Below are 101,461 nucleotides of genomic sequence, written 5' to 3' on the forward strand. Positions count from 1 at the left end.
ACTCAAGAGGAAGGGATTCCTCAGAGGGGTGAATACCAGGAGATGGGGATCACAGGTGGCCTTCTTAGCCCGCCTGTCACAGATGGGTACAAGCACAGACGCTGGAGTCAGACCACCTAGGTTCAGATCCCTGCTGTCGCTTCTTCCCTGTGTGATCTCAGGTAAGTTACTCAGTCTCTCTCCGTTTCGGTTTCAGCCTTTGAAAAGTGAGGCAAATAAGAATAACTGGTTCATAGGGTTGTTGTGGGAATTGAGTAAAAAATGCGAACATGCTTACAACTGGGTCTGTGCATAGAGATTGCTGACTGGGGACTGGCTGTTATCCCGCGCCGCCCCCCCCCCCCCCCGGGCACGGGTGCAATGCGGGCCCCCAAAGGAGGGGGAGCCTCAGCTACCCTGTGTTTCCTGTTTGTGCAGAATTATTGGATCCAATCTAGGGTCTGTCCCTATCATGGTTTCTCCTGCCCAGAGGCTTTACTCTCATTGTGTAGTCTTTTGGGTACATTTGTAGTCACAAATCAAGGGCACTGAGTCTGGACTCATAAAGTGCTGGCCCACTGGTAGTAGGTGCTCCGTGAAGAGTTCTGATGGGCCCGGAAACAAAGGCATTGTTGGGGGTCTGCTCGGACCGGGCGGGAGCAGTGAAGCAGCCAGGAGACAGATGCGAACTTGACTCAGGGAGAAAATCACGTGAAGTTTCCATCGCTTGAGACAGACCTTTTATTGAGTTAATTAATTAATTAACTTATTTTCATTTTTCAAGGAAGTGGCTTGGCTTGAGCATTGTCTGAATTAGAGAGCTCAGGATTTGAGACAACTTGCAGAAATCTGCGGCCGAAGGGGGGTATCAGGTTCCCATATGATGAATCGGGACCTCCTGCTCTCGCTCCTTCCCATTGTAAACGCTAAGAAGAGGCTATACCTGGTCAGCCTTTCACCACAAGGTTAGTTTCCTATGGCCACCTTAAGAAATCACAGCAAACCGGGGCGCTTGGGTGGCTCAGTCGGTTGAGTGTCCGACTCTTAATCTCAACTCAGGTTATGATCTCACAGTTTGTCGCATCGAGCCCCCCGTCTGACTCTGTGCTTACAGCACGGAGCCTGCTTGGGATTCTCTCTCTCTTTCTCTCCTTCTCTCTCTCAATATAAATAAACACTAAAAAAAAAAGAAAGAAAGAAAGAAAGAAAGAAAGAAAGAAAGAAAGAAGAAAGAAAGATTACAGCAAACTGAGTGGTTTAAAATGACAAAAATTTATTTTCTCATGGTTCTAGAGACTAGAAGTCTGAAAGCAAGATGTGGCAGGGCTGTGCTCCTTCCAAAGGTTCTGGGTAGGATTATACCTAGTTTCTGATGGTGGCCTGCAATCCTTGGCATTTCTTGGCTTGTAGAACATTTGTTCCAACATCTGCTTGCAAATTCACATGACCTTCTTCCCATGTTTGTCTGTGTATCTCTTCTTAGAAGGACATCAGGCAATGCGCTGGAGTCTACCCTAATCTAGTATGACCTCATCTTAAATTAATTAATTACATCTGCCAAGACACTATTTTCAAATAAGGCCACATTCTGAGGTTTTGGGTGGACATGAATTTTGGATGGGCTTTATTCAACCCAGTACAATTGCCCATAAGTTTTATATATTCATCTTCGCTAGCTACAAATCATTTCTCATTATGGCTCTGAGGTCCTCTGGAATCTAGAGCCATGGGCAATTTATTATATTCTAATTCTAGGATTCATTCTCTCTCCCGCCCATCATGATTTTTTAATTGAAGTGTAGTCGACACGCGATGTCACGTTAGTTTCAAGCGTTCCGCAATTCTCTACTCTGCGCTCACCATGATAAGTGTAGTTACCATCTGTCACCTTACAATGTCATTGCAATGTTATTGACTGATTCTCAGCGCTGTACTTTTCAACCCCATGACTTACGTATTTTATAACCGGAAGCCTGTACCTCTTAACCCCCTTCACCTATTTTGGCCATTCGCCCAATCCCCTCCCCTCTGGCCACCATCAGTCCGTTCTCTGTATTTATGATTTTGTTTCTGGTTTTTGTTTGTTCACGTATGTTGCTTTTTGGATTCCACATATAAATGAAATCGTATCCTATTTGTCTTTCTCTGTCTGAATTACTTCACTTAAGGGCATACCCTCTAGGTTCATCCGTGTTGTCCCAAATGGCAAGATCTCGTTCTTTTTTATAGCTGAGTAATATTCCGTTGTATATATATGTACCTCATTTTCTTTATCCATTCATCTATTGATGGACACTTAGGTTGCTTCCATAACTTGGTTATTGTAAACAATACTACAATAAACATAGAAGTGCATATGTCTTTTTAAATTAGTATTTTCATATTTAAAACAAATTTTACAGAGAGAGAGAGAGAGGACATGCGCTGAAGTGAAGGGCAGAGGGAGAGAGGGAGAATCTCAAGCAGGCTCCGTGTGGATCCTGACTCGGGGCTCGATTTCACAACCCTGAGATCACAACCCTGAGCCAAAACCAAGAGTCGGATGCTCAACTGACTGAGCCACCCAGGATCGGTTCAGTGTTTTCATTTTCTTTGGGTAAAAACCCAGTAGTGGAATTACTGGAATTACTGAATCATATGGTGATTCTATTTTTTTATATTTTGAGAAACCTCCATACTGTTCCCACAGCGGCTATACCAGTTTGCATTTCCACCAACAGTGCACGAGGCTGTCTTTTTCTCCACGTCCTCGCCAACACTTGTTATTTCTTGTCTTTTTGATATTAGCCATCCTGACAGGCGCGAGGTGATATCTCATTGTGGTTTTGATTTGCGCCTCCCTGACGATGGGTGATGTTGAGCATCTCTTCATGTGTCTGCTGGCCAGTTGTTTGTCTTCTTTGGAAAAACGCCTGTGCAGGTCCTCTGCCCATTTTTAATCAGATTCTTTGTTTTATTGGTGTTGAGGCGTATAAGTTATGTATATATTTTGGAGACTAGCCCTCTAGGATTCATTCTCGATTAGGACAAAACTATGGGATAAAGTGAGCTCGTCTGTGAGCACACAACCAGTGACCGTGAGTCTTGGGATGGGCCATCTGAAATTCTGCCTCCTCTGAGCATTGAAAATGGCTTTATAGACACCCAGCGAGGTAGGGTATCATATCTAAGGCTCCTTAGACGTCATTGCGTCCAGCTCAAACTGCAACCCAGTTCAGCCCTGACTGATCACCTTCATGCTGGAAGGAGACCATCACCTTCTGAGGCTGCTTGTTGCCTCTAAGGCCAAAGGGATGGATGGATGGATGGTCTTCCTTCCAGGAGCTGAAGTCTGCCTCCTCAAGCCCAGCTGCACTGTTCTGCCTTCTCATTAATCCTTCACAAGACAGCCGAGGACAGGTCAGCCCCCATCACACCTCTGTTTCTTTTAAAAACATCCCTATTCTGCCACCCTTTCCATTTTTTTTTTGAATGTTTATTCATTTTTGAGAGACAGTGAGAGACAGAGCAGGGGCAGGGGAGAGGCAGAGAGAGAGGGAGACACAGAATCGGAAGTAGGCTCCAGGCTCGGAGCTGTCAGCACAGAGCCTGACGTGGGGCTCGAACTCACGAACTGCAAGATCATGACCTGAGGCGAAGTCGGACACGTAGCCAACTGAGCCACCCAGGCGCCCCAACTGCCACCCTTTTCACAGTGTGTGGCAGGTTTTCACTGTGGTACCAGGACCAAAATATAATTTTCCATATATGATCTGACAAAGGCCCTGTATACTTAGCGTTTCCTCTTTTTTTTTTTCAAGTTTTTATTTTGAAATAATTTGAAACTGATAGTGAAAAAGAACTCCCTCATGTCCTTAACCCAGGTGCACTGGCTGGTGTTTCTCTAGAAAACAGGATGGGCCAATGTCAACACTGTGGCGGGCTCAGCAGGTGGTCCTCGGCGCCCGCACACTGGGATTCGGAGAATGCAAGAACAGGTTACCTCGCTTTCTAGGAGACACACGGTTACCACTGGATGAGTTTGAGGTCAAATACATTCCCTAGCTCATTTTCAATTCTTGCTTTCTTTGCAGCACTCAGTCATGAGAAACTTCAGTTCAGGGGCATCTGGGTGACTCAGTTGGTTAAGCATCTCGCTCTTGATTTTTGCTCAAGTCATGATCTCTCGGTTCGGGAGTTCGAGCCCCGCGCAGGGCTCTGTGCTGACAGCTCAGAGCCTGGAGCTTGCTTCGGATTCTGTGCCTTCTTCTCTCTCCACCCCTACCCTGCTCACGCTCTGTCTCTCTCTCTCTCAAAAATAAATAAACATTAAAAAAAAGAAAGAAAGAAAGAAAGAAAGGAAGAAAGAAACCTCAATTCAATGAATAACCCCTGGTAAAGGTATCTTGTTGGTTTTAGTCAACCATTGATTGTCAAAGTCTTGTTGAATATCTCATTTGACATGCTCATTGCTCACCTCAGCTTTGTCTTATCTGCACATTTGAAAGGAATGGCTTCCAGAACGTTATTCTATCTGTGGATTCTTTATGCTGTGTGAAGTCATTAACTATTTGCTTTGTTGGCCACAATTCCTTCTAATTAATTACTGCCTTGGCTATCTTTCCTCCTATTTTCCACCTGGTTCTCACTAACATGTCGTTACATGACCTGCCAAAATCCAGATATGCACTGTCAACTGTAGCAATTTCCAATCTCTGTTCCTTGACTGGCACCTGTATTTATGGGTCCTCTTCCAAATAAGGATCTTATGAAATGTTTAAAAATGATCTGTGCCATATTCGCCTTCTGGGACAATGCCCTGCATGAGTCAGTTTACTATATGCCCTGAAGAATCCCGCAATAGTAATATGTTTTCAAACTCATTTTGTTTAACCCGGGGCTTCCCCAGTTCCTCAATGATCACTCCCCTTGTTTTGGTTACCATTTTAAGGAACACTAGTGTTGTGAGAAACCCTGTGAAGGACAAACTGAAAGATCTCACTAATTCACCGTATAAGTCACCTAGTCCGTGGAAAGAAACGAGGCCACGTTGACAGGATTCAAAACCGTCCATTCAATAATTCATCCTCGATATTAACTTTTTTTTCCTGGTGAATCAGACTTAATCTTAACGGTTTATCGTTTCCCGAATCTTTCTTTCCCCACCCCCCCCACCCCCTTTCTGAAAATGTGGTAACTCTTTGTCTGCGTCCACGGTGTCGGCAACTTCTCACTCACTATAATTTCCCCAGTCTTGTTGACCAAGGGATCGGTCGCACGTTGCAAGTTCTGTTAGCCTGTGAGGCAGTGTCCGAGTCCAGACATGTTGTCTTTGCCCTGGAGGGCTCTCTGAGCAACTCTTCTTGGCATCTCACGTTTCTCGGTTCGGTGCTGTGTGTACAGCAGGCGCTTAATACATGATCTTCCTTTCCAGGCTTGTGCAAGACCTTCAGAAATCTGAGCCGGCTGAGCCTTCCCGATGACGTCTCTGAACTATAAAGAAGTGGTGTGGCCGCCCCGGGGCCACCAGTTATTTTCTCCTACCGTCTGCCTCAGTTCGCCTCAGCTGCCACAGCTGAGTCCCACAGCCTGGGCGGCTCTGTCCTACAGCGGACATTTCTTTCTCACAGCTCTGGAGGTTGGAAGTCAGAGACAAAGGTGTTGACAGAGTCGGTCTCTCCTGAGGCTTCTCTCCTTGGCTAGCAGATGACCGTCTTCTCGCTGTGTCTTCATGAGGCCCTTTCTTTGCACACATCCGTGTTGTGTCTCTCTGCGTCCTGATCTCCTCTTCTCCTAAGGACACCAGGCGCATGGTATGGGGGCCCCACCCTGAAGACCTCATTTTAACTCAGTCACCTCTTTAACGGGTCCATCTCCAAACACAGTCACATTTTGAGACACCGGAGGTCAGGGCCTCAACACGGGAACTTTCGGGTAGACACAATCCGGCTTATAACGCGATGTGGTTTTGTTTTTTTCTTTCTTTCTCATTTTATTCCTTTCTTGAATCATTTGCACTTGAATCAGAATTCTGTACCTTGGGAACCCCCCCATCCTGCTGGAGTCAGTAGAATCCCTGATCTTGAAATCGTCCCTCTTTCTCTCTAAACAGCCGCCTGCTTTCTTAAAGCCTTGAGTTCGTGCCCCATTGTCCGGTGTCCCGTCCGTCCCCGCTGTGAATTCCAACAAAACACGTGATGTGGGGTGAGCCCTGGAAGCTGTGTCTTAGCCGCCTCATCTGAATATAGGGGGAGTACAACGGGGCCACAGTACACAGGGGGTGGGGGGTTGGAAGGACTTAGAGCAACGCCCGACAAACGTGAGCCCTTGACATACATTAGCAATGATTATATTATTATTCTTATCATTTTTAAAGTTTATTAATTTTTTTTTGAAATTTACATCCAAGTTAGTTAACATATATTGCAATAATGATTTTAGGAGTAGCATCCAGTGATTCATTCCCTACATCTAATACCCCGTGCTCATCCCAACAAGTGCCCTCCTTAATGCCCCTCACCCGTTTAGCCCATACGCCCACCCAACACCCCTCCAGCAACCCTCGGTTCTCTGTATTTAAGAGTCTCTTATGGTTTGTCCCCCTTCCCTGTTTTTATCTTATTTTTGCTTCCCCTCGCTTCTGTTCATCTGTATCATTATCATTAACGTGCCTTGTCATCGTTATGTTCTACTAAAAGCTCAGGCCATGAAACATATTACCGGACATAAAATCTGACCAAAAAGGATGCTTTTCAATGATTTCGTGAATATAGATTCTCACCACTTAGCTGATAAATTCAAAGTTGTTCGTTTTTATTTTGGTAAGAAAACCCCTTACAAGAATGATTATGGATCAGATGTTATTTGATGCACTTCCCACATTGAATCCGTAATTATCTCTGAGATGGGCATCCTTTTCATCACCTTCCATGTTACAGAGTAGAAAGCTAGAGCGGCTAGATGTTAAGCATCTTGCCGAGGTCACTCAGCTAGTAATGGCAAAGTCAGAATTGGAACACGAGCCAGGCTGCTTCCCGAGTGAGGTCATTTCCCCGTGGGTATGAGTTTCCCATGATTGCTGTAACAGATGTGAAAATCCATACAAGGAAACCTCATTTCGAACAGAATCAGGAGGCAGGCAGGGGAAGCTCTCATGCCCAGCACTAATCTCATTGCAGACCCAGCAGAAAGGGAGGTACCTTGCGAGTTGATATTACTCATTATCCCAGCAGGAGGAGGAAGGTTTTCTCCTCCCACCAGCAACAGTGCCACCAATGAGAGACAGCCTCAGCTCAGCCAATGAAAAGCCACTATTACTTCCAGCTCCCAGTTTACTCCAATGGGCTTTTTGTTTATAACGGCCCTTCCCACCTCCCTCCTGTCCTCTATAAGAGGGTGGTCTTCTTTGTTTTCCAGACTTGCCTATGGTTTTGCCACATCTTCCTTGTGCCTGATCGCGATTCTCTGCTATTCCCAAATCAACCCATCGTTTGCTGGTAAAATAACTGGCAGTTTAATTAATTAATTAATTGACTAATTCATTGTCTTTTAAAGCAGGCATGGTGTCTAGTAAGAATCCAGTGTGGGGCTTGAACTCACAACCCTGAAATCAAGACCTGAGCTGAGATCAAGAGTTGGATGCTTAATCGACTATGAGGGATAAGCTTAGGAACCCCCCTGGGCTTACACCAATGGGTTAACAAGGCCTAAAGAAATACAAAGTCATAAAATGCTCACACCCGAGTTTGAGTAAATCAGATTGGCACCCCAAGAATAGGGGGTGCAAAGACACCTTGAGAATAGGGAGGTGCAAAGGCACCCCCAAATAGAGAGGGGGTGAAAGCCCCCAAAATAGAGAGGGAGAGACAAAGGCCTAAAATAAGAATGGCGCAAAGGTGCCCAATACATAGGTATATGAAATAAACAGGATTAGATAACCAGGGTGAAGTCACCCCAATTTAGTACTATAGCTGAAAAGGTGCTTTCACAGGAGGATAGGGCCAGGTTAGGTAAATTGGTGGACTATGGACCACTGCGCTGCAGGCAAAGCAGCCCAGAGCAGAGATGGTTAACAAAAGAAAAGGTGCCTTGTCAACCCTGAGGTTATTGCCGCTGTCTCATCCCCGAGGGTAAGAAAAACAGAGGTGCTGCCTCCTGTCCGCTGTAAACAACCTTCCTCCCGACTGCCCGGTGCCCGGATTTTGTTTTGTATTAACCCAAACCCCCAACCACAAATATCCTCAAGACTCCCTTTCCCTCAAGCCCACAAGTTAATGTTCACAGATTCATTGTCCCTTTGTGCACGTCCATCACCGTGTTTGTAAGCCTTCTGATCCTAATAAAAACGGGGCAAGGACCCTTATTCAGGGCTCTTGTCTTTTCCCGGACATTAGCCATTTCTTGCTTTCAATCCTGCATCCTGCTGTTTTACTAGACAAGAGAGAACTTTAGACCCAGAGTCTACGACAATCCACTGAGCCACCCAGGTGCCCCTAACTGGCAGTTTTATTTTTTCTTTGTTTTTTATAATTATTTTTTTTTCTTTTCAAATTTTAATTTAAATTCTAGTTAGTTAGCATACAGTGCAATATTGGTTTCAGGAGAATTCAGTGATTTAGCACTTCCCTATATGTCACACCCAGTGCCCATCATAACAAGTGCCCTCGTTAATACCCATCACCTATTTAGCCCATCCCCCCTCCCCACTTCCCTCCATCAATCCTCAGTTTGTTCTCTACCTTTAAGAGTCTCTTATGGTTTGTTTCCCTCTCTCTCTTTCCCCCCCCTCCCATATATTCATCTGTTTTGTTTCTTAAATTCCACATATGAATGAAATCATATGGTATTTGTCTCTTTCTGACTGACTTATCTGACCTAGCATAATATACACTCTATCTCCACCCACATTGTTGCAAATGGCGAGCTTTTATTCTTTTCAATGGCTGAGTAATATTCCCATACACACACACACACACACACACACACACACGTATATATATATGCCACAACTTTTTCTTAAAATTTTTTTATAGTTTATTTATTTATTTTGAGAGAGAGAGTGAGCAGAGAGAGAGGGAGAGAGAGAGAATCTCAAGCACGCTGTCAGCATGGAGCCCGATGTGGGGCTTGAACTCACAGACCATGAGATCATGACCTGAGCTGAAGTCAGACGCTTAACTGACTGAGCCCCCCAGGCACCCCTACACCACATCTTCTTTATCCATTCATCAGTTGATGGACATTGGGGCTTTCTCCATAGTTTGATTATTGTTGATAATGCTGCTATAAACATCAGGGTGCATGTACCCCTTCAAATCTGTATTTTTGGATCCTTTGGATAAATACCTAGTAATGCAATGGCTGGGTCATAGGGTAGTTCTATTTTTCACTCTTTGAGGAACCTCCACACTGTTTTCCAGAGCAGCTGCACCAGTTTGCATTCCCACCAACAGTGCAAGAGGGTTCCCCTTTCTGCACATCCTCGCCAACACCCATTGTTTCTTGTGTTGTTAGTTTTAACATTCTGACAGGTGTGAGGTGGTATCTCATCTTGAGTTTGATTTGTCTTTCCCTGATGATGAGTGATGTTGAGCATTTTTTCATGTGTCTGTTGGCCATCTGGATGTCTTCTTTGGAAAATGACTGTTCATGTCTTCTGCCCATTTTTTAACTGAATTATTTGTTTTTTGGGTGGTGAGTGATACATTCTTCATGGATTTTGGATACTGACCCTTTATCAGATATGTCCTTTGCAAATATCTTCTCCCACTCACTGCCTTTTAGTTTTGTTGATTGTTTCCTTCGCTGTACTGCTGTACTGAAGTTTTTTTTTTATCTTGATGAAGTCCTAAAAGTTCATTGTTGCTTTTGTTTCCCTTGCCTCTGGTGACCTGCCTAGTAAGAAGTTGCTCTGGCAGAGATCAAAGAGGTTGCTGCTTATGTTCTCCTCTAGCATTTTGATGGTTTCCTATCTCACAGTTAGGTCTTTCCTCCATTTTGAATTTATTTTTGTCCACGGGGTAAAAGAGTGGTCCATTTGCATGTTGCTGTCCAGTTTTCCCAGCACCATTTGTTGATGAGACTTTTTTCCATTGGATATTCTTTGCTGCTTTCTCGAAGATTAGTTGACCATATAGTTGTGGGTCCCTTTCTGGGTTTTCTACTCTGTTCCATTGACTTATGCGTCTATTTCTGTGCTAGCACCATACTGTCTTGATGACTGAAGCTTTATAATATAGCTTGCAATCCAGACTCGTGGTGCCTCCAGTTTTGTTCTTATTTTTCAGGATGGCTTTGGCTATTCGGGGTCTTTTGTGGTTCCATACAAATTTTAGGATTGTTTGTCCCAGCTCTGCGAAAAATGCTGATGGTACTTTGATGGGGACTGCATTAAATGTGTAGATTGCTTTGGGTAGCGTAGACATTTTAACAATGTGTATTCTTCTAATTCATGACCATGGAATGTTTTTCCATTTCTTTGTATCTTCAATTTCCTTCACAAGTTTTCTATAGTTTTCAGAGTACAGATCTTTTACCTCTTTGGTTAGGTTCATTCCTAGGTATCTAATTGTTTTTGGTGCAATTGCAAATGGGATCGATGTCTTGATTTCTCTTTCTTTCTTTCCTTCTTTCTTCCTTTTTTTGGTTTTTGTTTTGAGAGAGAGAGAGAGAGAGAGCGCGCATACAGGGGAGGGGCAGAAAGAGGGAGATAGAATCCCAGGCAGGCTCTGCATTGTCAGTGCAGAGCCAGATGTGGGGCGAAAATCCATGAAGCGTGTGAGATCATGAGCTGAGCCGAAACCAAGAGTTGGATGCTTAACCAACTGAGCCGCCCAGGCGCCTCTTGATTTCTTTTTCTGCTGCTTTATTATCGGTGCATAGAAATGCAACAGATTTCTGCACATTGACTTTCTATCCTGTGACTTTGCTGAATTCACATACTAGTTCCAGCAATTTTTTGGTGGAGTCTTTTGAGTTTTTGGCGTTGAGTATCATGTCATCTGGCAGTTTTATTTTTAAGGTTGACACAAAGTACTGCAAAACTGTGTGGCTTAAAACAATAGAATATTCTTCCACCACAGTTCCAGAGGCCAAAAGTCTAAAATCAGTACCACTGAGCCAAAATCAAGGTGTCAGCAAGGCTGTATTCCCTCCCGAGGCTCTGGGAGAGAGTCTGTTCCTTCCAGCATCTGGTGGTTCCAGACCCTCCTTGACTTGTGGCCACATCAATCAATTCAATCTCTGCCTCTGTGGTCACATGGCCTCCTCCTTTTCTGTCTGTGGAATCTCTCTCTGCATCTTTTATAAGGACACGCGTAAGGGCATTTCAGGCCCTCTACAATAATTCAGGACAATGTCAAGATCCTGAACTTAAGATCCTGATCTCAAGATCCTGAACTTAATCCCATCTGCAAAGACCCTTTTTCCAAATAAAGGCACGGTTCTCAGGTTCCAGGGATTAGGACCTGGATATCTTTTGGGAGTAGGAACTTTTTAGCCCACCACGGTGTTATTCCCATCCAACAGCCCGATTAATTCCATGATGGAATTAATGCACGATGCTCTTGTGGACCGCGGGGAGAAACATAGCCTCCATCATGGCCCGGTCACGGAAAAGCCAAGCGGTACAGAAATCATAGACTGTAGGAAGGTCAGTTGGAAATGTTTGAAAATAAATTAAGGCTGCCACCAAGGCACAGTGGAGAGGAAGAGGCCCTAAAAATGGAAATTCTGACTGTACAGTAACATGTAAAGACGTAAGCGATGCTTTCATAAATAAATATTTATTTATCACACATAAATGTATTTATTTATCATAAAGAAATATTTACCCAGTGAGGTTTTTGGAGCCCTGACTCAAATCTCTAAAGATTCTAAGCGGGCACACAGCCAAAGGCAATTGTTTCCAAGTGGCCAGAACCTTCTAACAAGAGTCTTACCAGAGACTGCAGCACCAGAATGAGCGGAGAGTGTTCTGTGAGCTCTTGAGAAGCCAGAAGAGCAAAGAGGGGCAGGCCCTTTCCTCTGGGCAGAAGGTGTATTGTAAGTGGAGACCCAGGAGGAAGCAAAACTATTCACCTGTTATTTTTGCTTCTGGCTTGTCATCACAGAAACTGGAGGGTGGGAACCACGTCAAAGCCAGAGATGCGTGGGCGGGCGTAGTAAAGGGGCTGTTAGATGACTTTGCCGAGCCAGCCCCTGTAATAGCTGAGAAATGCCAGGGCTGGTGGGGGAGGGGGTGGGGATGGGCTGCTGGACAAGGGCGGGAGGAAAAACCCAGGAAACTGCAGATCAGGGTCCTCGTGTCATGAAATTCTCTGGTGTGATGCCTAAGGCAGGGAATCCACTCCCCAGGGGCCAGAGGGTAACTTTGAGTGCAGGGAGACCTGCTGGGGCTGGAGACTTTAAGCTGGAAAAGCACTCATGAGATTTATAAAATACTGGGTATACTGGGCCAGCTCACCAGCCCGCCAGTCTCGTCTTGCAGGGTTTATCTTCTGCCCTTTTCAAGGAGAATCAAGAATTGTGTATCTCTTGAACCCATTGAATTCAATTTTGGGGAACTCCCTCCTACTCTTCCCCCGCCCCCCCCCTTGTTTCTGGAAGCCAGCCTGGATGCAGATCGTCTTGTGTAACCCCCCCACCCATCACTTTTCCCCTTTGATGCAAAGAGGGGGAGCCCATAAAGGGAAGGCCCAGCAGACATCCCTTAGCACCTGTTAAAAAGAAACCACAGGCCCCAGAACTTAGACCAAGTTCCCAAAGTGGGTCTTAATACCTAATCTAACTGCAGTTTCAACCTCCCCCAGAAATGTAGTCTTAACTGGGCAGGGATTTTTCCATCCGTGGCAAGGGGTCTGCCACACGGACACTCTTTGTCCCCCAAAGGAAGATGAGGTAATTTCTATGATAAGACCCCTTGCTTCTCCCCCTCGGGGAAATCCTTGCCTGGAACAACCTTATTCTTCTGCTAATACCTTTCTTGCCCCTCCTCCGAAAACTTTCCATTTTGTACAACTCCTCGAGCTTCCTCTACTTGCTAGATGGGCGGCTGCCTGATTTCATGCATCGTTTATTTGTTTGTTTACGTAGGTTTCACGCTCGGGGCAGAGCCCAACGCAGAGCCTGAACTGGTGACCCTGAGACCAGGACCTGAGCTGGGATCAAGGGTAGGACGCTTAACCAACTGAGCTACCCAGGCCCCCTATGAATCGTGTAATAAAGCCTGCTTGGTCTTTAAAATCTATTCGGTTGAAGTTGTGTTATTTGACACGGCTTTGTGGTTCCAAGTGTTGGGGAGACAAAGATGAGACCAGAATATGGTCCTGCCACTCTAATAATGAACAGTGGGGACGGACGCTGTGGAAATGTAGCCGAACTAACGGGAGTTCGCTCCTTGGTGAGTTCCAGGTAGAGACTACACCAGGTGAAATTGTCGCGCAAAGGACATTTTATCTGCAGCACATAAGGAGATCGTGGGGAATAACTTCCAAAGCAGTGACTCCCTGAGTAAGGGTGGGTGGGTTTCTTCTATTTAGGGTTGGGATGAATCTTCAGAAAGCGGGGTTTTGTCATCGTGTGTAAAAGCGGGTGTAAGGTTCAACAGGCGTGCTTAGAAATCATGCCTGTGCACGCATCCTATGTTATGTTAAAGAAGCTCGTGCTCCTTTTTGGGTGGAGATTTTTTCCCCCCTATTCTATTCTATTCTATTCTAGGGTGCACATGAGAGAGGGAGAGGAGGCAGAGGGAGGGATAGAGAGAATCCCAAGCAGGCCGTATGCTCAGTGTGGAACCTGACATGGGGCTCGATCCGATGACCCTGGGATTGTTACCTGAGCTGAAATCAAGAGTTAGATACTTAACTGACTGAGCCACGCAGGCGCCCTTTGGGTGGAGATTATAACATTATAATGAGGAATTGGTAACTGAGACACTCAGTTACCTGTGCAGGCATGAGTCGGTGGTCGAGCTCAAAATGGTCCAGGCCACTGGAACTCTACTTGTTCTCCCCTAAAAGATGAGGTTAACATACCCGTGAAGAAGAAGAGGGGTCGGCGGGGGGTCTTGCTGGTGACAGGTTTAACCTCATTAACCCTATGGGGCATGGTTTCAGAAAGACTGTTACAAAGTGCAAAACTGCTCTGGAAAACAGTCTGGCCGTTCATCAAGCAGCTAAACATAAAACTGTCGTATGACCCAGCAGTTCCGCTCCTGGGTGTCTCCTGAGCTGAACTGAAAACACGCGTCCACACAAACACCCGTAGGCAAATGTTCATAGCAGCTTTATTCATGGGGATCAAAAAAAAAAAAAAAAAAAAAAGAATGGAAGTGTCCCGATTGCTCATCCGCTGGTGAATGGATAAGCAAAGTGGGGTCTCTCCGTATAATGGAATGACAACCAAGCAGTAATAAAAACAAATGAAGTTATGACCACACACTACAGAGCTTGGAAGACTCTTGAAAACATTACGCTAAGTGAAAGAAGCCGGTTACAAAGGATCCCATACTGTACGATTCCTCCTGTATGGAATGTCCAGAAGAGGCAGATCCATTGACACGTCAAGTGGATTAGCGGTTGCCAAGGGCCAGAGGGGAGGGGAGAATGGGGAGGGGCCCCCTTTCTTGGGGAGATGAAAATGTTTGGCCATGCTGGGGCGCCTGGGTGGCTCAGTCGGTTAAGCGGCTGACTTCGGCTTAGGTCATGATCTCGCGGTCCCTGAGTTCGAGCCCCGCGTCGGGCTCTGTGCTGACCGCTCAGAGCCTGGAGCCTGTTTCGGATTCTGTGTCTCCCTCTCTCTCTGACCCTCCCCCATTCATGCGCTGTCTCTCTCTGTCTCAAAAATAAATAAACGTTAAAAAAAAAAATTAAAAAAAAAAAAGAAAATGTTTGGCCGTGGATAGTGGTGTTGGCTGCCCAACTTTGTGAATACGCTGAAAACGTTTGCCCTGTACGCTTAACGGGTGCGATGTACTGAATTACATCTCAGGAAAGCGGGTATTATTGTTATTTTTCAGAGTGCTGAAATTGCAGTACACACAGGATGCGGAGGCAGGACCGAGGGGAGCCAATGACTCCCTTGAGGGTTCACGGAGAACTTCCTGTGTTCTTTGCACTGATATTAGCATTGGGTGTCTGCGCGGCTTCCTGGAGGCCCTCCCAGGTTGTCATCAGCCACAGGTACGTCCTCCAGTTTCCAATAGGAACCCTCCGGGTATGAACGTTCCCTGGTTGTATTTGGCAAATGCAACCTGTTGTCCTTTCTTTTTTTTTTTTTCATTACATTTATTTATTTTTGAGACAGAGAGAGATAGAGCATGAACGGGGGAGGGTCAGAGAGAGGGAGACACAGAATCTGAAACAGGCTCCAGGCTCTGAGCCGTCTGCACAGAGCCCAACGCGGGGCTCGAACTCATGGACCGCGAGATCATGACCTGAGCCGAAGTCGGACGCTTAACCGACCGAGCCACCCAGGTGCCCCCTGTTGTCCTTTCTTAAGACTGAGTTCTACACAGAATGTCTGGAAGGCTAGAAAAAGAAAGGGAAAGCAGCGATTCTTGTTGAGCTTTTCTTCCGCAGTATTTGATCCACCCTCATCATAGCTCTGTTTTTGGCGAGAGTGAAGGTATAAGCTAAATGGCGTGTCTGAGGACTGAGGCTCGAGCAACACCAGGTGATGATGGTCGTCTCAGGATCCCGTCTTGGGAGGAAGCTTCAGAGCCAATCTTTGAGGAAAAAACAAACTTGGGGGGCACAGCAACACCTTATTCTCACATCTGCCTCTAAGGATGATCAGAGCATTCGACGTGGCCTGAGAATGCCTGACTAAACACTGACTCTAGAGAACTCCTTGACACTGGGCTCATCTTAAATGGCCAAAGCTTAAGGATGGCTTTTAATACGAAGACAGAGTTTACCATGGGGCGCCCTGGTGGCTCAGTTGGTGAAGGGTCCGACTTCGGCTCAGGTCACGATCTCACGGTTCGTGGGTTCGAGCCCCACGTCGGGCTCTGGGCTGACAGCTCAGAGCCTGGAGCCCGTGCCTCCCTCTTGCTCTGCCCCTTCTCTACCTACTTACTCTCTGTCTCTCAAAAATAAATAAACATTGAAAAAAAAGTTAAAAAACAGAGTTTGGCATTGAGGGCGTGATTCCTAATGACTTTACCGCTTCTGACTACAACACAGGCTACATTTTAGCCACAAGCACCAAACGGATGAAAAATGGGGAACGGAATGGAGCTGCTGTAAACTTCTTTTTTTTTTTTTTTTTAATTTTTTTTTTTTCAACGTTTTTTATTTATTTTTGGGACAGAGAGAGACAGAGCATGAACGGGGGAGGGGCAGAGAGAGAGGGAGACACAGAATCGGAAACAGGCTCCAGGCTCCGAGCCATCAGCCCAGAGCCCGATGCGGGGCTCGAACTCACGGACCGCGAGATCGTGACCTGGCCGAAGTCGGACGCTCAACCGACTGCGCCACCCAGGCGCCCCAACTTCTGAGTGACTTCTGATACGCAGCTGGACGTGACCAACGACTCCGTTTAAAAGCAGGCGGGGTCCCCTGACAGAACACCACCCTCTTCTTTCACCTAGAAAATTTTCACTGGTTTTGTTGGGCTCTTTTACGTGTTTTATGGCGTCTTGTTAGCCTCTTTCACGTGAGCAGAGTCAGCTCTGTTTAACCTGCATGTTTATGACACGTGTCATTGTCACGTATTCAAGAAGGCTTCAGGTTACCACTTTTTATTCGCCATTAAGTCGATAGAGGTCACTTGGTCCGAGGCTCCGTGACGGGTGCTGGCCCAGAGACAGGGGTAACAGCCCCAGAACTGCTTCCCAGGTGACCCCTGGCGAGCCGATCAGAAACCTGAAGTGGGGCTGGAGTGTGGGGCCGGGGTTAAGGTGTCAGCTTCCCAGAGATGCTCACGACCCCAGACCCCAGACGACTTCTGACCTGCCTACGAAAGCTGGGTAGTAAAAGCAAGATTAACCCTTTTGAAGGCTAGAGACCAGGAAGACAAAGGGAGCGCAGGTCAGCGGGTACGTAGGTCATACCGTTAAATAACAAGAACTCCACCAAGTAAATTGGAAGACCTAAGTGGTGTTATTAAATGATTCGTGAATGGTGCAGCATCCCATCTAGCGAGCAGGAGGGTGCTCTGGGGATTTTATAGAAGGAGGCGGGGCAAGACAATTATTAGCAGAAGCAAAGGACTGTTCCAGGCCAGGCTTTCCCTCAGCCCCGAGGGGGGAGGGGGGGAAGCATGGGTTCTTATCAAGCAGATTACCTCATCTTCCTTTGGGGGATGGAGAGGGCCAGGTGGCAGACTCCTTGGCACTTGGTGGGAGAACTCCTGACTGACCAGTTAAGACTGCATTTCTGGGGGAGGTTTCTGCAATTGGGTCATGTTATCAAGCCCCAGCTTGGGGACTTGGCCTAGGAGACGCCATTTTGGGCCTCCTTTTGAACAGTAGTAGCATAAATGCTCTAAGGGAGCCGCTCTTCTCCATCATGGTTGTGCACTGGAATAACCCAGAGGGGAGTTTTATAAAATAGAGACACCCGAATCCTGCCCAGAGAGCTGGAAGTAACTGGTCAGGGCAAGGCCTGGGTATTGACATTTCTAAAGCTCTCCAGGTGGCCACAATGGGCAGCCACAGATGCCAAGAGGGGAAACAATGCCTTGGAGGCTAAGGGCAGCAGGGTAGCAGCCCCATGAGGAAGTGCAGTGAGTTCCTTTCCCACAAGGTGGGTCTCCCAGAAAGAGCTGGCAAGGGGAGGGATGGGGGTGGGGAGGGGAAGTGGGATGGGCTGGCTTCCCTCAGGGGAGCCTTTTCAACAAAAACAGGACACACGGTTCTGCCACAGGGTCTTAGAATTATCTTGGCCCACAAGATGATCTGATGAATCCCCTTCTGGTCTCAGACTTTTTGGACATTTTCCTCCCGAGTGGGATTCTTCCCTCCTTCCTGACTGTGAGGTTTGCAGCCTCAGCAGCCTGTCGGCCACATCTGCCTCAGTACAGCCGGGCTCCAGACCCTCGACAAGGCAGCAACCCCCCCCCTGAACGACCTGCAGGGCTCGGGCCACAACCCTTTCCGTGCATCCTGGAGGAACTCCTTCTGTCACATAGTTTCAGAGGGTCCTGCTGAAGGCTCAGCCACAAAGGATCCATGAGATAATAAATCACAAAGCCTGGCACGCAGTAAGCCCTTAATACACGATGACTTGGTCAATATTATTTCTTCATTACAAAGAAAAGAAAAAAAAAAAAAAAGAAGGTTCAAGTCCGTTTGAAAGGAAGACCCCTCAAACGGTTCCATCACGGGAGAAAAAGAGATTTGAACAATTCTGGGGAGAAAAGCCTCTGGGGGCCTGAGCCAACAAAAAGCAAGAACGCAAGTGAAACGGAATCGACCAGGGGCGTCTGGGTGGCTCAGATGGTTAAGCGCCTGACTCTTGATTTCAGCTCAGGTCATGATCTCATGGTTTGTGGGATGGAACCCCGCCTCGGGCTCCACGCTGACTGTAGCCAGTCTGCTTGGGATTCTCTCTCTCTCTCTCTCTACCTCTCTGCCCCTCCCCTGCTCACTCTCTCTCTGCCCCTCCCCTGCTCACTCTCTCTCTCTCTCTCTCTCTCTCAAAAAAAATAAATAAAACATAAAAGAAGAGAAAAGGAATCAACTGGACAGTTAGCTGGGACAGGACTCGGTTGCCCAGTGTCCACACCTGCATCCGTGTGGCGTGTGAATGTGGCGTGAATGTCAGGAGCCCCACTGTTTTCTGGGACTCCGCCAGAAAGCCCAGAAGGCTCTGCCAGGGACCCCGGCTCAGCCCCTCCCCCTCCCCACCAGTGTGGACCCTTCACATCCCAGGGTGTGGTATCCTCTGCTTTTCCCAGTTTGGGGGCCACCTCTCCATACAGGCAGACAGCAACCCCTCAAGGAAGGTCCCCAGCAACACCTTCCCTGTCAAGCCGCGGTGGAAATGTTACCTATCAGACAGGAAGATACTGGGACAGAGTCACTGATAAGATTAAAGCCTCCACAGATTTTTTTTTTTTTTCTGAGTCAAAGACGCATTACCTCATTCTGAGCAAATTCTATGTATTTTGAACATATGTGGAAATCGAATACTTGATTTGTAAGTATTTGTATACTTATTATAATTTTCCCCAGCTATGTCTCGTGAAAACTTTTAAACCTACAGAAAAGCCGAATGTCTAGGCACCCTGCATTCTATTAACACTTTGTCACATTTACTTCCTCTCTGTCTCTCTCTCTCTCCATGCACGCACGCGCGCGCACACACACACACACACACACACACACACGCTTTTAAAAAAAATGTTTACTTATTTATTTGGAGAGAGCGTGTGTGCACGAGTAGGGGAGAGGCAGAGAGAGAGGGAGAGATAGAATCCCAAGCAGGCTCCCCACTAGCCTGACACGGGGCTTGAACTCACAAACCGTGAGATCATGACCTGACCCGAAACCAAGAGTTGGATGCTTAACTGACTGAACCACCCAGGCGCCCCCCCCCATCCTCTGACTTTGAAACTCCAATTATTATAGTTTGCATTTCTGGAGGGTCTATTTGCATGATGCCCTCCCCCCTCCCCGCCCCGTCCCCCCCAATCTGTTTGGTCATTTCTCAGTTTGTAGCAGATTATAATTATTGCTCCCAATTCTCTCCCTTCCTTGTAAGAGGACTGTGAATTCCTGCTTGTTGCTCTATGACTCACAGTTCCCCTCAGGAGGAGTCCTTCCCCAGTCTCTTGACCTTGGCTTTGGCCATGTCTTTGACCAAAGGAATGTGGACAGAAGTGACATGCTACATGTCCAACCAGAAGCTCTAAGAACTATTGTAGGGTTGGCATTCCTTTCCCCATTTGGCTCGTCCGTCAGCCTAGATCCTAGAATGAAGCCACTGAGATTGGAACGGTCTCACAGTTGACCTCTGGCCACACATCAAATGAGTGAGAAGTCGTTGCTGTTACAAGTCACTGAGGTTTGGGATTCATGTGTTACCACAATAAAGCGGAATGATCCAGCCTCTTGCGGTTCCTGATGTTATCAGTGCCCTGTTACTTGTATTTAACTATCCTGTAGGGGCGCCTGGGTGGCGCAGTCGGTTAAGCGTCCGACTTCAGCCAGGTCACGATCTCGCGGTCCGTGAGTTCAAGCCCCGCGTCAGGCTCTGGGCTGATGGCTCGGAGCCTGGAGCCTGTTTCCGATTCTGTGTCTCCCTCTTTCTCTGCCCCTCCCCCGTTCATGCTCTGTCTCTCTCTGTCCCAAAAATAAATAAAAAAACGTTGAAAAAAAAATAAAAATAAATAACTATCCTGTAATATTCTCTGCTGTATATTCTCTGTTTATACGATGATCTGAATGGAGTCTTTGTGGGTCTGGCTCAGCTGCTTGTTGTGTCTGCTGGTTCTTGCTCATGATGCTTTCCTTTTGGGTTTCGTGATTTCTAACGAGTTTTCCTTGACCACCCAGACAGCGTGATTTGGGGCTGCAAAGCTTTGGTTTGAGATGATAACGTTCCAGGGAAGATGTGTTTTGCCCCTTCACTCAGAAAACACAACCAACACCCAAAAGGTTCCCTTGTAATCCCTCGTAGGGGTATGCGGTAGGCTGAATAATAACGCCCAAAGATGCCGGGTCCTAATCCCTGACACTTGCGAATGTGACTTTATTTGGAAATAGGGTCTTTGCAGAGGCGCTTAAATTAAGGACCTTGGGATGGGGAAACTGTCCTGGATCATCTGTGTGGGGCTTGAAGGCAAACACAAGCGTCCTCATACGAGAGAGGCAGAGCGGGGAGCCTGGGTGGCTCAGTTGGTTAAGTGTCCACTCTTGGTTTCGGCGCAGGTCATGATCTCACGGTTCTGTGAGTTCAAGCCCCACTTCAGGCTCTGCACTGCCCGTGTGGACCCTGCTTGGGATTCCTTCTCTCTTCCCCTCCCCCCCCCGCAATTCTCTCTCTCTCTCTCTCTGTCCCTCCTCCCCACATTCTTTCTCTCTCTCAAAATAAATAAACTTAAAAAGAGAGAGAGAGAGAGGAGGAGGAAGACACACACAGAAGGGGGGAAGGTCATGTGGACACGGAGGCAGAGACTGGAGTAAGTCTGCCATGAACCAAGGGTCACCGGCATTTGCAAGAAGGAATGGATTGTCCCCCAAAACTCTGAAGCACGTTGAATTAGGCCTAGTGATACTGATTTTGGGTTTTTGGCCTCCGGAACTGTGAGAAAATACGTTTCCGTTAAGTCACCGAGTTTGTGGTACTTTGTCATGGCAACCCCGGGGAAACAAATATGGCGGTGGGATGGGATTCATTTATTCCTAGTCACCCTGACACAGAAGGCTGGCTCTTTGGGATTTCAGATTCAGGGGAAGGGCTCCTTTAGACCCCACCCTGGGTAAGCCCCGATCTTTGTCTTCTGTCCCCTGAGGATTCGTGAGGAGCTGATACCTACGGGGTTTGTCAAACGCCCTCAAAGGGAAAGGTGGCACTAGGTCAGCTTCTGTGGGTTTTGTTCTCTGAATATTCCTTCCTTCCTTGTTAGGAAAACATTTGAAACGGTTTTTTAAAACATTACATCCAGGGGCGCCTGGGTGTCTCAGTCGGTTAAGCGTCTGACTCCTGATTTCGGCTCAGTTCATAATCTCACAGCTCATGAGTTCAAGCCCTGAGTCGGGCTCTGCGCTGGCAGCTGAAAGCCGGCTTGGGATTCTCTCTCTCCCTCTCTTTCTGCGCCTCCCATGCTCTCTCTTTCAAATACATAATAATCTTTAAAGAAATAAAAAGTTAATAAAATATATTAAAAATACCCATTACGTCCAGCATTTCAGTTGATTTCATCTGAGGGTCAGGGACATTGTACACAATGTATGACTACAGTCAGCCATATTGCAGGAAACGGAAGTCTAAATGGGCATTCCTTATCACCAAGACTGCCAAAGGATAGATGTGTCCCCTATTTACTGTTGCAGAGACGTGAGCCAACTGCATCATTAGCAAGGTGAACAAGAGATAAACGGAGCGCTTAAGAGGATGGGGACTATGTGGGAGGACTTTTCAGCACCAACCAAATATCGACCAGCAGTGGGGTTGGGGCGTGTGTGGAGGGTCCGGGGAGCAGACAACGGGGCTCTTCTCAGAGTGCTTAGAGTCCTCGGTCCCAGAGATGCCTCTGGTTCCACCGCCACCACACAAAATACCCGGGGGGCAGGGTGGGGGGCTCACCCAGCAGCGTGGGGCAGAGGCTCCCTTGTTAGCTCCTGGCCCAAGAGGACCCCCGCTTTGCTCTCCCTTTGTCCTCCCTCCCTGTGTCTCTCTCCCATTCGAGGTAGGAGGCTGATGAGCCCCCCAGACTCCAGCTAGCCAATCTTGGGCTTCAACTCCTTCCCCTGAAGCCCTTCAGGACCTCCCACTTCTAGAGGGAAGGTGTTATTACCGTCAACTCCCTCTGCTGAGCAGCCAGACAGAGAGAGATCTCATTCCCACCTGCCTCCTGCGGTTGCTCGGTGGATTTTCAGGACTGGGAAATCGACATCCAGTCCATTTCACTCTTGGAGGCCCGCTCTGAGTCTTAGATGCGAACACTAGAAGAGGATTCTGGCCGATACAGGAAGGAAAGGAATTTCTCAATATGATCTAGAGGAGCTCACAGATTCTCCGGAAGGCTTGGGGGAAACAGACTTAGCGGGGACCCGGGCAGGAACAAGGTCCAAATCAGACCCAGTCTGATGGGCACGTCGCTGCTGATGGTGTCAGCTCCCCTGGCCACTGGCTACGTCTCCCAGGAGCCCTGCCTCTTTCTGCTGCCCGTCTTCTAGGTCAAAGCTGGGCTGGAGCCTGGCTTGTGGGCCCTGTAGCCCAGCGGCGAGGGACCTAGGAAGCAAGCGTGCGGCATTTAGAGCCCCCAGAAAAGGGGAGGGGTTCACATTTGCAAGGTGAGGGAGATTCCGGTGTCCGGTGGGCAAAAAGAATCCAAGTGTCCGCAGTAAGAGAGGGTCGACAACGGGGTGTCTCATTTCTTCCCTCTTGAGCCAGATGCCTCCACCCGTGCAGAACTTGGCAGTCGCCCCCTCCCCCCTACTCCACGTGTAGGGAGGAAGAACTCAACCGGGGAAGAGAATCAACGTCTCCCCTGTCATGAGACTAGCCTCACACCAGAAGAAGATCTTTGGGGGCACCGAGAACTGAGAATATGGTGCTCGCTCCTTCACAAGGCTATTGAAAACAATGAAATCATACTGAAATGTCAAACGAGAGCCAGGAAGGTCAGCAATCCTCCGATCTCCCTCCGCCTCCCCGCTCCGAACGCCACCCATGATGTTTCTTTTTAAAAATGTCGAGTTATTTGAAGAGTTGTTTCTCCTACCTTTGTGGCCTTCGACGCAGCTGTTTATTGGGCAGTCCGGCGCAGAGGAAGGGACATTTGTCGCTGACCTAAGTTAGGAGTTAAAGTCATACCCATGACTGGTTATGTTGCTGGTAAGAACAGCTACCATTTCCTGAGTGCCTACTATGTGCGGGCACCGGGAGCAGCACTTTTTTTTAATTAAAAAAAAAATTTTTTTTAATTGTTTTTATTTATTTTTGAAGGAGAGACAGGGCATGAGCAGGGGAGGAGCAGAGCGAGAGGGAGACATAGAATTTGAAGCAGGATCCAGGTTCTAAGCTGTCAGCACAGAGCCCGATGCGGGGCTCGAACTCACGAACTGTGAGATCATGACCTGAGCTGAAGTCGGTCCCTCAACCGACTGAGCCACCCAGGCGCCCCCCTTAGGTCTTTTCATCTCCATGTACAGATGAGGAAACTGAGGGGTCACAGGCTAGAAGTTGCCTGAGGTAGAATTTAAAGCTTTCTAGACTGATAGCTCCCAGATGCCATTAGACCCTCACACCCGGCACAGCTCCTGGATGATGGCAGGAAGGGACTAAGGATTACCTGGCGAATGAATGGACACCAAAAATGGCAGATGAAAGCCTCATTCAATATCTGACGATTACCCAAATGTAGTACCATTAATGCATACAAACAGAGAATAAAACTTTAATAGAGCACCAGCACTATAGAAAATGTATACAGTAGAAAAATAAATCCAGGCCAAGTATCTCTGAGAACCCAGAGTTTGCTGACCACATTTGAGTTGAGGCTGTTTTTCGGAGGCAGTCTATCGGCAGTCTGGTTGGATTTTACAGCACCTTGGTTTTTATTCCTCATTTAAAATATTTTTGTTTCTTATAATTAAAACTTATTCCTTATATTAGTGCCCTAAGAGGCTGAAAATTATACTCCCAGTGGTCAACAATTTTTTTTCTTAAAGTTATTGAGGTCTTTATAAAGCAGCAAATTCCCAACGTGGAGTTATTTTTGCCAAGTGAGTCTTCAAAAATCTAGCTCTTTCATTGTTTAGATGTTGTCTCGGAATCTTCGAGATCCAGATTTGGGGTTTGCCCAGGTGGTTTCCCGCTCCATTTACCCTCAGACGCAGGCGAGAGAACCAGGGGGGTGCCGTACTCAGCTGGGTGCACTTCCCCTTCGGGGACCAGCCTGGAGGAGCCCTGCCCCGACAGGGTCCCCGGGGTACAGCCGTTGCCAGGATTCTGTGTGCCGCTTTCAGAGACTGGCGTAATGACGCTCAGTTTGTCAAAGACTTCACCGTCATCAGAGGGCGGGAAGGAGAACAGAAGTGTATTGTGATGAGGGCAGCCCAAAAACTGCAGGGAAAAAAAAAAAAAAAAAAGATAGTTAATGATCAAATTTTCCCATTTCTTTTTCTGGGCTTACACAGATTTTATACAGAACTCCTGGCCAGAGAATGCGAGTTTAAAGGATGTGACAATCGCAGAGGGAGAGTTCCTCAAAACGTTAAAAATAGAATTATCATATGATGCAGCAATTTCATTTCTGGATACACGCCCAGAAGAACTGAAAGCAGGGTCTCAAAGAAATATCTGCACACCCATGTTCACAGCGGTATTATTCACGAGAGCCAGGGGGAGAAGCAAGCCGAGTGTCCGTCAACGGTGGAATGGATAAGATGTGGTCTGTTCATACAGTGGAAAATTATTCAGCCGTAAAAAGGAATGGAGTTCCGACACACGCTATGTGGATGAACCTGGAGGGCATTACACTCGGTGGAAGAAGCCAGGCACAAAAGGACAAATGCTGTATGGTTCCACTTACGCGAAATCCCTAGAGTAGTCAAGGTCATGGACAGAGAGCAGGACGGGGGTGCCAGGGGCTGGGGAGGGGGGGATGGAGAGTTCTCGTTTAATGGGGGCAGAGACTCTGTTTGGGATCATGAAAAAGTTCTGGTGACGGATGGTGGTGATGGCTGCCCACCAATGTGACCTGCACTGTCAGAGCAGAACCTGACCCGGGGCTTGATCTCCCGAACCGTGACATCATGACCTGAGCCCAAACCAGGAGTTGGCTGCTTAACCGACTGAGCCGCCCAGGTGCCCCCGATGGTTCCTCTTTTAAACTGGGATTTAGAGCAATCACAGCGCTGTGGCACTAACACAGGCCTGAGTGTCATTCCCTCTAGGAAGCAGGATGTTGCAGGCACAGGATGAACGTGTCTTGGAATAACGCAGAGAATCTCCCTTCTGTCTTCAGGCAGGGTTAGGGGCTCTCTTTGGTATTTGCCAGTACCCGATGCGCCCCTAGTCTGAGCCCTCAGCCCTGTGCCGCCTGGCAGCCACGAGTCACATGCAGTTTCTGGCCACCTGAAATGTGGCTACTCGAATCAACACGTGAGAAATGCCAGATTTCGAAGACGCTGTATGAAAAAAGAATGCAAATATTTCCAAAATTATAAAGACCATTGATGACCGGTTGAAATGATATTTTGTAAATACTGGGTTACAGAAAGTACATTGTCAGTGCTAATTTCGTCTGCCCTTTTTTACTTAAAAACAAATAAATGACAATGTGGCTACTAGCCAATTTCAAATACACGTGGCTTGTGCTATCTTTCTGTCTAGCGCATCGAATGCACATGGCCTTGTTTATTTGTCTCTCCCAGGGCATGGGGCTAGTTACGAGCAGGAACCCTAGTCTAACCATCCGGGGCTTTCCTGCCCTTTGAAGCATGAAAGATGCCCAGGTGTTTCCTGGAATATCTGCCGACTTCATGTTTGCCGTTTTCCTCCCAGTAGGTCCACCGATGCCCTTGGATCTTCAGGATGAGGTGGAGACAGTCTCAGAGCTCTGCAGTTTCCCTCAACCCTTTGATGGGACTTGGTTTAATGCCGCAGGATTTCCACCTCCCACCTGAGGGAAGGGAGGGGAGGGGCAAGAGGAATTACACCCGGATCTCAGTTTGTGCAAAGGAAGACACTGCGGAGAGGAGTAACTTCCCCAAACTCTCAGATCCAGTGGATTCGTAAGAATGGGCCAAGGCCGCTCTTGATTCTCCTGGGAAAGGGGACAGGAAAGAACAGAGGAAGGTGGGCTGAGTCTCAGGAGAGCACATGTCAGGCTGGTGTCCAGGCGGGACACATATAGAAACGCAACAGATTGGTGTTGGATAAGCCTCTGTGTTGCTCTAACTCCAAGTCCCCGTCCCTGCTAAGTCCCCCGAAACCCAGAATTGTTCTCTGGGCTGCGGTTGGCGAACCTTTACATCACGCATCAGGCTGGAGCATCCCATGATGCAATGATCCCAATCTTTGTAGTTTCCCGGTGCTTCCTTCATCCCTCTCCCCGCTGGCCCCCTTCTCCAGCTCCCCTGCCCGCATTTCTCAGCCATCCCAGGGGCTGCCTCAGCAGGCAGGTGGGGCAAGTCTTCTAGTCTTGGAGCAGGGGCTCGTTCCAACAGATCTGGCTTTGATGTGCCTTACGGCAGGTGGTCCCAGTTGTCCTTTCCTGTCTGACCAGTCTGTGACGACAAGCCACAAGCAAAAACAGCAGGTGAATAGTTTTGCTTCCTTCTGGGTCTCCAGTTACAAAATGCCTTCTGCCCAGAACAAAGGGCCTGCCCCTCTTTGTTCTTCCTGCTTCTCAGGAGCTCACAGAGGCCTCTTGGCTCTTTCTGGCTGAGGCGGTCTTGATGAACTGATTAATGATCTTGAGAGAAGGTTCTAACTGCTCGGAAACACTTGCCTGTGGTCATGTGTCTCACTTTCCCTCCACTGTGGACGGCGTGCGGCCTGGACCAGCCCTCACGGTGCTTCTTCCGCAGCTTCTGGCAACACTGGGGCTGGCCTGGCTCACAGCAGAGTCCGGAAACTGCCCTATACAGAAGGGCGCGGGACGTGAGGGACCGTGTCCTTCCCAGGGGCAGTTGCTACCAACTGACCGGGTGGTGTGGGGACGGGGCCTGACACCAGCTATCACGACAATATGGTAACGGGACCAGAAGAGAAAGAGATGGCAAGGCCTTGGTAAGACACATGCACCTCGGAGCTTGGGAAACTCCCCGTGTGGACATTCAGGGACCTGCCATATCAGTGAAGTTTTAGGGGTCCCCTGGAGTAGGACCCGCTGGACATTTTCTCTAAAGTAAAGGACCAATGGCTGTGTCTCACCCCTCCCACCGCTAACAACTAGCACCATTGCTAAGTGGGCCTCTCTGGGTCTGGAGGCAGCACATTCCATACCTGGGAACCCAACTCCAGGGTGTTTGTAGAGGGACACAGGACAGCTGCCAAGGGCAGGAGAGGCCCCCGCAGGACGAACGGGCTGTAGAGCAAGCCGCCCTGGCCGCATCTCGTGACCGGCCGACGCAGGGGCACGAAGGCCCGGCATTATCTGTCAGTGACGACGTGTTAACTGGACCCAACGAACACGAGGTGCGCGTGGCCCGGCAGATCCTTGACGGGTCTGTGGTGGGGAGCCACGCCGGGTGGGGTGGACGGCAAATCCTAAAAGGAGAATCGCTACGCGGATGACTGCCGTTTGGGGGCCAGGCCCGGCCGCTGCCGCAGAGAGTTATGCCCGATTTGTAAGACGGCTCCTGGACGTTACAGGGACCCAGCGGGGACACGGCCCGTGGCCAGAAGCGAGGTCGGAGGCTGCACGTACCCGGGGCTCGGCCTCCCACGCCACCCACCCCCGCTGCACCAGCGCCCCCGCCTCGGTCCGCACCACGACCGCGCGGGGGGCCGGCCGAAGGAGGAGGAAAAGGCCAAACGCGGTTCACAGGGCGGCTGGCGTGGCGCGTGGGCACACACCCAAAACGGCCTGTGGCGGCACTGCGGCCCGAACCAGGGGGCCCTGAACGGCAGTGGAGAGGAGAAAGCCCTCCGTCGGCGGAGTTTTGGGCCGCGCATCTGGTCGTCCTCTCGTGTTGGAAGAAAAGCGGCCCCGAGACCGGGCTCCCCGTGGACTCGCGGGCGGAGGTCGATGGCTGGTGGTCACGGACCCATAAGGGGCGAGCGAGCCCGCGGGAGAGGCGTGTGTCTGGACTCGGGAGCGGCTCCAAGTGGCTCCGTGTCGTGTGTGGACTCTGAGACCACCACGGGACCCCGTGCCAACCGAGCCCACGCTCTGTCAGACCTCCGAGGCGCTGACCCAGGCCCTGGCAGACAAGGACGGCAAATCATCCCTCCCACAAGCGTCCACTACGGTCAAGTGCTTTACCTCCCCTTCTGGTGTCACCACTGCAGAATGTGACCCGATTTGGAGACGGGGTCTTCACGGAGGTATTCAAGTTAAAAAGACCTCCTCAGGGTGGGCCTCTAATCCGTATGCCTGGGGTCCTCGTAAGGAGAGGCAACGCGGGCACGGGCACAGGCATGAAGGACACCACGTGACGATGAGGGCAGAGGTTGGGGCGACGCATCTACAAGCCAAGGGATGGTAACGACGGCCAGAAACCACCAGAAGCCAGAGGAGAGCTGGGAACGGACTCCCCGTCACAGCCGCAGAAGGCACCCACCTGCCGGCGCCCCGATGTCAGGCCTCTGGCCCCCACAACCGAGGCACAATGACCTTCCGCTGTTTAAGCCACGCAACCTGTGGGGCTTTGCTACGGACGCCCCGGCAAGTTAACAGGGCCCCCGCCTAGTATCGCGTGAGACCGGGGGCCCGCTGACAGCAAAAAAGGCCTGGAGCGGGCACACGTCTAAGGGGCCCACTGGTGATACCACGCGGCACACGACCCAGCCGTGGCCAGCCCGGAGGGGCGGCGGGCCGACCGGCGGAAGGTGTGGGTGACGCGCCAGCAGGGAAACGGTGCCCTGTGAGAACGGGGCATCGTCCCGCGGCACCCGGGGTGCACCCAGAAGCAAGGACCGTTACGTGACGCTGCACCTTCGATAGAAAACAAGGGTTCAGGAACCAAGGGGGAGAAACCGGAGTGGCCGCGCTTACCATCGCTCTCAGGGACCCACTTAGGGTGCGCGCTCAGTTTTAGGCTAAGTCTGGAGCAGGATCCGCCAACTGTGGGGAAGCCCACGGATTAAGAACGGTTTCAGGGGCGCCTGGGTGGCTCAGACGGTCAAGCGTTGAACTCTTGATTTTGGCTCAGCTCACGATCTCACGGTTTGCGAGTTCGAGCCCCACATTGGACTCTGTGCTGACAGCATGGAGTTTCTGCCTGGGATTCTCCCTCTCTCCTTCTCTTTCTCTGTCCCTTCCCTGCTTGTGCGTGTGCGCACGCTCTTTCTCTCTCTCTCTCTCTCTCTCTCTCTCAAAAATAAATAAATAAATAAACATTAAAAAAACAAAAAGAGAGAGAGAATGGTTTAAAAGTTAAACCATTAAATGATTACCTATAAGTGGTTGTATAAATACCTGCATGATATCTTGATTTTTGCCTCCTGGCCTACAAGGCCTGAAGCATCTGCTTATCTGGTCCTTAAAGGAAAAGTTTGCTGACCTCTGGTCTAGAGAGTTCCCAAAGGGGGAGCCTTCTTACCGGGGGACACAGTAGGACAGTCCTGGTAAACTTACATTATGGCTGCCACTTCTTCATGTCAGGAACCCAGCTGGCAAGGAAAGGAGTCACCGGATGTCTCAGGGTGTCCCCTGCACAGTTCTTTTTTTTTTTTTTTTAACATTTCTTTTTGAGAGAGAGAGAGAGAGAGAGAGAGAGCACGAGAGCGCGGGGGAAGGGCAGAGAGACAAGGAGACACAGAATCGGAAGCAGGCTCCAGGCTCTGAGCTGTCAGCACAGAGCCCGATGTGGGACTCAAACTCATGAACCGTGAGATCATGACCTGAGCCGAAGTCGGACACTTAAATGACTCAACCACCCAGGTGCCCCATCCCCTGTGCAGTTCTAACGGCAAGTGAGTCACTGGGTGTCTCAGGGTGGTCTCTGTGCCATTCTGATGGCAAGTGGACAAGTGCAGCCGCCCAGGCTTTTGGTGCCCCGTGACTAGAGACTCAGAAATTCTCAGGGCTGAGGGCCTGGGGCACCAATGAGACAAACAGCAGTCATGGGAGGGGAGTGGGGAGAGGGTCCCACAGGGGGACCAGCAGAGCTGTGAGGCCGTGTCACCTGTGCTCCTGAGACAGGCCCAGAGTGGCTCCATTAACCTTCCTCATGTAACTTTCCCCAGGAAGAGAGTGACTTAAGTCTCGGGGGTGCTGCTCTGGTGGGTTCCTGTATAAGGGGTGGGCTGTATTAGACGCTGAGGTGTGTCCCCCCCCCGGATCTCCTTCTGGAAGGACGCCCTCACTGCCCTGGCCACCGGGGGGCACTGCTGGCAGGTGTCTCACAGCTGAGTGCCCCCCTAACGACTTGGGGCTTCAGGCAGGGAAGGTCAGAGAAGGAACGACATCCAGGTTGGAGGGACGGTTTGCCTCCTCCCCGTGGGCTGTTCCGTGACCACAGACTGCCCTGCGGTGGTGTCCTTCTCCAGGACAGTCCGCCACGTGGGATGAGATGGCCCTGACTTAAAAGGAAGTCCCCTTCCGGGGCACTTGGGTGGCATAGTCGGTTAAGCGTCCAACCCCCGATTTCACGATCTCACAGTTTATGCGTTCGAGCCCCACATCGGCCTCTGCGCTGACAGCATGCGGCCTGCCAGGGTTCTCTGTCTCCCTCTCTCTGCCCCTCCCCTGCGTGCTCTCTTTTTGTCTCAAAAATAAACATAAAAAAAAAAAAAGAGGTCCCCTTCCAGTCAGGCCCCCTCGTAGGCCTACCTCTTTCAGGTGCTGAGGCAGACAGTTCCCAGGGGAGAAGGCGTGCTTGGCCTTCTTGTACAGGCACCACAGCAGGGCAGAGCAGCCGAGGAGCAGGAAGGCCACACACACCGAGGCTGCCAGGACGATGGCGACGGTCCAGGACGGGGCAGTCTCTGTGGGAACGCGACAGCGGGCTGCGTTACCTGCTGCTCAAGTACACACGGGTCACGTCACCTCAACACCATCCCACCGTCACCATCCAGTGGAAATCCCGGCAAGCAGGGCCAGCCGCTCATCTCGGAAGGGGTGAGAAGGCACCACAGGAAAGCTGCTCAAGCAAGAATCCAGGCGTTTCCAGCAAGGGTCACCCCCTCCTATCTGTTCCCAGGTTTGGCTTCTGGCAGGACCGCTGACACGCAGGGTAAGAGTAAGCAAGAACCCTGAGCAGTGAGCCTCCCCGTTCTGAGAAACCTCTTCTGCCTTGAAGTGGGAAATGGGACTCCCTGGGGCCCCAGAGCCCCAGTAAAACACACGCACTGCAGTGTTTTGTACTGAGAACAGCAAAAGGTCTTGGCATGACGTCTCCACCCGAGCCTCTGTGCCCAGAGACGCGCCCAAACTCCAACGTTGTCTCCTAGTGGCCTAAGGCCACGCTGCTGGGACGGGACGCCCCAGCACCTGCCTTGGGTTTCTGTCGGGGGAAACTCAAGGCTGCCAATACCCGGCCTTCCTTTCTTAGAGCGCTTACCATAAAAAGTTTATGACTGTGAATCCTTCCTCTGCCCCTCTGAGATGCATACGTATCTCGTGAAACCCAGGGGTGTCTTTCTCAAGGACCCACAGGCCATTCCTCTAAACTGCAGCCATCAGGAAGGCAGGCCCTTGTCCCCCAGCCTCCGAAGGAAGGTAGGAGCTGACCTGTTAATGCCAGTTAGCGATAGACACTGATGGCCTAACTGCATTGACGCTGACCAACCCTCTCACCTGCTTTTTGTAATTTTCCTCTTCCCTGATTCTCTCTTCTCTTCTCCTCACTTCCCTTTAAATTTTTTAAAAATGTGTATTTGAGAGAGAGACAGAGTGTGAGCAGGAGGGGAGGGGCAGAGAGAGAGGGAGACACAGAACCCGAAGCAGGCTCCAGGCTCTGAGCTGTCATCGTAGAGCCCGAGGCGGGGCTCGAGCCCGTGAACCGTGAGATCATGACCTGAGCCGAAGTTGGGCTGAGTCACCCAGGCGCCCCCTTGTTCTTCCTTTAAAACGGCCGGGCAGCTCAGGGCGCCTGGGTGGCTCAGTCAGTTGAACGTCTGACTCTTGATTTCCACTCAGGTCATGATCTCATGGCTTGTGAGTTCGAACCGTGCATTGGGCTCTGCGCTGACATCACGGAGCCTGCTTGGGATTCTCTCTCTCTGCCCCTCCCCTGATCACTCTCTCTCAAAAACAAACAAACAAAAAAGATAACCTGTCCAGGCAGCTCTTTCTCTCCTGCAGTCCTCACTGAATAGGTTTTTACTGCTTCAATCAATGCCCAGCTTTACCTCTGACCTGGGTATCTGTGATCCTGGCTCCCCTCATGCAGCACCAGGAGGCTTCCTCTGTCGCCCGGGGCCACCTACCCTCCCAGTGCCCAACGCCTGGCAACTGGCGCCGCCCTCCGATCAAAACCCAAAGCATCTGGTGCTGAGAGAGGAAAGCAAGTGAACCCTGCCCTCTAAGAGCAAGTCATTTTAAAGGGAGTCATTTTATTTGTCGAGAATATGCTTGCACGGGGCAGACCAAGCCTGCTGGAGCCTCATCAGCTGCTACCCTGCCCCCGTCCCCCCCCCCCCCCCTGCACTTAGCAGGATGAGGCCCGCAGGCGCTGTCCTCAGATATCTGCTCCCGGGTGGCGTCTGCAGGGGACGCAGGGGCTGGGCCCAGCCTGCCTTCCTCCCTCGGCCCCCTGTGTTTTCATTCACAACAGTGGCCTCATCCTCCTCCTGGCCAAGGGGAACTCCTCCCAGAATTCCCTGGTGAATTCTCGCTTCATTTGCCGGACCCAGGGGTGGTGCCTTCCGGCCCCCAGTTTCAGCACTTAAACAGGTCCTTTCTCGGTGAATGCAGGGTCACGTGGCGATCGAGCTGGATGCAATGGTCCCGGGGCTGTACCTCAGTGAACGACAGGAGGCCGACTTGGGATCTGCTATCTCAGCTCTTAGGGAAGCCCCAGGCCCCTACTCGTCCACCTGTCCTTCCATCTAGCATTTTGGCAGTTCTCTGTGTGGCACGCAGCGGGCTTACTCACTGAGTGCTAACTAAACACTGCTGGCCTCGACCCCAGACCCTGCGCCGTCGATGACACTGTGCCGAGCCCCCCACGCCCCCCCCCTCCGAGGGCAGCGCCTGGGCTCCTTGTGATCCAGCCAGGATGTGCCGGCATCTTATTGGAGAACGTTCCATGGGCACATCTGGTTGGTGGTGACAAAATTCAAAAGATGCACTTGTGACTCACCCCGAGAGAGAAGGGGTAAGGACAGGTCACTGTGTCACACGGGCTGAGAATTACAGGAGGATCTGTGAGTCAAAACCCTCTGCTCTCTGACCTGCTGCGGGTCAGGAAGGACTCCCTTCCTCTGTGTTACCTGCAGGGAAGTCATGCTTGCGCTCGCCTGCGGAATTCATCTGTAGGCAGTAAAATTACAGGGAAGATAACCTGCTCCATCCCTGGTCATTCACTGGCTGAGCGACCAACAGTGGGCAAGTTACTTCCTCTCTCTGAACCCTGATTTTCCAGTTTGTAAAAGGCGCAGGGCCCAAAGCTCTCAGGGAAAATCTGTCGTGAGGTTTAGAAGAGAAGACTGTGTTTGGGGGCGCCTGGGTGGCTCAGTCGGTGAAGCGTCTGACTTCGGCCCAGGTCATGATCTCGTGGTTCGTGAGTTCAAGCCCCGAGTCGGGCTCACTGTTGTCAGTGGCAGAACCTGCTTCGGATCCTCTGTCCCCCTCTCTCTGCCCCACCCACCCCTGCTTGCACTCTCTCTCTCTCAAAGATAAACATTAATTAAAAAAAAAAAAAAAAAAAGAGAGATAACTGTGTTTAAACAAACCTAAGATGATGTTTGACAAAAGCAGGTTTTCAGTGGGTGACACTTTTCTTTTATAAAATGTTTGGATTTTGTCAGTTCGTGGGTAATCACTTACAGTCACAAAATATTTGAAATATTTCTCTTGTTGGTCAAATTGTAGGCCTCACACTGTGTCTCATGACATAAACCTTGAGGAGCACCTGACAGTGTGATTGTAATAATGTCATTATTAGTAACCATAATATCTAACGTATTAAGGCCTCACTTTGTCCCAGGCACTGTTCAAGTCCCCCAACCCCTGCGTGTGGTGGCAACATACTGCTCTCCCTATTTTGCAGATGAGATGACTGAGGCAGAGGGCAGTCTGGGACTTGTCCCATGGCCCATGTCATGTTAATGGGGGAAGGAGGGGACACCGGGTGATCCCGAAATGTACTCAAGGTTTTGGGAAAGCAGATGACAGGTGTTCAGAGCAAAGGATGATTCTAGACCAGCAATTCTAGTGATTCAAGCAGGATGGGGGCTCCCAAGGTACAGAATTCTAAATCAAGTAAAAATGATTCAAGAGGGGAATAAAATGAGAAAAGACTTAGAGGAGGTCTATAGAAACAACGTGTGGGCTAGCAAATAACTTGTAGCACACAGACAGGAGGCTTTTTATTATTTAAAGGCACTGCAGAGAGGCTCAGCCAGCTCAGACCATGGAAGCAGGGACACAGGCAGGTGGACTTGGGCACTGACCTTGGGCCTACAGATGCGAGGCACTGAATGGGGGGGCTAGAGAAAAAAAACAGAGTGACAGAGAATGCCCTTCAGGGAGACCGCAAGACTTTCATTCTCTGTGTGGCTCTGTAGGCCTGAGAAAACTTCCTACTATAATTGCAGATCTTTGGATGACACCGCAAAGATCATGGACCTGGAAGGTATGAAAGCGTCCTGGATTCAGGCAGAGCGCGCCTGGGTGGCTCAGTCGGTTGAGCAGCTGACTCGATTTTGGCTCAGGTCATGATCTTGTGGCTCGTGAGTTCGAGCCCCGGATTGGGCTCCATGCTCACAGCTCGGAGCCTGTTTCAGATCCTGTCTCCCTCTTTCTGCCCCTCCCCCACTTGTGCACATGCGTGCATGCTCTCTCTCTCTCTCAAAAATAAATAAGTGTTAAGAAAAAGAAAAGAATCCTGGATTCAGGCAATTTGTGCATTTAGAAAACAAAGGGAACAACAACAATAATAAGATTCAAGACACTACAGGCCAGCAAGCTTGATGCTGATCTCCAGAAAACAATAACAAACATTCCAGAATGGAAAATTAAGGGTTAGTTATCAACACTTAAAAAGGATAAGGATGGGGGCACCTGGGTGGCTCAGTCAGTTAAGCGTCGGACTTCAGTTCAGGTCATGATCTCACGGCTCGTGAGTTCGAGCGCTGCATCAGGCTCTGTGCTGATGGCTCAGAGCCTGGAGCCTGCTTCAGATTCTGTGTCTCCCTCTCTCTCTCTCTCTGCCCCTTTCCTACTCACACTCTGTCCCTTTCTCTCAGAAATAAATAAGCGCTGAAAAAAAATTAACAACAACAACAAAAAAGGATAAGGATGATAACTGAAAACAACATTAGGGCACCAAGAAGCAATTAGTTCAAAATGGCTGCCTTTCCTTTTTTGGGCACGGTAACCTGTTGGTAAATTACGGCATATGATGGGCTGGTTTTTCCCAGGCTGTGTTCCTCGGGATGCTAGTCCTCAAGAAAAGGTGGTGAGAGGTCAAATACGCTAAAAGTCCTAATATACAGGGTGGCTTTTCTGACCGCGCAATCCAGCGCCCCATCGCTTCTAAGCACCCTCAAGATTACAGGGCTCTTGTTTTGAGAAACATTCATAAATAGTCCTGGAACACAGTTGATGAGGAGCAGAGATGATAAATCAATGAGACTGTTGTTGCATTGCAGTTTTGTCCGCTGCACTGTGACACGGAAGATGAAAAGTTTTGTTCTCTCTGGAGGGAACTCTTTCTGACTCTCCTTGGTATTTCTGTAGCCCCCAGATCAGCGCCTTGCTGCCAGGAGGGCCTCGGTAAATGAAAACGGCCAGGAGTGGACCTGCCTGTATTCATCCTTCCGTGGTCTGAGCTGGCTGAGCCTCTCAACAACGTCTTTAAATAATAAAAAGGCCTGCCGTTTGGGGGCAGACACGCAGCTGCAAGTTTGCATGACCCCGTATGCAATGTGCCTGTATGTAAATGATCACAGCGTCCGGGCCAATGGTACTCTCCCCTCTCCCTCTTTTCCTCCTTCCCTCTCTCTTTCCTTTTAAGAAACAGGGAGGATGGAGGCACTGTGAGGGACAGTGTTGCGATCCTGGTAGCCAAGACAAGTAGCCTTGCTGGAGACAGTGATAAAGGTCTCCAAACTCTGCCTCATGCATCTGGAGACATGCAGCCTGGGAAGGGAAGGCTCCTGGGGGTGGGGCTTGACCCTGCTGGGTGGTCTTGTGGCGGGGGGGGGGGGGGGGGAGGGGACCCGGCCCAGGCGGCCTGGGGGCACAGGATGGACACGGTGCGGGTGGGTGCCAGGGGGCAGAGCCCAGCTCAATGAACGGATAACGTGTCCATCCGTCCCTTTGGTCTCAGAGTGTATGAGTTGCCTCGGAAGGTGGTGTGGTCTCCTTCCGGCGGGAAGCAGATCGGTGAGAGCTGACCTGGGCTGCAGTTTGAGCTGGACGTGTTCCTGTCTAAGGAACTTTCCAGTGCTAACACTCGGTGGGTGTCTATAGGCTCAGAGGAGGTGGAGGAGGCTCTGAGGCTCAGAGGAGGCTCAGAGGAGGCAGAACCACAGACGGTGATTTTCAAGACTCACCGGCATTGGTTGTTGGCTCACAGACAGGCTCGCTCCATTCCCCGGTTTTGTTCCGATCAGGAAGAAACCCTTGAACTTGAACACAGTAAGTTGTCCATGGCTCAAGATCTCTGAGGACCTCAAAGTCATACTGACAAGTAATCGGCCACTAGGAATGAAGACAAAAATGAAAACATGCCTCCGCAGTGAAAGGACACCAGCTCTTTTTCCTCCCCTATTTGCCAGTTATAATCTTTACTTTGGGCTCGAAGCAGGCAGGTGAAGGAAGCGGGTGCTCCTCCCAGTTCACGTCAGGGGGCCCCGAGAGCATTTTAAGGCACGGGGCAAGGATTGACTGTGGTCCCGATGGAACTGCTTCATTTCCTGAGTCCTCTAGTTTAGATGCCATCTAAACAATTCTACTCCTTTTTTAAAAAGAATTAAGTTGTAGGGGTTGAATATGTGCAACCAACACATTCATATGCTGAACGGCTAACTTTCAGTACCTTGGAAAGTGACTTAGTGGGAGCCTGGGTCTTTCCGGAGGTGATTAAGTTAAAATGAGCTCATTAGGATGGGCCCTAATCTGGTGTGACCAGCGTCCTTACAAGAGGAAATTTGGACACAGACATGCACATGCCACAGAAGGACGGAGGCAGAGATTGGGCTGTCACTTCTACAAGCTAAGGAGCCAAAGAGAGCCAGCAAGCTGGAAGCTAGGAGACAGGCATGGAACAGAGGCTCCCTCATGTTCCTCCGAAGGACTGGCCATCACTGCTGACACCTTGATGTCACACGTCTGGTCTCCAGAACCTTGAGCCGACACCTTCCTGTTCAATCTGTGGTACTCTGGTACAGCAGCCCCAGAACTGATGCTGCCGGTCATTTACAGTGAGACCCCGTGTGGTTTTCCTTCTAAGTCAAGGGCAGGTTGCCGACCCTTAGCTGCCCAGCCTTCTCCTTCGAATCGCTTCTCTGCTTGAGCCCCTGGGATGCTCTCGTCCAGCGGTGGCCTGCCTCCCCTGCAGGGCACACGTCACAGCCTGCCTCTGGAGGGACATCCCTGACTCAGCTTAGTTTGAATAGAAGGTATCATAATTGATATATTCCTGAATTTGGGAAACCAAGACAGTTTCCGGCAAAAGAAAGGAAACAAGAAGAGTATCTACCAGCCACATCTCCATCACGGTTATCATTTCTGGATAGAAGGCTCCTACTTAAAACGCGTTACAGGCATAGGAACTTCCACAGAAAGTGAGCACAGACTCTTCTTTTGCTTTAGTAATTGGTTCTTTTTCTTTTCTTTTTTTTTAAATTAAAAAAAAAAATTTTTTTTTAATGTTTATTTATTTTTGAGACAGAGAGAGACAGAGCATGAATGGGGGAGGGGCAGAGAGAGAGGGAGACACAGAATCGGAAGCAGGCTCCAGGCTCCGAGCTGTCTGCACAGAGCCCGACGCGGGGCTCGAACTCACAGACCGTGACATCATGACCTGAGCCGAAGTCAGACACTCAACCGACTGAGCCACCCAGGAGCCCCGTAACCTCCAATAATTAAAAATAAGAAAACCCTGGCTTTCATTTCTAGAACTCCAATACCCCTAAGACCTTACGGTGCTCTTTTTTTCAAAGACTAAACTCAGGGCTGACTCACAGTGGCAGGCAGGGAAGGACAGATAGGGAGGGGCCTGTTCAAGTCCCCTCTGACTGCTTTTTTCCGGTTGTCTTTCACACCTGGGCAACTTCTCACTTCATCTGCCCACTCTCTCCCAGCAGGAAGAGACAGAATTTCCCGAAGCCTTTTATGCGATTTGCTTAGGGATCTAACGTGGCAGCCTTTTAAGCCTGCATATTCGAGAACGGAACCACACTGTCCTATTCCTTGCAGGCTGCTGTAACAGAACAGGTGGCTTATAAGCAAGAAACACTTATTTCTCGCGGTACTCGAGGCTGAAGAGTCCCAGATCGAGGCACGGGCAGATCTGGTGTCCGGGGAGGGCTGCTTCCTGATTCACAGCCAGCCATCTGCACGCTGGGTCCTCACATGGCAGAGGGGGAGAAGGGGCTCTCTGAGGTCTCTTTTATAAGGGCACGAATCCCAAGCCTCCTAAAGGCCCCGCCTCCTAATACCTTCACTTTGGGGGTTAGGTTTCAACACATGAGTCTGGTGGGGGACACAAACACTGAGTCTACAGCACGTATAAGCCAGTAACGGTGACAGGGTAGACACCAGCGAGGGAGGAGCGGGGGAGCAGGCAGCCTCCCCAACACTCGGCATGTCACAACAACAACAACAACAACAGGCAGAAGTGACAGGACAGACGTGTAGCCAGACGCCTATCCTGTGGGCACATCCTGGATGAGAAGCTAAAGATAAACGAGGCGTTGCATTTCATGCCTGGTGCAGGAGGCACTCAGGCACGACAGCGGTGGAAACTGATCCTTAATAAAGGTTCGCTAACTCCTGTCTTATCTTTGCATCCCGGAGCTTAACAGAGACGCCTGCACTTGATAAGTGGCTATAAAACTCATTATTCTGGGGAAGTTTGGGTGGTTCAGTCGGTTAAGCGCCCAACCCTTGGTTTCGGCTCAGGACACGATCTCCCAGTTGGTAGGATCAAGCCCTACATTGGGCTCTGTGCTGACAGCATGGGGCCTGCTTGGGGTTCTCTCTCTCTCTCTCTCTCTCTCTCTTTCTCTTTCTCCCTTGCTTGCGCATGGGGTTTTTTTTTTTCCTCTCTCTCAAAATAAATAAATAACCTTAAAAAAAAAAACCCTTATTATTCTGTATTGCTTTCTAGGCATACATTTCCTGGGATCTTGACTATAAGCAAAAATCATCTATTCTGTGAAGAAGGCTGATATCCTATGCCATTTAATGGAGCACTTTTTGAGGGAAAAATTAACTTGAGATTCTGGGGGGCCGAGCAGTATGTACGTATAAATTTAATTACACAATTCCTAAAACAATACACATAGGTGACTCTTTCCTCCCAGACGCTTGAGAATTAAGTGATAAAAGCACCATTTAATATAGAAGGGATAACATATACATAATCTAACTTATATGACATATACATATGTCAGTTTAGGACCATGAATGGCATTCGGCTTGGAAGCAGTAAGTATAAGAACAAAACCTGACCAAGGATGAATGAAAAGAGCCTAAATGCATCTACAGAAGGGGAAGGGAACCCCATGTATTGACCATATCATTGTTCAGGTAATGGGACAAGTTTATTTTTTTTCATTATGCCATTAAACTCCCCCAAATCCTGTGAAGGAGGTTATTAGTCCCACTGTATTAACGACGTGGGTTTTCATGCCCATTCTGCAGACAGGAAGGAGCTGAGGTACAAAATGTGACCGGAGTCACAATGGCAGGAGCAACATCCAACCAGGTCAAACTCCTAGCTCCTTTTTTTTCGTTTTTTAAATGTTTATTTTAATTTTGAGACAGAGAGAGAGAGAGAGAGAGTGAGCACAAGCAGGGGAGGGGCAGAGAGAGAGAGAGAGAAGGAGACAGAGAATCCGAATCAGGCTCCAGGCTCTGAGCTGTCATCGCAGAGCCTGACACGGGGCTCGAACCCACAAACCGTGAGATCACAACCCGAGCCGAAGTCGGACGCTTAACTGACTGAGCCGCCCAGGCACCCCCTCCTAGCTCCTGTTTTTAAAGGAAACATCCCCTGGAGAGGAGGAGAGTGATGGGGAAAAGTGGGGTCAGATGGGTAACATGTGACACTCTTCATCTAGCATCCAGGGGTGGGGCTGCTGTGACCACGGCCTTGACTGTTCTGTGGTGTACATGGGGCACAGGGGTTCAGCAGTTATGTAGCACATCACCTGATTCAGCTGACTCCAACTTCTGTCAGGTGACTGCTGAGTCAGTTCTATCTTTTCCTACAACTTCCCTTCAGGGAGAGGAAGGTTTGCTCTCATTGAGCTAGTACCCTGGAAGTCATTCCCCTTGGGGCCCGGGAAGCAGGAGCCAGATACTAGGCACCCTTCAGACTGGGAAGCTTCTGGCGCTCAGAGGAACTGGCCTTAAACCCTTTGGACCATAAGGTGCTACCACCTTGCAAGACCCTGACCTGGATGGCCTCCTAGCTCCCTTTCTCCATAATCACTGCCTCAGACTAATACTGGGCAAAGAGGGGGAGGCTGCACATGAAATGCATACGATTTGCCGAGCTTACCTTTTCGTCAGAGCCATTTTTCCAATATTGCACATTATAAGCCCACGAGTTATAAATATTCCTCATGGTCCATGTTTCAGGTTCATTCTCTATTTTGGGGGCTAAGAAACGCATATGTAAGGAATTAGCAAGTGCTTCCACTTGCATCCCAGGTGGTCCGATCATGGCTAAGGAAGAGAACAAAGCAGAAAGGCTGTCAAAAATCACATTTAAAAACGCCAACATTTCTTTTTCATAACGGTGCAGACCAATGGTCTATGGAAGGACTCTGCTCTTTGATGTCAGATTGCTATGACATTGACTGATGTGGCCAAGGAGGGTAGTTGGAGTTTGTTTGTTCCACAGTCAAATGTGTCATAAAGTATGTGTCTATTTATGGTCTGATTTCCCTCATTAGAGTGTATACTCCACGAGGGCAGGGATTTTGTCTTGTTAACTGCTACAGCTTCTGCACTAAGAATGTGCCTGACACACAGTAGGTGCCCAGTAACAACTGTACCGTGAATGATAAATATCTCTTGGTGACTGTGCTATTTGAGTCATATCCTGTATTCTTCTCTGGCTGTTGTTACTTCTTTTGAGGCTGTTAGTGGGCCTGCTTCCAGCATTCTACTCTTGTTTTTAATCTGCCGGTAGCTGAAAACCAGATACGAACATTTATCATTTTTTTTCAAAGCAAAATGTGTAAATAGATTCGACGTGACATCTTGCAGTACCTTCCTGTCGTACCAACTTCAAGAGGCAAATACCCAGAGAAGGGCGGTTGTTGCTAAGAGTGTGAAGAGAGCAGCCTGGTTCTCAATCCTTGCTGGGCCACTCCTTACTTGCATGACCTTTGGGCAAGCTGCTCAGCTACTGTGTATCAGTTTCTAAAGGGAATTTCCACAGATGGGTCCCCAAACGGAAACTGGAACCAGTCAGGACCCGGTCAGTCCCTTAGCAATTACAGGAGCAGGAGACTGGACTATGTTTTGAAAACTTGACTACTGTTAAGCTGCTTGTTATTTTTTTTTTAAATGAGATGGAAGAGAAGGGAAGGGAAGGGAAGGGAAGGGGAGGGGAAGGGAAGGGAGAATGAGCAGGGAGAGGCAGAGAAAAGAGGGAGATGGGGAATCCCAAGCAGGCTCCATGCTGCCAGCACAAGCCCAATTCGGGGCTCAATCTTACAGACCAAGAGATCATGACCTGAGCTGAAATCAAGAGGTGGACACTTAACCGACTGAGCCACCCGGGCGCCCCAAGCTGCTTGTATTCCTCAATGTTTCTTTTTCTTAACTTTCATAAAGATAACCTTTAGAAAAGATAATACAACTTTGATGACTTCTGACTCCGGAAATAAGAGTTCTGTTGTCCAAGGCTGGGACAGAACTGGGAAAGAGTGGAAGGGTGTCCTAGCTGCATTCCCCACCGGGGATGGGGGGGGGGGAAGGGGGCCGGGGGGGGGGCAAAGTTGTGGGAGCCCCGGGGGTCCAGACCAGGGAGCAGAATAAAGGCCCCACCCCGCACAGACACAAGCCTTCCAATGCTTCTCTCCAGGACTCCTCGGAAGACTGCACTTGAGTCTTGTTAGTGAGGGTACCCGGCCCCTCCTGTCCTCTTCCTCTCTCCATTGCTATGAAGTGGTTTAATTAGTTTTCAATTCCTGATGTTCTAATTATGTTCATCTTGTGACCTCTGGTGAGTCCCCACGACCCCCCAGATCTAACCTGGGAATATTCTTTTTGATGCTTACCAGCCTGCCTGACTCAATGTACCTGACATGCACCGAATCCGTTGCTCTGTCCTTCATTCTGCGCAAGCTGGCTGTCTGCATCCGGTCAGCCTGTCTCCACACCTGCCTTGAATAACCTTTATTCTTCTGCCTGCCATGTCACATTTCCTTACGTCCTAACTTCTAACTGATTTCCTCCCAGAAAATGCACTACATTAATCCTTCCAGTTCTTTTCATTAACAACACTGGCCTCAACTCCCTCTTTACCCACAAGCCTTGACATTCTTAGATTTATATTTCATTATCGTGTTGACTTTGTGACTGTGCCTTCCTGTCTCTCTCATAAACTTCTTTACGACCATAGCCCTTCTTATATTCCCTAAGCTCCTTGTGCAAGGCCACCCACTTTGCGGGAGCTCAAAGAATTCTTGCTGATGGGCTACCCCATGGGGAAAAAAACCCAAGGCATGATGATGGCATTGTAATGAAATGGAAAACAAAGCGACTTACTGTCATCCACAGGACAGAAGGTGATGTTCACCCAGTCTGAGTGCTCATCTGCAAATTCAGCCCTGACTCTCAAGGTGTGGTCACCATACTTGGAAAGACTTGAGAAATCACACTCCATCAAGACAGCACTTGTGCACATATCTTGGAATTTCTTATAACTGTAAAATCAGAAAAATAAAATCACGAAAGTTCTCACTCTGGTCTGAGTCTGACTGTTACTCTATTAATCCCCACTACCAAAGGATAACGGAGACTAACATGAGAAAAATACACCAAATTCGAAATCATCAGTTTTGATGAGTAGCATGCCTCGTCTATAAGAGCATTTCCCAAACTGTGCTCCATGGGACTTGGGTGATCCTTGAGATATCATAAGTTGTTTCAAAAATGATCTGTCCAAAGTCAAACGACGTGGGGCAGAAACTAGGTTAAACATAAAGAGGCATCTGTCTTCATAACAGAACTTCTCAGTGACCTTTGTATCTTAGTGAGCACGTACCTCTCCAAAACAGGGTTGAGTATTCAATACATTTGAGGAAGAAAGCTTCCCTCCTTGATTATGTGGGACACGGTTTGTGAATACTGATATACCCAGAGTAGCCAAAGTATGTTACAATAATTTCAAACAATGTCCTATAAATGACTCTTGCTGCAATTCCTCTGGAAAAACCATAAAACAGTTCATTTTTATACAGATGTCTTTTTTTTATTAATTTTTTTAAATGTTTGTTTATTTTTGAGCGAGAGAGAAAGAGCGTGAGGGGGGAAAGAGCAGAGAGAGAGAGAGGGAGACACAGAATCCGAAGCAGGCTCCAGCCCCGAGCTGTCAGCACAGAGCCCGACGCGGGGCTCGGACTCACGAACCGCAAGATCATGACCTGAGCTGAAGTCAGACGCTTAACCGACTGAGTCACCCAGGCGCCCTACTCCTATTTTATAGATGAGGCACAGGTATGGAGGACCTAAGAAACCCTCCCAACGGAACTCAGATCTGTTGGACTTCACAGCCCACAGTCTTAGGAGCCACACCACACCTCGCCACATTCTTGGCGACGGGGCCCAGAACAATCTCCTGCTAAAAGTAGGCAGAGATCATTGGGATCATACTATTCTACAATCTGCTCTTTTCACTTAATATAGCACAAATCTTTGGTCAATTGACTCTTCACGGTCGCCTGACATCCCACCATTTGGAAACTCCAGGGGTCACTGCATTAAGGGGGCTTTCTCGTATGTTGCCACTTCCTTCACTTAAACTAATGCATCGAGATGCCTGGGTGGCTCAGTCAGTTAAGCATCTGACACTTGATTTCAGCTCAGGTCAGGATCTCACGATCTGTGAGGTGGAGCCCCACTTAGCGCTCTACGCTGACAGCGTGGAGCCTCCTTGGGATTCTCCTTCTCTCCCTCTCTCTCTGCCCTTCCTTCCTTCCTTCAATCTTTCCTTCTCTGTCTCAAAATAAATACATAAACTTTAAGAAAATATTAAAAAAAATAAACTAATGCATCAACTGGCTGGAACACAGGGTATTTCGAAAGCTGTTCTGCAACAATTTCTCCTTCATGAGTCATTTTTATTGCACTTAAAAAACATTTTTCTCGGGGCGCCTGGGTGGCTCAGTCGGTTAAGCGTCCGACTTTGGCTCAGGTCATGATCTCGCGGTTCGTGAGTTCAAGCCCCGTGTCGGGCTCTGTGCTGACAGCTCAGAGCCTGGGGCCTGTTTCCGATTCTGTGTCTCCCTCTCTCTCTCTCTGACCCTCCCCCGTTCATGCTCTGTCTCTCTCTGTCTCAAAAATAAATAAACGTTTAAAAAAAAATATGTTTCTCCCCGTGAAACACGTAATATGACCCATTCCCCATATTTACATCTAGTTTTCAAAGACGATTCCATATTCGAATCACCCATACATCCTCTGAAAGTGCCCCTCCTCTGGTCACCCCTACCCAGCGCACATATATGAGAGAGTCTGTGCTATCTAACCCCTCAGGCTAAGTTCGAACAAACCTTTCACAAGCCATGGAACAGTCATCAGATTTTTCAGGGTCAAATTTCTTCCCCAAGGGCGCCCCCAGCACATGTTGTGTTTTCCTCAGCACATCCCATGCTCGGTCTACACTTCCATGCTAAGAACACCTGGAGCCCAGGGACTGACCTTTGTTTACTGGGAAGCCACTAGGAATTCGTACCTAAAAGAGGAACATCGAAACCAAACGCCTCTACCATAAGGGCACAGAACAGAACGCCAAATAATAAACTATGGGGGAGAGAGACAGAGGGAGAGGGAGGGTGATTTTTCCACAGTGAAATCTCTACCGCTGTCACCACCACAGAAACAGACATGAAATTATCAAACCACTGTCAGTGGGAGAAAATACACAGCAGGGAAAAAGGAGACACAGGACGACCCTTCCTAAATCCTTGAGAAAATGGACAAAGCTGGACTACGGACTGGAGGTCAGAGGGAAGTACCCGCATTAAAGCTGTCAACCTTGACAGCTGCCCTGATGTAAAAGATTACCCTTGCTCTTAGGAAGTTCACCGTGGAACATTAAGGGGCAAAAGGGCATGATGTACGATAGAGAGAGAGGGAGAAACCTTAAAGGAAGGCAAGCCTTAAAAAACGGTGAACTGGATGTAGGCTATTCGGGAGTCCTTTGTACTGAACTTGAAATCTTAAAATGTTCTGTGAGCTGGGAATTACTTGGGATTCACAAGTTACAAGACAAGTAAAGACTGCCTTGTCCAGCTTCCTACTTCTTCTCTGACTTAGCAGGCCTGGAATAGGTTTGCAAAACAGAGCCGGACGAGAAGCGTGGGATGAATGGGGTCTGGGACCTGGGTTTCCTCCTGCTTCGCCGAAGGCGCTGTCTCCGTATGTTTCTGAGTCACACTGGAGGCAGGTGTGCCGGCTCATCACCCTTTGGCCTCCCGAGGTTATTTGCACTTGGCATAAAGGTGCGTCACCTGCAGTCCAGACTGTGGTGTGTGACGGCAGGCTGCTGAGGGAGGGCTGGCAGAGGGGAAAATCGGCGGGCAGGGCAGGTGCTGGGAAGTCAGAGCCCCACTGAGATAATAGTCTTGGTGACACTCACCCTTCCTTCATAAGCCTCTGTGCTGTTTTCAGAGGCCAGAGCTTTTAACAGTCAGTAGGTGGCTGACTTTCAATTTGGGGACACAGCCACAGAGTAACTGAGCACCCACTGTGCAAATGATCGGCACCCCATAGCACGGGAGTGTTCTGTTATAATCTGCTGGAGGGGGTGGGTGGTCGGATGGCCAGGGCTTTCCTGTTCCGCATACCTCAGTTTTCCTGGATGGCTTCCTCCTCCAAATGGCTGACTTCTAGCAATGCTACTCTAGTAAGTGGAGACGGTATCGGTGACATTTTTCTCTTAAAAAGCGTCAAATGTGACAAACCTGATACATTCGCATTGCAACTGCTACCACTGTGGCCAGTGACATCCATAGCCGTGTGATATAAGGTCATCATCTACCGGTGGCCCCGCAATTGTCAAGCTATGGACCAACACGACAAGAAAAACTAAAAAGGGCTTTCCCTGTCTTTTCTCAGAGAACAGAACTTTCATGAGAATTTCCCGGACAGAATGAAGGCCAGCCAGGAGGCTCCCTGTGGGATATCACGGTCATGCAGGTGACAGCAGTCAGACCCTCTCCTGTCGTCCAGCCCAGTGACCAGCTCAGGGCCTTCCTGCCCAAGGGTGCCCCAAACTCACCTTTGGTACTGAGCTGTGAAAGTCAGATTCCCTTTGGGAAAAGCAGGCACCTCCCACTGTAGAATGTTCTTGAAATTCACTGACTTCATTCTGACGTTTTCGGGAGGTGGCACCATTCCTAAGGCTGGAAAAATAAAAGGAAAAGCTTTGTAACTTGGTTCCTCAAAAGAGTTGTACAAGTAAATGACCACGTCCAACATGCAGGTCTCCCTTATGGCTCCATGCCTTCAAATGGGCACACAGGCGAGGGGAAAAGACCCACATCAGCCGTGCCGAGGAGTCTGGATTTTATCTGGGAGGTTGGGAGTGGGATGGGGCAGAGAGTGACCACGAAGAAGGGACAGATGGGGGTGACCTGGATTTGGGTGGTAGGAAAACGGTGTAAGGGGGGGGTGGGTACACGGGTTTTTTTAGATATATTTCCAGAGGTATAGACTTGAGACGTTCTGATCCGTTTGGTGTGGAGACATTAATATTCATTCCTGGCTTAAGCACCTGATGCCCTGACTGGGGCTGGGGACAAGGACATCGAGAGTCCCATTTTTAGCTGCATTAGGTTTGAGATGCTGGAGAGCTATGCGAGCAGGGACGTTCAGGACAGCTGGAGGAAGGGGCCTGGTGCACAGAGGAGAGAGCTGGGCTAGAGACAGAAAGCATTTTTACAGGTGCTTGGGTGGCTCAGTCGGTGGAGAGACCACTCTTGATTTCGGCTCAGGTCATGATCCCTGGGTCGTGAGATTGGGCTCCTGGCTGAGTGTGGAGCCTGCTTACAATTCTCTCCCTCTCTCTCGCTCTGTCCCTCTCCCCCCCCCCCCAAAGAAAGAAACCATTTTTAAACTTTTTAATAGAAAATATCAAACATACACAAAAGCAGAGGGAAGGGTATGATAAACCACCACGGGCTCACCACCCAGCTGGTGCCAATAGAGATACATGTTTGCATCACAGGCCGGATAGCTGGTATCCAATGCCAGGCTTCTGCTGGTATCCCCTACAGGGATAGTGCGGGGGAAGGAGGTAGAGGGCCTGGTTAAGAACTTGACCCCGACAGGGATCTGGCAGAGGGGCAGGATCCTAGGTAGAAACAGCCTGAGAGGCAGGAGGAAAACCGGGACACTGTGGTATCCTGGAAGTCCGGGGATGAGTTCATCAGAAAGGAAGGGGGGTGGAGGGGGGGGGGTCCATGGTTATCTCAACCCGGGCAAGAAATCTAGAGGCGGGCACAAAAGGTTTCAGTGGATTTTGAACTCATAAGCCCCGCAGCTGTGAAGGTGAGGGGCAGAGCTCAGGTGCTGGGGTGCTGAGGACTGAATGGGAGGCCCGGACCGGGCACTCGGTCACTTCCAGGGCGCCCATGGGGTCCGCTCAGGGTTGGCCCTGGGGCCATCGCTGCCGGCGTCGCGGCCCGGCCTCCGGGTCCCCAGCGCACGTCGGGCCGCGCGGCGGCCGGGAGCCCCGGAGGGCGCGGCGCAGGGACCGGCCCGCGCCCCCTCCCCGCGGACCCCTCACCTGACACCAGGAGGCAGCCGCCCAGCCAGTTCCGCAGGCCCCGCGCCATGGCCGCGCCGGGAGCCGGGAGGGCGCTCGGGGGGCCGCGGCAGCCGCCGGGCCAGCGCCCCGGTGCCCGCCCCCGAAGCGCCCGTAGCTCCTCCTCCGCCCCCGCCGCGGCCGCTTCCGGGGACTGGTGGGGCGGGGCGACCGAGGCCCCGCCCCCGCCCCGGGCCCCGCCCCTGCCCGCCCTGCGTCCTGCGCACCCCTGCGCCCAGGGGAGAGAGAGATGTTGGTGGGGCCTGGCGACGCGAGACTCGGAGGGAAGGGGACTTGCTACCCCCAACTCGTGGGTGGAAAACACCGGTGGTAAACCGTTTGCAAAACTGTACGTAAGGTACCCGGATTGGGGGAGACACCCCGCCAGCATTAAAGGCGTGCTCTTCCAAGTTAGATAAATAGCTTACAACGCCCACCCAGAGGTTCTATCTGGGGTCATGGGTGGTGGTGGGTTTTCTTGACACCATTCCGTATCCCCCCAAGTTTTCTCCAGTGCAAACTGCCTCCAGGGTTTCTCTAGAACCCCCTTTCCCTGAAAGTAATCTGATTTTAAGGCGCTCTATTAGCAAAGACTGTTTGAAAGAGTCTACGTCACCCCCTCCCACCTAGGGGTAAACGACAGAGACCCAAGTTATTTATTGGGCAAAAACTGGTTTCTCTCACGAGATTGCTGAGAAACGTTTAATTTCCTCTTTCAAGGCTTGGGCAGTGGTGAGGTTGGAAAGTTCAGAGCAGGGTATAAAGTACGTGGTGATGTAAGGCGCTGCTTGACGTCTGACCCTAGAATGCCCCACCATGAGCACAGCAAGGGACGAGGAATGTTCCCTTGGTCCCTACAGGCCACCGCACACAGAGGGACTTCCGTGCAACCCTAGAGATGCCGGCAGAGCCACAAATCATCTGTGTATTTACCCCCTCTAATGAGAAATGACTCCGAAGGCATTACCCAGTTTTATTAAAAAGTATTTATTATCCTTCACCAACTTATGACAATTATACAAAACTGAAGCACACACACCTACATAAACACAGCCATAAAAAGTTTATCCCAAAAGATCACTCTGGAAATCTTTCAAAATATGATAGTTGCTTTAAGAGGACAGAGAAATGGACACTTTCCATCATAAAGTTCCTTTCCTAGGTGATTTCATTAGGTTATTAAATAACCCCTTCCCCTCTCACATCCCTCTCCTTTGAATTACTTTTGTTTCTGAGAAAGGGGGAGAGAGAGAGAGAGAGAGAGAGAGAGAGCACGCATGAGAGAAGGGGGAGAGAGAGAGAATCCTAAGGAGGCTCCCTGGCCGGCAATGGAACCAGACACCAGGCTCTATCCCTTAAAACATGAGATCATGACCTGAACCGAAATCAAGAGTTGGATGCTTAACTGACCAGGCTCCCCTCTGAGTTACTTTTGAGCAGTTACAAAAATATTCTCTTCAAAGTCCTTGAACTAGGACTCATAATTGTTGTTTTCCCCCTTTTGGATGGACCTAGCAGATCTGAGAAGCCTGCTCTTGGGGTGAGGGGAGTGGGATAGGAGGTCCCGCACAATTCATTCACCTTGGGGGCCTCTCAGGGTTGCAGCACCTTCACCGGAGTCTTCAATTCCTGCGTATTTTCTAGTTTTTAAAAAATGTTTATTTTTGAGAGAGAGAGAAAGGGGGGCAGGGAGGGAGAAGAGAGAGGGAGACACAGAATCTGAAGCAGGCTGCAGGCTCTGAGCTGTCAGCACAGAGCCCGACGCGGGGCTCGAACTCACAAACTGTGAGATCATGACCTGAGCTGAAGTCGGATGCCCAACCGACTGCGCCACCCCAGGTGCCCCAATTCTCGTGTATTTTCTACTATTTCTCCTAGCACCACAGGATCTTGGAGATTACCTAGTCCAATCCCCTTATTTCCTAAATGAAGAAACTGAGGCTCAGAGAGGCTCAGCAAAGTACCTGGGGTCACACAGTGAAATAGCAGCGTCAGACCTCGGAGTCCTAGTTCTTGTACTGTTCGCTACATGATGTTCTAGAACTTCTCTTCCCCTGCCCCCCCCCCTCCTTCCACAGGAACTGTGGTCACACATAGGACAGTTGGAATCAGTACACACAGCTCTTCTTAAATTGCTAAGTAGGACCTCCAGGAATTTTCTTTCATACCTTATTTCCTCTGAAGACCTTGAAACGATTTTGCATTTGTTCTCTCGCTTTTTTTTTTTTTTTTTAATCTTAAAATTTGGCACTGAGATTCTATCCCTCTCCCTCAGGCAAATATTTCCTAGTAGTCACCTGCCTGACACTAGAGTTATTTCTGTGTGCGAATGTGTCCTCCTCATTCAAATTGAGGAGAGCTGAATTCTGAGTGTAGGTGACAGAATGTGACGTCGGGGAGGAGCCCAAGACTGGGCTCCACTTTCCCGACTTCCAACTCGGAACCCGTGCTTCTGTTTCTTTGTGGGTCCCCTTTCTTTCCTTCTGGTGGCCTTCCCTTCCTGCTTCTTCCCTGCTGGCCCCTTCCTTAAGCCTGCTGGACCCACCACTGCTGACTGTACCTGCTAGGAGCCCTGCTGAGTGTCTTCCTTTTCACTCTCCACTCCCACCCTGGCTAATTTCATTAACTTGCAGGGTCCTGGACCACCCACGAAAGATGCAGGGGACCCTGCTCCTTACTCTGGGAGACAGGATGCAGAACCATTATAAATGCGGGAGGGTGAAGGAAATGGACAGGACACTTTCCTTCAAAGTGCATCCCTTGGGACATGTAAACAATACACTGCAGGATAGGAGGGTCCCTTGTGGCCGTCCTGGGAATCTGCATAGATGACGTCACCAGGAATCACCCAGCAGACTGCAGTCTCCAGCACCTTCCCTCCGACATCGCTGGCAGGCCCCGGAGGGGCTGGTGACCGTACGCGGAGGGAGAACCTCATCGGTCCTTGTTAATTAACTATTCTTGGGATCATCTCATTATATAACCATCTCTGATGTCCGCATCTGACTCGGAACTGTCACTTTTGTCAGAAAGAGCGTCTTCAGGCCACGGGCACTCTGCAGAGGGGCTGGCGAAGGGTGGCTGTGTCCCTTCCCCACTGGCTGCCAGAAAGCTTATTTCCGTTTCATCTGAATCCTCTAGGTTGGCTGTCTCTTCTAGAAAAGATGGTGACGTCGGGGGTACTTCTGAGTCGTCATCGGGGATCCTCACAAACACAGAGTTTAAATTTACATTGAAGGTAATTTTGTCCCCAGACTCCTCGGTGGAGCTGTCATCATCCTCGGAGACGGGGTCCTGTGGCAGCCTCCCTCTCTCCTTGTAGGCCCCACTCTTGCAGCATTCCGACTGCTCGGGGCTGGGCCACGCTGTCATCAGGCGCTCGGTGTCAGCCTCAGGTTCGGATTGATCCGGTTCCTCAGCGTCCGGCTGGATGCAATCTTCCAAGGTGGCCGAGGAGGCGGAGGCCGGACCCAGAAGCCTGCCCGTTAGCCCGTGCATAGTATAACCACCTCCACTTACTGGAGGGGCCACCTCCTCATTGCTGTCGCTCTCATCGTCGTAATTGTAATCCCACACTTTCTTCTTCCTGTTAACGTGAATCACCTCCACGAAAGCCACTGTTTCCAAGGGTGGCCTCTCAAGAAAGACCCAGGATGACAAGTTATTAAAATTCTTAAAAACGAGAGAGAGAGAGAGAGAATCAATTCTGAGTGTTTGCTCTTTATTTTTTGACATAATAAAACTCAGTGAGATGAACTGTTCAGTGACGAGGATGAGGAAGTGAGGCCAACGGCAAGAACAACAACAGCTAACGGTTACACGGTGTTTCCCACCTGCCGGGCACTGGTCTCTGTGCCTCACTCGTGTCATCATTCGTTTTACCCTCACGGCCCTGCCATGAAGCGGGCTTACTATTCTTATCCCCATTTCACAGATGACAAAAATGAGGCAGAGAGGTTAAGAAACGTGCCCAGGGGGCACGAACACTGAGCGGCGGAGGCTGCCTGCGGCAGAGGCTATGTTCTGGCCTCCACTCCTTCCCGCGGGGCTCCCCTCACCGCTTCCTGCTGCTCAGGGGACTCCGGCCACTTAGATTCTGGATTGCCATCTAAATCTGTCCATTTAGATTCTCCTAGGGCGTGTCAGGGAACCGTGGGTGAGGAGAGACTCTGGGGAGCCCATTGTATCCGGGTCACAGCCCCCTGGACTGGAGGATCTTAAAGATGAAGAGGGGATCCTAAAAGAGTTGGGAGGGTTAGAGGAATGGCAAGACCGGAGCTCATTCTATTCCAGCTCTCGGAAGAAAGCACCACCAGGACACCAGCCGAGCAGGGAGCTGTGGAGAACACAGGAGAACAAGGCTGAGTCTTGCCCCGTCGGTGGGTCTGTCTCTAGGTGGGGCGAACGAGGAGGTGGTCAGGAGACTCCTTTCAGAGACCTGGAATCGTCATCAGCACCATCTTCCTATTTTCCTAAGGCCTACTTGGGCTGCCCACTTGGGCAAACCTGCTCTTCCCCTACTCTACCCAAGCCAGGCGTAGGGACAGTTTTTCTGCTGGGTTGTTCGTCTTTTTTCCCACAGGATTCCTAGGGGCGCTTCACATCACCTGGATGCTAATTGTTTGCTGATTATTTATGTCACATGTGTTTTCCCCTAGCCCGTGGTTCACCATTTTACTCTCTTTGTGAGGACATTCGATGACAAGAAATTCTTAGTTTTAACGTAAGAAAACGTATCGATGTCGAGCCTCTATGGTGTCTGTTTTTTGCGTCTGAGAGAATCTTCCTTACCCCAAGGTCACACACAATCTCCTACAGTGCCTTTCATAGGACAACCTTTAATATACCTGGAACTGGTATTTGTGTGTGGTGTGAGGTAAAGTTCCAGTTGCATTTTCTCCCACATAGATACACTTATTGACCCAGCCAATCCTGTCCCCATGGCAATATCATTAAACATGTTTCCATACGTGTGGGTCTGTTTCTGGGCTCCCTATTTGACCAAATCTTTGTTAATGTCTCTCAAGAAGCCATTTTCTCCACAAACGACCTGTAACATCCTCTGTTAGATTTATTCTTTAATGTTTTAAAAATATTTTTTTATTACTATTGCAATGGTATTTAAAATAAACTATATGATTCCACTTAACTGTACGATTTCAAGTTCAAAACCAGATAAAACTAATCTATGCTGTTAGTAATCAGGATAGTGGTTATCCTCGGTGGGGGTTAGTTACTCGAAGGTGGCAGGAGAGAGACTTCTGGAGAGGCTGATTATATTCTCTTTCTTGATTTAGGCATGAATTACATGGGTGCATTGAGTTTGCGAAAATTCACAGGGCTTTATACTACGAGTTGTGTACCTACTTAATTTCTTGGAGGTTGAAAAGCAGCTTCATGTTTGTTTTCTGATTATTGCTGGTGTATAAAAACGCAAGCATTTTTTATATTGACTATTTTGTATGTACCAACGTCACTAAACTTATTAATCCTAATCATTTATCTCTGGATTCATGTGAATTTTTTACTTTGCCAGCTATATCATCTATAAATTGTCACAGTCCCTACCCTTAGTCCTCAGACTTTAAGATCTAGGAGGGCAGAAGTTTTTGTTTGTTTTGTTCTTTTCTATATCCCCAGCACCTAGAACGTGTAAACACATGGTAGCCACTCGGTAAATATTTGTTAAATCCAAAAAAAAAAAAAAAGAAAAAGAAAACTTTAACATCTGTTCTCGATGAAACACATATACACACAAATACACGAGGCCTAGAGTGTTCTGCTTTGCCATTCCTAGAGTTTTTACTTAAACACAGAGCAACAATTTTTCATGAAGAAGTATGAGAAAGACACAATAACAACACGTCCTCTCAGTACTTGGGGTCAACACCATAACAGGCGTATTTATAATTGGTGTATAATTTGGACACGCCTTAGGGATGGGAGGAACCCCAGGGAGACCTGGCGGGGGGGGGGGGGGGGATCAGTAACCATTTTAGGTAAGTCAGGCAGAGAATTTATCTAGAAGGGAGTAGGTGTGGTAATAAGGACCTTTATATCTCAAGGCTACAGTGAGACATATCGGGGTAGGATTTGTCTAAGACCTCAAGGCCAAAGGAATAAATACTTGGCAGACAGGAAGAGGTGGATTAAGGCAGCGATAAGGCCGCAACTGACGGCTAACATAAAAGACTGAAAGATACGTTTACACTGAAGGATCAAAACTGTCCGTACTTGAAAGGCAGGGATCACAGTGTGGATGAAACCCAACGCAGAGTCCTCTGCGTCTAAGGCGTCTAAGGCGGGGCCAAATTCAGGCTGGGTTCAAACACCCATTGTAATTAAAATCTCCCCAAGCACACTCACCACCCCCTAAACAGCCCCCAAACCCAACCCGAAGGAGTAAAAACACAAAGAAAAAGAATAGTTCAATTTTATCAACTGGGGAGGAATATTTAAATGTGCAGTTGTTTATAAAAATGAGAAGAAAAAGATGAAATGAGTTTAGAGAAAAATAAGATATCTCTGAATGGAAACTGATAAAATGAATATAGGAAGACAGCAATGGGATGGAGAAAATGACAAATGAGGGGCAAATTAATTCTTTTATCTTTTTATAAGATAAATCCAGGGGTGCCTGGGTGGCTCAGTCTGTTGAGCGTCTGACTTCGGCTCAGGTCATGATATCGCTGGGTTTGTGAGTTCGAGCCCCACGTCGGGCTCTGTGCTAACAGCTCAGAGCCTGGAGCCTCCTTCAGATTCTGTGTCTCCTCCTCTCTCTGCTCCCGCGCCCCCCCCCCCCCCCCCATGCTCATGCTCTATCTCTTTCTGTCTCTCAATAATAAATAAACGTTAAAAAAAATTAAAAAAAAAAAGATAAATCCACCTTGTGTATATGTTCCACTGAAGTAATCCAAATTGAAAGATAATCTTTATAAAATGTTAATGAAACATACTGCATTATTCATAAAGTCCGAAGAATAAAAAGGAAGGAAAAGAAAGGAAAAAAGTCAATTCGGATGGCCTACAGCGGGCAAATGATTAAGGGAAAAATAAGACATTAATAACAATGGGATACTATGTGACCATTAAAAGTAACACGTGGGCCAAGTATAAACAGAAAGCATCAAATGTAAATATATATTTATAGGGATGGAAAAGTCACCCAGAGTGATAATGCATCTTAGTGTTTTTAGAAAACGTTTTTTTTCCTTCTGTGAAAATAGTTAAGAATATAATAAAAATTCTTAAGTTATAAAATAAAGATAGAAATTAAAAAAAAAAGACTACATACCAAAACTTTGGGGAAATCATTTCTTAAGCATATATAACCAACCCGTTTCAGTATTAATATGGTGCTTATGAAGACAGCTGCTATTAAAAACATAACAATTATTCCTCCTATTTTGGCGGATTCTGATGACTCTGTTGATGAAAAATGAAATGACTTTATTTCAAAATAAATTCAATAAATTATCACAGATGAGTGGAATAAGATATCAAAGAACAACAAACTTGGGAAAAACTATTGTTACAGACAAAAGAGTGAAAGTAATCTGAGCATACATATTCTTAAATGATGAAAATGGCAGATTTATTTTTAAAAGTGAAATTTCTTCCAGTTTATAATGATGTTTTATGACTGCCCCATGCAATACAGTAGCTATCAGCCATATGTGACTACTTAAATTTAAATCATCAAAATAAAAAAAAAAACCTGTTTCTCATTCATACTGGCCATATCTCAAAGGCTCAATAGCCACCTGTTAACACGGTTAAAAAGAAAACTCAAGGCCCAAAAAGGAGTCATTTTATGCCTGGCCCACATCACCAAACTGTAATCTTCACTGGTCATTCTGGAATTTCCAACTCAGCACCATGAGGTAATCCACCTAATATAATAAGATCCTTTTGTCCCTCAAAGGGAGGTGACCTCACCTGAAAATAATCCTATTTTTGGTCTGACTTCCGCGTTCGGCCTTTAAAAACATTTCTCTTTCTGCAGCCCTCTGGAGCTCCTTTATACAGATGGGACGCTGCTCAACGCACAAATCGTTCAATAAAGCTAATTAGCTCTTCAAAATGGACTCGAAAGTTTGTGATTGAACAGTAGACATGACGGGCAGAAAGAAGTGGAGGAGGGGAGTTTGTCTGAGGAAAACAGCTGGGTTATTCTGAGGCTGGACTTTGGCCACACCAGGGCTCTACAGAGACCACTTTGTCCTACTGAGTGCCCCTCAAGCTTCTTGTCAAAATTCCTTTTGGAGAATTGCAACCTTCTGACGGCAAGTAGCTTTTTAAATTTTGTTTTTCTGTCTCTCTATTGCAATGTAAGTTTCACGTGGTCAGGAAGTGTTATTTTTATTTGTTTTGTTCACTGCTGTTTCCCCAGCATCTACAAGAGAATCCAGCAGACAGTGGGGCCCCAATAAATACTTGTCAAATGGACGGGCACAGCTTTCCCTCAGGGCCTTAGCAAAAGAACCAACCGGTTAATTTGGGACTTGACCAAAGGGGAGACATTTCTCTCAATCTCTGGGCTAAACTCCCCCCATACGAGTGATGCCCTAAGCTCGTGGTATTCACCACTGAGTCTGAGGAAGTTAACGCTGGTCCCAGGTTGTCTTTCAAGCCCCGCCGCCCCCCCCCCCCCCCCCCCCCCCCCCCGCCATCCTAACCTGTCTGGTTCCCAAGTTGGGCCAGTTGAAGGTAGTTCAGATGGCAAATCTGGACAGTGGGGAGTCCACATTATGTGAACCTGCTTGGTCCCTGAGTTTCAGACAATAAGAATTGAGACATCAAATATTTGGATAGTGAGGGGTACCTGTCCTTTCACTGTCTGGGGCAATGATACAAGAAGGGAGGCTGACTTCATATGCAAATGATGTGTTCACACCACGTAAAGATGAAATGACACGACGCCGTGCTATTGCATGACTCTTTCTTAGCAGGGGAAACAGAAAAGGCAGGGCAAAAACTGAGTAATCACAGCGCATGTCAGCCTCCAGGGAACGTGTGCCTTTGGTCAGTCTTACATTCATCTTCCAAGTGGGGGCTGAGTGTTAGCCAACCATCGTCTGTCACGTCACGTTACTAATCTGAGTTTTCATTGCTGCTGTTGTGATTTACGATAAAAAATATTTACTTATTTGGTCTTTGTCCCCGGTTCCTGCAGGGCATAGAGCTCTGAGACCCCTGACAACTTTGCCCTGCATGTGAAGTGGTGGTGGAGACAGTCTTGTGGGACTGAGCCCCGAACACCAGGTAGACAGTGCCAGACTTGAGTTAAATTGCAGGACCCCGAGCTGGTGTGGGAGAATTGCTTGGTATAGGGGAAAAGCCCCTCACCGGAGGAAGTACAGAAGTATTCCATGAGGAGACGAGAAAATAGTTCTCTACTCAGCTGGCTTTGCAGTTTCGTTTGTTTGTAAGATCGTTGTCTAATAATAATAATAACAATATAAATATAGTAACAACAGTAAGAAAAATAAAATAATAATAATAAAAATCTGGTCTTTGCCCCTGGTTCTTGGCGCAGACCATTAAAAACCCTTGGAATTTCCTGAGCGACAGGAGTGTCTTTGGGGGACCATACCTGAGTTTATGCTAATGAACCAAGGGAGGGTGTTGGATAGCTCCAGGAAGGGGGATGGTCACCAGAAAAACCAACCTGGTGTTTAGAGAGTAGGAACGGCTGGCCTCTGACTGTTGGGGAGGGGGGAGGGCTGGGGATGGGAGTTCAATCACTAGTGGATGACGATTTCATGATTCATGCCTGTGTAATAAAACCCAGTATAAACTCTTGGACAGCAAGGCTTGGGGAGATTCGGGGTCAGGGAACACACGGACGTATTGGGAGGGTGGTGCACCCTGACTCCATGGGGACAGAAGCTCCTGCACTCGGGACCCTTCCAGACTCTGTGCCTCTGCATCTGGCCGTTCACTGTATTCTTATGATAAAACAGTAATCCTGGGGCACCTGGGTGGCTCAGCCAGTTAAGTGTCAGACTGGCTCAGGCCATGATCTCATGGCTCGTGATTTCAAGCCCCACCTTGGGCTGTCTGCTGTTAGTGTGGAGCCTGCTTGGGATTCTCCCTCTCTCTCTGCCCCTCCCTTGCTCACGCTCTGTCTTTCTCTCTCTCTCAAAAATAAATAAACATTAAAAAAAAAAAAAGTAATCCTAAGTATAGTGCTTCCCGAGTCCCATGAGTCCTGGTGAGTTATTAATCTGCAGGGGGAGTGTGGGACCCTCTGAATTTGTAGTTAGAGTGCACAGAAGTTTGGACGGCCAGACTTGCAGCTGGTACCCGAAGAGGGGGCAGTCTTGAGTCTGAGCCCCTTAACCTGTGGGGCCTGCTAACTCCAGAGAGCGTCAGAAAGGAATCAAATCACTGGACACCCGGCTGGTGTTGGAGAATTGGTATTAGGGCATACGTATGTAGATTTGTTTGGGGTTCCCATTTTCCTAAGAGCTACAGGCATAAGGAATTTATAGGCAAGTTCAGGTTGCCCATATTTGACCGACCCTACACTAATGATTCAAGCTAATGCCTTTTTCCTTTAAAGATACTTGAAAGGAGCTACTTTTTCCTTTAAAATCGCTCCGGGCGTCGTTGGACCCTGCGGAACACGGGAGAGTCAAATCACACTGAGCATCTCCAAGCACTAGGCGCCAGGCCTGTGTCCACTGAATCCCCAAGGAAGCCACACCATTGCGGTTGCTTTCTTCTGTCCCACCTGATCTTGTCTGTCTGTACTCTGGTAAGTCAGACCATTAAAGAAACTCTCGTCGGGGTTGGGAAATTCAGAAAGGCTTCTTTGGTGGAGATTTTCACTTTTGGCAAAACACTTAGGGGCCTCGTCACTTCCCAAGCAAATAATCAGCAACGAACGTCCCTAAGCCTGACTGTTCTCACTGCAGATTTCTCCACTCAGAGGAAGGTTCGGGGACTAGGCTGTTTCCCGTTCTGATGCCTTCGCAACAGAAGGACTTTTTAGTCTTCGTGAGGGACTAGGTCATACGCACTGGTGAGGTTCCCTTCCATCTACAAGCTATAGCGAACTTTCCTGCAAGCTGGCCACATCCGTGGGCCACACCCCACCTCCATAATTTGACCCTCTGATACCTGTGCGTGCAATTGGTCCCGGTAACCCTGCCTCCTCCAGCAGCTAGCTTGAATAATGGCCAACCCAAGGGCACCCAGAACTGAATTCGATCCCGACTCCCTGAGCTAAACTAGAAGCGTTGCCACTTCAGAGGATCTGACTTTATAAAGACAGACACCTGATTGTCCCTCTGCTATGGCAACTTAAAAGTGACTTCACCGCATAGTAGAGACTGACCAACAGAAAGCATCTCTGTGATGGGCTTTTCGTGGAAGGAATACCTTCAGGGCTCCACAACTTTCAGATTCTTTTCATTAACCAGGTTTTCCCTCGGAGTGAAAGCAGAACATGAATTTTCAAACACTTATACCTGTTTCCTGTCCAGGTTGAAGGAAGGTACATTTGACTGGAGATCTATTTATTGCTCCCATATCTTTAGACTTAAAATAGACAGATACACAGTAGTTTGTGTTTGGAATCAGCTTGTCGATGACATAAGTGACATTTCCAATGATGTTTCCATTTAGCTTGGGGTGATGCTGTAAAAAAGAAGCAAAAAAATCAGGAAGGCTTTGAGTGAGAATTTCATTTGCAGGCAGGCCCTTCAAGCCTCCTTGGGGATTTGTCCTCAGATCTTAAATGGGGATAGAAAGATCTCAGGCTTGAAAAGAAAAAGTATTTTTAAGTCATTTGGGGCCAGCAGTTTAGCACAAAACTAGATGCACATTTTTAAACCATGAAATCTAGTCTAGCAACTGCACTCTATAACGAGTAGAAAAAGTTTCAATGAGGAATAAAAGTTTCCATGATGTTTGGGCACCTGGGTGGCTCAGTTGGTTAAAGGGTTGAGAGATCCACACTGAGCATGGTCTCCTGGAGATTCTCTCTCTCTCTCTCTCTCTCTCTCTCTCTCTCTCTCTCTCTCCCTCTGCCCCTCTCTCCCACTTGTGCTCTCTCTCTCAGGCAAATAAAATGAAAAAAAGAAAAAAAAAAGAAAAAAATGTTTCCATGATGTCATTTTTACAAGATTATTTTGTCATGCATTAAGATAATCTTGCAAAACTAAGAACATAAAAAAGTGAGATTATCTTTTTTCATTAATGATATGTGTCTACTCTTCAGGAAGTGCCTTCATACATATTAACGAATGTGATTATGAAAACAGTCCACAGAGTTGCAATGATCTCCATTCTCCAGATGAGGAAACTACCACTCAGAGTGGTTAAGTAACTTTCCAAGGCCACACAGCATGGCTGTGGCAGAACTGTGGCTGATGTCTAATTCCTCATCTTCTCCCTTTAGACACCTTGCCCCTTCTGTTCCTAGGTAGTTCTGTTCCATTTTGGAATTAGAGAGATGATACGAAGTTTCTTTCAAGAAAAACAACTTCGGGGCACCTGGGTGGCTCAGTCGGTTGAGCGTCCGACTTCGGCTCAGGTCACGATCTCGCAGTTTGTGAGTTCGAGCCCCGCATCAGGCTCCGTGCTGACAGCTCAGGGCCTGGAGCCCTGCTTCGGATTCTGTGTCTCCCTCCCCTCAGCTCTTCCCCTGCTCACGCTCTGTCTCTCTCTCAAAATAAATAAAGATTAAAAAAAAAATTAAAAAAAAAGAAAAACTTGTGTGTGAAGTTTTATGGTTTTCAAAATACTAACAGTTCTACGAATCAGGATTTTCCAGCAGTTCATATACGGCCTTCTGTAATAATGTTTTTCTGCAAATTTCTATTTGGAAGGAGGAAGAATTGAAAGAAAGAAAGAAAGAAAGAAAGAAAGAAAGAAAGAAGGAAAGAAATAAAGAGAAAGAAAGCTCTAACAAATTAAACTCTCAAGCAGTGCCAATAAGCAGTGAAGAAGAAAAAGAGGGCAGAAGTAGAAACAGTGTCACGGAGGGAGGGCTCTTGCCTCCAAGAGAAATAGCCAAAAGTAGCTGAGAATCAGACTATCTGGGTTTCACACCTGGTGTTGCCATTGTGTGATCTTGATGAAGTCTGCCATACTTACTTCCTGTTTCACCAGGCAAACAGAAGCTCGCCTGAGTATTTTGCCCCCCGCCCCCGCACTCGCCTTGGATGCACAGTCCCTGCTCTGCACTAAGGTCAATCCCTTCTTGTGCTTATGAGATTCCATCCCTCCTCACTTCCTCAAGCACATGGTCCAGCAATCCCTTTGGAACATCCCATCTGCATATGAACATGCTGTAACTTCTTCCATTTTCTTTTTCTTTATTTTATTTTGAGAGAGAGAGAGAAAGAGAGAGAGAGGATCTTAAGCAGGCTCCACACCCAGCATGCGGCCCGATACGGGGTTCGAACTCACAACTGTGAGATCATGATCTGAGCTGAAATCAAGAGTTGAATCACCCAGGCACCCCATAAGTTCTTCCATCTTAAAATGTCCCTCTTATGGGGCACCTGGGTGACTCAGTTGGTGAAGTGTCTGACTCTTGATTTTTTTGGTTTGGGCCATGATCTCATGGTTCATGTTCCAGCCCCGACTCAGACTTTGTGTGCTGATAGTGCAGAGCCTGCTTGGGATTCTCCCTTTCCCCTGCTCTCTGCCCCTCCCTCATTCCCTCTCTCTCTCTCTCTCTCTCTCTCAAAATAAATAAACTTAAAAATAAAATAAAATAAAATAAAATAAAATAAAATAAAATAAAATCCCTCTCTCTTGACCCCAGCTTCCCCTATAGCTACCACAGAGTATCTCTCCTCTTTACAGAAAAACTCCTTAGAAGAATTAGTTCTCCTCACTGTCTCTAATTTCTCTCTTCCTTCTCTTTCTGGAATCCATTCTTACCAGGTGCTCACCCCATCACTCCACTGAGATCACTCTTATCAAGGTCACCAGGACTTCCATGTTGCTAAATCCAATACCCAATCCATAGGCCTCATCTAACGTGTCCCATTTATAGCATTTGATTCAGTAGATCACTTTCTCCTTCTGGAACTTTCTTCTCTCAGCTACCAGGACATCATTTTCACCTAGTTGTTCTCCGACCATGCTGGTTGCTCCTTCCCAGTCTCTCTCTCTCTTTTTTAAGGTTTTATTTTTAAGTAACCTCCACACCCAACGTGGGGCTTGAACTCACAACAACCCCTAGATCAAGAGTTGCACACTGTACTGACTGAGCCAGCCAGGCACCCCTGTAGCCTCTTTTGCTGGTTCCTCATTTGCCAGATCTCTCTATTTTGGGCTTCTGGGGCTCTGACTTTGGACGTCCTCTTTCCTCTCTGCATATCCACTTCCGGGTGATCTCACCTTGTCTCAAGGTATCAATACGCACCAAGAAGCCAACGACTCCCCAGGACGTCTCTCCAGCGAGGAGCTCTCCCCTGAACTCCAGACTCAGAGCATCCAACTCCTGCTCACTATATCCTCCTGGATGCCTTATTGGCACCTCAAACTTAATATATCCAGATCCAAGCTACTGATACCCAATTATCCACCTCCTCCATCCATAATCTTCCCCATTTAAAATTTTTTTTAATTTATTTTTGAGACCGAGAGAAAGAGAGAGAGAGAAAGAAAGAGTGAGAGTGTGTGAATGGGGGAGGAGCAGGGGGAGAGGGAGTCGAAGGTGGACGCTCAACCGAGACACCCAGGTGCCCCTGTAATCTTCCCCATTTTTAATTAATGGAAACTCCAGCCATCCAGACGCTCTGGTCTCTTTCTTCACCCCACGGCACATCCAACCCATCCAAAAATACTGTCACCTCCACTTGCAAGATATATGCAGAATTTAACCACTTCTCATTACTGCCAAGTGGTCCAAGCCACCACCGTCTGTCACCTGGATTACACCAGTAGTCTCTTCTTTTTTTCTTGGTCTAATTTAATCTAATGATTACTTTTCTTGGGGCGTTAGTAGCTCACGGGTTGAATATCAATGAGATGTGACTGGTTTATGATATTTAAAGAAGCTTCGTACAGTCTCCGAGCTACATAAGCTGATTTTCCCCTCTGTTATTTTCATTTTGTTTTGATTAGGGCGTTGATTATATCCAGGTAGATATTACAGCGAAAATTGTAATTTGCCATTTCCTACTAAGCAATTACCATCTCCACAGCCTCTTAACTGGTCTCCCAACCTCCACCTTTGGCTCCTGTGGTATATTCTCAATACACCAGCCAGGATGCCCTGTTGAAGCCTCCGGACCTCCAGCAGCTTCATGATACTTCAAAGCCTCAGACCCACAAAGCCCAACAAGATCGGGCCCCACTGGTTCCCTGATCTCACCTCCTTCTAGTCTCCTGTCCCAGTTACTCCATTCCAGCTCCCTGCCCTGATTCTCCAATCTACTGGGTCCACTCCAGCCTCAGGACCTCTGCTTCCTGTGCCCTCTGCCTGACACGCCCCTGCCCCTGGTGACTTGTGGGCTGGTACTTGCAAGGGTTTCTAATCGGCAAAGGGCTATGCACATGTCAGCTGCTGTTCCGGGAGGGCCCACTTCCACTCATCCCAGCACCCTGGAATTTCGCCCTAGTGTGCTGAAATTAGCCTGTTCTCTTTGTCCACACCACATTCCTTCCCTGTGTGCCCCTCGATGTTGCGCATGTGGCCTCTTCTTTGAAAGAAGACCACGCTGCTAGGCTAAGTCAACGTATTTCCACAATGAATGAACTATAGAGACTTCTTTGCTTAAAGTCAGACCCCGCGGATTCAGACCCTTGAGGCTCAATTGCTCAAATCATTACAGATGTCTTTTTCCTTGTTTTGTTTTTTTTTAAGAAGACGGTCAAATATATTCACTGCCAGCTCAGAACTGTTTCAGCCACTCACCTTCTTAACAATCTTCCCTGACTGTTCTTCGATGACGAGCGGTAAGTAATACTGTAAGATCTCGCCATTCAGTATCTTGGGAATGACTGGTGGAAATTTCACTATTACGTTGATGTGGTTGGTAGAGCCAACAATATCAAAGTCCGGTGGTTCCAAAGACACTGTGGAGGAAACGAAACCAGAAACAAACCCCAATGATGTCAGCCAATGACTGCATCGCAGCAACGCTCCCGTGGCTGTAATACAACCTGACCTCTTGACAACCATCTTCTCTCTAACCTACGGTCTTAGGTGAGGCATGGGTTGTATTTTTTTTTTTTTTTTTTATTGGTGAAAAACTGAGACTAAAAGCAATGTGATTTCCTTACTATTACCACAAGAAACGGAGGTTCCAGGATGGAAGTCAGGCCTTTCGGAATTTTCAGCCTGTATTCTAAACAAAATGACTTCTTATCATATCACAGTAACAATGATACCCAACCATTGCAGAAATATCAGAAAATACAGTAGGCAAGTGTCCCTGAATGTGGTTAATCGTGTTTTGTCTATATCATATCAGCATAAATATATACACACACGTATATAAACTGAACTAGTGCATACACACACACACACACACACACACAATCTCATCTAAAATTAAATCATTCTTACCTATAGCTTTGCATGGTATATATTTCACTTAACTCAATTCACAAACATATCCATGCATATTTGTCTACATCAAGGGGTGGAAAATGGGCCTGTGGGCTGGAGTTTTGCACAGCCTGCCAGTTCAGAATGGTTTTTATATTTTAAAGGGTTGTGGGGCGCCTGGGTGGCTTCGTTGGTTAAGCCTAACTCTTGATTTTGGCTCAGGTCATGATCTCACGAGCCATGAGTTTGGGAGCCCCAGCACTGGGCTCCATGCTGACGGCGTGGAGCCTACTGGGGATTCTCTCTCTCCCCCTTTCTCTCTTCCTATCAGCTGCTTGCTCTCTCTCTCTCTCTCTCAAAATAAATAAATAAATAAATAAATAAACTTACAAAATAATAAAAGGGTTGTAAAACAACTGAAGAAGGACAGCTGATATGGTGTATGATATGTGGCCCATTAAGTCTAAAGTATTTCTTTTCTGGCCTTTACAGAAAGTTGGCTGACCCTGGATCTTCATCGTTAACTTTTTAGGGGTGACTCTATTCCACTAAGCATCTGGCTGCACTATAATTTAACTGATCTGTTGCTTTGATTAATTTTTTTTTAACATTTATTGATTTTTTTTTAATTTTTTTATTTAAAAAAAATTTTTTTTTTCAACGTTTTTTATTTATTATTTTTGGGACAGAGAGAGACAGAGCATGAACGGGGGAGGGGCAGAGAGAGAGGGAGACACAGAATCGGAAGCAGGCTCCAGGCTCCGAGCCATCAGCCCAGAGCCTGACTCGGGGCTCGAACTCACAGACCGCGAGATCGTGACCTGGCTGAAGTCGGACGCTTAACCGACTGCGCCACCCAGGCGCCCCTAACGTTTATTGATTTTTGAGACAGAGAGAGACAGAGCATGAACGGGGGAGGGTCAGAGAGAGGGAGACACAGAATCTGAAGCAGGCTCCAGGCTCTGAGCTGTCAGCACAGAGCCCGACACGGGGCTTGAACCCACGGACTGCGAGATCATGACCTGAGCCCAAGTCGGCCGCTCAACCGACTGAGCCACCCAGGTGCCCCGATCTGTTGCTTTGAATATTTAGATTGTCTCTACATTTTCTGAATAGATCCACTGTGTCAATGAGCATTCTTAGAGCTAAATCATTACATTTGTCCACACTTATTTCTGTAGGACAAACCATTAAAGAGGAACTCTGGATGAGAGCAGGGACACGGCAAGATTTGAATACATCCTGCTGCAGATTTTCAGATATTCAAAGTACACTCTCCGCATTTCCCCTAAGCCTGGGTATTTACATGTGTTTGACGTTTACCATTTTGAGTCTTGACAAATGACGTCTCATCCTTACTTTAATATACTTTCTGTAATCGTCTGAGCGCCACAATCTATAAGTTGTGCTTTTCTTTCTTTTTTTTCTGGACGCACACGTAAACACACACACACACAAATCCAGGGAATCTCGTCAGCACCTGAGTTGTCTGCGACAGTGGGATTCGGTTATTGTCACTTTGCTAAGCACGTATGTGTGAACGCACATCCACACAGCCTTTAACAGGGAGCTGAAACCAAATCTTTCTCTTGGAAACAGGTTGCAAATGAGGACATCGAAGAAGAGCTGGAGTCTGGCCGAGGGCCACCAGCAGCCACCCTGGAGCTGTTTAACACAAGTGCCACAGGGAGCTGCCTCCAGTCATTGGGAAAGAAAGATAGGCAGACCCACTCTCGGGCTCCGGTCTCCAAGTGCCCCGAGTGCACATGTGTCTTGGGAACTAACATAGATAAGAACTATTGGGTTATGATCTGGGGGAGGGGGTACCGTATTAAGGAAAACATTGGCCCAAAGAGTTGGGACAGCTCAGATACAGGCCTTCTGGACCTCCCGGCCTACTTCCTGTCAGGTTGTGACAGGAAATGAACCGGAACAAACCAACCATTGCTGCCGGAACGCCTGCCTTAGACAGGCAGTGAGGAATCGCTGGCAAAGGACAGATTATCGTCCCACTTTTTGGATAAGAAAACCAAGGCTCCGAGAAGCAAACACTTCACAGGTCCAGGGCCGCGAAGGCGCAAGGCCAGCTGGTAAACATAGCCCTGAGTTTGAGACACCTCTGCAGACCTATGTCACGGGAAAGCAAATAATGATGATCTTGATGATGATGATGAAAATGATAAGCAGAGATGAACTCACCGTGTGTTGCCAGGAAGAAATCGCTGATACAGCTGACCAGCATTGTGTTTCCTCTGAATCCATCAACTCTGGGGATGTATGTCTCTGGCAGGACTTCCCACACATCGGTTAGGTCGCAAAATGATGCTGTGATATTTGAACAGTGCTCCACGATCTTCATATCGTCTGGTTTACTTTGAAAGGAAAAGACATGAGAAAAGGCAAACTTTAGTATTTATGTGACGGAGATTCCGTTAACTGCATGCCTCACTTCCTCATTTCTTTACGTCTCTGCTCAAGCATCACCGTATCAGGTGGCCTGTCCTAACCACCTTATTTAAAATGCAACACCTTGGAAGATGCCTGGGTAGTTCAGTCAGTTAAGCGTCCGCCTTCCCCTCAGGTCATGATCTCACGGATCATGGGTTCGAGCCCTGCGTCAGGCTCTGTGCTGACAGCTCAGAGCCTGGAGCCTGCTTCAGACTCTGTGTCTTCCTCTCCCTCTGCCCCTCCCCTGCTTGTACTCTGTCTTTCTCCCTCTCCCTCTCTCTCAAAGATAAACATTAAAAAAATTAAAATAAAAAATATATATATATATAAAATAAAATGGAACACCTAGGGGCGCCTGGGTGGCTCAGTCAGTTGAGTATCTGACTCTTAGTTTCAGCTCAGGTAATGATCTCACAGTTCATGAGTTCAAGCCCCGCATCAGGCTCTGCACTGACAGCACAGAGACTGCTTGGGATTCTCTCTCTCTCTCTCTCTCTGTTTTTCCCCCTGCTTGTGCCACTCGTTCTCTCAAAATAAATAAATAAGCTTAAAAAAAAAAAAAAAAAGGAACACCTTACCCCATCATGTCCACCCCCTCTCTCGTTTGCCTTCATGTTCCTGCATTCCTTTACCATCACCTACCACATTATATCTTTATTTGTTTTTTTGGTATTTCTGTCTATTTTCCGAATGTCTGCTCTAGGCTCCAGGAGACCAAGGGCTTTGGTTCATGGTTGGTCCCCTCGCAATGTAGTCGGTGCTCAGTAAATATTTGCTGGGTGAATAAATGAGCAAACGTTACACTTTCATGACAGAAGTCCCAGATCTCTCTGCCCCTATAAGACCATCAGGAGTGTCTTCCCTGAGACACATTCTCTCTCCAGCTGAAGATCACATGGTCCAGGCCTAAATCAGCCTGTTCTATAGGGACAACACAGATGTCTGATTTCTCGAGCCTCAGAAGGGTAAGTAGGTGATACACGTGACCACCTAACGCAGAGAGAAACTAAGACTTTGGCAGGCACCAGAGAAACTCACAAGAGGCCTTCCATGGGCCAGTCAGTGGTAGTAACAGCTGTTAGCCAGATAAACAGCAAACAAAAGAACGCAGCTACTAGATCAAAGTGACAACTTATAAGGGTGATGTCAGACGTCGGAAAAAGAGAGCCATAGAAGGCTCCCTCCATTATGTCATTAATCTCTGCAGCAACCTATAAGTAGGATACTGAGCTCAGAGAAGCCGAGCTCTGTGCCTGAAGGTCACGGCTGATTAGTGATTAAGCCAGACCGTGGACCTGGTCTGGGCCAGGCAGCTCTCTGATGTGCCACCGCCCGCCCGCCCCGCCCCCCACCACTGAGTAAAGAAAAGTGAACACCACATTGATATGGTCACCAGATCTTTGGACTCCTGTCCTCAGAAAACAGTGCTTTTAAACATTCAGACTTACTGAGTCAGAGAAATAATTATAAAAACCATACGCCGTAATTATTTTGCGTCTGAGGCTTTGACCTGTAGAAATGGTTATAAATACAAGTTTTGTTAGAAGTGGTTTTGGAATATGACAGTATTCAGCTTAATTAAAAATGGACTTGTGTCTTGTCTTTGGACTTTTAAAGCTCTGAATACAAACCAGAGAGAGGAGGAGAGAGAGGCTTTATCACAAGATGACGACTCTTCCCCACTCCCCAATTAGTAGAAAGATAAGACCTTTAGCAAGAAAAAAATTAAGCGTCAAACCAACCTCATGACTGTGTACCATAATGTATAGTGAGTTGGTGCAATCGAATGGTTTTTTAATTCCCATGACAAGATAAGCCGGAAGCTGCGAAATGTCACCTTTAAAGTGCAAGATTCGTCTGACAAATCTAAAGGAAACAGGAGAAAAAAAAAAAGAAAAAGAAAAAGAAACGGTGAATCTGGAACTCAAGGTATAGCTTGGCTCCTATCCCATCTGTTCCTTGGGATTTGGAGCCCACACTCCCAGCACAGAAGCCCAGGGGCCTTGGAACCACAGGAAGGAAATGGTTCTGGTGGACATGAAAAATAAAGTCATATAACTAATTGATGAACAACGCATTGTTAGGGCAGGCAAGCTTAGGATGCAGGAACTCGGCACTGTGCAAGCAGAATTTCGGCTCACGCTTAATTATCATGGACTCTCAGTGGCCCGCTGAATCAAAATGATCTATGTTATCCTGTCCCGGGCCACCTCATTCTCTCAACTCCACTCCACCTCTTTCTGCAGTCCCCTAAGCAGCTCACTCAGCCCTCTGCCTGCCTTCCCTCCACTGAATCTCCCACTGCACTTGTCCCCCAGTCATGGAAGGAAGGGACAGATAAATGTATGCCTAGACTGGCCCTTTCCAGGCATTGAATCTGGGCAGCAATGCTGAAGTGGGTGCTGTTAAGAGACTCATCCTACAAACCGTAAGGCTGAGAGTTGGGTTATACAATATTATGCAGCTGGGAAGAGGCAGCGGTAAATGAGACTCTGAAGCTATACCTGTCGGGCACCTGGGTGGCTCAGTCGGGTTAAGTGTCCAACTTTGGCTCAGGTCAAGATCTCACAGTGTGTGAATTCGAGCCCCATATTGGGCTCTCTGCTGTCAGTACCTGCTTTGGATCCTCTGTCCCCCTCCCCCTCTCTCCCGCCCCCACTCCCGCTTGCTCTCTCTCTCTCTCTCAAAAATAAATAAAAACATTAAAAAAAAAATAAAGCTATAGTTGTCAAATCCTGTTTAAATGCAAGTCTTTTTTTTTTTTTCCAAATTCACTTTTTATGATTCTTGAAGCTTCTAGTAGTTAGGACCTAGGGCCTTTGCTTCTTGACTTCGAACTCTTCGTCCTCTGTGCTCATCACAAGGTTGGATATATAGTTAATGCACAGTGAGATTATGGGGGCGGATTTATATATGTAGGCAAGGTGTTTAGTTCAAAAAAATTATTTTCCTTTACCTGGCACCAGATAACAGGTGTAAGAATGCAAATTAAAGGGAAATTATGTCCGGGTTGTTTTTTGTTTGGCATAGTCTGTCTCCTCAATCTTCGATGAAGGGGTTTTAAGTTGAAAATTCCTTTAAAAATGTTTTTAAAGATTTTATTAAAGATTGTATTCTTAAGTAATCTATACACCCAACATGGAGCTCGAACTCACAACCCTGAGATCTAGAGTCACATGCTCTGCTGACTGAGCCAGCCAGGCACCCCTGAAAATTCTTTTAAGGAGTCTTAAAATGATCTCTGGTGTGGGGCACGTGGGTGGCTCAGTCGGTTACCGGTCTGACTCTTGATGTCGGCTCAGGTTGACCTTGCAGGTCACGGTCCCCTGGGTGGTGATCTCGCGGTTCGTGGGTTTGAGCCCTGAGTGGGGTTCTGTGCTGACAAGGTGGAGTCTGCTTGGGATTCTCTTTCTCTTCCTCTCTTTCTGCCCCTCCCCTGCTCACAGGCACTCTCTCTTCCACTGAACGTAAATAAACAAACATTAAAAAAAATAAATAAAATGATCTCTGGTGTTAATTTCTTATAAGAGTTTTGAGAGACAAATGAGAAAATGTGGCTACTGTTGGCTCCTTTGACAGAGAAAAGGAGAGTATTTGAGAAAATCTGGGAAAAAGGATTCAGACAAAAATGGGCAACAGATCTGGGATCAGAAATCAAGCTCCCCGCATTTTAGACTTCTGAATGGTCACCCCAATCCTCTGTCCCTTACACGAAATTCAGCCAAGCCAAGAAAATCTCTTACCAGGCCATGCCGATACCACACCAACCATGAGGCCGATATACACTAGGAAGAAGAAAAAAATATTAGACCAGCAAAAATACTCTCTCCAGGCTCAATTTGTAATTATTGCTCTGGGTCTGGCATTCTTTTGTACACATGGCTTAATTAACGTTGGATTGCGACATCCATGTGTTAAGAAAAAAAATGCTCCAGTAAAGGGTTCTTAGAAGGTCACTGTTTGTATCAGCAGCACATGGCCCAAGGCTTTCAACCTGAGTGAATCCAAAATAAGCTCTGTTTGGGAGCTGGTGCTAATTCCAGGGCTGGTTGGTTGAGAGAATGTCCCGAGAAGCATTTACCTGCCTGGAAAAAGTCTCAGAATATGAATACACAGGCATGTTGTTGGTTAAGAAACGTTAAAGGTAAAGGTGTTTGCCAAGGCTGGTGTAGGAGGCGTAGGAAGAAAACTGATGGGATTTGGGGGCCCTCATTTGTTTTCGAGATGACACAGTGACTTGGGAGGGGAGGGGTTGCAGGCATTTTTAGGACGCGGAGGCCAAGGAGGTTACACGCCCCCGTGCCTGGGCCGTCTGCTCAGGGGAGAAGTATACCGCCCATGGATCCCCTACCTATGAGCTATGGAACAGACGACACGGTGATAGTGAAATAGAATCAAAAGAAAGGTGGAGAAAAAGTGGACCAGGATGACAGAGAGAGAAAAAAAAAATCAATGATAGAAACACGGAAGCCAAAGTTCAGGAATGACTTCTCAGTCTGGTGACATGGTAGGAGATAAGGGGTTTGGCCTCCTCCTAAGTATGGGAGTCGAGTGATAAACCCCTCCCTGGATTAGAATGAGGGTATTAAGAGAAATTGCTCTTGAGGTTGCTCACGAGGATATTCTCCGTCACTGTGGAGCCTGAAGTCACTCTTAGTTAGTTGTTTGTTTTCCTAAAATTAACAGTAGGGCAGGTGCTCCTACTGAAGCCAGACCATCAATCAGCACGGGCTTCCTACCTACGTTCCATTTGGCTCTTGGCACCGGATGGGCTGATACTGGGCCCCTCATCGGGGAAAGCTGTTTGCTACCCCCAACAGGGCTCCGGGTGGTGGGGTGGCTGCTGGCTTGGCCCTAGGAGCACTGGGACAAAAGTGACACTTACCCACGGGATACAAATCACGGGGTCTAATCCAGGAAGTATTCTGGCTCCAAAGCATCTTTGGTATCAAGTCTTTTCTTTCCTTTCACATCTGAAAGGAAACAGATATCAGGTGATCCAAATGCTGAAGTGTTTACTTAAATTACAAAAGATAAAAAAGGACAAAGACAGGACAACGTGGGAGGAAGAGGAATTTTCCTGTTCCAGGCTTCCTCTGCCTTCCCAGGAGCTGGACCTGGGACCAGTTCCCTATCTAGCTCTGGGAGAAGTTTTCAATTTAATTTTTGAATGGGCGACAGAGTTACTCGCTTCCAAAAATACACAAAAGCAAAGAGCAAAAGGTCTTGATTCCTTCAGAAAACTACTTCTATTAATTTTTTGGTGAGTCCTTCACATCTTTATGTATAAGCAAAACCAAATATATATTATTTCTCCTTCTTGTTTAAAAATGTTTTATTTTTTTTTAAATTTTTTTTTTCAACGTTTTTTATTTATTTTTGGGACAGAGAGAGACAGAGCATGAACGGGGGAGGGGCAGAGAGAGAGGGAGACACAGAATCGGAAACAGGCTCCAGGCTCCGAGCCATCAGCCCAGAGCCCGACGCGGGGCTCGAACTCACGGACCGCGAGATCGTGACCTGGCTGAAGTCGGACGCTTAACCGACTGCGCCACCCAGGCGCCCCTAAAAATGTTTTATTTTTGAGAGAGAGAGAGAAGAGGGAGAAACAGAGCATGGGGTGGGGGGAGCTGGGGCGGAGGCAGAGAGAGAGGGAGACACAGAGTCTGAGGCAGGCTCCAGGCTCTGAGATGTCAGACAGAGAGAGCTAGCGGGGGGAGGGGCAGAGAGAGAAGGAGAGAGAACCCCAAGCAGGCTCCATGCTGTCAGCATGAAGCCTGATGGGGGGCTCAAACTCACAAACAGTTGAGATCACGACCTGAGCCAAAACCAAGAGTCGGATGCCTAACTGACTGAGCCACCCAGGCGCCCCTAGGTGTTCCATTTTATTTTATTTTAATTTTTTTAATGTTTACTTTTGAGAGAGAGAGAGAGAAAGATGGAGTGCAAGCAGGGGAGGGGCAGAGGGAGAGGAAGACACAGAATCCCAAGTTCACGCATTAGTTTCATGCATTCGTTTCTGAGTTGTCTGTTTTCAGATTTAAAGGTATTTTCTTTCTTGGCATCCGCATTGTGAGTCCTAGTTACCTTCTCTGCCTCAGGGCTTTTGTCTCCATCCAAGCAACTGCGCCCCATAGGTTCTGGGTGTCCTGTCCTCCCAACACTTGTAGCAGGCATCAAGCCCCCGTGCTGAAACTGGAAAAGGGCCACGGGGCGGCAGACCTGAGTTCAAGCTCAAAACATGAAAAAGTCCTCTCGACTATGAGGTAACAGGTCCCATCCGGGTATTCTACAGGAATCCGAGAGATTCCAAGTCAAAGATGCCTTCCCTGCTGCAGACTCCCCCACCCATGAGCTATCTAGGCTCCTCTGCTTACAACCTGTCCCACAAGACTGCACCCGTTTAGAGTGTCTACAGGGATCTTTGAGACACAAGACGTCATCTCCCACCATTACTCCCCGAAGGAGGGCCTGCAGGGCTGTGGACACTCCCTAGAAGCTGGCCGCAGCTAGAGTGTAGAATGCCACAGGGGGGTGTGGGGGGGGGGGACGGGACTCCCTTACACTTGAACATCTGCCCTGCGGCTTCTCAACCCTCTGTCTTTGCCTGACGGTACGTCTTCACCTTTGTTCTACATCTGTGGAACATTCGGGTTTATTCAATGGCTGAGACACACACACACACACACACAATTACACAATTAGAAGTCCTCACCCCCTGTGGGCCAGGGGATGTCACCTCCCCTTTATTCCTGATGACCCATACTCTACTTCGAACCCAATGACTAGTAACTAGATTTCCTGCTTGCTTGGAAAATCTCATTTCCTGTCTTGGCATCCTGTCTGGGGTTGTTAATGAGGTGCCTTAAACCTCTCCCTGACTACAAATCAGCTTTCTAGAGCAAAGCTGTTGCCATTAGGAAGGGCTGGCTTTGCTCTTCCCCCATCTCTGTGCCCAGGTCCTACACGAAAAAGGGTCCACCCTCGGTTTACTGCTCTCCAATGGCTGCCTTGAAATTCTTAATAATTGTAGCGTTGAACTTATGTTTTGGTAGTGAAGTCTGATGGGCCATTGGACACATGGTGAGTTTGTAGTCTCAGCTCACGCTTGGTCTCACCCCCTGCCCCCCGCCGCCTCTGGACGCTGGGCACCATTGATGCCCTTCGTGTGGGGTGGCAGCTGGGTCACACTGTTGGAAAGTCCCACGTTGCACTGACGCCCTCCTGGTGTGTAAGCAGACAGAGAAGGGGCCAGGCAGAGTGGAATTTGCTCCTGCGCCAGGCTGGCAGGGCCCTGCTTTGCCCAGGGCGGTGGGGGGGGGGGGCGACTAGCTGGACTGGGGGTGGTAAGCATCTAGGTCAGCCTTGATCAGGTACCTAGCATGTCCAGGGGCAGAGGTTTAAAGACCTTTGGGCATTGCCAGTGAGCTATGGGTTGAGATAGCAGGTCCTTGGGAAGGAGAGATTCAGGGCTGGACTTCCCAGAGCCCACCCCAGGCTGGAGTGCAGGGCGGGTAGCAGAGAGCGATCCTGGCAACGTTCAGGCCCAAGTGCATGTGGGCCCAGAGTCGCAAGGGGCAGAGTGGCATCGGGCACCTGCAGGGAGCCTCACTGGCCCTGACGGTAACCCAGGGAATGCTTCTTGGGCTGTGTGCCTGGGGGGGACCTCTCTTCTCCTTGCCACCCTCCCTCGTCTGGCTTGAGTTTGCTTCTCCTGGCTAGTTCGAGGTACCCTCTCAAAATGTGCTTGAGTTGCCAATTGTGTAATTCGGTGACTCCCCACATGAACTAAATGCGCTTACGTTTGCATTTAGATCTGTGCGTTTGCACCATACAAAGCAGAAAGGTTGAAGCTCCTGCTGATAATTTCAAATTTTATTTATTTTTTTACTCAGGACGACATTTAAATGGCAAATACCAAAGTGACCAGTTGAGAGACAGAGAAGGTGGAAGAAAAGAAAAAGCTTTGTATTTTAATGCCTTCAGTGATGCCTTCTTGCTTTTTAAACACGTGGGCCCTGCATTTTTATTTTGCTCTGGCCCCTGCAAATTCTGTGGTCAGCCCCGTCTGTAGCTCACTGTCACCTAACAAGGCATCAAGCAAGTGTCGCAGGTTGAATTCAAGGCTGTCATGAGCCTTTCTAGGTTTCCCTGGAAATCACTGTCCCCTGCAAGCCAGCTCTGGGTGCGGCTCGCCCAGAGCAACCCTTGCCTCTGACATGTCAACAAACACTGCTGATTTCCAGGGCCCCTTCTCTGAATTCCAGCTCCTCCTAGGCAGAGACAGACAGACAGACAGACAGCTCCCACGGAACTTGCTGCCTCAGTCTCCTGAAGGAGAACATAACGGTCTTTTCTTCTATCTGGCCTGACGCCTGGTATATCATTGGTCGTCAGGGAGTCATGAATGAACTGAATTCAGAAATACTACGCAAACACAATTACATAATTTCTTCCTGGAAATCAGGGGGAAAAAACCCCAAAAAAGCACAAAGAAGAAAGTAAGAATCATCCTTATTTCTACCACCCAGCATGAACCACTGTTAGCATCTTGGCATGTTGGTTTCCAGTTTATTTTTCAAACGTCTTTCTTGTTTCTGTAAAATTTCTTTTCTGTGCTCATTAAGAAACATTAAAAATAATGTATGAAAGTGCAAATTCCAGCATCCAGATGTTTCCATCATTAAGTTTAGGTGAACATAATCCCAGACATCTTTCTATGCGCATGTGCGTGTGTGGGCGCACACACACACACACACACACACATTTCTGTCTAAATTTAATTGTACTTGGAACAAAACTGAAGGAAAGACCGAAGGGATGGTTGAAATTTAAATTATTCTCTTCTGTAAGACAGAGTAATTTCCTAAAATATTCTTCTAAGGTTTAGAAAAAACAGTTATGGAAGACATTGGGAAGTTAGGATAGCATATGTTCCCAGCACTGCTTACTATGTTTTTTTATTTTAAAAAAATCCTTATTTATTTTTGAGAGAGAGAGACAGAGCGCGAGCAGGCAAGGGCAGAGAGAGGAGACACAGAATCCAAAGCAGGCTCCAGGCTCTGAGCTGTCAGCACAGAGCCTCATGTGGGGCTTGAACTCACAAACTGTGAGATCATGACCTGCGCTGAAGTCAAATGCTTAACTGAGTCACCCAGGCGCCCCCAGCACTGTTTACTATTAAACCGTATTTATTGATCCGTGCTTTCAAAGATGAGAATGTTGCTACTCTCTTTTTTCCTCCCATCTGCCTCCCCTATTTCCTTATTCCTATTGTTATTTTTTTTTTTTTGCTTTATTGTTTTTTGTGTCTAGATTTATATAACGATCACATTTTTTTCTACCTACAATTTCCAAACATGTCTGGTATTAATTCTACATTTAGATCAATACTCACCAACAGTCCTTTTGAGTGTGAGTTCTCTAGGTCTGGGGTCTTTAGTTTGATTTATTTCTTAACTTGTTATTTGCTGGATTTTTCTAATCCAGTAGTCCCTCCCTCCCCCAAAGAGAGCTCACTGGGTCTTGAATTCCCTTTGCTCTTTTATATTTGAGAAGGCCTGCCTATTGATTACCTTGAGTGACATCTAAGCTGGATGAAATACCCTCCTGGGGACAGTCTCCTCCATTTAGAATGTTTCTCTCAGAACCATCATATTCTGGAATTTAGCACTAGAACGTCTGAGGCCAGCTTGATTTGGCTTGCCCTTCTTTTATTTACTTTTTCTTCCTGGATTCCTAAAAGAATTCTTTTTTTTTTTTTAATTGAAATCACTAAAGATATCTTGGGGCTCAGCATTCCCATATGAATATTTGGAAAATGGCAATTTCCTGAAAAAATGTTCTTTTGACCTACAGGCCATTTTTTCTTCATTTCAAGAAAAGTTCTTTTAACTTACTTTTATTTGCATCTTCTGTCCCATTTGCTGGGTTCTGTATGACAGGGATCCCAATTATCCTAATGTTTGACTGTGCTTTTTTTTTATTTCCACATGGAGATTCTTCCTAATTGACTTGATCTTTCTTTTTCTTTTCATTTGCATTCATTGGGCTTAAATCAAACCTTTCCTCTATTAAAAATGTCTTTACTTTCAAAAGTATCCTGTTCTTTCTTCTTATTTCTTCTGCAATTATGTTTCTAGGGTGCTCAAATTATCTGCTTAAGTTTGCAACTCCGTCTCCATCACATTTTAAAATATTCTAACCTTTGAGTTTATTTTACTGAATTCGTATTTTTACCAACTCGTAGGATATAAGGCTATTGGAAACAATTTTCTACCAATCTAGGAGTAATATTATTTTTTTAGTAAGACTCCTTGCGGGCTATGTTTTTGTTTTTGTTTTTGTTTTTCCCTTCCTTTTTATCCAGCCACTACACCCCACTTCTGTTCACCTTGCTGGTACTTAGATGGCTTTGTCATCGGTTACTGTGATAGAGTGGACTGAAATTTTAACCTCCTTGCCTTCCACACCAGATTCGAGTTTGTTCTGTAAAGACCGGGCAGTTTCTAGAGCCCCAAGGCCTGACGCTGGGATGGGGGAGGTGAGGTAGGGCCTCCCTCTGGTGGGGGTGGGGGGATGGGGAGGTGAGGCGGGGCCAACCACGGGGTCCTCGGAATGGTTTTGCTTCTGGCACTGCCTTTCTCCGAGACCCCCTCCCCTAGCTGACAATCCCCATCTCACTGCCTCTGACCACTGCCCCTTGCTCAGAAGGCCCTGTTTGCTTCTTTCCTGTGTATTAGGGAGCCTTTTTAAGATTGTTGTTGACTTACCAGGAAAGTTTCTGGTGGATGGGTACATTCAAATTAAAAAAAAAATTTTTTTTTAAACCCTCAGCATTAGAACAAGAATGATGTTTAAGCGTCTCTCTCCTATGTACCCTGGCTTATGGGGAAACTAAGTGCCCTCGTTTTCCTGCTGGCTCCAGAGACAATGTTCAGTGGCTCTCAACTGCTCCCTTCTACATTTCTCTCTCTCTTTTCTCTTCTTTGGACTTCTCATGACTGTTACTAAAGCCCACCTGCTCTCCCAGGGAACTACTGTTCTCTTATTCTTCCCAGATCGTGTGCCATTTAGAACATGCAGACAGACAGACAGACAGCCCTCAAGGAACTTGCTGCCTCCAGTCCCCTGGTGGAGAACATAACGGTCTTTTCTTCTATCTGGCCTGACGCCTGGCATATCATTGGTCGTCAGGGAGTCATGAATGTCTCGGAGGTTTCATTCTCGTTAGGAATGAAGAATCCTCAGGGAAAGTACTGTCAGGCTCTGCTTTCGTGCAGATTACCTTTTACAGATTATAAAATGTGCATTTCTTTCTGACATCCAAACCCCTCCGAAATCAGAATGCATGTTTTTTTTTTTTTTTTCTTACTTGGTTACATAAAAGCGCATCCTATACTCAGTGGCATTTAGGTTTAGTAAAATAGGATGACTGGTAGCCAAGAATATATATGCCGCTGGTTCTTTAATAGGTCGAGGGTTTATCAATATAATGGGAAAATGAGTTCACCAGGGCTCTGTGTGCAAGTAGGAGGGATGAGGTAAGTTTCACTTCTAGGGGCGTCTGGGTGGCTCAGTCGGGTAAGCCTAACTTGGGCTCAGGTCATGATCTCACCGTTAGTGAGTTCGGGCCTCGCGTGGGGCTCTCTGCTGACGGCTCAGAGCCTGAAGCCTGCTTTGGATTCTGTGTCTCCCTCTCTCTCTCTCCCCCTCCCCCACTTGTGCCCGCGTGCGCTCTCTCTCTAAAAACGAACAGCCATTTAAAAAAAAAAAAGTTTCACTTCTAAGACTACTTGTGGGGCTGTGCTTCTCCTAAAATGTTTTTAGACAAAGCACCAGGAACCCAATTTCGGGCACATTTTAACTTTTTAAATAAATACAGGAGGAATTTGAGAGGAAACACAGCTAAGACCAAAAGGGCCGTGCAGATTTTTGATAATTTAAAATGAAAAACCAGCTTGTGCACTACAGAACTTAAAAAGTTCAAGCCATTTCCTGGAACAAACGGGTCAAACTTTATCAACGTGCGCATATTGCTAGGAAATTTTAAAAGATGTTTTCTTCAGAGCCCATCTTGGTGTGGCTTCCCCTTCTGAACCCCTTTGCTCCCCAAACCCGAACAGTTCGTGGCGGGGGGGGGGGCGGGGGAGGGTGCTTAGAAACCTCGCCAAGGTGTGGGGCAGGGGGCGGCCTGAGGGTCTTAGTCCCCGGGGGACAGTCAGTAGGACGCCTCCAGGGCTCCCGGAGTCTGCACCTCCCCGCGGGCTCGTCTGGCTCCGATCAGAGCCCTCTGGCGCGTCATACTAGCTTCTAAGACCTCTTCCCAAACAAAAGCAAGGACATCAAACAAATACTAAAAGAAAAAAAAAAAAAAAAATGAGGCGGGGTGTCTAGAGTCTTTCAACAACGCCGCCGCTCACCTCCTAAGCGTGTTGAGGAATCGAACTTCTAACTGCACAGAACTGGCTGATCTCTCCGGGTTGAACTCCAGTATCGATTCGAACCGGGTTCCCCTAATTCCCCGGCCCCTCCCCACCCCCCGCAGCGAGCCCGCTCCTCTGTCTCCCCGCCCTCTCCTCCTCCCAGCTTCCAAGCGGTGAGTCTCGAAGGGCGCCGGACACGCCACCCCCGTCGCCCCTCGGTGACCCTCTCCCGCTAGGCCACAAAGGCTGGTTAATTCCAGGGGTTCTCTTGGGGGGGTGGGGGATGGAACTCGAGGCCCGAGAGGGTAGCCCAGTTTCGCAAGGCCGGTGGATCTTGAGGCGTGTGACCCTCACACTTCACCACGGCTCACATCTTGCAGCCGCGAGTGCCCCGGTGTCCCCGGCGCCGTTGGTGGGAAAGTGGGGCGCAGGGCCGGGTGCAAAGAAAGAAGGCTCCCGGGGGCGGCGAGGAACAGACGACGCGGGGCACAGCGGCCGGGGCCTGGCACGCCCTGCGCGGCGGCGGGGGGCTGGGGGGGGGGGGAGCCGGGAACCCGGCGGGAGGAGGAGGAGGAGCAGGAGGAGGAGCCGGGGCAGGCGAGGAGCGTGCAGGGATTCCGGGAAGCGGCTGCAGGGTAGCGGCGTTTGCCGGGAGGTCAGGCGCACCCGCGGTCCCCATCCCCCGACCCCGCCAGCCCGTTTACCTCGGCAGGGTCGCCTCGCCTCTCCCCGCGGGGGTGCCGGCCTCCGAGCCAGCCCCTGCGGCCGGCGCCCTCGCACCTCCGGACCCGGCTCGGGAGCCCCGCGGCCCGGATGCGCGCTGCGGGCGGCCCCGGCGGCGGTGACGGCGGGCGCCGGCGGGCCGAGGGGCTGCCCGCAGACTCCGCCGGGGGAAGACACCGGGGTCGATCCGCGGGGTGGCGAAAGTCCCCGCGGTGGGTACGCGCGCCGAGCGCCGGCCTCCGGCCGCTAGGGGAGGTGGAGCGCGCGGGCCGGGGGCGGAGCCCGGGATCGGCCACTCGCCTGACGTGCGCGGAGCCAGCTCTTACCACTCCCCCCAGCGCCCTCCCCTCGGGAGCTGCGTGGGGCCCGGGGGCAAGGGGTGTGCGCTTTGCTTTCCTGCGGGATCCTCAGGGGTTAGACCGGTGCTTGGCCCTGGGAACAAAGCCTCGCTAGCACCTTTTATTTACTCAGTAAAAGTGGGATGAATGAATGAGTGAACGAATGAAGGAGTGGATGGGTTCTCTCCTGGCTCCCGCACCTGCCGGTTCTCTAAGCCACTCCGATCACAGTGCTCCCATCGATGAAACAGGGATAAAAGTAGCCACCATCGAGCTGCAAAGGCTTGGTGTAGTTCCAGGTTGGAGCAGGCCTTTGCCGATATTGTCAATGCGCTTCCCTCCTCATCGGTGAGTCCTCCCCTCTGCGTTCCTGTTTCCCCAGTCCCCCACGGATCAAAGTGTTCAGGGTAGGAGAGGAAAGATAGTCCCCCGTTATTTTGCGTATCTGTGGTTTATATGGGCAATTTTCAAAATAGAATATAAGGTAACTTTCAGGAAAATGTATGTATGTTTGGAACATTAAAGCTACTCATATGGAAATGTTGAAAATCCCCTCAAAGGAGAAGGAAAAGAAATACACGAACCCCTTAAGTTCTCATCGAGCATCCAATCTGACTTTCGGCTTTCTGGACTCTGTTTCAGGAAAGGGGGAGGAGGACGTTTCATAGTTTTTGTAGCTGAAAAAGGGGACATTTGCACCCGTCCAGTCAACTAATGTTTGCTGACCCTCCTCCCTACAATAGGCACCGAGGTGGTCATGAGAGAATGTCAGTCTGCTTCATGTGTGACCTTCAGTCTTCAAGAGGAGAATTGTCACCAGCCCCATAAGACCTGAAGGGAACTCGTCACCGGGTCAGGGTCCCCACAGAAGACATTCAACATTGGAAATATGTTCAGCAGCAGTTTTAGAGAAGCTTCAGAAATAGTCCCTGACAGTGGGGGAAAGACAATACAGAACTCCATCCTTTTATAAAAACATAGTTATGAATATAAATATGCCCACAAATAGAAACATGACGAATAGAAATATATACAAATGTTAACAATGATTAATTATAGACTGGGCGGCTCAAGGTGATTTTTAGGTTCTTCTTTTCACTTTCCAAATGTGTAATTCCCAAATATTTTTACTTATATAATCAGAAAAAAGATTTTATTAAACATTTTTTTAATGTTCATTTTATTATTTTTGAGAGAGAGACACACACACACACAGCATGAGTGGGGGAGGGGCAGAGAGAGAGGGAGACACAATCTGAAGCAGACTCCAGGCCCTGAGCTGTCAGCACAGAGCCCGACGCAGGGCTCGAACCCACAAACTGTGAGATCATGACCTGAGCTGAAGTTGGACCCTTAACCGGCCGAGCCACCTAGGTGTCCCATGGAAAGAGATTTTAAAAAACAAACACGGTCCGTTCCAAGATGTAAAGTGCTTAGAAATTGTCACTCCACATCTCACAAGAGAAAAGCTGAGCCAACTGGAAATCTCTTCGATCCAGCAGTGAATCTCTTCTTTGATCACAGCACAAACTGCAGCCAGAAACCCGGAGAGGCAGACCAATATAGAGAGAGAATCGGTGTGCAGGGAGAAGGGGTCTTGGAAACCGTAGGAAAAGTTAAACTGCACTTGACTCCTGCTGTTCCAAGGTTGTATCCTGTACAGTAAGCCAGCAATGGTAAGTAAAGCACTTTGGTGAGTTTTGTGAGTCAGTTTAGCGAATTTTCAAACCTGGCAGGGTGGTCATGGGAACCCCTGACTCTGTAGTCAAGTCGGAGAGAAGGGTGGGTGGACCGGGAACCCAAAACTTGTGACTGGTATCTGAAGTTAGGGCAGTCTTAGAGGACTGAGCCTTACACCTGCCAAGTCTGATGTGAGTTCTGGGTACTTAGTGTCAGCGTTGAATTGAATTCTAGGACACCAGCTGGCATTCGAGTTGGTTGGTGTTGGGAGGAAAAATACAACAACAACAACAAAAAAAAACAGATGAGTAATGTAAGTAGAGAGATGAAAATTCTAAGAAAGAGACAAAAGGAAATGCCAGAAATTTAAACAAAACAAAACACTGTAACAGAAGTGAAGAACACTTTTCGCAGACTTATCAGTAGACTGGACATAGCCAAGGAAAGAATCAGTGAGTGTGAAGATATGTGGATAGAAACTTCCCAAACTAGGGGCACCTGGATGGCTTAGTTGGTTAAGCATCCAGCTCTTGACTGGGGCTCAGGTCATGATCTCACGGTTCGTGAATCTGAGCCCCGCATAAAGCTCTGTGCTGGCAGTATGGAGCCTGCTTGGGATTTTCTCTGTCTCCTTCTCTCTGCACCTCCCCCTGCTCATGCACATACTCGCTCTTGCTCTCTCAAAATAAATAAATAAATAAAACTTAAAAATTAGAAACTTCCCAAACTAAAAAGTAAAAATCAATCAATCAATAAAAAAGGAACAGAGTGTCCAAGAACTGGGGAACAATTACGAAAGGTATCACATTCGTAGTAGGAAAGGAATATCAGAAAGAGAAGAATGAGAGAGAACGGAGTAGAAGTGTTTGAAACGATAATGGCTGAGAATTTTCTAAAATTAGTGACAGACACCAAATCATAGACTCAGGAAGCTCAGACAATACTAAGAATAAATACCGAAAAATCTACATGCTGGCATTTCGTATTCAAACTATAGGAAACCAAAGACAAAAAGAAAACCTTGAAAGAATCCAGAGGAATGGAACATCTTACCTTACAGAGGAGCAAGGATAAGAATTTCATGTTATTTTTCTTCAGAAACCGCAAGCAAGAAGAGTGACGTAAAGTAAAAAAACACCCCAGTAACCTGAAATTCTATATCCAGAAAAATCATCCTTCAAACAATAACGGAGAAATAAAGACTTTCTCAGGCAAACAAAAATGGAAGGTTTTGTTGCCAGTATACCTGCCTTGCAAGGAATGTTAAAATAAGTTCTTCAGAAAGAAAAAAATAATAATATAGGTTGGACACTCTTCCTGTATAAAAATGGAAAGACTGCTAGAGAAGGAATAAATAAAAGTAAAATAAAATCTTTTATTTTTCTTATTCTAAATTGATCTAATAGATTATTATTTAAAATAATAACCATAGCATTGAATTGGGTGATTAGAGCTTATGGATAAATGAAATGTGTAATAATAAAGTTTACGAGGCATGGGGAGGAGGAATTGGAAACATATTGTGGGTCGGTACCTGCACTACTCATGAAATGGTGTAGTGTTCTCTTAAAGTGGATTTAGATTAGTTGTAAATGTATATTGAAAACTCTAGGGCGATCACTGATGATTACACTTCTTTTTAATAGATATACTAATGAAGGAAAGAAAAGGCAATCATATAAGAGGCTCAGTTAAAACTAGAGAAGGCAGAAAAGAGTAAAAGATTAAAGGGGCTCCTGGGTGGCTCAGTCAGTTAAGCATCCAGCTCTTGGTTTCTGCCCAGGTCATGATCTCATGGTTTCATGGATTTGAGACCTATGTCGGGCTTTGCACTGGCAGCAAGGAGCCTGCTTGGGATTCTCTCTCTCTCTCTCTCTCTCTCTCTCTCTCTCTCTCTGTGTGTCTCTGCCCCTCCTGCTCACGCTGTCTCTGTCTCTCTCAAAAATAAGGAACTAAACTTAAATTTTAAAAAAAGAAGATTAAAAAAAGAAACAAAGAACAAGTATAAATGGAGTAGAAAGCAGCTACCAATATGGTAGACCTTAACCCAACTATGTGAATAATAACCTTAAATGTGAATGGTCTAAATATGCCAATTAAAAGACAGAGACCGAGTGTGTAAAAAAGTAAGACCCAACGACATGTTATCTGCAAGAACTCTACTTTAAATATAAGGCACAGATAGATTAAATGCAAAGGGATGGAGAAATCTATGGCATGCCAACATGAATCAAAGGAAAGCTGGAGTAACTGTGTCAGTTTCAGAGTAGCAGATTTCTGAACAAAGAAAATTATCAGGGATAAACAGGACACTATGTGATGATAAAGGGATCAATTCTCCAGGAAAGCATAACAATCCTTAAGGTGTGGGTGCCTAACAAAGTGTCAACAAAATGTCAAAATATGTGAGGCAAAATTTGATAGAATTGCAATGAGAAATAGACAAATCCATGATTAGAGAGGCTTCATGACCCCCTTATCAGTGATCGACAGGCCCAGTAGTCAGAGAATCAGTAAGCATATAGTTGAGCTGACCAACATCACCAATCAACCGGCTCTGATCGACATTTGTAGAGTATTTCATCCAACAACAGCAAAATGTATGTTATTCTTCATCTCGCATGGAACATTTGCCAAAATAGACTATATTCAGGACTGTAAAACACACCGTAACAAATCTGAAAAAAATAGAAATCACACGAAGTGTGCTGTCAGTTCACAATGGAATTAAACTCAAAATCACTAATAGAAAGATAGCTAGATAACCTTCAGATATTTGGAGGTTAAACAACACATTTCTAAATAACAAATGGGCCAAAGAAAAAGTCTTAGAAGAAATGAGAAAACATTTGGGCCAAAGAAGAAGGCTTAGAAGAAATGAGAAAACGTTTGGACTAAATGAAAGTGAAAATACAACTTATTGAAATTTGTGGGAAGCAGTGCAAAGAAGAAAGATATCAAATCAATAAGCTTCCACCTTAGGAAACTAGCGAAAGAAGATCAATATAAGCAAGTAGAGGAAAAGAATGAATAAATATGAGGACAGAAATAATCAATGAGATTGAAAACAGGAAATGAATAGAGACAATCAACACAACTAAAGCTGGTTCTTTGAAGAGATAAATAAAACTGATAAACTTCTAGCCAGGCTAACCAAACAACAACAACAACAACAACAACAACAACAACAAAGGATAAGACACTAATGACTACAATTAGAAATGAGAGAGGGACCAATCACTACTAATCCCATGGATATTAAAAGGATAATAAAGCACTATTCTGAATAATTTTCTATGCCCATAAATCTGATAACTTAGATGACTTAGACCAATTTTTTGGAACACAATCTATCAAAAGTCACACAAAGAGAAATAGATAATTGAAATCATTCTATATCTGTTAAAGAAATTGAATCAATAGTTGGTAATCTTCCAAAAAGAAAGCCCCAGGCCCAGATGGTTTCACTGTGCATTCTACCAAATATTTAAGGAAGAAATGATGACAATTTCTTGCAAACTCTTCCAGATAAGTGAAGTAGAAGGAACACTTCCTAGCTCATTCTGTGAGGCCAGCATAACCCTAATACCCAAACTAGATAAAGACAATACAAGAAAATAAAACCACAGATCAATAGCTCACATGAATACAGAAGTAAGAATTCTCAACAAAATATTAACAAATCAGATCCAACTATGATTAAAAGAATTATAGACCATGTCCAAATGAGATTTATTCCAGTTATGTAAAGCTTGTACAATCTTCAAAAATCCACGTACTCTAAAATGAATATACGCTATCATATCAACAGGCTAAAGAAGAACAATCACATGATTATATCAATAGATGCAGAAAAAGCATTTAATAAAATCCAAAATTCATTCCTGACAAAAACTCTTAACACACTAGGAATAAAAGGAAACTTCCTTAACTTGATAAAGGACATCTACCAACAAGCTTACAGCTAACATTATAAAAACTGTATTCTCCCACCATCGGGCACAAGGCAAGGATGACTTCTCCCTCCCGCCTATTCAACACTGTGCCAGAAGTCCTACAAATAAGGAGGAGAAGGGTTACAGATTGGGAAGGGAGAAAGAAAATGGTGTCTGTTTGCAGATGGCATAATTATGTAGAAGATCCCAAAGAACGCACCAAAAAATCCCCAAACAAACAAACAAACAACCCTCCTGAGAGTCATAAGTGATTATGACAAGGTTGCAGGATACTAGGTTAATATACAAAAGTCAACTGCTTCCTATACACAACAATGAGCAATTGGAATTTCAAGTTAAAAGCACAGTACCATTGGGGCGTGTGGGTGGCTCAGTCGGTTAATCGTCCCTCAGGTCATGATCTTGTGGTTCATGAGTTCAGGCTCTGTGCTGACAGCTCAGAGCCTGGAGCCTGCTGTGGATTCTGTGTCTCCCTCTCTCTCTGCCCCTCCCCTGCTCGCGCTCTGTCTCTGCCTCTCAAAAATAAAGAAACATAAAAAAAATTTGAAAAAACACGTATTAAAAAAAAGCGCAGTACCATTTACATTGTCACCCCCAAAGTAAAATATTTTTCTAAGTGTAACAAAACATGCAGAAGATGTATATAAGGAAAACTACAAAATTGTGAAGCCAGAAAGTAAAAAAAATATATAAATAAATAAAGAGATTTCTATATTCATGGATAGGAAGAATCAATATTGTTAAAATGTTAGTTCTTCCCAATTGGATTTGCATTCAATCAAATCACAGCAGATTGTTTTGTGGACATCAAGAAAATGATTCTCAAGTTTATGTGCAAAGGCAAAAGGCCCAGATAGCCAACACATGGCTGAAGAAGACAGTCAGAAGACTGAAGCTAGCTGGCTTCGAGACTTACCATAAACTACAATAATCAAGACAGTGTGATTTTGGTGAAAGAACAGACAACTAGATCAATGAAACAGAACAAAGAGTCCAGAGAAAGACCCACACAAATACAGTCGCCTGATCTTTGCCAAAGCTGCAGAGACAGTTCAATGGAGAAAGATAGTCTTTCCAACAGATGGTACTAGAACAGCTGAATACACACACACACACACACACACACACACACACGCACACACAGAAAGAAAAGAAAGGAAAAGAAAGAAAAAAAGAAGGAAAAGAAAAAAGAAGCTAAAAACAGACCTCGCACTTTTCACAAAAATTAACTCAAAGTAGATCATAGGCCTACATATGTGATGTGCAAAACTCTAAAACTTTTATAAGATAACATAGGAGAAAATTAGATGACCCTAGGTTTGCCAATGAATTTTAAATACAACACCAAAGATACAATCTACAAAAGAAAAAATTGATAAGTTGGACTTCATTCAAATTAAACACTTCTGGGGCGCGTGGGTGGCTCAGTCGGTTAAGCGTCCGACTTCGGCTCAGGTCATGATCTCACAGTTCCTGAGTTTGAGCCCCACATCGGGCTCTGTGCTGACAGCTCAGAGCCTGGAGCCTGCTTCCGATTCTGTGTTCCCTCTCTCTCTGTCACTCCCCTGCTCATGCTCTGTATCTCTCTCTCCCTCTCAAAAATAAATAAACATTTAAAAAAAATTAAAAACTTCTGCTCTGCAAAAGGCACTGTTAAGATCATGAAAAGACCAGGTACAGGCTGGGAGTAAATATTTGCAAAACTTATCTAATAAAGGATTTGTATCCAAATGTACAAAGAACTCTTAAAACGTGATAAGAGAACAACCAAATTACAAAGGAGGCAAAGATCTGAACCCACACCTCATAAAAAAAGATAGGTAGATGACAAGGAAGCATATAAAGTTCTCAAAATCATTTGTTAGCAACGAATGGCAAATTACAACAACGAGGTACCACTGTATACCTATTAGAATGGCTAAAATCCCAAACACTGGCAACCCGAAATGCTGGAGCAGTAGAAGGAGTCATTCCTTGTAGGTGGAAGTACAACACAGTAGAATCACTTTGGAAGACAGTTGGGCAGTTCTTACAAAGCTAAACATACTCTTACGTCATATGACCCAGCAAACGTGAACTTACTACAATGAGTTGAAATCTTGTAGTCACGCAAAAATCGACGAGCGCTTTATTCTGGAAGCCACCAAGATTTCCTTCCACAAGTTAACGTATTAACAAATGGTGGCCACATCCGTACAATGGGATAGTATTCAGTAATAAAAAGAAATAAGCTATCAAGACAAAAAGTCATGGCGGGATCTAAATTTACAAACCTGTCAGTCTGAAAAAGCTACATGCTGTATGATTCCAATGACCTGACATTCTGGAAAAGGCAAGACTATAGACACAGTAGAAAGATCAGTGGTTTCCAGTGTTTTGGTATGAAGAGGGTAGGGAAGAAAAAGTGGACCACAGGGGACTTGGGGGCGCTGTAACTATCCTACGTGATACTATAGTGGTGGCTACATGACATTATACATTTGTCAAAACCCGTAGAATTGGGTAACACAAAGAGTGAATCCCAATGTAAACTTTACACTTTAATAATATTGTATCACTATTGGCTCATCAATTGTAACATGTATCACACCAATACAAGATGTTAACAATAAGGGAAACTGTATGGAGGAGAAGGGTTATCTGGGAAATCTCTGTACTATATGCTGGATTTTTCTGTAAAGAAAGTCTACGACATTCTTAAAAATGCACCTTTGTTTATTCACTCAGAAATATATATTGGGCACCCACCCGTGTTAACTATTGTTGTGTGTTTTGGAGGTAGCACAGTGTATTACACAGGCCAAGTTCTGCTCTCCGGTGGGGCTTATATAACTAGTGGGTGGAGGGGGGCTGGGGGTGCAGACACAGACCATAAGCAAACAAGATAATTTCAGAGTGATGTGAGGACAAAGCAACGGATGGTAAGCCGGAGGGGGCCTGGGAGAGCTACGTGGGACAAGCTGGTCTGGGAGGGCCTCCCTCAGCTGAGAACATCTGGGCTGAGACGTGAACAATGGGAAGTCTGAGGCTAAGAGTTCCTAGAGGGCCAGGCTGGAAGAAGAGCTAAGCCCAAAAGCCCCCGGGGCAGGAACCAGCCAAAGAAGGAAAGGGAAGAGCAAGCCTAGTGTGGAATCACGGATGACCGTATCGAGGGCTGGAGCAACGCGCTGGCTACTGGACTCGTGAATTGACATGGGAAAGGCTGAGAGAAAAATGGTGTAAGGGTAGAGGATGGAAATCTAACATTCTGCCTTGTAGTGTTAAGTTTGACAGGCCCCCTGATGCTAAGGCAGGTAGAGTCCTAAAGTTGCTAGGTGGGACAGAGCAAGACAGGGACCATGCTGGTGAGTGATGGGGGAGCCGTGGAAACCCATCGAGGGGAGAAAGGGGGCATCCGTGAGGACAATCTTTCGTGGAGGGTCAGAGCATGCCGGAGAGTGAGGGTTGCACCCACACGGGAGTAGGGGGCAGTGTGAGGTACAAAAGGGGTGAGGAAGGAATTCTCCTGGGGACAGCCCAGGTGGGTTGAGGAGGGCATTCATGCTGAGAAGGGGGGGGGCAGGGGAGATTGGAGATTGGTTACATACTACAGGGGGGAGCAGTCATACTATCAATCTATCAAGGCTAATGGGAGCTAAGGTTCTGTTGGAGAAACAGGTAGTGAGAGGAAGAGACTAGAATCAACTCTGCGGTGTTGGATTGGAATTGGAGGTGTTGACGTGAACTCATGGTTTTCTCTAGATGGATGGGTAGACCCATAGAAAGACAGATATAGACATAAAATGTAAATAGGTATAATAATATAATAGACACAATAGAATATATAAAAGATAATATGCACAATATAGAATGTGCACATGTGAATGTAAATATTTATAAGTAATATAAGTATGTGTGAGGCTATATATTTTTGTATATAATGGAAATATATAGAGGCGCCTGGGTGGCCCAGTCGGTTAAGTGTCCAACTTCAGCTCAGGTCATGATCTCACGGTTCGTGAGTTCGAGCCCCGCGTCGGGCTCTGTGCTGACAGCTCGGGACTGGAGCCTGTTTTGGATTCTGTGTTTCCCTCTCTCTCTGCCCCTCCCCTGCCCATTCTCTCTCTCTCTCTCTCTCTCTCTCTCTCTCTCTCTCTCTCTCAAAAATAAATATTAAAAATAAATATATATAATTATAGAATGAATATATCTATATCTCTATCTATCTATCTATCTATCTAACTCTGCCCTCTGAGATATGAATGCATACATGTATGTGTGTATTTCCCCCCCTAGCTCTGCCCTCTGAGGGGCTTGGTGACATTCCAATAGTGATAGGCATACCTAGTTCCTAGATCTTTGATTCGAAATATAATTACCCAGTAAAAGAAACTGGTTCCTTGGAGATTCCAGGGTAGGGGCAGGGAAAGCACAAGGCAGGTCTGGAACACCTTATGCAGGAAAGCAAGGAAGCTCTCAAAGAATGATAGGGGCATGTCGAAGGGACTGGCCCAAACAAGGACAATGGGAGTATCAAAATAAATAATGCCAGTAATGGATTATAACCCACTTAATAAAAAGGGACATCATGAGTCCACACTGGTGTTTTCCTTGTTTTATATTGAGTAAGTTGAAAGTTTGATGAAGACTAGGATGTTTACCTCCTTTCAAAGCATGTCCCCACAAAACATACTTATTAATTACAAAGGTGAAAAGAGTAACTTTACGGTGGCCTATGTTGTCAGAGTTCATTTTAAATCGGATGATGTAATTGAACACCGTCAATGTTGGGACAACATTGCATAAATTGCATATGGCTCAGCAGGGAGCAATGTCTTCTTCAGATAGCAGACCACATCTGCGATGCTCCTGCCAAAGGTGTATAACCAAATATAATGATATTCTAGAAGATAATTGGCCAGTAGTCTTCTAAAGTCATGAAGGTCAAGGTCATGAAGGTCAAAGTCGAAGGAAAACTTCAAGACTAAAGGAGATTAAAGAGACATGACAACTAAAAGCAATTTGTGACTGAACTGGGTCCTTTTCACCGAGAGGACTTGACTGGGGACCCCTGAAGGAGGTCCAGGGATTAGATGGTATTAACTCATTAAAGTTAATTTCCTTATCATGAATGTTGTATTATAGTCATGTGGAAGACTGTCCTTGCTCCTAGGAAGTAAACATGAAAGTATTTAGGGGTGATGGGCCACAGGAAATGACTCAGAAAAAAAAGCTCTTTGTCCCATAGTTCAACTTTTCTGTACCTTTGTGACTGTTTAAAAGTAAAAATGTATTGAAGACGTACAAAGAAGGTAGTGAGGTATACAGTTTTTGGCGTTGGCGTAAAGGTATAGTCTGGAATTCTAAATTTGCACATCGTCAGCATAGAGCTGGAGTATTAAGTCATCAGATGCGTCGGGTCACCTAGAGAACAGATGGAGAAGAGGGCTGAGGACTGGCCCTGAGTCTCGCCAATGTCTAGACATCCAGGAGAGAAGCGAGGCAAGGGAACTGCCATGCATGGTCAGTTGGATGGTAGGAAACCAAGAGATTGGATGTCATGGAAGTGAAGGGAAGAGACTTTCTCAATCAACTCTGTTGACTGTGGCTGATAGATTGAACCCGATGAAGGAGTGACCATTGGGCTTTGCAACTCAGAGGCTGCCAGGAACCTCTTGCCAAGAGCTGTCTCAGTGGAGTCCAGTTAGAGAGTGTGGCAGGCTGAAGAATGGTACCCCCCTCAACCCAAAGACACCCATCCCCTGAACTCCAGAATTTCTGACTATGTTACCTTAGATAGCAAAATGGACTTTGCAGATGTGATTAAGGATCTTGAGATGGACAGATTATCCTGGATTATTTTCATGAGCCCAAGGTAATCACAAGATCCACATAAGAGAGAGGCAGGCGGGTCAGAATCAGAAGAGAAAGATCGAAGTACAGAGGGAGGGGCCATGTCCTTGAAGACAGAGGATACGGCATGCAGGTGGCCTTCAGAAGCTAGAAGAGGCAAGGACACGGATTTCTTGCTGCAGTCCAGAAGGAAGGGAGCTCTGTCCTTGATTTTAGGCCTTTTGACCTCCCAAACTGTAAACTAATACATTTATGTTATCTTAAGCCACCAAGATTGTGATACTTCCTTTTCCCAGCAACCGGAAACTGAGAGAGAGGAATATATATCTAGAAAGAGAGATAGGGTTGGGAACAAACATGGAAGGTGAGAAAGCAGCTTTGGAAAAGTTCTGGTGGGAAGTGAACAGAGAAATGAGGTGGGAGCCAGGATGGCCCCTGGAGACACAGGTGAATAGTTTTATTTTTACTCTTTAAAATAAATGATTTTTTTTTTTTAGGAGAGGCTCCAAATTCACAAACCGGTTGAGTGGAATGCAGAGCGTCCCCATATCACTCCTTCCCCGAGTTTCCCCTGTTAACTTCTTGCACTAGTGTGGGACATTTGTTACAATGGAGCTATACTGATACATGATTATCAACGTAAGTCCACCCTTCACATTAAGGTTCACTCTTGGTGTTATACATTCCCTGAGTTTTGACAAAAGAATAAAGCCCTGCATCCACCATTGCGGCATCTAGCTTGTGTCCTGTGCCCCACTTGTCATTCTCTTTTTCTCCTCTCTAACCCTGGCAACTATTAATCTTTTTACTGCCTCCATAGTTTTGCTTTATCCGTCATGACATATAGTTGGAATCATACAGCACATAGCCCTTGATAGCTCCTTTCTTTTCAGTGCCGAATAATATTCCATTGTAAACGTGTACCACAGTTTGTTCATCCACTCACCTATCGAAGGACTTCTTAGTTGCTTCCAAGTTTGGGCAGTTATGAATAAAGCCTCTATAGACATCCGTGTGCAGGTTTTTGTGTGAGCAACTCATCTGGGTTTGTATCAAGGAGTGCAGTCGTTGGATCGTATTTTAAGAGTATGTTTCGTTTTGTAAGAAACTGCCAAGCTGCCTTCCAAGGTGGGCGTACCATTTTGCATTGCCACCAGCGGTGAATGAATGCCCCCTGCCCTTGTCAGCTTTTGGTGGTGTCAGTGTTTTGAATTTTTGTCACTCCAGTTGGTGCGTGGTGGTATCTCACCGTTCTTTGAAGGGGTGGGTGTTGTTTATTTTTTGTTAAAGTTTTTATTTAAATTCCAGTTAGCTAGCATCCAGTGTAATGTTAGTTTCAGGCATACAATGCAGTGATCCAACAGGTCCATACAGCACCCGGTGCTCACCATAACAAGTGCCCTCCTTGATCCCCATCACCTGTCCCCTGTTTCACCCATCCCTTCACTCCCTGTCTCTCTGGTAAAAGGGTGGGGGATTACCAGGCATGTTCACAGTCTATTGAGGATGATCTTATAGAGTGACAAGTTGATAATGGGGAAACAAGGAGATAAAGGCAAGAGTGAAGTTGTTCAGATGGGAGGGGGATCCCAAACACTGAAGGGGCTGGTTTTGGGTAGAGGCAGGGACCTTTTGTCCTTTGCAACAGGACAAAGGAAGGCAGAAAGAGTGGGTAGATTTGAAAACGGAAGGGAAGGATGTATCTGGCAGCTTCGGCACTTTGCAGGAAGCTGTATGGCAACATTTCTGCTAATGAGCTGAACAGAAAAGGTCTTGAAGGAGGTCTGTGGAGAAGGAACATTCTAGTCGTGAAATACCCTGGTAGATCAAAGTCTTCATGATGGGAGGTGACCCAGTGAAGGCATTTCTCTGGGCTGGAGAGAGTACAAGTGGGTTTGATCCTTCTTTTCATAAATGCAGAATCCCATGCCTTTCAACTCTTCTCGGGATCAATGGAAAGGAAACCGAATCAGGAGCCTGCAGGACAGGATCTGGCCTCAACTCTGGCATGAACAGTTTCATTAGTCAAGTTTACTTCTGGGGTGAAATGTTCAGCTCTAGCTTCCTCTTGGCAGTTCGTGGCTGAGGTTGTAGATGGCTGTGCCCATTATAAGCCATGAGCTCTTCCTCAAACTTGCATGTGTGAGGACAGTGTGGGCCAATTCCCCTGTCCCCATCCCCCCCGAGTCTCAAACTGAGAAACCATAGTTCAACCGCACCGAGTTTTTTTCTCTCTGTAGCTGCCTTCTGTGGCCCAGGCAGGTGGAAGGAAATGGGCCATGGAGGGGCTGCTTCTTCCGGCTCAGCTGCAAAATGTCTCTGATAATAGTTCTGGGTGTTCCAGCCTTGGCATTTGGGCCATTTTCTGGCCCTGGGTGACAAAGAGGCCCCACCTCCATCACACCCAACCTCAACTCAGAGACTAAGCCATATGCACATGACCTCTGATTCTCAGAATTAGTCATTTCCTTCCTCTTCAACTCTCTTTTTAGGCTAGCATCATTCTCTAGGACTTGGCTCTGTTCATGCCCTCACCCTACTAGGGTCTTTATGAGTAAGGTGTCAGGGTCCTGGGGCTGCTGCAGTGCTCTGGAGCCCAGATCATCCTCCAAGATTTCTTGAGAAATGGGTGTCACCGGGGCTTGAAGGGAAAGGAAAAAGGAAGTAATGGGATTTGAGACAGCATTCTTATCCAGAACATGCCAGCGGACCAAGTGATTGCTAAAGTCTCTTGAGCCAATACGATGGCAATGAGGTAATTTTACCTATGTGTTATTGAATCTCAGCTAGTGAGTCACTATGGAAATGTGGATTCATTTTTTTAAATCCCTAAACCTCACTGTTTTCTCATGTACCTTGATTCTCTCAATGTTGCTGTCAGCGCAGACCCCGACGCAGGATTGTGTCTCACGAATGGTGAGATCACGACCGGAGCTGAAATCAAGAGTCGGACGCTTAAGTGACTGAGCCTCCCAGGCGCCCCAGAGCTGATGGATTTCTGGAAGACCCTAGGATTTTCTAGAGGAGTGGCTCAGGAAGGCAGGCAGCTTGTGTGAGGCTGGCAAGAGCCTATCAAACTGCCTTGACTGGATCCTAGGTCCTGGCATAAGTGCTGGGGAATGATAGTGTTTTTGGGTATGACAACGCTCCAACTCCCCTGATCTCACCAGAGAGGATTTAGTCAATGTCCCCCAGAGTGAAAGCTGTAAGGAACTCTAAGGTGAATACTAAGGAGCCCTCATGAATGACATTAATGACCTTATAAGAAGAGAAAGAGTCTCCCCGGGAGCTCATTGGCCAACACATTGATCTTGGACTTCAAGCCTCCACAGCCATGAGAAATAAACATCTGTTGTCTCAGCCACCCAGTCTAGGGTATTTTGTTATAGCAGCCCAAGCAGACTGAGACAGTATGGTTTTAATGCAATTGACTTTTCTAGAATTGTCACTGTTGTGTAAATTAGATTGCACGGTTTCCTTCCAAACGTAACCACCAGTTCTTCATTCTAGAAAAATTGCACACCAGTAACACCGCTCCTGGTATCTGAGCCAACAACAGATCATTCCTATATCAGACTGGGCGGCAACTGTGGTGCTCATGGTGAGTCTAGAGCAGGAAATGATCACAGGCCAGTTTAAGATCAGCAGATTCACTTTCACTGTGTCCAGCGAAGGTGAGACGGCAAGGGCAGAGGGCGGGGCCGAGCCTCTTGTCGTAGCTCAGATGTGATGGGGCCCTGGACCAGGACGTCTATGGGTCAGAAGCGTGTGGGAACGTTAGACAGTGGTACCATTTTCTAAGATGGTACGTGTGATGGGTAATTTCCTGAGTCACCTTGGCTAGGCCATTGGACCTGGGTTTCGGCAAAATGCCAGTCTAGGTGTTTTTGTGAAGGTATTTGTTAGACGCGATCAGCATTGACATGAGCAGACTGTGAGTAAAGCTGATCACCCTTCTTGTGGGTGGGCCTCATCCAGTCATTTGAAGGTCGTACGAAAAGAGAGTGAGGTCCCTTGAGGAAAGAGAACTTGTGCCTCCAGACCGCCTTCGGACTTCAGCTGCAACTCTTCCCTAGGCTTCCTGCTTGCCGGCCTCTCCAATCTTGCGAACTAGTTCCTTAAAAGAACTCCGTCTCTCTCTGCGTATCCCATTGGCTCTGTTTCTCTGGACAGCCCTGTGAATAGAGGACACATCAAGGAAGGAGCAGACGTTGGGGGTGGGGGGTGGAGGAAATGGCGAGCCCAGCTTGGGGTACAGAGAGTTCTAGGTACAAGGGTTTGAAGATGTTTCCTGCGGCTAGTTGGTTCTGTGCACCCAGAGTGAAGAAGGTTGAGCGCAAGGGAGGATCTGGAGACCGACAGTGTACAATTGGCAACGGTCCCTTGGCATTTAGGGGACAGTGGAGGAAAACGAACCCGTGGATGAATCGGAAAAGGAGCGGTCAGGGAGGTGACAGCTTCTAAGAAAAAAGGGTTCATGGAGGAAGCGGTTGACAGAGTCAAAGGGTGCCAAAAGGCCGGGAAAATTAAATGCCAGCAGTGGTGGGTGGCTTGGTGGAGGAGGGCAGGTTTTGTGCAATGGAGAGGGCGAAAGCCAGGTGGCCGTGGGTGTCCTGAGGACCGAGACTCAGATTGTAGAGGATGTGTTTGCAACATCTTTCGCTAGTGCTGCTGCTGGAAGGGTTTTGGGGGAAGAGAGGTCTTGCTTCATTTCCTGCCCCACCTCTCCCCCCCTCCCCCCCCCCAGGAGAGCCTTGGGTATGTTTAAATGCAGGGGCACAGGAGCCAGCGGCATTGGGGAAGAGAGGAAATAGAAAACAGGCGTAAGAGAGTTCAAGGTCTGAGTGGGTAAGAGTGGTATCTGATCACTGCAGATATTTTCAGACGAGCCTTTTCTAACAAATGGCCATTTCGACTTGCATTTTGGAAGTTTTCCAAGGTGGTGAGGTTGCCCTGAGGAAATCAGTTACTGCCTCTTTGGTGCTATCCAGAATCCAGCTGCCTCCCCAGCCACGGAGGGAATACACACATCCTTTTTTTTTTTAATGCTTATTTATTTTTGAGGGGGTGGGGGTGTAGCCGGGGGAGGGACAGAGAGAGAGGGAGACAGAGGATCCAAAGTGGGCTCTGGGCTGACAGCAGAGAGCCTGATGTGGGGCTTGAACTCAAGAACCGCGAGATCAGGAGCTAAAGTCGAAGGCTTAACAAACTGAGCCACCCAGGCGCCCCTTTAGTGGTTTTTAATTCAGGGTCTTTGGGACTCTAGTTTTTCCTTATAATATTAAATTGCTAAGGAGAATCCCACCAGTTGCTGGTGGCTGTAACTCATCCCATTTGAGCTACATAATACTCATCAGGTGAACAGACCATTGAGGACGGCAGAAGAGTAAGGTGGCCACCTGGGCCCTGGTACACACACCTTATTCAGTCAAACACTAATCTAAGTGCTGCTGTGATGGGAGTTTGCAGATGTGATTCAGGTCCCAAATCAGTGGATCTCAAGAAAGAGAACTTGACCTAATCGCACAAGCCCTTTATCTCTGGGGCCAGAGTCAGAGATTTAAAGTTGCGGTGAAATCTCCCGACTAGCTTTGTAGAGGAAAGCGGTCATGCTGTGGACAGGGCCATGTGACAGGTGGCCTACAGAAGCTAAGAACGCCTGGCCGACAGCTATCAAGAAAGTAGAGCTTCTGACCTCCAACCACTGGCAATCGATTTCGGCCAACGACTAGTGAGCTTGCCAGCAGACCCCAGCCTCAGACGGGCTGGCTGCCTGTCCAGCGGCTTGAGCCGGCCTGGGGAGACCCTGAGCAGGGAACTCAGCTACCGCCTGTCCAGACTTCTGACCTACGGAACTTTGGGGTAATAGATCGGTGTTGTGTTAAGCCACTAAATTTGTGGCAATTTGTTACACGGCAGGACAAAACAAACTCACCCATGATCTTTTCTCCTACTTTTCCTTGATGAGCTTTTAGGTTATTTCCAGGTCCACCGCCCCCCCCCCCCCCCCCCAGTAATCTCTACCATCAAGGTGGGGCTTGAATTTACAACCCTGAGATCAAGAGTCACATGCCCCACGGACCGAGCCAGCCAGGCGCCCGCAGGTTTTTCTGACTGAGAGCAGTCCCGCTACAAACGTTCTTGTATATTTTGCCTGATTTACAGGTACAAGAGCTTCAGGTATGTTTCTAAGAGTGAAATTGTTGAATCGTAGGGTATGTGGCTATTTCGCTTTAGGCGGCCGTGCTAAACTTTCCCCCAGTGTTCTCACATCAGTTTATATGCCCACCGGCAAACGTGCAAATATTTCTGTTTATATTAGCTTCTATCTCAGTTGCGTCTGGTCAAGAAGGTCTGGTTTGTGTGATATTCATTCTCTGAAGTTTGTTTAGGGCCTTTTCATGGCTTGGTATATGATCAATTTTTGTAAATGTTTCATATGTGATTGAAAAAACGCATTTTTAAAGCTTTGGATACATAACCCTGTATGTATTTTTAGGTGACATTCAAACCTTTTATATTTTTGCCCGAGTTTTTGTTTGTTTATTTGGCCCATCATTCACTGAGAATGGTGTGTTAAAATCTCCTATCATGAAGGTGGAGTTGAGCAATTTCCCCCTATATGTCTATCGAAAATTTTAAGTTGAAGTATGATTAACATACAGTGTTATATTGGTTTCAGGTGTACAACATAATGATTCAGTAATTCTGTCCATACTCAGTGCTCATCATGATAAATGTGGTCACCATCTATCACTATATGTTATTACAATATTATTGACTATATTCCCTATGCTGTACCTGTTATCTCTGTGACTTATTGATTTTGTAACTGGAAGTTTGTTCCTCTTAATCCCCTCTACCTATTCCACGCACCCCCCCACCTACCTCCCCTCTGGCAACCACCAGTCTGTTTCCTGTGTTTAAGAGTCTGTTTTTTTGTTTGTTCCTTTTTTCTCTGTCTTATCGGGGTTTTTTTGCTTCATATAATATTGAGGAGTTAAAACTTTTATAATTAAAAAATTTTTTTAGTGTCTTTTATTTATTGTTTGAGAGAGAGAGAGAGAGACAGAGTATGAGCGGGCGAGGGGCAGAGAGAGAAGGAACACAGAATCAGAAGCAGGCTCCAGGCTCTGAGCTGTCAGCACAGAGCCTGACGTGGGGCTTGAACCCATGAACCACAAGATCATGACCTGAACGGAAGTCAGACGCCCAACCACCTGAGCCACCCAGGTGCCCCAAACCTTTATAATTTTTAGAAATCCTTCTTATCCTTAATAATACTTTCTGATTTATTTCATATTGCATGACTGACCATCCATCTTGCTTTGCTTAAGACAGTCCCAGTTTATTTCTCTTTTCCAGCTGTAATTTTTTTTTAAGTTTATTTATTTATTTTGAGAGAGAGAGAGAGAGAGAACCAACCAGCAGGGGAGATCAGAGAGCGAAAGAGAGAGAGAGAGAGAGAGAGAGAGAGAGAGAGAGAGAGAATCCCAAGCAGACTCCATGCTGCCAGCGCAGAGCCTGATGTGGGGCTCGATCCCACCAACCACGAGATCATGACCTGAGCCAAGATCAAGTGAGTCGGAGGCTTGACCGACAGAGCCACACAGGTGCCTCCCTCCTGCTGTCATTCTTAAGAATACCTTTTGTTCTCAAAGATATGTTGCTTTAGACAATAAATTATGTATGGTTATTCTAATCTCATATGATATTAATATTGTTATATACAAACTGTCTTTTGGCTAGCATTTGCCTGGTATGTCTTTTTCCATGCTTTTGCCTTCAATCTTTGTGTGGTCTCGTGTTGCAGGTATTCAGATATTATAAGACAGCATACATCTTGATTTTGTTCCCACTCACTCAGCAATCTGTATCTTTCACTTGGTGCATTTTGTTCATTTACGTTTATTGCAGTTATTACTATATTTGGGACATTTCTTCTGTCTTAAGCAGGGCTGGGACTAGTGTGGTGAGGCAAACATGCTTCCCAGGCACAAAATTCAAGGAGGCACTCACTCGGGATCAGACGAGTTCAAGGTTGGCACCTGAGAGTGAGTGCTTCTTTAAATTTTGCACCCTGGGAACCATCCTGTGTCCCAGTTTGGCTCTTCATTTATTAATCATTTTGTCCCACATTTGTAATGTCTTTAAATATTAGAATTTGTTTCCTCCATCAAATAAGACGAATACTTAGCATACTCTCATAGTTCTTGGTGCCCTTCATGGCTCACGTGGCATTTCTGTTGGACAGTTCTGATCTAGACTTCTGGGTAACTATAAATGTGTTTTCTTTCCTGTTCTTAGGCTAAGACAACAACTGACTTTTCTAAGGTATTCAGTCACTTGTATTTCTATGTTTCTTGCAGCAACTTTTTTTGTTTTTGTTTTTGTTTTTTAACATTTATTTATTTTTGAGACAGAGAGAGACAGCATGAACAGGGGAGGGTCGGAGAGAGAGGGAGACACAGAATCCAAAACAGGCTCCAGGCTCCAAGCTGTCGGCACAGAGCCTGACGCGGGGCTGGAACTCACGGACCGCGAGATCATGACCTGAGCCGAAATCAAGAGTTGGACGCTCAACTGACCCAGCCATCCAGGCACCCTGATAGTTGCATATTTTAAAATGCTTTTATTTATTTATTTATTTATTTAGTACAAATGGGGGAGGGACAGAGGGAGAGGGGGACAGAGAATCCGAAGCCGACTCTGTGCGGACAGCAGAGACCCCGATGTGGGGCTCAAACTCACGAACCGTGAGATCGTGACCTGAGCTGAAGTCGGACGCTTAACCGACTGAGCCACCCATGTTAGCACTTACACATAAATCACCCATGTTTCTTTGCTTTCCTCTAATGGTTTCCTTTTTTTTTTTTTTTTTTTTTTTTTTTTTTTTTTTTTTTTTT

General features: G+C 47.3%; 2 protein-coding genes and 1 long non-coding RNA gene across 7 annotated transcripts; 1 reads left to right on the top strand and 2 right to left on the bottom strand.

The window, feature by feature from the left end:
• Positions 1 to 24,007: 24,007 nt before the first annotated feature.
• Positions 24,008 to 48,754, bottom strand: IL10RB (interleukin 10 receptor subunit beta). The gene is made up of 7 exons (XM_049629288.1): positions 48,614 to 48,754; positions 47,105 to 47,228; positions 43,369 to 43,526; positions 41,147 to 41,313; positions 36,969 to 37,116; positions 31,078 to 31,232; positions 24,008 to 24,695 (listed from the first exon to the last, which is right to left on the bottom strand). The coding sequence occupies exons 1-7, from the start codon at positions 48,660 to 48,662 to the stop codon at positions 24,381 to 24,383; spliced, it is 1,116 nt and encodes a 371-aa protein (XP_049485245.1). The 5' UTR covers positions 48,663 to 48,754; the 3' UTR covers positions 24,008 to 24,380.
• Positions 48,755 to 50,497: 1,743 nt separating this feature from the next.
• On the bottom strand, positions 50,498 to 80,822 carry IFNAR2 (interferon alpha and beta receptor subunit 2). Of its 4 annotated transcripts, XM_049629284.1 has the most exons (10): positions 80,731 to 80,811; positions 73,689 to 73,796; positions 72,487 to 72,574; positions 71,345 to 71,386; positions 69,344 to 69,467; positions 67,353 to 67,525; positions 64,518 to 64,678; positions 60,109 to 60,277; positions 55,926 to 56,056; positions 50,498 to 52,303 (listed from the first exon to the last, which is right to left on the bottom strand). In XM_049629284.1, the coding sequence occupies exons 3-10, from the start codon at positions 72,539 to 72,541 to the stop codon at positions 51,599 to 51,601; spliced, it is 1,560 nt and encodes a 519-aa protein (XP_049485241.1). In that variant the 5' UTR covers positions 72,542 to 72,574; positions 73,689 to 73,796; positions 80,731 to 80,811; the 3' UTR covers positions 50,498 to 51,598. The 4 variants fall into 4 exon arrangements, with proteins under 4 accessions (XP_049485241.1, XP_049485239.1, XP_049485240.1 ...); XM_049629282.1 differs by lacking the exon at positions 73,689 to 73,796 and having other exon boundaries at positions 80,731 to 80,822; XM_049629283.1 differs by lacking the exon at positions 80,731 to 80,811 and having other exon boundaries at positions 73,689 to 80,577.
• Positions 80,823 to 81,043: 221 nt separating this feature from the next.
• LOC125921717 (uncharacterized) lies at positions 81,044 to 90,153 on the top strand. 2 transcript variants are annotated; one of them, XR_007457465.1, is made up of 3 exons: positions 81,044 to 81,435; positions 81,831 to 82,763; positions 83,765 to 90,153. It is a non-coding gene; the product is annotated as an uncharacterized LOC125921717 (long non-coding RNA). The 2 variants fall into 2 exon arrangements; XR_007457464.1 differs by lacking the exon at positions 83,765 to 90,153 and having other exon boundaries at positions 81,831 to 83,721.
• The last annotated feature ends 11,308 nt before the right edge of the window (positions 90,154 to 101,461 follow it).

This window comes from Panthera uncia, chromosome C2 (genome assembly GCF_023721935.1).
Source record: "Panthera uncia isolate 11264 chromosome C2, Puncia_PCG_1.0, whole genome shotgun sequence".
Lineage (NCBI taxonomy): Eukaryota > Metazoa > Chordata > Mammalia > Carnivora > Felidae > Panthera > Panthera uncia.

Bases quoted from the DNA above. Each gene is read 5' to 3' on its own strand.
- IL10RB (XM_049629288.1), bottom strand. From the start codon at position 48,662: ATGGCGCGGGGCCTGCGGAACTGGCTGGGCGGCTGCCTCCTGGTGTCA. The intron at 43,527-47,104 runs GTGAGTTTGGGG...CTGATTTTACAG, and splicing joins TTCACAGCTCAGTACCAAAG to TTATAAGAAATTCCAAGATA. The intron at 31,233-36,968 runs GTGAGTCTTGAA...GCGTTCCCACAG, and splicing joins TGAGCCAACAACCAATGCCG to AGACTGCCCCGTCCTGGACC.
- IFNAR2 (XM_049629282.1), bottom strand. From the start codon at position 72,541: ATGCTTTGGAGCCAGAATACTTCCTGGATTAGACCCCGTGATTTGTAT. The intron at 69,468-71,344 runs GTAAGAGATTTT...TGTTTCCTTTAG, and splicing joins TGTGGTATCGGCATGGCCTG to ATTTGTCAGACGAATCTTGC. The intron at 56,057-60,108 runs GTATAAGTGTTT...TTTCATCAACAG, and splicing joins TCAACCTGGACAGGAAACAG to AGTCATCAGAATCCGCCAAA.